This window comes from Durio zibethinus, chromosome 9 (genome assembly GCF_047325235.1).
Source record: "Durio zibethinus cultivar Kanyao isolate XHJ-2024 chromosome 9, ASM4732523v1, whole genome shotgun sequence".
Lineage (NCBI taxonomy): Eukaryota > Viridiplantae > Streptophyta > Magnoliopsida > Malvales > Malvaceae > Durio > Durio zibethinus.
This window is the reverse complement of record NC_143170.1, coordinates 5,386,401-5,525,569: the sequence shown is the minus strand read 5'-3', so window position 1 is coordinate 5,525,569 and position 139,169 is coordinate 5,386,401. Positions and strand designations below refer to the sequence as shown.

Below are 139,169 nucleotides of genomic sequence, written 5' to 3'. Positions count from 1 at the left end.
CATCAGATTTGATTTTGGTAACATAGTCATCTTGAAAGACAATAATAATATGGGCTATAATAACAAATTCATAGAAGTTAGTATACAATCATGCATACAACCATAATGCCAATCATACATGATACAAAAAAGTAGTTATACATACAATCTTTTTTTTAATTTCTTCAATTACTTCATCTGTAAAGGATCTATTCTTCCGTAGATGTCTTTATTTTTAGACATCCTATCTAAAAACTTCGGTGCCACAACTCGCTGATTCTTATTAAATTAATGTAATATAAGAATCAAAATGTATGAAATAAATGTTCATAAATATTCATTAATGAGTATAAAATAAATGTGTGAATACATACAAGCTCATGCTTCACATTTGCATATTCCTTTCTCGTTGTCCGATGGTGATATTGTTTTTTGGCTCGAATGATTCATTGGTTTTCTTTAATTTTCTATAAAAGAAAGAAATTACATCAATCACATATAAAGATCAAAGGATATATTGCATAAAGACTTATAAACAATTTTTTTTGGTAATGGGTTTGAGTACAGAGAAATCTTTTAAAAGTTGATATCGAAAAAAATTTATCCAATCTTCAATACTTATTACATCTATATATGATGTAAGTGAAACAACCAATACATCACTTTGATAAGCCAATGGTAAAATATATTAGGTTATCAATTTGCTTTTAAAGTCTTTGAATACTTTCCAGTAGATTGCAACATAATCTTTTTACAGTCAATTAGGATGTTGAACCGTTCCTAAAAAATTTAACATAATTAGTATTAACACATTGAATTTCAATTAAATGATCATTTAACAAATTTTACAAAATAATTGAATAAACATACCACAACCGACTATCATATATTATTCTTTAGATCATTAAGAACTCATCATCAATTGGTGTATGTAATTGAAATCCAACTATGGATGATAGCTCTAATATGAGTAGCCAACTTGGTAGCTCCTTCAGACATTGGCTACCTACTTTGATTGAAGTCAACATGAATTTTTGTGTCACTTATTTTAATTTGTTTATTTAGGCCCTTTCTTTTTTTTTTTGGCCTACAGGTGTATCTTGTGCATATCCAATAGAAGGAGAATAATGTTATTCAGAGTCCATAATACCTATAATTTTAATCATAATTATATGAATTACACAAAATGACCGTCTAAATTTAACACTATATGTAATTAAATACAACTAATACCATACGACGTACAGAAACACCATTAAGCAAACTAATCAGCAATTTGCTCAGACACACCCTTCAACAAATCATTCAAAAATTCCATTCAGCAAACCATTCAATTTATGATTCAACATACCAATATCATACAATACCATTCAGTAAAACACTATCACATAATAAGGTTCAGCAAACCATAATATTTAAAGAAAACTACACAAAAACAGCATACATGAAATGAAAGGTGCTTGGACGACAATGCTTACGATGAAATTAATAAAAATATATATGCATATGTAAATAGTAAGGAACAAAAAAAAAAATAGCTCTATCGAATAATATAAATAATATAGTAAACAAAAAAAAATAAAGACATATCGGTAAACAGAGAGGTGCACATTGTTGATTTGTTGAAGATTAGTGGCGATGATAAGATAAAGAAACCAAAAGTTTGATAGAAATGTGTTTATGGGTTTGGTTTGGTTGATTAGTGCAGCTTCTAATCGTTCTCTATACTAACAGTTTGTGATTCTGATGTTGAAGACGAGGGAATGAATATAAAAATTATTATTAAAGGTGTTTTTCTGAAAAAAAAAATACCTTTAATAATCTCCTTAAAATTTTAGTTGGAGATTATTGAATGCATTTTTTACTAAAAGATGCCTTTTGTAATCCAAAAAATAATTTTCAAAGAAAATTATTAAAGGTGTTTTTCCTTTAAAAACACCTTTGATAATTCTGAACAAAAATTATTAAAGGTATTTTTAGTAGAAAATCACGTTTACTGATATTCCCGTGATAAGAATAAAGGGAATTATTGAAAGCATATTATGCAAAAATACCTTCAATAAATTCCTTGAAAAAATTATAACAAATTACTGAAGGTATTTTTTTGAAAAAAAAAAATATCTTCAAAAATCTCCTTAACATTATTAAAGGTGTTTTATACTAAGAGACGCCTTTAATAATCTCAAAATTTTTTTTTTAAAAATTATTAAAGGTGTTTGTTATCAAAAAATGCCTTCAATAATTTTTAGTTAGAAAAAAATTAAGACGAATTGGTGAAGGTATTTTTTTAAAAATAAACGCTTTCACTAACCGTCTTAAAATATAAGTAGTGAAATATTAAAGGCGTTTTTCACTAGAAGACGCCTTTAATAATCTCAAAATTTTTTAAAAAGAAATTATTGAAAGCATTTTTTTGGAATAAATGTCTTCACTAATCATATTAAAATTTGAGTACTAGTATATTAAATGTGTTTTTCACTAGAAGATACCTTTAATAATCCTAAAAATTTTTAAAATGAAATTATTGAAGGCGTTTGTTCTAAAAAAACGTCTTTAATAATTATGTACATAAATTAAATAGAATCAGTGAAGGTATTTTTCTAGAATAAATGCTTTCATTAACCGTCTTAAAATTTGAGTAATAAAATATTAAATGTATTTTTCACTAGAAGACGTCTTTAATAATCCTAAAAATTTTTTAAAAAATTATTGAAGACGTTTGCTCTAAAAAAATACCTTCAATAATTATGTACACAAATTAAAAGGAATTAGTGAAGGCATTTTTCTAAAATAAATGCCTTCACTAATTCCTTTTAATTTATGTACATAATTATTGAAAGCATTTTTTGAGAACAAACGCCTTTAATAAATTTCTTCAAAAAATAAAACAAATTAGTCAAGGCATTTTTCTGGAATAAACACCTTCAATAACCCTTTAAAATTTTAGTAGTGTAATATTAAAGTCGTTTTGTACAGAAGATGTCTTTAATAATCTCAAACAATTTTTAAAATAAAATTATTGAAGGCGTTTTTAGTAGAAAACTACCTTCACTGATATTCACAGATAAAAATGAAAGAATTATTGAACGTGTATTATGTAAAAAAATACCTTCAATAAATACGTCATAAAAATTAGATGAAATTAGTAAATGTATTTTTGAGGCGTAAATACCTTTAATAATCCCAAACAATTCTATTATGACTCTGTTGAAGACACTTATAGTATATTCAAAAAAATATTTAGGAAAAAATTATTTAAGATGTTTTTCTTAGTAAATGCCTTCAATAATCTAGTCCTATAAAATTGTCCCCAAACTTAGCGCATCCAATCACCAACTTCAAGCTTTATCTTTATATTTTACTATTTCTCTTTCCATACAAACTATAATTTACTTTTCCTTCAGTTTTTAGTATTTGAGTATTGTCTTTTAAAACCCTATTTCTACTCTTCATTAGTTATTTACTTTAGCTTTTACTTCATTCGACTATTTTTTCAGCTTTTACAATTCACAATTTTCTTTTTAGTTTAAACAATTTTCTCCAAAACCCACCTTCTTCAAATACCCATTTTTAACCCATTATCCACTTCCCTTTCATTTTCATTTTTTTCATTTTTTGGGTTTTCTCTATACCTGTTTTACCTTATTTTATCCCTAACTATAAATTCTCTTGAGTTCTCATTTTCTATAAGCACTAGTCTTTTTATTATCTTTTGTTTAAAATATAGTAAATTTAAGTATTTTATATGTTCGTTTTCATATAAATTATTTATATACATTTGGTCTGATAATGTAGCAAGTATTAAATGGATAAGAGTTGGATGCAAAAGTCAAAATTAAGTCAAGAGTATAGAGATAAAGTGGAAAGTTTTCTTAATTTTGCATTTGAGAATACAAGTGAAGATATTCTGATGTTATGCCCATGTGTGAAATGTGCTAATATCGATTGGCAAAAGCGTCAAGTTATTTTTGAACATTTAATTTGTATTAGATTTTTCTCGAGATATGTTAATTGATATTTTCATGAAGAGTTTGTATCATCAAGGTCTTTCACTAGAGTTTTTTCAACTTCAAAAGCTCCCTAACACTAACATAATCCTTTTATAGTAAATGACATTAAAGGTATATTACGAGATACTTTTAACATTCATAACCAATATTTTTGTAATTTTTTTCTCAAAATGATGGATTTAATTAGTCAAATATTGAAATGAATGAATTTGGTGAACCTAGGATAGGTGTATGTGACAACAACCTAGAAAAGAAGCATCAAAGTTTTATAAGTTGCTTGAGAATATGAATGAAGAACTTTATGAGGGATCAAAGCATTTAAGGTTATCTTTCTGTGTTCATCTTTGTCACTTGAAATGCTTATATGGATGAATGAAAAACTCTCTGACTTTATTATTAGAGTTTATAAAAAAAAATGTTTCATTTTACAAAAATTTTTGAATCTTGTAAGGAATCAAAGAAGATGATCAATGATTTAGGTCTCGGATATGAAAAAATTCATAGTTGTCTCAATGATTGCATGTTATATTATGGTGATAGAAAAATCAAGAATCTTGTCATTTGTGTGGTATTTCTCGTTGGGTGGACAAAAACTCTGATAAAAGATTGAATGAGGATGGTGATGATGTCTGTGTCAAAAAGAAGTTTGTTAAGGTTTTACGTTATTTTTCATTAATAAAAAGACTTCAACAACTCTTCATGTCTCCAAAACTGTAGATTTAATAAGGTGGTATCATGAGAAGCAAACGAATGATGGATCATTGAGACATCTTATAAATTCTTTGGCATGAAAATTATTTTATTCTAAGTTTCCAAACTTCGCATCTAATTCTAAAATGTTATGTTTGAACTAGCATCTGATGGATTCAACACATTCAAAATGATGAGTATTTCTTATAGTACTTGACCAGTTGTATTAATTCCTTACAATTTACCACTATAGATTGCTATAAAGCAACAGTCATTTATATTGTCTATAATAATTACTGGAAAAAAATGTTTGGGTAATGATATAGACATCTACTTACAACCTCTTATTAAAGAGTTAAGGAGATTCCTTTTACCCATTAGTGGGTCTAATATCTTGTCAAAGTTAAAAGATATCAATTTCATTTATGAAAAAATGACTCTATTAAGGAAAAGAGTAAAAGACATCTTTGAAGGTGTTTAGTCTCATATTACGCAAATTGGTGATACTGATACTGAAATTGGTGATCTTGATGTTTAAAGTGATGAAGATAATGATAAAGAAGATGACTCCAATAAGTCTGAGTTGTGAAAAAAAAGAAGTATTTTTTTTTGTTATCTTATTGAAAATATAATTTATTATGTCATAACCTTAATTTGATGCACATAAAGAAGAATTTTTGTGAAAATTTTATAGAAACAATTCTTAATGTGAATAGAAGATTAAAGGCTGACTTAAAGAGTCGACTTGACCTAGTTGATATAGGGATTCACCCTGACCTTTATTTGAAGTTACTTCCTAATGGCAAATATCGATTGCTTGCTGTTTGTTTTGGAATTTCTAAAGTTGAAAAAGATGTGTTTTGCAAGGTTTTAAAAAATGTCAAAGTTTCGGATGGCTATGCATCAAATATATAAAAATTTGTGAATCTGAAAGAGCGAAAAATTTTTTCATTTAAGTCACATAATTATCACATTTTGATGCAAAACTTACATCCAATTGCTTTACATTCATCAATGTCAAAACAAGTCACTTATGTGGTAATTAAATTGAGTAACATATTTAAATCTCTATGTGAAAAATGTATGAATGTGGAAGAGGTTGACAAACTTTAAAATTAAGCCATGATTACTTTATGCCATTTAGAAAAGATTTTTCCTCTAAACTTCTTCACTATTATGATGTATTTGATTATCCACCTTCCATATGAAGCAAAAGTTGGTGGGCCAGTTTATTATCGATGGATGTATCCTATCGAAAGGTATTATTGTTTAATAGATAGATTAAGTTTTTATTGATGATCATACCACTCTAGTTAAAAAGATATATGACTAATGTTTTATGCGATAGGTTTTTTGGAGGTTAAAGTCTTATTATCGCAACAAACGCTATCTGAAAGGTTCTATTGCTAAAGAATATTTAGTAAAAGAGTGTATGACATTTTGTTCTCATTATTTGAAAGATGTTAAAATGAAATTTAATATACCATCAAGAAATGTTGGTATGCAGCATACTGACTCTGCCTACAGTTATCTTTTTCAAAATTTTGGACAACCAATAGGCGAAGCTAAAATAGTGGAGTTAGATGATAAATCTTAGGCACAAGCACATCGATATGTTCTTTTTCATCATAACTCTATTGAATCATTTCACACATAAGTTTTTTAGCAAGAAAATTATTCATTATATTAACCACAATTTATTATATTTTTTTATTGTTAATACTTTATCGTGATGCTTTATAGTAAGTATAAAAATAATTTGAGAGCTCCTGCACATTATCAATGATCAAACCCTTAAAAGCTTGATAATTTATTCGTCGAAAACTTTCGTGAATGGTTAGGAACAACTGTAAATAATGACATACTTTCCCTTATAAGAAATCTACATAGAATGCTTACGATATAACTAACATTAATAACATATATATATTTATTTCACTTTTATAGGTTTGAAGTGGAAGGCTTGTTAGTGAAGAGATGAAGTGTCTTTCACAAGGTCTAAACAGGATTGTGAAATGATACGAAAGTTTCATTATCAATGGATTTGGATTTCACACTAAATCCTGTGAGAGATTTAGAAGTACACAAAATTCAATAGTTGTTTATTATGGCATGATTAATGACATCATTGAGTTGGATTATTATGGCAAGTGAAAAGTTGTTTTATTTCGGTGTGATGGGGTTGATGTGAATAGTATGAAGGATATTAAAAAATATCAGTATGGATTTACACTTGTGAATTTTTTTCAATTAATTCACACTTGACAACAACTCATCGATGAACCTTATGTTTTTTCCTCTCAAGTCAAACAAGTTTTTTATTCTGAAGATCCTAAAGAATTGGGTTGGTTTGTTGTTCTTCGAAACACACTTGGAGATTTATTTGATATGGGGTTAGACATAAGATATGATATTAAACATGCAACTAAATGTTATCCTTTTGCTGAACAAAATTTAGATAAAAATATCTCCAGTACCTACACTTAGTGGGTCTGCGAAGATGTTAATAAAGACATTTATGAACCATGATGGATCATTTATATTTTATAATTCGAGTGTTTAAGACATAATGTAGTAAATGATTGTATGTAATTAATGTCGCATTCGCTATTGTATATTTATTGTATTATAAATCATACATTATCTTTTAATTTAATTAAATCGATATGCTTTTTATATATCGTAGGTTATGATTTCTTAACTTCTCAATGTCTTTATATATGTTCTAAACTAATATATTTTATATATTCACTTTTATGATGCAGATAAGCTACAATGCAGAGGAATGGATTGAAAGGAATACATATCAAAGATATTAGTTCAGAATCTTTTGTGATACCTATTGATATTGGCTATAGACTAAATCTTTTAGAGGGGAATGAACGTATTATCGGATATAACTCAATCACTTCTAACCCTTCAATTGATATTGGATCTAGCAATATGAAAGGTCTAAGTTTAGATAATATCCCGTCAATTGATTATGCTTTTAAATTTGAATGCAGGTATCATATACTTCATATCTAGAATTCGATTATAATGATAAAAGTATTGCCATTTTACAAATTTATTTTTTATTTTTTGCAGTTGATAACAATGGTCAACGGAAGATCAAAGGTCAGCAACTTTAAAAGAATTGTTTGCACTACCTTCGAACGAGTGTATTGTAGTATCTGCAAACTTTGATAAGCAACCAATTAGTAAAGAGGCTCAACTGTTGGCTGAATTTCTAGGCATGCTTGCCTATAATGGAATGAAATTACCTATTCATTATGAAACATGGCATAAAGTTCTAGCAGAAGTTAAGGTCGATACTTTAAATTTTATTGAGGTATTAGTATAATTAATTACATATAAAAAAATTAATTATTTTAAATTTGGTTTATTGATTAAAACTTTACTTTTTGTATTATTACAGTCAAGATTTGTACTTGAAATACCAATTTCATTTGTGCTTAAGTCATTAGGAAAGAAATGAAAAGATTAGAAGCATAATTTGAAGAATAAGTATTTCGATCGAAATACTATTACAGAGGCGACGATGGAAAATCTACCCTTTAATGTGATTAGGTGGCAATATGAACAATTAGTTAGATTTTGGTTCTCAAGAAAATGAGAGGTACTAATTTATAACTTTGTATGGTAGAATGAAATAATGAAAGTGTTTTATGCTTTAAGTTGGTAATATTTGTTTTTCTACCATATACGTAATTATTTTTTAAGACAGAAAAGAGAAAATATTGGGATTAGTAGTAGAAGCAACAGAAATATAGCCACACAAATGGATCAAAAAGTTTTACAAGAAAGCAAAAAGAAATAGTAAGTTTATTATTTTAAACTTATTATAATGAATGAACTTTTTGTGCCGTTAAAATGTAAATATGCAAATTAACAGTTATTGTTCTATTTTTAATAGTTTTGATAGTTTTAATACATGATATTAAACTTATCAAAACTTTTGAACTTAGTTGACACGGATGATATGTATAAAAAAATTATTGTTTATGTCTATTTAGGTAAAAATACAAATTTGTTGTTATTATTCTATTTAAACAGTTTAGATAGCTTCACTACTTGATATTAAACTTGTACGATTAATTGAACTTGGATTCTATGATTGATATAGGTGAAAAAGTTATCATTTATGTCTATTTGGGACTATTTTTACCTTTAAAAGGCAAAAATACAAATTAAACTTTTGGATGACTTTCAACATTTTGAATGGCTTCAATCCATGATATTAAACTTGTCTAAATAATTGAATTTGGTTCCCATGATAGATATGTGTGAAAGGCCAAAATGCTTTTATTGTTTACATCTGTTTAAGACTAATGTGTCGTTAATGGGCCAAAATATAAATACATGATATTAAAATTATTTAAAATTTTTGAACTTGATTGACAAGCTTGATATGAATGAGTAAGTTACGGTTGATATATATCCTATCAAATAACATATGTTTTTGTATAAGAGATTAAGATGGGCGGTAAAATTGGACGTGTGAAACTTTTTCGCTTAACACACATAAAAAAGATAGATCTTACATGAATGTCAAAACACAAGAAATTATGATAATTTATAACATCTATTTTAACAAAAAGTAAATATTTACTCTTTTTAACATATTATCAACTAATCATTAAACTTGATAGTTATATATGACTAATTTAAAAGAGAAAGCAAAATAGAAAATGATTGCTGAAATTGAAGTAGTATCTGATGATTTTCTCAACATGCAAGAATTAAAAAATTGGATATTCATAGAAGTTGCTAGAAAAGAAAGGCATGGACAGATCCAAGGCCTTGGATTGGGTCCAACACCATCTACCTACTATAAACATAGCTCTCAGCAATTTACATTCTTAACAAGTCAGTCTTCGCGAGACATTTCAATATTGAGAGAGGAATTACAAACTATGCAACAACATTTTTAAAAAATGGATGCAAAAAGAGAATATGAGCGTACCAAAATTGAAGAATAACATGCCAGAATGAAGTAAGAACGTGCAAAATTTTAGCAATTGCATGATCGATTTGATCATCTTATGAATTTTGTGCAACAATAATTTTTAAGAACTTATCTTGGTGATCCACTAACTCAGGTATTATATTCAGTAAATATTTATATTTTTTAATATAAAAAAAGCTTACAATGAAGTGTTAAAAATTGTATACTATTATTCAGTAGGTTCTTTAGCACGCTAGTAACCAAGGTGAAAAAATTCATTCATCAATTGGTAGCCTTCAAAATTTATGCAGTCATCAATTTTATACATTTTAATTTTTATTTTGTTAATGTATTAAAAAAATTTGAATATTATTATATTAATTATTAAACTTTGTGTTAATTATATGCATATTTGAACATAAATTAAGTTTATATTAATTTCAGTTTTCGAATTTAAGTTCTTTTATGAAAATAATAAATATTAATAGAAATTTTTTATTTAAAAAAAAATACATTTCTTAATTTTACGGTATTTACGTTTAAGAATATCGCTAAATGAATAATTTAGTGACGTTTGTACCATAAAATACCATTAAAAATAGCAGTGCTCTTACTAAAAAACGCGCTAAATTAGCGACATTTTTTTTATACAAACGCTACCAAGTAAAGGCATTTTTCTGATAAAAACACACTAAATTAGGGTGTCTCAAAGATACAAACACTGCTAAAATAATGATATTTTTTAGATACAAACGTCACTAATATAGTAGCATTTTTCATATACAAACGCCGCTAATATAGCGGCGTTTTCCATATACAAACATCTCTAATATATCGGCATTTTATAGAAAACACTGATATTTTCTGTAACATGTGTATAGTGGTATTCTGACTGGTATTTTTCACAAACGCTGCAAATCTTTTAGTAACGTTTATAAACACTGCTAAACGTTTAAAAAAACGCCGCTAAAAACTTAAACCTCCGTAGTGTAATGAGAATTTAAATTTTGATAATTGAAATTAAGAATTCAACATAAACCAGGTAAAATCCCCTGTTTTATTAATCATGGGAATCTTTGTATACTACTTTGTAGCATTTTATTTCCCTTTGTTGAGAAGAAAGTGGGAAAACAATAGAAGCCGGCCACTACAAGAGAATTTTTCTGCCTTTCAGGACCTTTGCACCTCACTGCAATTGACCGTTAAACACCTTCCTTTCACAGAAGGGAGTTGCTTTATTAAGAACTCCAATGTGTAATTACATTCTTAAATTTGTTCTTAACAACATTGCAAGATACAAGGACATTAAGGCAATTGAATAAATTTGGAAGATCAAACTTCTGGGATTTGTCAAGTAGTAAACTTAAAAAAAGAACGTTTCAAGTAGCAAACGTCATAATTAAAAAAACAAGGGTCTGGTATAATGGCTATTTGGAACACAGGAGGAAGATGGAGGAGATTGGGGCTGGAAACATTGAGACTCGAGGGGATTGCAACACAGGATTCTATAAGGAGTTTATTGTCAGGTTCCGCTGAAGAGCGATTCAGAACCTTTACATCTGCTTCCTTTGGCCTATCTCTCATTATTAATTTGGGCTAGTCTCCAAATTTCTAACGAACTCATGGAATTCACCAGTAGTGGAATCCTAGTTATCATGATTGACATACTTAATTGTGGCGACTAATGTTTCATCTCTTTTAAGTTTTTCTAAAGTTATTTTACGGGAACAACATCATCATATACACAATAAAGATAATACGAAACAGGTAAAAAAGTTGTTTCATTGAAAATTCCTTCATGGAATAGACATTAAAACAATTATTCATGAAACATCTATTTTATGAAATAACTGTTCAAAAAACAACTATTAACAGAAAATTTCTTTTGCGAAATTACTCTTTCACAAACAATTGTTCACGGAATAATTATTTAAGAAACAATTTTTTCACGGAATAACATTTAGTTATTCATGAAATAACTATCGCAAGAAACAATATCAATACTTTTACTGAAAGCTCTTTCACAAAAAATTACTTTACTAAGAATTATTTTATAAAAGATGCTTCATAAAATATTACTTTATAAAAAAGAAAAGGTAAAAATAATCCTAGAATATAACAAGAATCTTGAGTTAATTTTACAATTGAGATGTTTTAAAGAACTTGACTTAATGAATCAAATATGAAGATAGTTAAAAGATCATCCCTTAACCCTTCTTTAAAGTATTAGTGTTTCTTCCTTCTTTTAGAGCAAATAGTGATATTTTATATTTACTATCTCCATCATCTAAAATTAATTAAACTCCTGAGAGACAATATATTAAAACATTATGTAATGGTCAATTCCATCTTTTTTCTTATTCAACACTCATGTTATGTAACTCTCATTTTGAAAAGTTACATATAGGAGTTCCCACAACTCATTTGGAGAGGATTTTGGACTTTGATAAATTTCTCACAATTTTCTCTCTCAAACTTTCTCTACAATTCTCTCTTCTAAGTTCCCTTCTTAGTTTTATTCTGCTGTCACACTCAATACTTCAGAAACTGCTCTAATCTTTCTTTCAGCCGTCTTCTGGTTCACTCCGTTTCATTTGATTGCAACATTTTCTCATCTAACCAAGGAACTCCGGTTCACTCCATTTTACTTGATTGGAACGCTTCCTCACTTAACCAAATAACCCTTTTACAGATAGTCAGTCAGAACTGCATGAATACAGATAGTACATGTTCTTTCATGACCTTTTTTAGTGGATGACATAGAGGAAAGTTAGATCACTGACTTTTTGGTGGAAGAACCCTGGGGATTGTAATTTCTACTCGTTAGTTACCTTTATAAGAAATAGAAGATGTAAACTGATCATCTTCTAAAAGTGTAAAGAATCAGATAGGGCTTGAAGAATTCCGATTTCTAAAACATTATATCTACATTGTGCATGTTGCGGTTATGTTTCTGTAATTCAAAGGAACTTTGATGGACTTGAGAATTATGCTTGGTCATGTTGGCCTCTTCTTTGGTCTCACATAGCCTTTTTACTCTCCAATTTCCACTGAAAGTTTGTCCACCAATTATTCTGAAAAATGGAATTTATTTTACCTTTTAATGAATGGATCGCAGGTGTTTTAAAACTGAATAATTGCTCTTTTTTCGTGGATAAGGATTTGATGCTATATCCTAGTTTCAGACCAAAAGAAATATTCTCATGGAGTACTCTTTGTCTTCAACTTTTTAGTTTTTTTTTTTTTTTTCTTTTTCTTAGGTCAAAAAGAAAAAGAAAAAACTTGTCACTTGTGTTCGTTGATTTCACGCCACCATGATTGCTGCTAGTCATGTTCTAAAACTTCTTCTGCAACTCTCTCAGCTTCTTCCTCTCTCGCCAAAGAATTTCCAATAAGATTGGAAAATCTTATTTCATTGGCCTAAAGGTACGGTTTCTTTACTCATTAATTTTTTTGTGTTAGATAAAATTAACATGATTATACTTGTCTTGTCAGGATTTAGATTCCTACATATAAGCTTAGAACTATTAAAATCTCCCCTGCCTGCCATGACCTTGAAGCCAAATCACACAAATTGTACGGTAATGAGATAAATGGTGAAACATAATCTGCCAACTATTATATCTGTCCTTCACGATGCAAGCTCTGGTTTTGCTTAAGCCATTTGGCTAGAATCTAGCTCGTCTATTGTTGAGAAAAGTTTTTCCTTTTTTTGTTTTTTGTGATGCACTTACTTCCTTCAATATATTTAAAAATAGGTATGGCCTCTGACAGTGCAATTTTCAGTCATTCGGGACCTTCACACCTTACAGCCATTGACTGGTAAGAGCTTTGGATGCAGCTATTATCTCATTTAGAGGAATTTCAATCCGTCTTAGAGGATGTTGAATGGTGAATATGTTGGCTAGGTAGCAGGAGAGCAATAAGGCCAAAGTTATATTTGATTTTTCACTCTATGGAGAGTTGGTAAAACGTGGAAATGAGATTATTGAGACTTCAAAGCTAAATTTTTACTGATATCATAAGTCTGGATAGATTATTTGAAGTATTTCTGAACTTTTAAATAGGAAGGAGAATTTTTTCAGGTCAAACGAACATCACCGAAGATCAATTGCTGCCAGTTTGGTTCAGGGCGTTTATGTTCTAGAACGTGATCGCCAGAAGAATCGTCAAGGGCCCCAAGCTTATGCTCCTCCCTGGTGGGAATCATTTAATTTTCAACTAATCCATCGTCTTATTGATGATGTTGATCAATCCGTTTTTGGTGCCATTTATGAATTCAACTCCTCTGCTCGCAAATCTACACCAAAAATTGCCCCAAATTATGTTATTGCCTTTCGGGGTACTCTGAACACTCCAGCCTCTATATTCCGTGATCTCAAGTTGGATTTGCTCTGCATCTGCAACAGACTTCATGTAAGCTCCAGGTTTCAGCTGGCCATGAAGTTTGTGGAGGATATAGCTGCTACAGCTACTGCAAATGGATCCAACATTTGGTTAGCAGGACATTCACTTGGGTCAGCTATGGCTTTGCTGGCTGGGAAGAACTTGACTAAGTTGGGTTGTTTGGTGGAAACATACCTCTTTAATCCCCCATTTTTATCTGCCCCAGTGGAAATACTCAAGCCTCAAGTACTGAAAAATGGGATTCGCTTCACGAATAGTGTAGTTAATGCAGCACTCACAATTGCCATTAAGGGTCGCCATCCAAAGCCTGAGGATGATCCATTTACTACATTATCTTCATGGACTCCTTTCCTGTTTGTGAATCCATCTGATCTTATTTGTTCAGAGTATAAGGGATATTTTGAACACAGGAAAAAGATGGAGGAGATTGGAGCTGGGAAAATCGAAAGGCTTTCAACCCAGAATTCAATTGTTTGTCTCTTCTCAACCGTATTGAAGAAGAATTCAGAACCATTGCATCTGCTTCCTTCAGCTTATCTGACAATTAATCAAAATCCACTTCGAAATTTTAAAAGAGCTCATGGGATTGAACAGTGGTGGGACCCTAATTTTAATGGTAGGGTTGAACTACACCAGTTCAAATAATCTGCCAGACAACTCTTTTATTATGAAAAGTTATTTGGTGGATGAATCAGTCTATTCCAGCTGGAAACTTGGGAATTTTCCAATCCTTTTTGTTGCCTAATCACTAGTAACAGACTTGAAAAGGAAAAACCAGATTTTAAAGAATGTGAACCGGTTCTTTCCAACATATATCCTCAACATTGTTGTGCGGATCAGACATTACTCTGGACCATGGCTGGGGGATTTTGTTGTGCTTTAGCATGACTCGGTCCGAACATCTTCCTTTGAAATGGACAAGAAGTACAATGTGCCTATGCTTCTTGTTTAGTACGCGATTGACTATATTAATAGCTTCAAAAGATTTGGTTTGATGAACTGCATTGATTTTAGTTACCCCAGTGGCAGTGACTGCTGCACATTAGTTTCATGCAACAACATTCAGTTCACATTTCCCTGAACCTGGGAAAAGGAGGGTAGATTGCAAGGGAACAAAGAAATTTATCAAAGAAGACATCCTATCAGCTCTCAAAATAGACTTAAAAAGCATATTAAAAAGTTACAACAATTAAAATGAGAAACACTATGTTTAGCATCAAGTCATTTAACACTAAAAATGTATACAAAATTACAAGCCCAGGTCCAACCAGTGCTGGGGCTAAGGTTTACATTCATTTTCAAGCATTCAACCGATTCAGACTTCGGAGCCCATTAGAAGTGACAGAAATTCCCACTTTTTAAATTTACAAGAGGAAAATAAGACTCGAAGCAGCAGAAAAAGTCCAAAAAATACAAAAACAGCTGTCAAAAATAAAATTGTAGATAGTTTTAATATGCAGTTGTAGATATATAATTTATGGATTTATTAGAATAAGATAATTATAAATTAGAAGAATAATTGTTCTTTTTTTAAAATCCGTAAGACCATAATTAATAACCATAAACAGCCAAAAGATCTTACTTTATCCCCACAAATTCAACTGCTTGGGGGAGAAGACCGAAGACCAAAACGCTAAAAAGGAGAAGACAGAGAGAAACAGCCGAATGCATTCTTGCTCAGGAAGAAGGCCGAGAATTATGGCGTCCTCATTGTCATTACCTCAAAATATCATCACCGACATCCTCTCTAGATTACCTGTCAAGTCCCTAACCCGATTCAAATCCGTTTCCAAAAACTGGGGCCACCTCACTTCCACCCCTGCTTTGGTGGCCACCCATCTCAGCCGCTCTTCTCCCGATCCATCTCTCCTCATCCGCCGCTACAACACCCAATCCGGTGGGGGATTCGGGATCTGGCTGATCACTAACCCTACTCGAAATTACGGCAGCCTTCTCTTGAAGATCCCCTTGCAAGAACCGCTTCCTCGGTTTCCGAAAATCGTGGGTTCCGTCGATGGTTTGGTTTGTCTCGATGTTTCCCCTTGTTATGGTTCCGAATTTGTTTTATGGAACCCTGGAACTAAGCAATTTAAAGGCCTCTTTCCTTTGATTGCTTCCTCCAAAAGTAACCCTATTTGGTTGGTCTTTCTTGGGTTCGGCTTTGATTCTTTCAACAATGATTATAAGCTAGTCAGAATCGTTTCTTTTAGAAGAAATGATGCGTTTCCATTTGTGAGGGTTGAAGTTTATTCATGGAGGGATGGGGTTTGGAAAGAAATACAAGAAAGTTTCGACTTTGCTGTGTTATGTGGAGGGCAGGATGGAGTGGTTGTTAATGGTAGTTTGAATTGGGTAGGCATTGGATTGGAAAGGTTCGCCGATCGCAAGGTTGTTGTTTCCTTTGATATGGGAAGAGAGGTTTTTAAGACAATACCATTGCCAGCCGTTACTCGACTTGCAAATGTGAAGGTCATGTCTTACATGGGATCATTGGCCATTGCTGTATATCCATTAGTTTTTGCTGCTAATGGTGATAATATGAATCGTTTCGAGTTTTGGGTACTGAGTGATTGTGATGATGGGAGTAAACAATGGACTATTATGTTTGTGATTGAGAATTTTTCAAAGTCTTTGATTCCAATAGGTACTTGGATAGATCGTGAAGTGGTGATTAAGAATATAGGAGGTAGAGCAAGAGAGGATTATCCGAGTTTTTTTTTGTATGATCCAGTTGATAAAGGAACGAAAAGGCTTCCTGTTGATTGTGTTGATTTCTATATAGAAGGTTACAGTTACGTGCAGAGCTTGGTGTCAGTCAATGGAAGAAGCTAGGATGGTAGTGGAGCAGAAGCATTCCAGATGCTAGGTCGGTTTGGTCATTTTCAATATGCTTAGGCTTTCAGTTTAGTTGATATAAATTGGTAAAGACTTTAGTTGAAGTATCTTTTTGTTTCATAAATGAATATGGATGGATGTTGAGTTTATGCTACTGTTTTCTGACTTCAATTATTGGTTATAATACATGGTGAAATTAGCATTGGACAAGGATGAGTTGCCCTTTTCTGCAATTACTATATATTTTCTGATGAGAGGCTCTACATTATATTTTTGCTTGACTTCTTTATATGCTCATGTGGTGATTTCCTCCCTTTCTTTCCCAATAATTCCCAAAAACTAGAAATAAAAAAAGGAAAAAGCATAGAAAATCATGTTCAATGAGAGGAACCCGGATTTCAGACCCTGGTGCAGTGTGACAGAATTAGATAACTATCATCAAATGACAGTGTATTGAGTTACTTCACCCCGTAGCTATTCAGAGCATGTTGGTTGTGGCGTATGGAATAGGTATATATTAAATGCCCATTGCCCACTCTTGTGGGTGATGGCGCTTGAAAACTTTGCATTTTCACGACTATATATAGCAGTGACCAGGGGTTATTGGGGAATGTAGCAGGACAGGGTATAGATCACTTTCAAACTGGACCTCCTCAATGGCTTGGAGGTTTGGGGTGCGTATTCATAATTCTCTTGGAGCATAAAATTTTGGCAGGGGAAACCGATTGCTTTTCTTTTCTGCTACAAACTTGTCTTGCCCCTTTACTCTTTTTCACATGATTAGTTAGAATGTCATTATAACACATAGATGATTAGTAAATTTGTGATTTCATTGTGAAATTTCTCTGGAACTGACATGTGAAATCTGTCTCTCTTGTAAATCCTTCCCTCTTCGTTTGCTACTAACCCTGCCTTCAGTTGTTGCCACTGAATTCTCCTTGCTTTACGATGAAGCAACTCTAATCCAATGTAATCTAGGCACACCCTTCGACTCCTATTAAGCTAATCCCAACTTTTTTTGCAGTGGCCTACTCTGCTTTCTCTGTAACTTCGATTCTGCATTAATCTAATGCAACCCCCATGACAAGACCGTTAAGACACCCGCTTCAGCTCGTTAGCAAGCTTTGAGCGTTGCACGAGCTGCTACTGCTACGGTTTTAGCGAAGACAGTATGCTAGAGCCAATTTTCATTTTCCATTGTTTATGCAAAAATCTCAACTTACTACTGATGTTTTTGTCTCAAACTACTCTGCAAGCACAATTGGTTGCACTTTGTCTCATGTCATCATTGCTTTTAGCAATATCTATTCTATCTCCCTCCTATTTGAGATTCTTGGATTTACTCCATAAATTCTTCTGCTCGATAATGGACGGATGGACCAAAGGGAGCGGTGAAAAACGTGAGTTTACTTGAACTTGATTCTGATTTAAATTTTAAGGGCACTTTTCTTCCATTGAATACCATGGACAGTTTCACTACAATTCAACAAATGTAGAAAGATACAATAACCCATCTCAGAGCTCTATTTCTCACTAACCCAGCGGTTCACTGGGCTGGACAATTTCAAACGGTTTGTTGTTTGACCCAAGAAAGATAGGGGGCCGTTATACTATTTTGTCAATGTTTTGCATTTCTAGCTGGCAGTTTTAAGATTGGAGGAAACAATACGAATTCAGAAAACCAACTAAAGTACTCTGGTTGTGAAGCCAGCATTCAGTTATAGATTAGTTGTAATTGTTTTTCACATTTCTTTTGTGAATAAAATTTTCACTACTTCCAAAATGAACTGAAACAGTCAAATTCTGATGATACATTGGCATACTATACAAAAGAAACAGACCAAAATGTTTCCTGCAGATTACAGAAAGGAACATCAAAGAACTGAATCTGGAAAAAGAAAATACTTCTATAGAACGAAAATTAAAATTTTCCCTGTCCTGAATTCTGTCACATTGTTGTTCTGTTGTTATCAAGTCTAATGACTTCAGGCTTCTACGAAAGCTTGACTGAAAATGCACTGCCTCAAAGTTATTTTTATCTCTTCCCTTTCCCTATCCATAGCGAATTCTTGGGTCATAATTCAATTGATTATATTGGCCAGCTCCCTATAAGTAAAACGTCTAGACGGAGGATGGGCCATTCCACCAAGCTGAGTGCCTTTCTTCTGACGATGATGCTTGCTGCTGCCACGATGGAAGACATAAGTTCAATTGCTGACAGGCAAAAGAGCTTTCGTAATCAATAGTACTAAAAGTTGTATTACCAAACAAACAAGAAACCTTGTTTAATTTTTTTCCCTGTTGTAATTTCCCTTTTTTTTTTTTCACTAAACAGATACCTTGCCAAAGGAAATCCACGAGGCTTTAAAAGTCATTTTGAGAAAAAAAAAATGCTTGCTCTAATCATCTTTTCTAGTTTTCCTTCATTGATCTATATCAAGGGACTGTGATAGGGTCGTTGTTTTGAACAGGGAAAGGTCGACGACAACTGAAAAGAAATTTTGATGTCCGGATATGCCCGTCCTATCTCCTAGTGTCCTTTTACTATAACATGGTTAACATTGATGCAGACACAGCAACTTCTTTCTCATAATTCGTGCATGATGGTGATTGTAACGAGGGGACTGATGTTTCTTCAAGGATCCTATAGGAGTAACACTTCATTCAATAATGAATGTACAGCTGTGGAAAAAGTGCAGAGTCAATGGTGGAGGTCACACCAATTAATTACCCATCGGATGGATGATAAAAGGGTTGCTGGCTGCGTCCAACACAACTGTTGTTGATGAAGATAATTAAACAAGCTGAGAACCTTTGAATGGATGCAAATGATAAGAGATGACCATTCCCAATTAACCATATAGCTGGCAGATTAGAAAGTCAATAACTGGCCCATTTTTTAACACATAAGAGAAGATTATATAACTTTACAAGTCACCAAGAATAATAAGTCATGAAAGCTGTATGAAGAATTTTGCACAATCCACAACAATCACACTTCTGGAGGATGCTGATTGCCCTTATGCTGATCTAGGAATTTCTCTAAAATTACCGATAGCTTAGGTATGATAACTTATTGCCTTTCTTTTTTTTTTTTTTGGTCGTTCAAGGGGGACAAAACCCTATATTAAGAGGAGTGGGAAGGCTGGAACCCTAATCTTGATGTCTTTTTTAAGGATATCTTGATCACTAGATCAAGCAACTGAAGACTTACTTTTTTTTTTTTTTGATAATGAAGATAATAACCATCATGGGTAAATCTCATACACCTAGAATTATCCTGCAAGATATGTATATAGATAATATCTGAGTTTAGAGAACCTACTGAATACCATTTTCATCTCGCTTGACAAGTGCATCTTTGGGACATTGAACGTGGCTACTAAAAACCAAGTAGCCTTTTGCCCCTCTCTCTTGCCGTGAGAACGGCCCTAAACTGCTAGAGAAAACTGATTCTGATGTGATCAGGCTAGCTAGTGGGTAGGTACAATCAATCAGACACAAGAAAGGACCATACGAAAAATGAAGTTAGCTGAGCTAGCTTTTAACCACACCCTGGTGTTTCTAAACTAATGGCATTGATGCTGACAAATCAATATCTTGATCGACCGGCTCCATATGGACCAGAATTGACATTATAGACGAAACAGATAGACAGGTCGAGAAATAAGGAAAATTGAAAGAAATTTCGTAAAATATAGAAAAATTAATGGACACTGGAAATATGGTGTCATTACCCGACAACACTAGCGCAAAGGGTGAGTAGCACGAGGGATTTATGCACACATGTACGATGCATGCTGCAAAAGGGTGAGCAGCACCCGACAACGCTTCGCTTCTTTTGTTTCTTCTTCTCAGCCCGCCAATAAAAAAAAAATGCAGTGATAAAAAGGATACTATAACACATAAAAATCTCATTTCATCCATCATCCAAATGACACATAATTCAATCAATAGTAAAATAAAATTTGAAGCTGTAAAATTGTAAATTAATGTATATGATTCATATGATATCAATCCATGTTATATCTATGTGCAAGAGAAGAATTAAAATCTCTGTTGGCATTATTGCTTTAATCCTAACCAATGCACTACACAAAAGGATAGAAAATTGGTTCATCTCTTTCCATTCCTTTATTATATATATAGATCCCCTCCCATAAAACTAGAAACCGTAATTAATTAGAATGACAGTACTGAACAAACAATAGTTATGTGTGTTTATACATATATATATATATATATATATATATATACACACACATTAATCAGATCATTTGGCAATGATCATATAAAAACCAGAAAGATCATATCCTACCCATACCAAAAGTGCAAACTAAACAGAGACATCCTAACATGTAGTTATGTAGAATGTTTATAACTTTTCTTTTCCCACAACGACTTTCCAAAGAGATGTTGTGCTTGATTAGAGGTCCTCCCCTAATAATGCATATATATATATATATATATATATATATCAATCATCTAATTAGAAGTACTCTGGTTGAAGCATTTAATATTTAGGTAGGGGAAATTTTCCTCCAGTACTATAACATTACCATTAATTTTTTTTTCATTATTTGAAACTGATAATGATCATAATATATGGTTGAAACAATTTTCTATACAACATGATTTTCAAACCCAAGTTGTCACTCTTTCAATCATGTAATAATATTGTAATTAACCCCACATCAAGATAACAGATGCTGAATATATATAGTGTTTGACATAATGCAATACTAGCAAGAATATTCAAAGATATGAGAGAATCTCTACTAGCTAGTTTCAAATGCCACAATGCTAGGATGACCCTATTTTTCATATATAGTAGCTATCTTTTCCTCATTGTGAAGTAATTACCAGCTTGTGTGGGGATATATGGAATTGATAATTTAATTAGGATAAGGTAAAAAAAAAAAAAAAAAAAAAAAAAAGCATAAAAGTAATAGAGTTTAAAATTTTAATAAAAATTATATATAAATTTAATAAAAATAAAAAAATTATTTCGTATTTAATGTATTGACTTATGATATGATAATTTTCATATTTTATATGTGCTTAATATTAAATGAACATGACAATGATATATGAATTGTTAAGATTAAAAGACAAATGAAAAACTTTTGGGTTTTTTTAAATCACAAATGTCCAAAAAAAATTTGAGCTTTTAAAGGATAAGATCTTGGCTTTAGCAGAATTGAATTAAGTGACTATCCAACCAATTCCCACGGGACCTCTCCTGTGGCTAGGAAAGCAACAATGGGCACATAAGTAACAACTAGTATTGTTTTCAGGACAAAAAAAATGAAAAAAAAAAAAAAAAAAAAAAAGACAGAGAAGGGCTGGAAAACCAATAATGATGTGCTTATTTGCTTGTTGTTCATGCGCCCTTGTGCTCCAAACCCAAGAGTGAATGAACCTCCACTACCTGATCATCTGTTCAGATCCATTGCAGTCTGCTGCATCTCTCTGATTATTTTCTCTCTTAATTTCTCCTTCCATAGTTTCTGGTTTTTACGAGGAAGGCTCGTGACATTTGTAAAGCGACGTAAGATGAAATTAGGAGTTCATTGTACCCTAAAGGGAATTTTTTTTTTTTTCAATTTGATGAAGTTGTGGAGAGCTTTTTACAGCAACTGAACTTGAACATGGCAAATGAAAAAATGTCTACACATAATAATTAAAAAAAACAAAGAAATTTGGAAGATGATGAGTCTTTCAGTTGCAAATTAACATACACAAAATAATATGCACAAGCAATGTCTTTTTCTTCTTTTCTCCAAAATTGAATAGTACAATTGCATACTATCACATACAAATAAAAACAAAGAATTTTAAGATAACGAAGAGCTTGGGTTGGCAGAGCTAGTGCTGGTAAGGGACTCAAATACAAAGTTGGTGCAAGCCTAAGTTGAAAGCTTGGGCCAACCAGATTGATTGGTTTTGTCTCTTTCTTTAAAGTTTTTCCCACTTCTCCACTTAAATGGTTGACTAAAACCGGTGGCCTTAATGAAGAAATGGACTCATTGGTTCAGCGCTGCATCTCGTTACATCAATTGTAGACATACTTTTCACAAAATTGGAAAAGGTCGGTGAATCATTTTATTTTCGTTAGGGATTTGATGAAACAATTTGACAAGAAATTTAATTTGATCAGTACAGCTTTACATATAAAGTCTAGATGCTGAGCCTCAATGATTCATGCAAAATGATTCAATCAAGTTTCCCCTTTTACGCCTGCAAAGTAAAAGTGATATATTTCAGCCAAGATAAATTTTCTGTATCTTTCGTTTTCTCCTCATTATGGGTAAGTTGTGTACTTAAAATTGTTGTTGGTAAGAAAAGTTTCCAAAGTCTGAACATTCCTTTGTGAAAGATTCAACGGCATCTCTGGACTCTATTGTTTGTGGTCCATAATTCTTCACTGCATTAAGCCTGCTCCACCATGATGCTGACAATTCTTTTCATTTGTCCGATAGCTTTGCCACCAGATGTTAATATTTTCAGAATATATTTGTATAATTAAGAATTCATAGCTATTCTTGCACTAAACTAAAGTGATTACGACTGTACGTAGGCCTATAATCATGGTTGAAAAAAGGAGGGATTTTTCAAAGAAAAAACGACAGATTTTAGTGACATCTATGGCCCCAAATGTGCTGAAAAAAATAGAAATTAAGGAACAAAATTAAATAACTACTTTTTACCCAAATTTTTTAAGACAAAATCAGTACATTACAGTTATTCTTTCATCAATTCTAAAACCCAATAATCATAAATTTACTCCCAAATCATGTACCAACAGAAAATTACTCTCAAATCAATGGCTGGCTCATCCTGATCATGGGTTTTTTTCCATGTGTCACTTATAGGCCTATAGGCATCGATAGGCAGTAATCTGCACCATTGATATGCGAAGAAACAAAAGCTTGAGCCCTTCCTTGATCTTGGTGGCTAGATGCACATGTCATCTCTCTGAGTTCCTGGGTTCAAGACTTCAAGGGCTAACAAAAGAAGCAGAAGAAGCAAAAACTCGCATCTTGTATTTTCGCAAGTTTGCAAGACTCTTTTTCAAAAACTAGGTTACAGAAACAAATAAATCAAGATCACAATATCCAACTGGAACCCATGTTCCCCATTAAATTGATGTGGGATCCAGGGGTACTCAATCATCAATTAGATGTTCAACCGGTTCCAAATTAATTCTCTCAAACCCTTAACTCGTAGCCCAAATCCCAGCACCAAAAACCATCCATCCAAAGCTTATTTATAATTCAACAAAGTTCAGATATCTAATCAAATCTATGTGCCAATTAAGCAACCAATATAAATATATACATATAACCAAAAAAAAAAAAAAATCACTACTAATCTTTTTTAATTAGGTGTAATTAGTCACCTATTAAAATTTATCTTTTTAATAAAAATATTAAAATTTATTAAAAAAATAATTTTATGGTCAGCAAAACAGTTTAAGTCTAAAAGTCAGTTATACATAAGAAAATATTAACATTCCACAACGCCTATTTAAAACACAATTAATTACTTGTTATCTTTAATTTTAACAAAAAAGTCTGAGTTTCGATGTTTAAAAATAATTTTCTTAACCTCCTTTATTTATCAAAGTTTTTTTTTATTATTTATCATTTTTTTGTTATTTCGTTTTATTCAAGAAAAATAAATTAGAATCCATTTTATTAAAATAATTCTTAAAATATTCTAATATGTTAATAATATTTAAAAGAATTTTTTCTCACCTAAAAATTTTTTAGGCATCGTTACTCGAAATATATTAAAATCCTATCTTTGAAGCCTCGTATTTATTTTTCATAAAAATAAGATCATATATGTAATGCGAATGATAATATATTGATGCACATATTTTATTTTACTTTAAAAAATTTTATTTTTTTATATTAATTTTTTTTAGAAAGAAAAGAAAAATTTTATGATATTAAAATTTTTTTTATAAATACTCTAATATACGAGTAGTATTTAAAAAAAATTTTCTCCTCTAAAAATTTTTAAGGCATTACTATTTGAAATATTTTATAATCTCATCATTGGATAAACTATTCTTTTCCTACGTTTTTTATTTTTTAATTATTTTTACTTTTTTTTTCTAATTTTTCTAAATTTAAAATTATCCAAAGTTTAGAAATCATTTTTAATTATTTTATAAGGTTTATTTTAATTTTTTAATGGAATTCAAAATTATCAAAAATTTAAACTTTATTTTTCATCATTTTATTGTTCTTATTTTTTGTTATTATTATTATTATTGTTGTTGTTGTTGTTGTTAAAAAAGCAACTAATATTTATTTTAAAAAATTAAAATTTTGAACATGTATAAATAATACTAATAATAATAATAATAATAATAAACTTAAAATGATAAAAATACAAAAAAAAAAGAAAATATACTTAAACCAACCGGTTCAGCATACGGTTCAAATGGTCTGGTGGTTCAATAAAGGTTTAGTTAAATTAGTTTAAGGGTGGTTTAAAGGTGCTATGGCGGTTTTGGTGTGCAATTTCGAGTTGACTCATAAATCCAATGAGGCTAAAACAGCGTCAGTTTCTCCATTTCCCTTTTATATAAAAGCCCCTCTCTTTTTTCAACTCATTTCTCATTCTATTTCAACAAAAGAAAAATCTTCCAAACTCTCACAGTCATCCCTAGCAAACCTAGAACCGACCACCATGCCAGTTGTCGAAAAGCTCAAAAAACTCTCAAAATGATCCTCTCGTTTCCTTTTTTCCTGAGCCGACTTCATTTTCACTAAAAATGCATCTTAAACCCTATATCCAAAATTATACCTTTTGGCTCAAAAAAAAAAAAAAAACCCAAAACCATTTTTTTTGCTCCTTTTTTTATTTCTATATCTTTTTCTTTTGTTGGGTCCTTATTCCAAGGGTTGTTTTTTTGTTTTGGTTTTGTGTTCTCTCTTTTATTTTCTATGTAGGTGGAAAGGTTTTTCTTTTTTTGGTTTAACAGAGGATAGTTTTTGTTTGGTTTTTTTTTTTTTGGCAAGATTTATTTCTTTTTTTTTCGATCACTTTTTTGGTTTTCTTTTGGCAAAGGCTCCTTTTTTTTTTCTTTTCTAGGTATTTTTTGGCAAGGTTTTCTCTTTTTTTTTTTTTCAGGTTTACCATGAAACTTTATTTATAGAGCCCTAGCGGGGAATCAATCCCACATTTTCCTACCCTAATTTCATTACAAATGGTGGTGGTGGTAGTTGTGGCTAGCATGGCTGATGGCTAACAGTTGGCAGCTCAAGAGGCAAGTAGGTTGATGGCAGGGTAGGTGTCTGTTAAGGCAATTGGTTGTTAAGGCAAGGTATAATGGCAGCTCAAACGAATGGGTTGCCAGTGTCGTGTACGGCACCCACTATTACTGCTCCATTATTTTTTTATTAATTATTTTTTAATAATTATATTATTTTTATTAATTTTAATAAAATTAAACAAAATTAAAACAAGCCAAATAATAAAGCCCTCACATGAGTTGTGTCTTAGGCCCTAGGCACAAGAAATTAAAATCGGGCCTTGGGCCCAAAACTCAATAAAACTCAGTGAACTTAAAAAAATGGGACCCAATTCGAAGAACCCAAACAAATTTGATGTCTACATATATGCATGTCATTTTTTACCCATTGCTAACATCACGTTAATCCTTCATTTCACAGTTAAATTAAATCAATAGATCAATAGTTATAGATACATTTTTAATAAAAATAATAATAATAAAAGCAACTTAAAGATAAAAGAAATGATTATAGATTTTAGAATTTAAATATCAAATATGTTCAATGATACTTTTTAATTATGATTACATGAATTGGATTAAGATCCCTTTATATGAACCTTTTGCTTTCATTTAAATTCTAATAATTGTTAATGTATGTGTCTTTTTTAAAAAAAAGAAAAATTCTAAAATGATCAAATTCATGGCCTCAAATACATATATAGTTATGTTTCTCAAGAAATATATTAGCATCAGCATCAAAAGTGTTCATGGTAATAAAAAAACATAAACATTTCATTAAAATCGTAATCAGTTCATGCTTAAATTTTAATTGGTACAATCTACAAAAATTGACCTCCATAAAAATTCATCTAGATTTACTTAGAAGATGGCCACAAATTAAAAGTGATGAAGCTATATTGTCTTTGTTAGGAATGGCTCTGAAAAGCACAATCAGGTAAATTTATATGACTTTGGGACTATGAATTATGCACACTTTTGAACCTTTTGTATAACTGTGTCATTTCTATATTTGACACTATGACACTTATTGCTAATTAATATAGGTGTTGAACTTAGCCAAATATGAAAAAAAAAAAAAAAGACAATTTTCATGTGAATAATGAATCATATGTTTTTTTATTTTGTGTCTATCATTAGTTTTTTTTTTTTTTCACAAAAGTAGATTTTTTAAAAATCAATCTAATATCTACCATATATTTTTAATTGATAATTATAATATATAAAAATATTTTTTATTATAGTATCCTAATAGTATATTTGTTTTCATTTTTTAAAATTTATCATGTCGTCGTATTATCATGTTGTACCCATATTACATATATGTTTCTGTGCTTCGTAGTTTTGGGATTATACAGCTTTGTCCATTTTTGTTTTCTAACAGATGGCCATGGTATGCTCTTGTAAAGTGTTTTTCTTTTCTTTTGCGCATGCTTCATGGCTGTTTGATGAGGGAGCTTATGTAATGATATGCTCAATTGCTCACGACACATGGGTTTTACTCAAATCTTGAAAAAGAAAAAAATGATGAAAACTTTATTGTAATGACTTGTATATTACAATGAGCTTAAAGCCTATTTATATAAAGGTAAAATGTCACAAAATAAAAAATATAATAAATAAAAATAATGACTAAATCAATTCCTATAATCAATAACTAAATTAATATCAAATCAATTTACGATATTACTAGAATATTACTAGAATAATATCATCAATCTAAAAAATTACCAAAATATTACTAGAATATCATTGACACCCCCTCCCCACAAACTCAAGATAATAATGTAGAGGCCAACTTGAGTTTGGAAGCTTTAACAAAAAATTGACCATGTAGATGTGATTTGGTAAAGATATATGCTTTTTGATCAACATTAGTAACAGGAACAAGTCAAAGAGTTTGAACAAGCAGATGATGATGAATAAAGTGACAGTCAATTTCAATATGTTTAGCACACTTATAAAAAATATCATTGTGAGCTATCTGAATAGCATTCTGATTATCACAAGATATATGAGTACTAGAGTGATGAAAAGCACCCATATATTAAAATAGCCATTATAACCATAAAAGTTCTGATATGGCATTTGTAAGAGCTTGATACTCAGCTTTAGTGCTAAAGCGGGACACCACAGTTTATTTTTTACTTCGCCAAGAAATAAGAGAAGAACCAAAAAAGAAATAGTAACCTATGGTAGAACAATAATCAATAGGATCTCATGCCTAATCAACATCACAATAACAATGCTAGTCCAAAGAAGAACTAAAAGAAAAATGCAAACCATAAAACATAGACCCTTGACATATCATAGGATCTGAAGGATCGTAGTAAAATGAATAGATCGAAGAGTAGATAAAAATTGACTAACTAGATGAATATCATAAGTAATATCTGGACGAGTAACTATCAAATATATGAGACTACCTATCTAAATTTGATACAAATAAGGGTCTGAAAGTGGTGTACCATCAGAAAAAGAAAGCTTCAAATTTTGTTCAAGTGGTGATGATGCAATCTTACTATCAATTAAACTTGCTCGAGCAATAAGATCAAAAACATGCTTTGTTTGAGACAAATGTAAGCTAGTAGAATCACTAATGACTTCAAGGTCTAAAAAATAACTCAAAGGATCAAGGTCTTTTATCTTAAACTTAGAATGAAGAAAAATTTTCAAATCTTCAACACCATTTGCATCATTACCCGTAATAATCATATCATCCACATAAAGTAAGAAAAAAGTAGCATCATTTTTAGTCGTTCAAGTAAAAAGGGCAGAATCATGATTACTTAATATAAAATCAAGTTGTGCAACATAAGGGTATAATCGATTGAGTTCGAGTCAATACAGTATTAACTTTGAGCTAAAGCTCGATTTGAAATTCAATGCTCAAAACTCAACTCAAACTCAATCGAGTATTATTTTCTAGATCGAGCTCGACTCAAGATAAAAATCGACCTACTTGAGCTTACTCGATTAGACTTAATTAACATGTAAAAATAAGCTCAATTCTTATATTCGATAAAAACTTAATTATTTATGCTCGAGCTTGAGCTCAAGTTTGAGATATTTTATTAATTAAAATAATAAAAATATATTTAACTATAAACGCTCGATTAGGCTCACGAGCTAATCAAACTAGGTATAAAAATACTTGAATTTAGCTCGATCGATGAGTCGTGCTACTCGAGCTCAAACTTGACTCGATAATAATCGAGTCAAATTCAAGTTTTATTCGAATCGAACCTGAGTAGTTTGTGAGTACTAATGTATCATTTATACCTCTAGTGCAACAATGGTGCTAAACTTCAAGAACCAAAGTCTAGGGCTTGCTTAAAACCATATAAAACACGTCAAAAACAACAAAACTATGTTATAAAGTACAAATAAACCAGGAGGTGGCTTCATATAAATTTTCTTGGTGAGATCACCATTCAAGAAGGTAATTTTTAACATCAATTTGAAAGGTTGATCAATTTCTAGTTGCAACAGTAGCTAATAATAAATGAACAGATGTGAGATATGTAATTAAGGTAAAAGTTTTTTCATAGTCAAACCCATATTCTTGTGCAAATCCTCGAGCAACAAAACGAGCTTTGTAATGTTCTACTGACCTATTAGATCTAGTCTTGATCTTGTAGACCCACTTATAATCAGTCATTGACTTATCAAAAAATCATTCAATAATATCCTAAGTATGAGTTTTTTCAAGAGTCTGAAACTTATTTGTCATTGCTTGCTATTACATAGAATTAGAGACAGCTTCACAAAAATTATAAGGTTCATATAACGTGGCTAAAGCATAATAATAGTGAAATCACGAAGTTAAGTATTGGGTTCCCTTACCAAGGTGAAACGATGAAGTGAAGGCGGTATATATGGTGAAAGGATAATAGTATTAATATAAGCCTCAATGAGATCAGACATAGTAGGAATAGAAGAAGATGGATCACTATTTAAGTCAAAAGTACCTATAATAGTCTCTTTATTTGAAGAAAAATCAAAAAATGAATTTGTAAAAATACATGAAGAAGAACATGGAGAATGTAATGAAGACACACTAGTGAACTTTTATATTCTTAAAAAAACTACATGCATTGAGATGCAAAGACATTTATACACAGGATCATAACACCTATACCCTTTGTATTCTATACCATAACCTAAAATATAACACAATTTAGCTCTAGGTTCACTTTTAGTCCTTTGATGAGTTAAAAGTAGAACAAAGCAAACACATCTAAAAACTTTGAAAGAATGGTAATCAAGTACCTTACTGTATAGACACTCATAGGGAAACCATATGCCTAATACTGGTGTGGGAATACGATCAATAGTGTAAACAATAGTAAGAGTAGCTTTACCCAAAAAATATTCAAAAATGAGAAAGGCATAAGTTGTGTCAAGAATATGATGATATTTTCTTTCAGCTCAATCATTTTGTTGTGAAGTATATGGGCAAGATCTCTACGAAAAAGTTTCATCATCCTTTAACAAGTTATGAAACTCAATTTCTGTATATTCAGTAGCATTATTAGATCTAAAAATTTTATTTTTAAAAAATATTGAGTTTGTAACATGTTATTAAATTTATGAAAAATTGATAAAAGTTGAATTCTTTGTTTGAATAAATATCCAAGTATAACAAGAGAAAGCATCAATAACTATAACAAAGTAACATGAACCTCATAGGGTTGGTGTGGAAGCTAGACCCTAAATATCATAATGGACTAAATAAAAAAGAACATATGAGATAGAATCACTTTTATTAAATGGTAAAGCACTTTACTTTCCAAGTTGATAAAACAAACAATCAAAAATATCATGAGAAATATTACTTAAGATACTAGTGGAAGCAAGTGACTTTATTCAAGAAATAGATGCATGGCCTAGCCTATAATGCCATAAATCTAAAGAAACTAAAGAGTCGGTTATTGATAAATAGCAATAGTAAGCAAATGTTATAGAATTTTTAAAGTTTCAAACTCAAATAGTGTTTCAACCTTATGTCATGTCCCAATTTTCTAACTTGTTTGAGAATCTTACACAATACAGCCATATCTTTGTAAAAAATGTAAATTAAGATCAAGGTCACAAAGTTGGCAACAAAAGTAAATTTAAAGCAAGATTAGGAACAAGTGTCAGATATACATAGTTTTAAGATTTCAATATTACCAATGTGGCTAGCTTTTAAGATAAATCGATTTGCTATTTTAATGATTGGATCATTAGGTACAGGTATGTTATTTTTTAACAAAGAAAGGTCAATAGTCATATAATTTTCATAGGTAGTATCAAACAACCAAACATTACCTGATGTGGCAATAGACATGGCAAAAACATGAAATTAAGATAATTCTTGATTGAACAAAGTTCAAAAATTAGTAGTGGAGATTGTAATGGTCTCAAAAGAAGATTCAAAAGTATTTGGTTCAGTGGTTATTGTTGAGCAGTCTTATTAGTGTGAGGATCATGAATTAGACTATTATTATAATGATATTTAGCTCTACATTTCTGAACGAGATGATTAGTCCTCCCACATCGTGAACAAAACTTATGGAAAGTAGAGCAGTATTTTTCTAAGGAGCAACAACAATAATAATATCAACACTATAAGTTTGACTTATACCCAATCGAGTTTCCTCATATATCAATTCCATAAAAGCCTTATCCATAGTTGCTAAGGAATGTCGACACAAAAGTGAAGACCTGGCATTCTTAAATTCATCTTAAAATGCTATTAGAAATTGAATAAGGTGATTTTGATTTTGATAAATAATAAAATTACCAGCATCACTTTCATATTTGAATTTCGACTCAAAATTTTTTAGCATGTCCCATAAATGTTACATTTTAGAATGAAAATATCAATCGATGACCTGGTTCTTGATGAAAACGAGATAAAGTGATCAAAATATGATATTGATAAGTAAGGATAGTAAAGCTATACCATGTGGCAAAAAAACTCAAGCATCCTTAGCAAGTTCAAATCACCCAAAATGTACATTAATAGAAAAAACAGTGGTGTTAGTGAACCATGTTAGAATTCAATGATTTTTACTTTCTCATTCCTCTAGTTGATTTATAAATTTATTACCGGATTCTTTTTCTTTTCTTTCTGGTACTTTACGTTCTTCAGTAACAACAAACCATAATTTTATTTCCTTTAGATAACTACGCATAGCTGTACCCTACCTATTGTAGAGATAATTAAAATTAGTTGTATATTTTCTCATTGAATACCTGTCATTAAACTCTTGAAAAAAAAATAAAATGGAGATTTGGGAAGTTATTAATATTGATATAAAAGATGAATCTTGAAGATGAGAAGAGAAACCTAAAAAAAATTGAAACACGAAAGCAAAAATAAAATTAGAAATGAGAATAAACCAAAGATAAGAATAAGCAAATATTAGTTATTCCCAAAAGATTCACCTTTGGAATGAATTATGAAATTGCTCTAATACCATAAAAAAAATGATGAAAACTTTATTACAATGACTTATATATTACAATGAGGCTTAAAGCTTATTTATATAGGGGTAAAATATTACAAAATAAAAAATACAATAAATAGAAATAATGACTAAATTAATTCCTATAATCAACTAAATCAATATCTAATATTCTCTAAATTAATATTAAATCAATTTAGAATATTATTGAAATATAATTAAAATAATATCATCAATTTAAAATAATATTAAAATATTACTAAAATATCATTAATAAATCTAAAAGTTTATTTTCATCTTAATTACTAGTAATTAAATCTCTTTCATTAAAATTAGATCATAAAAAGGGAAATCCTAGTTTTGACGACAGGCATGCATGCATCCTAGCTTATAAATGATGGGTTACTTTACTTATCTAATTAAGCACCATAATTTTCCTGCTTTGAAGTCATTTTGGTTTTAGAATTACTTTTTTCCTCGAAAATAACTCAATAATTATTAATTTATTAACAAAAAAAAAAAACAATTCCAAGTATTAAGAAAATAATTGTTACGAATTTAAAATTTAATTCAATTAATTCATACATTCATGATTAAAAAATGACATTTAACAAGTTTGAAATTTAAAATTTCAACATCTATAACCTTTTTTTTTTATCTTCAAATTATGATCTATTTTATAAAAAGGAAAAAAAAAATGATGGTTGCAAAATAGCTAGGCAACATTGTGAGAAATCATGTGAATGGAGTTTAGGTAAGAAGGTCCCGTGTCTCCTACCACCATGGAGAAAAATTACATACTTCTAAAGGTAGAGAAAAAGAAGCTGAAATTGGATGATGAGGAAACTAAGATTGGAACAATATTAATTTATTAGTATAATTCAATATCCTTTTATATTTTCTTCACCGATTTTTTATATAATATATAATTATATATATAATAGCTACCAATTAAACTATCTATCAATTATCTATTTTTTATTTGAAGAATGAGATATTTTAATCTTATTCTAAAAAAAAAAATTATATGCACAAATCAACTAAATCAAGTAATTAGGTGCGATAAACTTTTTGTACTAGTTTCATGCAAACATGATCAAATTGAGAATCTTTTATAAAAGCTTGATTGTACTGTAATGGTCTAAATTCTTATTCTGCGAACAATATTATTTTGGCATAATAATCTTAACGAAGCACGCACTAATTATAGTTCGATTGGATTACATCCTTCAAAAGAGGGGCATAAAGCAAACATAAGGACCAACTTTTTTGAGTTGACATAATTTAACAACCCATTATAGTTAATATGGACTGTTAATTCTTCATAACTTGTTGGCTAAGCAATTACTTGCATGATTAATGATTTCTATTTGTGCCACCTTTTTCTGCAATTAACTTCCACCCTGTTGTTCAATTCCACTAAGAAATTAAATTTGAATTATTTTTTTATTTTTAGTGTTATGATTGAAATTTGAACTCTACACTTTCAGTTTCAAAGTTGATTTTAATATCACTAGATTAAAATTTTATTGGTTGAAAAATTGAAAATTAAATTGATCTTAATTCAGCTGAAAAAAAAAAATTCATAATTACCGATGGATGGAGGATTGACTTAGGTGGTGAAGAAAATGCATTTTTCTCTTTGTCGTTTGAGTTTAAATTTGTTGAAAGATTATGAAAAAATAATTTCTTATAAATTTATTAAATTCAGCATAAATAAATCTGTTTATATCGATCCAAAGAAAAGATGTAGTGGATGACACCCAAAACCTTTTGATGTTAAATAAAAAAAAAAATCACAATTAAACTCTGTAATTAATAATTAAGGATATTTATAAATAGCTCATGACATGAGCCTGAATTTGGCAAGTTGAATAACGTGTAAAGAGATTCCATCAATGGGTTCCTACTTTCTTTCCTTTTCCATTAATAAATCAATTTTTTTTTTTTATAATTTCCAATTGTCTTTATTTCTAAATATGATATGAAGGACTCCACCATTTCAAAGAAATACAAAATCTGTGTTAATTGAGCCAATCCTACATGATATATAGGCCGCCATTTTAATTACTATTTCAGTTTTTAAACCCTAACCCTAACTTATATTTATTATTGATTTAATTTTTTTTATAAAAAATTATAATATAAAAATAAAAACATTAAATATATTAAAATTTAAATTTCAGTTATAATTTATTTAATTTACGATTATATTAATTACTTAACTTCAATCATATAAACTAAATAAGAGCCAGAATTTATATGAATTTAAATAAAACGTATTTGGATTTACACTTATCGATTATTGAAATTTCATAATTATATACAATTAATTGTAAATGATATGAACTTTAATTATTTTGTATAATTATTCTTATCATACCCCCTTGATCCTTTCTTTTCCTTTTTTCTCTTAAATAATTACCCCTACCCTATTCCTTTTCAATGCTAGATTATGTTAATTTAATTGTATTGTTAGATGGCCTTACTTCCCCTATAGCATTAAACTTAAATACTAAAAACTATACCTCTGTAATTTCTATTTGTATTTTGTGTGGAATAAGATTCACATCAAATCTTGATCATTAGAAAAAGGCAATGCACTTAATAATATGCCTAAAAGAATTAAGAGTTAGCTAAGTTGGTTCAAATAGTTATTTTGAAGAAACTATTTTTAAAAGTTGGTATTTAACCGATTTGAATTTAAGTTTTAACAATTGCAATTAGAGATGTAAATGATATATCTATATTTGTAAACTATTCGAATTCAATTCAATTATTATTAAATCGAGCTCAAGCAGTTCAATTTATCAAGACATCAAATTCGAACATTTTAATGCTTGATTCGAGTAACTCACGAACTTAGTTAATATTTTATATTTTAATATATTTTTTTATTATGTTAATTAGGAAAATACTATTTTACACACACACACACACACATATATATATATATATATATATCAATTCAAATTTGAGCTTGAGTACTCAAGTATGAAAATTAAACTCACTTTTTATTCAATAAACAAGTTTAATTGATTGAGTTCAAATAATTCAATTTTTATCTTAAATTGAACTTGAATTTAAAAATTAAAACTCAATCGAATTTGAATCAAATTTTTGAATAAATTCGAGCTCGAACTTGAGTTTCTCTCTATATTATTTCAATACAATTATACCATTATCTACTACCCATTTTCCTATCCTCGAACTATTGTTTCTTTTGTGAAAAAAAATGTTATGACTAATTAGGAAAAAAATCATGAGCTTCAATGAGATGAAGTCTGGTCTAGAATTGAGGATATTGACTGCAAACTTCAGTGGTAAACAAAAGACAGAAAAATATTAAGAAAAAAAAATCCTAACAACAGCCGGTCTCTCGTAAACATACCAAAAAAAGATTAACGTTCAGAAATTTCTGTTAAGTAGAAGGATGTTCACAACTAATCGACATTTTTATGAATCACAATCCATTAAAAAATTCCCCACAAATCCACTCATTGTTAATTACCAAGTCTTTAACTTGAATGCTTAAAAGCAAACAAAAAGTTCTCTGTTATTTCCTTAATTTATCATATATAATTTATTTATTAATATATTTGTCATCCACTTTTCAAATCCAGAAAAAGATGAGGAAAGTAAAACGATTTACGTATCTATAGTGATGGGAGGGAAGCATAATTTCTAGCCTATCCCGGCCAGTGGGCAAAAGAGAGCTGAAAGTAGAGGACAGCTCATGCTGGCGACATAGACTTCACACCGACCGTCTCTCACTTCACTTCTCTCTTAGCTCTATCACGTTGTTGTAGTAAGATTAATAGCTTTTAGCCACCTCTCATTTCTATTCTCTTTCACTAAATTACTGATTTTGCAGCCACCACCAAGAAAAGAAAAGAAAAGAGCAATGGAGTATGACAGGCTCCGACCATCACAACCTGGAGGCTCTGGACTTCCTCAGCAGCAGCAACAACAACAAGAATATGAAGAACCCATGGCCAAAAACAAAAAGAGAAAGCTTGTTTGCGTTTCAGTTATTGCGTTGGCTATGATCGTTGTCTCGGCTGTGTGTGCTGGGCTCCTAATTGGGCTCCGTGGAGGAGGCGCCGACCCAGTTGGCACCCAAATCCGTCGTAAGCCCACCCAAGCCATTTCCAAGACATGTAGCAAAACTCGGTTCCCGAGCCTCTGTGTCAACTCACTCCTTGAATTCCCTGGCTCGCTCACTGCTAGTGAGCAAGACCTCGTTCACATTTCCTTCAATATGACGCTGCAGCACTTCAGCAAAGCTCTTTATTTGACAACGTCCTTGTCCTACGTCCTGATGGATACACGTGTACGGTCGGCATACGACGACTGCCTCGAGCTTCTGGAAGATTCCGTCGACGCCCTCTCCCGTTCTCTCTCCTCCGTTATTCCTTCTCGGGACGACGATAAAAAAGGCGGGTCCAATCAAGACGTGATGACGTGGCTTAGCGCGGCTTTGACGAACCAGGACACGTGTACGGAGGGATTTGATGGAGTGAGCGGGGCGGCCAAGGACCAAGTGGCCGAGAAATTGAAGGACTTGTCGGAACTCGTAAGCAACTGCTTGTCGATTTTCGTGGCGAGTGGCGGAGACGATTTCGCGGGAGTGCCGATACATAACAGGAGGTTGCTGGCTTCGTATGACGGTATATCGGGAGCAAATGTCCACGAGGAGAATTTCCCGAAATGGCTGGGAAGGAAAGAGAGGGAGCTGCTCAACACTCCAGTGTCGGCGATCCAGGCTGACATAATCGTTTCGAAAGATGGGAACGGCACGGTTAAGACGATTACTGAGGCGATTAAAAAGGCGCCAGAGCATAGTCCTCGGCGAATCATCATTTACGTGAGAGCAGGAAGGTAAATTGGTGATCAAAAAGATCCAAATACGCTACGACAGCTTTTTCACTTTTGGCTTTTTCTGAAATCACCTTTCCATATTTTTCTTCTTCCTCTTTTTCGTCAGCGTTGTTTTATTTCTTAAAACGACGAAAGTAGCCTTGAAGTACTGCACATTTTGTAGTTCGTTACCAAAAACCTTTTCCTATCTTGTTCTTTTTCCAATTCATGATTGCATATTTTTTACTTCACACAATGATCATAGTTAAAAAAAAAAAAAAAGCAATTCTTGTTTATAATGACAACTTTCTGAAGATGAAATATTTTATTTTAGTATTAAATTTAATACTATATAACAGGTATGAAGAGGATAATTTGAAGGTGGGGAGGAAGAAAATCAACTTGATGTTTATAGGTGACGGTAAGGGTCAAACAGTCATTACAGGAGGAAAGAGTGTATTTGACAACATGACGACCTTCCACACCGCTGTCTTCGGTCAGTTTATTGTTTACCCTTCTATTTATTTCAGGTAAAATAAAAAAGGAAGAAAAACGTCGGACCCAAACCAGTAACCATGCATGACTTAGAGGTGCACGTGGGCTGTTGTTATAGACAGACAAAGTACTAGATTTCTGTAGCCAGTTCATCGTCTCTTATCAATTGAAAATTACATTTGCTCTTCTAAAAAGCTGAAACAGAACAGTTTTTTTTTTTTTTTGGTGGCGGAGGGGGGGGGGGAGGAATAGGAAACCGTTGGGAAATGATTGGACATGGAATAATGCTTAAGATATGTTATTGTTGATTGCCACTGAATTACTATTGAGGCTGAAGCTCATTGGAAATTGGAATAATGGGAATGTTTTAATTCATCTCTCCCTCTCTGTCTCTCTCTCTCTTAAAAAAAAAGAAAAAAAGCGCTCTTTTCTTTATCCAATTCCGTACAAAAGACTGGGTCATGGGGCTATCTTCTATCACTAATTGGCATGTTATTCTCGTCCAATAATCATGAGCTCCAACATGTACAACTTTCGTGACAAATTCTTTCTTTTTTATTTGATCCTTTTAGCGGCAAGCGGAGCTGGTTTTATTGCAAAGGACATGACATTTGAGAACTGGGCTGGACCAGCCAAGCACCAGGCAGTGGCTCTTCGAATTGGGGCAGACCATGCCGTGGTTTACAGATGCAACATCATTGGATACCAAGACACTTTGTATGTTCACTCCAATCGCCAATTCTACCGTGAATGTGACATTTACGGGACTGTTGATTTCATTTTTGGTAACGCCGCTGTGGTAATCCAGAACTGTAGTATTTACGCCCGGAAGCCCATGCCCCTCCAGAAGAACACAATCACCGCCCAAAACCGAAAGGACCCGAACCAAAATACTGGTATTTCGGTCCATGCATGTCGGATCCTACCCACCTCGGATCTGGCAGCCGTCAAGGGTAGCTTTCAAACGTATCTAGGCCGTCCATGGAAGTTGTACTCTAGGGCAGTGTTCATGTTATCGTACATGAGTGACCACATTCACCCTAGGGGATGGCTGGAGTGGAATGCTGGATTTGCCTTGGATACACTATACTATGGTGAATACATGAATTATGGGCCAGGGGCGGCAGTTGGGCAACGGGTCAGATGGCCCGGGTATAGGGTCATCACTTCAGAGACTGAAGCAGGCAAATTCACTGTCGCACAGTTTATCTATGGATCGTCATGGTTACCATCAACTGGGGTTGCTTTCTCGGCTGGCCTACAGGCTTAAATTTAAATTATCTTTCTTACCTTTTTTTTTTAGTTTTTAGTTGTATGAAATATAATTTTATCTTTCTAATTTTTTTCATGATATTGTAACAAGGGTCACTAGTCAAAATCGTGTTGTAATAAGGAAATGATGTTTACATATTTTTCTTAATTTTGACACATTATCCATTTGAATAAACAATGAAATTAAATACAGAGATGATAATAAAATTAATTATTGTAGTGTAAAATTAAAATTAATACTAAGATATATTTTACTAGTGAGATATATTTTTTAATACAAACACAGCTGTGATGATGAAAAAAAGTTTAATAAAAAATAATCATTAAAAATATTAAATTAAAAGTTATATACACTAAAATTTATAATATGTATTTTAAATTTGTGAAATTAATAAATAATTATAAATTATTTAAATTATTTTATATTAAATAATTTTTGGTTAATAAATTAAAAATTAGTAAAATTATTTTTAAATATTAAATATAAAATACTTCAAAATATTATAAAAACTATGTCTATAACAATTATAAATATTATTTAGATAAATTAATATTAAACATAAATATATATATATATAACATATATCAAAATAAACAAATTTAAATTTAAAAACAAAAAACAAAAGACAAAAAATATACATGTTGAAATATTTTAGAAAATAAAAAAAAAAGGGAGTAATATGGTCCATAAATCTCATCTACACTCTCCTTTGTCCACTGCAATCTGTATATTTCGATCTCCAATTGAACAAACATTGAGTTTACTCGCACTGAGATGTCATCCAAGTGGCATCATATACTTGAGAGGCAAAAAGGTGTCCAATTCCACCGAACGCAGCTCCAGTGGGATCCAAACCCACCTTTGTCTCTGGTGGGCTGTTGTTGCTGCAAGCCTGCAACTTTTTGGTTACCTAAATCTGAGGCTTAGCCTAAAATTATTGGTGTCGGTGACTGAGTACAGAAATAAATGCTTAGCCACTGCGTTGTTGATTGGTTGGTGATCAAAGCAATCCCATCGGCGTTGAGTTTGATCCACAGGTTGGTGGCCTCGTGGCTTAAAACCCTATGGCCTAGTGCACCTGGGTCAATTAGAGACGGATGGTTGAGCCTTTAAATGAGTTTCACTTTCAACCTGTGCATCAGCCGGAGAATTGCCAAAAACTTTTCCACCTTTGCAACGCAGCATCCAGCTTATGGCAATTGACATGTTCGATTAAAGTTAGATGCTCTGGTAGATTCATTGATAAAAGAATGATATGCGTAAGGCTCCATTTCCCAGCCTAATGAAGAAAAATCCAGTTCTAAAACGCGCATTGAACAGTTATAAAGCGCACTTTTCAAAGCGGTGAGAGTGCATTTGCATTAGACTCCCAAATGGAGTCTAATTAAACAATAATTTTATTAAAATACTTAGTTGTCAAATCACATTATAAGTTTCCACACAAAATCAGAAATGAACCCCATCATTCTCTTTTCCAACAAACAACACTAAATAATTGATGATGTATAAACAAGAAGTTACCTCACAAGCTACTCTCAATGAATTCCCATATCCTCTCCTCCATATAAACTCGGTCCCTATGACAGGGTGGCATTTGACGTTCATCTGGAAAAATCAATAGCTCATACGGTAACTCATACGGCTTTCGAGCTGCCACAAGTGCGTTAACGAGCCTCGCCGAGTTCCTAAAATTCACATTTCCATTGATCATGCCACGAACCAATTATAGCAGCCCTCTTTTCATCTTATTAACACGGTGCATCACGGAGCCATACTTGTAACTCTCGGCATCTTCAGAAGGCAATCCCATGTACTTCTCAGCGTAAAATGTGTCCTATCCATCCATGATGTAACAGGAGCACCAAAGACAGCATATTGCAAAACATCAGGAAACCTGGCCAAGACCATGGCTGAGAGATGACCACCATAGCTCCAAACGTACAACCGAATATGATCAATCTTTGTTAGCCCTTGTTTAATTAGCCAGCTCCTGTGAGCTGATCCTCAGCATCAACTCGGCTAATGCTGTTTTTGAGACAGCCCTTAAACTTCAGTCCATGTCTAGCTCTTCCTTCATTATCTAACTGCAAAGGCCATATGTCAGGTAAGGAAGTAATGGGATGCGGAAGATGTTGTAATGATCTTCATGAACAGTTTGAAATATGACATCATATTTGGGACATGAACGAGCATGAGTAACTTAAGTGAACGTCAAATAAACTGAAATCATAGATATGACATCATATTTGCGACACTAGCTAAAATTTGAATGCCAGAAAAAAAAAAAAAGGGGATGCCAGTAATAAGCTTAGTAATTACCTAGTTCCCCCTTACGTTTTGTTGGAGGAACAGCACATATTTGTCAGCAATAGTCATATATCCTAATCTAGAGTCATATGATATTAGGAATTAAACTTTTCTTGAAGAAAAGAATAATAATCAGGCACGTAAATTTGCCAATGCAGAAAATACAGACCTTCCAAACTAAAATACCTTTGCTCCGCAAATATTGTGATCTCATGTCAACTGCATTTATCCATGAATCACAAACAAGCTGTACACTAGGACCATCATACACACTTATCAAGTTTTTGTATGGTGGAGGTCCAAATCTTGTTGCATCAGGCTTATATAAAGCCCCGTATAGTATGGTACCGACATTTGCCTGTATCTGACCTATCTCTGGAGGCTCAAGTTGAAATCTTTTAAGCCCGGGAATTGTGAATGGCTGCTCATAAATGGACATTATTACACTTCCATCAATCAAGTTGCAAAGCAAAAACCCTTGGAGAATAAGATGTGAGTTAAATTTACATGCAATACACACACACACACACACACGAATATAATCATATATATTTAATTATTGAGCGAACACGAAAACAAAAACAAAAGTCTTACTTTAATAACTGATTGTTAAATAATATCACAATACGAAAATTATTCATTTTCACAGCATAAGTTTTTCATATCAAATACAAAAATTTTTCATTGAAAATTGTTCAATATCTGTCCGATTGCTCTCTCTTTTTCTTTCTACTTTAGTTGTGTTGTAAAAAGAAACAAACTTTTCTCCCCCTTTTGTTAATGGCTGAATATCATTATGATTAACAAAAAGACAAAAAAAATTGGGCGGCATTTCTTTTGTTTTTAAACCCCCTAAGGCAAATTTCATGTTTACTCCAAAAAAACTGCCTAAATGCCGTTCTTTCATGAGATGTAACCACTCATTATGGGCAAATTATCCCAACATTTTTCACTCGCACGAATGAGTGTCAAACTTTCATGGCTCTAAGAAAGTTTTTTTTTTTTATTACATCAAATTCATATAAAAAAATAAGTCATGCGATTAATATATTTCGAGAATTCAGTTGTTATACAATTATTGAGTGCATATAACAGTTCATAATCACATATAATTATTTATATAATTGTTAGATACATATAATAATTCTTAAGTATAAATAAAATAAATATGTAACTCTCTAGACTCATGCAATTATATTTTAAGTTTTTCGTGATCTCTTTTTTATTATATTATATGATATATTTATGTATTTACAATTATATTCAAAATTTCCAACATAATTGTTGGACCGTGATACAACCAAATGCAGACAAGAAAGCTTTACATCATACATGAGGTTCGGCTACTAATGTCATGGTTTTGAGGCAAAGCCTTATTGGTTCATGCACCAACCTAAGTCTACAGGAGCTTTCTCCTAACTCCTAACCGAATCATGGGAAGTTAGAAATGAATAATAACATGAGTAGAGTCTTAATCTTAAGTCAAATTCTTTTATCCTTTTATCAATTTAAGTGTGCAAGGACTCATCATTTATGTAATATGTCATGAGTATTGTTTTTGTTTTTATAAGATGGTTGAGAGTACTGTCAAACTTTTTTTTTTTTGTGATATTACATGCGTAAATTCATGTGAATTCATAATTTTCAAACATCAATAACAATTTCATATAAATTTATACAAATATCAATCTGTTAGTTTAATCCTATGTAATAATATTTTATAATAATCAGTATAAATAATAATTCAATAACCGTGATCTTCAATGTTTCAATCTCCTCCTAAGAACGAAAAAAAAAAAAAAAAGGTAGACCTAAAAGAAATATTGTATAGTGGGCCAGTTTTAGCAGAAAGTAATGCAGTATAACTTAGGCCCAAACACTTCCTAAGACAACCCAAATCCTAGAGTTTAAACCCAATCTACTATTCATCAGTCGTCGGCTCACCACCCAATCCATTGCCATTGACATTGGCCGTCTCCTAAAACCTCAGCCGAACCTTCGCATATTACCCCCACGCTCCCCAACAAAACCCCCCACCCCCCTTCCCCCCCCCAAATTTTCCCACAATTAAAACAAAATCCCTTCCTTTCCTTTCTTTCACCTCTGAAAATATGGCACTTTCCAAGCCCACCTTCCTCACCCATCTCAAAATCCTAGCCAAACCCCACCTCCTTCATTGGCCTTCGCCATCTGTCATCCAACACCCCATAAGATGCTGCCGCCGGATGCCGTCGCTGCAAGCGTCGTCTTTGCGTTGAACCCTCGCTCTCATCTGTCCACCGCTTTCAACAACGGGCCCAGCGGGTGGCCCAACCAAAACCAATTCAGAACCCTAACGCCTCCAAATTCCCCGAACCCGTCACTGTACTCACCGGTAACCGCCTCAACCTCCACAGAAAGATGTTAAAACTCATCCGTGAAAACGACCTCGATGAAGCCGCTCTGTACACGCGCCATTCTGTGTACTCTGTCGCCCCGCCATTGACACTGTCAACGACGTCTTAAACGCCCAGCTTCGCCAATCCAAATACAACGATCTCCTCTCTCCACCGCTACATAACCCTAGCCGGAATTGCTCCCTATGTGATTCCCACAATCTTATTTTCCAAACTTATCTTGATTGTAAAAAACCTAATACTGCCCTCGAAAATTTCAAGCAGTTTACCTATGAGTACCGGGTGAATCCCTCTCCTACTATTTATAAGATTTTAGTGAAGGGGCTGGTGGATAATGGGAAATTGGAGAAGGTTTTGGAAATGAAGGAGGAAATGGCGGAGAAAGATTTGGCTCCTGACCCTGTTGTTCATAGTTATTTGATGTTGGATTGTGCCAATAGTGGCGATTCAGATGGAATTTTTTGGCTTTTTGAGGTGTTAAGGGAAGAAAGATGGTGGTTTATGGGAGTTTAATGAAAGGGTATTTCATGAGGGGAATGGAGACGGAAGCTATGGAGTGTTATGAAGAAGCTTGTGGGGAGAATTCAAAGATAAAAATGAGTGCTGTTGCTTATAACTATGTTCTCGACGCTTTAAGTAAGAATGGGAAGTTTTATGAGTCTTTAAGGTTGTTTGATAGAATGAAAAATGAGCATAGTCCTCCTAGGAGATTAGCAGTGAATTTGGGAAGCCTTAATGTGATTGCTGATGGATATTGTGCAGAAGGTAAGTTTAAGGAAGCAATGGAGGTTTTTAGGTTAATGGGTGATTATAGGTGTAGTACAGATACTTTGTCATTTAACAATTTGATTGATCCGTTGTGTCAAAATGGTCTGTTGGGTGAAGCTGATGAGCTTTATGGTAAAATGGGTGATAAGGGAGTTAGCCCTGATGAGTATACTTTTGTTTTGCTGATGGATGCTTGTTTTAAAGTGAACAGGATTGATGTTGGTGCTTGTTATTTTAGAAAGATGGTGGAATCAGGTTTGCGGTCAAACTTGGCTGTTTATAATAGATTGGTTGATGAATTGGTTAAAGTGGGGAAGGTGGATGAGGCAAAATCGTTTTATAATACAATGGTAAAGAAGCTTAAAATGGATGATGCAAGCTATAAGTTTATGGTGAAAGCACTTAGTGATGAGGGGAAATTGGGTGAGGTGCTGAAAATGGTTGACCAGATGTTGGATGATGAAAGTGCTGATTTTAGTGAGGACTTGCAAGAGTTTGTTAAAGAAGAGTAAAGGAAGGGGGAGAAGAGGATTTGACTAAGCTTATGGAGGAAAAGGAGAGACTGAAGGCTGAAGCTAAGGGTAGAGAAATTGAGGCTGCGGAAGCAGCCAAGAGAAGTGCAAAAGCTGCCGTCTCTTCTTTATTTCTATCTAAGTTGTTTGGGAAAAAAGAAGATGAATGTGAGTCTACTCTGGCCACTGAAAACCCCATTGATGCTGGAGGTGAAGCACAAGCACAAGTGGGAGTGAAGGACCTATTGAGGAAGCTACTGTTATAGAGTCTGTTGCTGTTGATACAAATTCACCTTGTTAAGCTACTGTTGCACAATCTGATGCTGTTGATACAAAGCCATTCTGATGAAACGTGGTCTACAAGTGAAGTTGCAGAAGAGAGCATGGAAGATCTCAATGGTTTTGAAAGGTTATGGGCGTAAAGTTATATGCTTCTCTAATCAATTTATGTGTAATTAGTGGATATTGAAAAATCTGGTTTTACAGTCACGTTATAATCTCTAATTATTAGTGGGAATTCCGATTCAATAATTATTGCAAGTGGCACAATTTTTTCAAAGTGCTATAGATTCTGTGTTGAGCTCCCTGGTTTTAGTGCTCGAATAGTGGCCATGCTTATCTTCATTGGTGCCTTTTGAGCCCCCGAAGAATTTTCTTTTTTTTTGCCCACCATACACAAAAACTGAAGATGGAATCTTATTGAGCCTGGTAAGCACGTTTCATTTATACAGAATTTAACCTTTTCTTTTCTGAAATTGTGTAGTCTTTTCTCTACCCCAACCTCGTGCTATTTTGTTTACTTGAGGTGCGGTGGAATCGGATGCGCTTTCAATTTCATTGCACCTCTTTTGCTACACTCTCTCTACGGTCTACACTGAAATTCTCGTTAGTCTCATAGGTCTACAGCCTGTTCATAAAGGGCGCATAGCCAGTACTTTGTCCCTCAAAGTACAGCTTCTTCCCAACTCTTCTAGCATTCTAGCAATTCCCTTTTTCTCAGGCAAGGCAATTCTCACTCTAATCACCGAACGGCTTCACCATAATTCAGCAGCAGCACTTCACCGCCCATTGGTTAATACTGAAGATCAAAGATGTTTGGACCTTCGAGTACAACCTGCAAAGAAGAAAAAAATTCATTGTTGTAGTTCAAAGCTGTTTGGTCTCTTATTTAGCTCTGTTCATCGAACATGCACTCCATCTCTTATTGCACCGTACTCCGCTGGTGTATTAGCGATCACTAGATTCAGTTTCTCCAAGGAAATTAAGTTGATGGGATTCAATTTTTACCAATTATGGTAAATTATCCAATCTTAAAAATTATATAATAATAATAATAATAATAATAACAATAATAATAATAAGAGGTTTGAAAGCAAAGCAATGTCGCATGATTATAGCGGAAACTTAGATCTAAAAATTGCTTCGCTAGAAGACTTCTTATTGAAGTAAACTTGATAAGTAAAAAGACTAGAAGGAATCTTGCAAAGTAAAGATATTGGGGGATGCAAAGAAGGTAGATTGATGTTTTCACTGGTAAACCGGGGGAAAGGATGGGTTGGTTTGTGCCATGAATGGTTTTGCAGCAATAAAAATGGATTTGACGGCAATCAAAGTAGTAAACTGCCTTGTTTAAGACTTCCAATGTCTTGATCCCAAGTGCGGAGGGGAGAATTTGAGAGTTCGAAGACAAAAAGGAAGAGATTCAACAAAGAGTTGAAAACTTTCAAAAGGAATCCCATTTTAATCTGGATTTTGCACAGATTTTATTACTAATTTATAGATGGTTTCGCAATCATTCTTACTCCATCTAAAGCTTGCCCATTTTGTAACATCACCATGACTAAACAGCTAGAATAACAGGATGAATGCACTATATTAATGCTCATATTATTGAAAACAGAAGGTTAATGAAGAAAATATGCTTATTACACATTTCATAGAAGATGAAAACTTCTCAAGCCTTCTGAAAACTTCCATCCATTACAACATACCAGAAAGGGTTGGCAGAGGTAGAAAACACAGCAGAAAGCGTTCATAGAAATCAAGAAAAAGTTATCAAAATCAATTCTCTCAACTACATAAGTTTGGTATGCACACACCAGCATCTGGATTTTGTTGCTCCTTCCATATCCTTCCTGTAACCCTCAGCTTTAGCTCCTTCCTGTCCCCACCGGAGAAGAAAAGTGCCATGTTACGTTGGATAATTAGACCATCATGGCTGTCCCTAACTTTCCGGTGACTATCACGGATACTACGTGGAGTACCTTCCCATATAAGTTTCCGACCATTGGCTCCAACCTCAAGGCTGTAGCTATAGTTCCTAGCCTCTGTCTCATCACCCATGAAACGAAGAAATGCCATGTAGACAGGGCCCATGCCCAACTGGAAGGCTTCAAAGTGAAGGCAGAAATACTGACCAAAACAATGGAATACCTGACAAAGCAGATACGCTAGCAGATTGAGGATCATATTAAGAAGATTATTAAAGACCAGAGAATTTTATTTATAAGAAAATAGTTTCTTCAGCTTGTTGCAATGTGCCTCTATTGTATCTGACCCTCCCTGAAATGATTCATCAAAAGATGGCATGGCATGGCATGGCATGGCTGGCTGAACAATGGGGCACTTCTTGTTATTGTGTTAAAATGCAGTGGGGGCTTCTTCGGAAAAATAGTAAATGCTATAAAAAAAATTATAAACTTACAGTTAGCATCCAAGTAGCATTTTCTACTTCTCGGGGGTTGGACTTCACATAACGATGGTTAAATGTGCAGCCAGTGTGCATGTCCACCTTGTGATCATCTCTTAGATGGGCAACCAGAAAGGGTATATCCCCAACAACAGAACACTCTGATCCAGCATATGGGCAATTGTATGGTCTGTAATTACAAATTGCCTCATGTTTGAGTTTGCTGTAATAGGGAAATATTTCTGGGCATCCCAAATTGTAGTATTTGCAAGGCAAGTCAAGGGACTCTGCCACCTTCTCCAATGCTAAACATCTAATATCACCCAGTTCCTGTCTACAAGTGGGGCACCGATTGTGTACTCTTGTTTTACAGGTAGAACAAAGCGTATGTCCATTATGGCACTGCAAAAAGCTGTTGTGTTAAAGAGAGCTATTTATCCGCTATTATTTATAAATATACCCTTGCTATCTAATAGTATTATCTATCCTTGCAATCTAATCAAACAAAAATTTAGAGATCTAAGGGTTCCAAGGCAACATCTTTCCTGCATAAAAGCAAGCAAAAACAGAAAATCTCAAATTATCAAAATATTTCTTGTTTCTCTATTTGCTAGAGAATAACAATAAACAAGCAAACCTCCCAGTCTGAAAATATCCTCTACCAATCCAAAACATTTCTAATTTGAAAAGACTCTCGACATGAAAAAGTAACCAGTTCCCCCCTTTAGAGTGGAACTTGCAGTTTTTCCTGGCTGTCTAATTTTGTTAAAGTTTTCAGGGAACAACTTAAACCATCCCAGAAAATTTCCCTGAAAACTAGACTATCCCAAGTTTTTCCCTGAAAACTTGAACCGAGTGCAATATGAATTGGATTACTACTACACTGTCAATGTAGTAATCCAATATGTAAGAATCACCTCTATTAAACTTAAACATGAAATCTAACATGTTATTCTCACAGTAAATATAAGCAAAATCACAAAGTGACTATGTATTAGCAGCAAGATCAATCCATTAATGGCTAAATCCAGTTTTAAGTCACAATTATTTATGTAAATATGTTGCATCATAAGTACTTCATCTTTTCGTTCTAGGCATCAATACAAAGTTCATTTCAATTTTACAAACCATGCTAATAACAAATTCATAACATCAATGAAGAACTCCAATTTCTTCTGCTAGAGCAATATGTAAAAAAAATTTTAAAAAAAATCCATAATTCATGTTAAAATTTAAAAGAAACCATAACACAAACAATACTTTCCACAATTAACAATGGGGCTTCAAAAAATTCTAAACTGAAACCAAACCAAGAAACAATGTCAAATCAATTTCCTTCATAGCAACAAAATATAATGAAATCCCGTTTAAATACAAAGCAAATCTATTCGAACCCATCAACCAATCAAATTAAACAAAATCAACCAAAAATAGAAAAATAAACAACAATAGAAAGAAAAAGGCAAAAACCCCAAAATTGCAATACACAAAAATACAATGAAATTGAAAACAGACCTGATGAATTGGTGGGTGCATAGAATTGGTACAAACAGGGCATTCTAACAATTCATGGACGCTGGTAGCCGGAGCGATCGCCGTAGCACCCACAATATTGCTGATGATGTTAGCGTTGTTGGTGTTGTTGTGAGGCTTTGACGATGAGAATTGATGGTGGCCATGATGAGGATGTGGATGGTGCAGATTATGGTGATGGATCTCATCCTCATCCATTCCATCTGTGGATGACACACACTCGATACTATCCAATTCCATTCAAAAACACAGACACCACCCAAAATCTCAGATTCTGTTATTTATTTGAAATTCTTTGCCTCTCAGAATTCTCTTTCTTTTCCTACCTCTCTCACCTTTTTTTTCTTCTTGAATTACGGACTAGAGGAAGAGGAAGAGAGAGAGAAAGAGAGGAGAAAGAGAAAGGGATGATGAGAGAAGAGATTTGGGAGAGAAAAATGGATTCCAAAGAACCAAACAACCCTCGTTTCTCTCTTAAGAAGCGGTTCTTTTCTTCGCTGGCCCTTTTCTTTTATTTTCTTTGTATCGGTCTTGTTGGTAACATAACATAACACCTTTCTTTTTTATTTATGGATTTATTTTTTCTACGCTTGTCGACTACTTCCTCTCTCCTCCAAGATTTCGGTGCAATTTCAGAGAAAGAGAGAGGAAAAGGGCTGATCGTGAAAATTCAAAGTTTCAACGGTGGATGATGGGGTAAAATCAAACGGTTCTTTATGTATATAAATAAATAAACTAAAAAAAAAGGGTTAAGACACAACACATATTTTAGATTTATTTTTTAAAAAAAACAGTGTTTAAGGATGTTTGAACTGAAGTAACGGGAAAAAATCATAATTATATATGTTGACAAATTGCTGTTGCTCCATCTACTTTCCACCAGCACCGCTGTGCAGTTATTAAGAAATACCTAGTGAGTATTTCGATTTTTTTACGTACCGATGGTAACCGGTAAGGAACGAGGATAACAGTTGCAAGTTGCATCTGATGTTCTTTTTTCCCTTTTTTCTATGTAGAGGTCATGTCGGTAAAATAATTATTTAGAAAAATAAAATAAAACAAAACAAAATTCATTTGGATTTGATTTTACAATTAAAAAATATATAAAAAAGATTTAAAATTAAAAATATATATAAATTAATAAAAATAAAAAATATATAATATTTATTTTGTCAACTTAACTTATAAAATAATATTTTTATATTTTACATATATTTAATACAAATTAAATAAACATGAATATAATAATAATTAAATTTAATTCGAATTAGTACAATTTATAATGTTATGATAATTTTAAAATAATATCTTGAATGAATCAAATAGCATTAAAGTCATCAAATAACACTGAATTTCTATCACCATATTATTGATATAACTGGGCTGGTATCAATCAATTCATTTGGGAGATGGGGTTGGTTGCTACCTGCTACCTGCTAAGTAGAATTAAAAACTGCATTTTTTTCAATTTAAAAAAAAAAAAAAAAACTGCATTTTTTTCCACAAAATGGTAGTAATTGTATGTATAATCATCGTATAATCATCTATTCAAATTAATGTGAACTTATCATGTACAATAAAATTACATCTACAATTTCATCAAAATATCACATGCTGGCAACAACTGAATGAAGCTCCGTTTCCACATCCGGCATCCCATCCGGTCCCTCCATAGTTGTCTGCAACACAGAATTTTGAATATTAGCTACTGACATTTCATAAATACTGATCTACATGCAAAGTCACATTAATAATGGTGTTCAAGCCATACACACCTCCAAGTCCTTCAATTTGTGTTGTGAAAGGTAACTGTCTAATGCACCTTTACCGTAAAGAACCTTAGCCCCACTTTCATGGCCTTGGGATCCAACGTCCTCCTCATCAACTACCACTGCATCTATTACATCATCACCAGTCCTAACATCCGGTATCTGCAAGCAGAGATATAACAAAATCCATTAAATTAAAGTTGCATGGTATCAGAAAAGCACTCGGTCCAAAACAAATATGTACTTGAAGAGTCATCGGAAGGAACAGAGATGCAATCTAACTCGGTGACACCTTGTTTAGTTCAATCTAGTCACAGTTTTGTGTTTGTTTAACCCACAAACTAAAAGTTTAGTGAAACTTTTCTGCTGTATTTCGCAAGATGCATGCCCATGAAAGCATCAAGCTGAGCTCAACCACGCCACTGGGGCTTGGTTTAGATAGCAAAGAAGTTCGGCATGGCTAAGTGCTAGATTGGAGAGAGAACAAGTCATTAAACAGTTATGGTCCCACCAAAGTGGGGGCCCATAGAAGGATGAACTGGAAATGGTCCTTCCATTCAGAGGATTTGCCATAGGAGTGCCCAAGTACATATAAGGCCAAAGCATGCCAAAAAAGATGGCTCTAATTGTCCGACACATTTCTCTAGATGGTAGGGTCCGTCGCAAGAGAAACAGAGAAGTCCTTTCAAGAAAGGCCCTCTGAGTTCTAATAAGATAAGTTTAGAATATAATTCTAGTCATTATCACAATTCTAATAGCCACCAAAATTTCCTAGTTCAATATGAGACATAGATTGGTGAAAGCACCACATTTATGCATCCAGAAATTCTTGAATAGCATATAGAGTCATTTAATAAACAAGCCATATCAAGCATAACCAACTTGAATAACTTTGTTCATTTAAATCGCCATATGCACTAACATTGGCTTCCAACTGGAACACCAGCACTCAATGGGTCTCAATAGCTGATGACAAAAATCAGAATAGCATAACACAACATACCTCATACATGGCATCCATCAAGATATTCTCCAAGATGGCTCTTAAGCCCCGGGCCCCTGTATTTTTAGTTATTGCTTTTCTGGCAATTAATTTCAAAGCATTTTCTGTTATATGCAATTTGACCTGAGAGAAAGAAGATCAAAGTGAAATAAATTGGCTGTAAATAATTGCAGACAAATTAAATGTACTGAATACAAATGGAATTAGCATTTCAAAGAAGGGCATATATAGAACTTACGCCATTCATTTGGAACATCATTTTGTATTGCTTGCCTAGGGCATTTTTTGGCTCTGTTAGGACCTAAAAAAAGTATTGGTACCAGTAAGAGTCACATAGGAAGCTAAATAACAATCGCAGGACTTGTGCAAGAAACGAATATTTTAAAATAACAATAGTAGCACCTTCAAAGGACATAGTTAAGTAGACAAATTGCTTAGACCATTGACCTTCCATTATATTTTTTAAAAAACATGTCTAGAGATAAAGGATAAGGTAAGACAAGTACACTTTTCATTCATGAAACCAAATAAAAGAAGTAAAATTTATGACTGCAATAGAGTATCAATCTTTTCGTGCCATTCTTCACCATCCCACAGCAACCTAGTAAAATATTATTAGAAAAATATAATTTGCAGACTGGAGAACAAGGAACAAAGTAAATCATTCACCTGAACAAGTTGTTCTTCAGTTAGAGCCAATAAACTGACGAGTACTGGGAATCGTCCAACAAATTCCGGTATCAAACCATATGCAATGAGATCACTACTTTCAACCTGCCAAACACATGGTTAGTGGAGAACAGCCATCGAACCTGATTTGTCATAAAATTTAGATTCTTTCCTTTCCTAGTCAGAGAGGGCTCCGACCCGGGCTTCTTTATTGAAAAAAGGGGAGTGAGGGGGGATGTGAGTATCTAAAATGTTAATGTCTAAGCTATTTATGGATAATAATCATCTTGAATGTTATAAAGCACTTACAGTCTCCATTAAAGATGATGCCACGACAGCATTTGTAACACCACCAGCTCTCATGTTTGCGCGCACTGGGGCTCCAAAACCAATAGAAGAATCTTGGCGTCTGAAATGCATTCAAGAAACTTTAAATTGACATTGGGTAAAAAAGTTCTGTATGTTAAAAGTAATGGCCACAAATATTGCAATTTCTATATTGGTATAACCTTTCTGAGATTGTTTTCTCTATGTCAATAAAGGCACCCCCACATATGAAGAGTATATCCTTTGTGTCAATCTGTGAAAGCATAAAAAAAAAAAAAAGATCAACAATAGCATGAAAATGCATGACCTAGCAAAACCAGAGTCATAAGGATTTTGCCATTATGAAGTGCTGCTTAAATCTTGAAAAAAAAAACAACATTGAATATCATGTGCTTGACATAGTGCATAATATAAATAAGTAAACACCCATCAAACAATGTTAGAACTTTGAGTGTATTTACCTGAATATTTTCACCTCTAGGATGCTTTCTAGCTCCCTTCTCAGGAACATTAACAATCTGGATCATCAAAAAAAGCTCCATGGATAAGGATAGTGAACCATTTAGTATTAAATCAATCTGATTAAATACTAATTGCAATTAGTGATTAGTTGGCTTATGAATTGACAACTTGCAATTTCATCTGATCTGAAGTTGATCCATAACCTGAGATAATAATCCTAAAATCCGGTGCCACAGCTTCTAATTGTCATTTGCATATACTACTTCCACAGTTAGTAAACCATGCACTTACTGTTCCTTCCAGCATCTTTAGTAATGCTTGCTGAACACCCTCCCCAGAGACATCCCTGCTAATGTTAAGGCTCTCAGCCTGCATAGCAAGAAGTAAGAGATGAAGAAAGAGAATAAATAAAAAATAAAAAATAAAACAGAATTTTGCAAAGATGAAGGAAGGAACCTTTTTGGTAATCTTGTCAACTTCGTCAATGTAAACAATGCCCTGCTGTGCAGCTGCAACATTATAGTCAGCAACCTGAAAAGGTGTATAAAAGAAAACCCATAAAGGGTTATTAATCAACAACAGGCATAAGTGTAAAATCCCAACAAATTTCTCATGAGATAAAAGAAGTCCCATTTACATTTGCTGGCCTCACGTTGACTTTCATATCTACTCCAAAATTTGTCACTTCCACTAATGCTACTTTAAAGTTAAACATATCAAGACTAATCTAATCCAAATATTATATTCTTCCATTAATAACAAAGCTAACTTCAGTAAAGATAGAAAATGCATGCCATTAAAAGGTATCATGAAATGAAAAAATAGTTGCACTTCAAAGCTTTTTAATTCATGTAGAGTGCATAAGACTCTTGAATTTACCACAAGGAGCTTGTATAATATAGATTCAACATCTTCACCTACATACCCTGCCTGCACATAGCATTTGAAAGACACAACTGAGTTCCAAGTAAAACACATGTAAATAACCAAATGCCAAATGGAGAGGCATAATCAATGATGAAATATTTTTAGAAAATATATGAAGAATAATAACAATGAATTAAATAAAAACATATATTCACTCTTAATTTCATCAAAAATAAAACATACCAAAGAAATTCATATTTTATTATGATTGTCTATAGCTGATACGGGCAAAGAGATACCTAGAGCATCAAACTCTGGTGTTAAATAATACTCCAAAAATATCCTTAGGCTGGCGGTGGGGGAGACAGTACAATTGAAGGGAAAACACAGTTTGCTTTCAATGTTTGTATGCTCCATTGAGCAATTTGATCATCTTTTTTAACTAAGTTTCATCTAAATCATGCTCATTTACACTGATAAGACAAAAAAAAAATCCTAGAAGTACATCAGAAAAAGAGAAAACAGAACAAAATTCCATGACTATGAAGGTTATTACACTTAAGAAAACACTACTAACTTGTTCATTGCACAGATAATTATAAGAAAGTAAAAAGCACCAGAATAGGAAATAAATTCATTTAAGCAGGTAAGTAATAAAGACATTTAATCACAACAATCAAGAGTCAGCAGCTTGCCTGAGTCAAGGTAGTAGCATCTGCAATAACAAAAGGAACATTCACAAAGCGAGCAAAGGTTTTGGCAAGTAATGTTTTCCCTGTCATTGAGACAACGTCAAAAGGGAACATGTGAGACTAGTAACAGAAAATAGAGATGACAATAGTCAAATAAATATTGAAACTACCTAAGATAATCTAGAATTGGCTGGAACATGACAAAAAGTTAACAAATGTAGTAAGAAATAATGAGAAAAAGTGGAGGTCAAAGAATCCTCACACCTCAATTTAAATGTTAAAATAAATAGGATGGCATTGTGATAAATTAAGAAAACTGCAACTCAATCAAAGAAAATCCCTCTTGAAATGAACCTACAAGAAACAGTTAACAATCACAAAGTGGAAATAGAGAAGTCGAATGCTCCACTTTTACACCAAGTACTTTGAAAAATTACCTGACCCCGTTGGCCCCATTAAAAGAATGTTGCTTTTCTCCAGTTCCACTATATCATCATCTAGTACATCTTCTATGTTGCTACCAGAATCTCCTGCAGGCCTAGCTTGCCAAGGAAACATGTTAATAACTGATATTCCCCTTATGAAACACAGCAGCACATGCAAAGACAGAGACAAACGAACATGTACACACAAGAAGAAAACACAGCAACCACCTCTTAAAAGCTAACGTTGTAATTTAAAGCTATCCTTGATATGCACAAATTCACTAAACAATACGGGTATAAGAACTCTCTGTCACAACTAATAAGAATAGACCATATCTAAGGATTTTTTATATGCTAAAAGTTCATGTATATTGGTAAGAGCCTACGACATTTTCCTTTTTCTTTTCCTAAATATTTCAAATTTTCTAAATGTTTCCCCGTATAATATGAATCATAATGGTTTCTAGAAATATGCAAAGATCCACATCTAACAATTAACTACCCCAACCATCTATCATTATGAATTTACAAGTACAGTAATTGAAAGAAGGAAACAGATCAAAACAAGAACTGCATATCTTGAAGGTACCAAACTAACCGTTTCTGTAATGACTCATGGTAGATTCTCATATAGTGGTTGTAAACTGCCACTGATAGAACCTGAATTCATGGCATAACATTAGACCAGAAAACAAAATGTAGAAGGATGCTTACATCCTATGTAGCTTCCAGAAAAGTTTTATTATTCAATTTTTACACCCTCATCAATGATAAAAACCATACCCCACAAGTGGCAGAGTGTATTATCAATCCTTACTACAAATGCATAACATAATTCAACGTCAAATCTACACAAATTAAGATAACGATATGAATACAACTTCAGACCAGTCAAATATCATTAAAGAACTAATAAATCAATGCAGCTTCTTATTTCTAAGTACTTTTATTTCTTTCAATAGCCCAAACCAATGACCATTGTCTGCTAAGATGGAGTAAAAATAATAGTAATAATAAAAATAAAAATCACAAAGCCAATAAAACAATGATAAATCACCTTCTTTGCCCTCTCCTGCCCAATCACAAACTTATCCAATCCTTTACAAATCTCTTTGGGAGTCGGAAAATTATGCCCCAGATTAGATCCTCCCCAACAACCATCATTTGAAGCCGGCCCAAACCCATCTCCAGAACCCGGACTAGTCCCTCCTCCTCCTCCTCCTCCTCCTCCTCCTCCTCCACCACCAACACCACGGCCCGAATTCACCCCACTAACCGGAATCGCAACCCCATCCCCAGGTGGCTTCCAAACCTCCGGTGGGTCCCCATAATAACTCAACACCGTACAATTATTATAACTCAATTTCTCTCTCAATTCTCTATCGAAATCCTTATTTAAACCGTGGGAATTCCTCCTAATATCTAATAACTGGGAACCCTTTTCAACGATTTCGCTGCGTAGGGAGACGGGCTTGAAAGAAGTAAAGTGATAACGACTGTTGACAAAGTGGTCGTCCCATTTGGTACGGTTGGTGGTACCGTGAGAGGAGCTAGCCATGCGACCATAGTGCATGCAATTAGATAGAAAGTGCCTGAACTGAGAGACAGTTAAAGAAGCAGTTTCGACGGAAGGCTTGGATCTTAGTGCAGCAGCAGCCATGTGAAGGAAAAAGACAAACAATTAAAGAGAAATTTGGGAGTAACAAAAGTTGGTAGATTTTAAGGGTTCATAAGAAGGTTTCTTCAAGATGAAAACTTTTTAAAACGGTTTGAGAATTTGAGGGCTGAATTGAATTGGGTTTTTCTTAGATTTTGAAATTATCATGTATGTGAGACAATTTTTTATTAGAAGGAGAAAAATTGGGAAGGGAGACGACGAAGGACCGAAGAACACAGATTTTTTTAATCAAAGGATAAAAGATGAGAAAATGAAAAATAAAATAAAATCAAAAAATATCTAACTGCAAAAGAGGACGGTTGAATTTGGAGAATATTCCTATCAATTGGGGGTAAAAAGGGTCATTTGAAATCTTAATTCCCTAATTAGAATATTTTTAAACTTTGTTCTAAAATAAAGATACTTCGACTCAGTGGACTTCCATATCAGATTTTTTTTCACGTTAGCACCTCTTTTCTTATATCCTCTGCGGTCTCCTTCTCCTGTGCCCATCAGCCATCTTTCTTTCTCTCTTTTTTTTTTTTTTTTTTTTTTTTTTTTGCTTTGGACAGCAAATACTTGAAACATCAGACTTTTCCATCTTCACTACATGATTTGCTTCGCTATCTTCCATAGGAACAATTTTGTCCTTAATGCTCCAGTGACATTAGAATCATCTCGTGATTTGAGATTGTTACTGAAAACAGATTTCTCATAGATTAAAGTTAAAGGTTGATTGGGCAACCAAACAAGTTCTATGAAAATGACAAAATTCAGCATGTATTGAGGGGATCAAACTGATTCCATAATGACAGAATGTTGAGTTGATTATCTGTACGACTGTATCATAAGTTGGATTCTAAACATTTTTCCATAAAGATTGTGCATATACATGTCCATGTGACGCTTGGTAAACATTATCTCTTCCATAAAGGTAAGAATAATTCCCATAACAGACTCCATGTTCTTTAAAAGGAATGTGGATGTGGTGTGAAGCAACCACAGTTTGATCATGAAACACTTCATTCCCCAATTCATATCCAATTCGGTGATGAGCATAATTTGAGGGAGATGATGGCCATTAGCTAAACTAGCGTGCCTATGAGATAAATTCATGCCAGCACCATCTAGAACATACCGACCATTCAATCTTCCAGCTCATGTACATGATTTCTCGCTTCCTCAACACGACGATTCAATTGGTGCTGCAAAATCCATTCTCTTTCATGACCGTCTGTTTCACCGTAAATAGAAGAGGGATCAGTTTGATCTTGATAATAAAACCCTAAATGCAATTTTCCATTTGCATTCTGTATGAAAGCTTCCTGGTTTTGGGGGGCATTTAGCACATGGATTATTAACCTAAGTAACACCAGCCTTATCACCAGAAATAGCTTCATTTGGCATCTATACTACATTATCTCAAAACTGTGGCTGGTGTTCATACTGGGGATGATGATTTAATTACTGGAACAAATATTCTTCATACATTCTATCCAAGCATTTCTTTGGTAATTCTGAAAACGGTACTCGATAAGAGCAGAAGATGGTGAAGGTGGAAACTCTGATAGTGACATACTGTTTTGGGATCATGATGTCCATGGTGCGTAAGAAAATAGTAAGCAGGACTCCATGGACCTTCCATTTCATTTTATCTCTGAGAGAACTGGTTGCTGGAGTTGCCCAGAGCCATATGAGGAAAAGTAAGACGACGCAAGTTATATTTCGACATCGACATCTAACCATTCCTCTAGTTATGAAAGAGAAATATCGAAGGAAGAAAATAATAACGTAGAACAAAAGCTGATGTGGAATTTTATTAGAGTGAAAGTATCTTTATTTTGAAAAAAAATTTAAAACTACTCTTATTAAGGAATTAAGATTTAGAAATATACTAGTTCAAGAAAAAACTCATTGAAAGATGCGAAAGTAATTTTTATTACAAGAAAGACAGCTTATGAATGTATTTCATATCGATAAAACTGTATGGATAACGTTAATGCGAAACATTAGTGAGAATCCAATGCCCTTAAGGGTTCTTCCACAAGTTTTGTCAACCGAGGATGAGTCGGGACCAAGGAATCAAGGCTACAGGTGAATATTCTTGCTATTTATTTCGCGTGTTCAATGGACAAACGGAAGAGGTTAGAGACTTTATTTGAATAGAAATGATATTTATTTTAATAAGATTAAAAATAATGATAAAAATAAAATTAATTATAATAATTATAAGATTAAAATTAGTGGTGATATATGTATTTAGATGTAAAAATAATAGTGATGGTAAAATAAATTATAATAAAAATTATCATTAAAAATATTAAATTAAAAACTATATATAATCATATATTTTAAATTATTTTGTACTTATAAAATTAATAAATAATTTAAAAATTATTAAATTATTTTAAAGTTAAATAATAATTTTATTAATAAATTAATATTACATCAAATAATATTTTTATATTAAATTATCAAAATTATTTTATATTTTTTAAATAAAAATTACAATAAAAATAAAAAAATTTTAAATTATAATGATGTTTTATATTTATAATATAAAATAAGGGACAAATGAGAAAAAAATGATCAAATGGACACCAAACCAAAAAGAGTCAGTGAACAATTGATAAAAATTTCACAGATGGATTGAATCTAATCGACTTCTTAATGCTGATTGGCACAAAAACTTTTGGTAACCGCTCCTCCACAGGGGCCCATGAATCCAAAGGGAGCCTCAGCTTCAGTCTCGTAAAGAATGTGTTTGTGAACTTTAGCATAATTGTTAGATGTTTTTCAAGTAGCTGCTACATGTGAAGTTGCTAGGTCGAATGAATATGCTTTGACTGGAGTACGAGGGAACTTCACTTTTCAGAGAAAATATGCAAATTCCTTAGAGCTTCCACAATTACTAGACGTCACTTCGTTATCAGATAAATTTGTAGATTCCTTGAAGCTTGTTGTTACCAGAATTTGATGGGAACCAGTCACAAAATAAAAGCAAAGAACTGGTTTTATGAACAAGGGGAAAATGAATATAATTCTGACTCATTATTAGGATTAAATAGATGAATAATACTATCATATTGAAGGCAGAAATCCAACATGGCAATCTATCTACTAATTCACTATTACCTGATGTTGAGTTATATACAAACATAATGTTGTCTTGCCTTGTATTATGGTCTACTTTGTCTGAATCAACTGCATGCAGATGGATTTCCTGCATAGAGACTTCATTTCTTGAAATGTTGATCAGAGATTGTATAGTGAAATGAGTCATTTGTGGTTCTTTATCAGAATTTTATTGTTTATTATCCAAAGTCTCAATCCTTTTCTTGCCTTTCAAATTGTGAAAACGACGGCAAGTGGTTATGACTACACCTACAAGGATATTTCTGGAGATTGAGTTTTAACATTTAGCATCTGAATACTATCTGTTTGCTATCAGTAGTTAAGCCACATGCATCCATGCTGCATTGATGGAAAGAACATCCTGGTCAGTTTTGCATGTATTGACAAGGGGATTTGTTTTAAGTCTTTTTCCCATCACAGGGGAGGTCATAAGCATCTGCTAAGCCAATGCAGTGGGGGAAATACGTTGTCAACTTGTCTGAACACGTTACTCGTGCTGCTGATACAAATGATGGCAGTACCAAGCCTCCCATCGAAGTTCATAGAGGTAAGCAGTGAAGCAAGTGAAGGTATCAGACATTAACTTGGCCCATAGTGCTACTCATTTATCTAAGCATTTTTTGACAAATTGGCGAAACCGGATGCAGCAGACTTGAGAGACTATATGGGTTTCAGAAGTGAGCTACTTATAACAGCCAACGGCAAGGATTTTTACATTGGTGTGGAGTCTAAGTTTGCATACATGTATTTTAGACAAAAGAAATAAAACAGGAGAAACCATTTAATGGATACTTACTTTTTATGAATTATATGACGGGTGACTCCGTGAGTTACCTGCAATGCCAATGCATAACTCTATGTAGAAATTAGTATGCTTTTTAATATCTGATTGGTGTTTATTTATTGCAGTTCATCTAATGGAGACAAGCAAGCCTAATTGTGGCTGATGTTGCCCACCTTAAACACCAATCCACTAAAGAAAGTAGCTACAGATATGTTAAGAGCAGGTTTTACTAACAAATGCTGCTACAATTAATTAAGCTGTTTTTCTAACGGCTTGGATTCTGCTGGCATTGTGCAGCAGGTTTTTGTGTCAAACTTGCCCAAGTACAAGCCAGCATTGTTGGGATGCACTCAACTACTGGAACGGTGTACATGTAAAAAAACATTCTCCTCTCTGTAAATGCTATTTGGTGTGATTGTGTGAGAATTGAGAAGGTTTCTTGAACATTGTTACCCTGTATTTTTACAGTCTTCCATCTTTTTTATCCTTTTCTTTGCTGTTGTCTGCAATTCTATCTTTGGTTAGTGTGCCACTGTCATATTGAGACAAGAACATCGTTGAATTAGCTTGATGGACAAAAAATGCTTTTCACTCTCTTAACCCTTTCTGGCTACTATCCAGAAAATAAATAAATAAGGTAAGCCACAAAAATCATATCAATATATATAGATGCTAGCATCCTATTCTCCTTTATCTGTAAGCTTGGACCAAAATGTGAGGTTGCCAAATGTGATTAATGATTCAATAGATTGGAATATATGCTTTTGCCATAAAGGCCTTTGGAGCTTCAATAACAAATGCAGAAGAGACCTTTAAGAAGCCATTTACAAAGCATTATTCAAACTGTATATTATAAGGATTTAAACATTTTGCCCATTTGGCCATTTTTCTATGAGAAAATCTTTAAAGGGTAACTATCAGCATTGGTAAGGAGGAAATCTCAAGCCAAGCCTACATCAAAACGTCTTTATCAAAAATAAAGGATTAAATGTTATAGTATTCAACAAAAGAAAGCTATTTTTACTAGCAGGAGATAGGAGGGAAGAGCAAACTTGACCTTATTTGAGTTTTGTAGTCAGATTTTTGGCCTCATTTGGTTCACCACCTCTATTAAATAGGCCCTGCATTAGTCCATCAGCAACACCTATTCCTCCATTTCTAATTGCAACCCTCCCCACCAGACCCACCCATCTGAATTTCCCCACCACCAACACTCCCAAATACAACATCTTCACCAAACCATGGCTTGCAACATTTGCAATCAACAACTTCACCATTATTTTCATCAGTTTCTCCACCAAACCCTCCTTGAACCCAATGAGCATCTTCACCAGACCTACCGATCCTAAGCCCAAACCCAGATTCAACACCCCAAAACTTAAAAGTTTCACTTCCATTCACACCACCATCTTCAGCAAGACACTCTCAACACCTTTGAGTTCCTTGATCACCATCATATCCAGTCGCGACTTTGACTTGTTCATTTCCATGATGTTTCCTTTCCTCCTCCACCACTGGATTTATACCGCCTTGACTTAATACTTGACGCTTTCGCTTCTTTCTTTGAGTACACACTTGAGTTCCACCCTTATTGCCACTTTCACTCATCTGCCCACTATCTACCTTTTTACCACCTCTTTGCAAGGAATAGAGATAGTGTTTATGGCGTAAAGACTTGCCAGTCAAAGCTCTCTCACTGCACCTCCAGTTTGGGGTCCCTGTTCGGGCACAACTTTGATGTTGACGTTGATTATTATACATTTGATCATTCCAAGGAAGAGCTTTTAAAAAAGAAAAGTTGCAATAGAAACTCGACGCTTTCAATGTAAAGATAGAAGGCTACTGTACAACCTACAAAGTTAACTAAAATGAAGGCAGTAGGAACAAGACAATCAAAGGAAAGAGATTCCATGTGTCATCAAGCAGAAGCAAATACTATACACAAGTCATAGATGTACTAGAGTTAATTTTATGCCCGAGAGCGAGACACGATGAGTGATCAGTTCAGTCAAACTTGAAGCAAAATGAAAAAAGAAGAATGGGCTTATTGAATGTTGATTGCTGTACTCTGTTAAAATGGATTTAGCCAAAGGGAACCGAGTTACTATTATGTTATGTTCCGCGAAAGACAGTAGGGGGTCCCAACACTGAGGACAATAGTACTTGTTGTTGACAATTTCTAGGTTTGTAAGCGCCTGCTGCTGCTGGTAAGTAATTAGCTGCAACATCAGGTGACGCCATAGATTTGACTTAAACATTAACTAGTAAAAGATATGATATTGTTAAACAAATGGTTCCATGGTCTAGCGGTTAGGACATTGGACTCTGAATCCAGTAACCCGAGTTCAAATCTCGGTGGAACCTATGAATGTTTTTTTTTTCTAGTGGCAGAATTGTGAGATCTTTGAGTTCTGTGTCCACTCAAGCATCAACTTGGATGAAAGCTCCAAATTTTTTCCCCAAGCTTCCTGCTTTTGTAATTGGGATCAGAATTTTGTTCCAAAATAGAATTCTGTGATTAAATGTAGAGAATTCAATGAATTGGGTTATGATTGGACATAGCTTCTACTTAGTGCTTTGAACTAGTTGCCTGCATTCTCCCAGGAAAAGAAACAGAAATGAAACTATACAAATTCAGAAATGAACAATACTCTGAGAAACAGGTTAAAGAAAGAACTCGAAACGAAGTTGCTCGTAACCAAAAAAAAAAAAAAAAAACCAAACAAACAAAATTTCAGCTTTAAAGTCTTCAAATCCTCCCATTAAAAGATCTGTATCAAAACTCAGCCAATACACAATCTAAACAAAAACCCAACACTGATTTCATAAGTACAAGATTTAGCATTTGCAAATTCCAAACTTTCACCGTAAAGAAATAAAAAAGATAAATATATGTAATCATTTTTCAAATTTATTTTTCTTTACATTTCTCCTCTTCCTTCGTTTCCTTCTCCCATCCACGTTTCTTATAAGCAAGCAACATCTCAGGCATTTTCTGCATCAAATTCGCAGTGTTCTCCCTTTTCTCAGCAGCTATTCTGTCACAATTGTGACCTTCCATCTTAGTTCTCATCTCTTTCCTCTCCAGACCTTACGTTACGCCCAATCTTGCCCTGCTAAAAGCACTTGTTTGGGAACCAGGCTCCACGCCGAGCGCTGATGCCCAGAGGCTTCCAGTCTCCCAGTTCCCAATAGACCACGCTCCCTTTGATAACTCATGTTTGTACTTAGCCAATTTTGAAATTTGAGATTAAGACACAGGAGAAGGATCCGATGAATGAAGAAAAGGAGGTGTTTTTCCAACCGAAGCGAAGGTAAGTGCTCGAGGTGGACTGAGGAAATTAGGCTTGTTGCTGCTGAAAGCAAAAAAGAAAGGATCAGAACATTCGATTAAAATTGGGTATTGGGATTTGGGAATTTTGGGCCCAACCCATTTTTAGAGTAAGCATGGTAAACACCGAACAGCATGCCAGCGGCTTCGGCTACATAGGCCGTTCAGAGCAGAATGGGCCAAAAGGCCCAAAACCTAATTACTTCTTACATTTTTCATTTTAAACTGAAAAAGGATGTTTCTTCCAAGTACTTTCTACTTTTTACCATAGGGGAAGGAAGAGTAGAGAAGACTTCTTTTGTTGTCTTTCTTCAGATTATTTGAAAACCTGAAATTAGCCCAATGGAATCAGAAAAAAGAAAAATATGAAACTGGCCTTTCCAGTTTGGGCCTTGAGTTCGGGTGAATGAGAATAATCTGTCTCCAACCAATGTGTACAAATTATGGTTGAAAATAATAAAACAGATGCAAACATGCCAAAAATAAATGAATTTACTCCAAAAATCCTACCCTTTTGATGGCAGAGGCACGAGAACCAGAAAATGGTACAGCATTTTAAAAAGACGAAAGAGTAAAGAGTACAGATGATGACCAGAAAGTTACAGCATTTAAAATCCTCTTAAGCAGTTTTACACCGTACAGATCCTGCCTTGAACGAGGACCAAAGGATGCCTTCTGTGATCTGTCAATTTATGGTTTATCATGGTCGAAGGTGCCTGTGTCTACATTTGAGAGACAAGTTCTAGTTTTGACATGAGAAAGTATATGCTTATCAGGAAAATAAAAAGTCTTTTAAAAAAAACACATTCTTTTGCCTTTCCTCCAGTTATTTTTATGTCCATTTCCAAGGCCAAAAAAAATTATCAGGGTGGCAGAAGCTGAAATTTATTGTTCGAATGCTTCTGCACACTGTTCAATCTGCTAGCTAGACTAAGTTTGTTATGGTCATCTTGGAGTCAACCTATCTCTTGCTGCCTGAAACTGATGCTGCCATAAAAGTGATGCTATGTATAAGAGACACGGCAATTTCCGAAAAAAGAAAATAAATGAATTCTCATATCAGCTCAACTAATGATTCAGATTACCTGAGTTGCATATGACGAGCTTTGAGCAAGAAACTTGACAAAGTCTTGCTTCTTTCTTTCAAAATTGAACTTTGCATTATTCAGCAATGCAAGTTCCCTCTTCGTATCCTCTTCCAACTTTTCTTTTTCCCATCTCATTTCTTTCATCTGCTTCTCAGTTTCAATGTAGTTTTGCGGCACATCTGATGTTGCAGAGGATTTTGGGAACCTCACATCTACCTCTTCCCTAATATCAGACAGAGTCAGAACAAAGATGCAATAGCAATCGAATCCTGATTGTTATCAATCAATAAAAAGTTAATCTACAAAAGCAAAAACATAAAATTTTAGTTGGTTAATAATATTAACAAGATTATTTTTCTAAACAAGTATAATACCATTATGTGCTGCAAGTAAAATGGTTCACAATTTTTCTAAGGCTCAACTTTGTTTGAGAACATACTTGACAAAAATGGAAAATATGTACTCTGTTTAAGAATACGTAATTTCATGTCACTACTACTATAAATAGAATAGTATTATTAATGCATTATGAATTTTAACAATCTTCTTACATCCAAAGACATATGCATCACAAGCAAACTGAGAATTTATTCCCAAATTGATGAAGTTTGAAACAGAAAAGCATAAAAGAAGTGTCCTGTATATTTTTCTTTCTTTTGAAAATGAAATCTGGCACTTGCCAAAGAGAGCTTCTTACCGACTGCCTAGGGAAAATACACCAGGGCTTCTGATCATCCCACCATCCAGAGACACTGCTCCTTCACTTATACAAGGGAGAGCAAGAACCATCTCTGCCCTTGTTCTGTACACTTGAAGACGTGAGAACAGATTGTAAAATAAAGTCTCTCTGAGGCCATCCCCACTGGCAGTGACATAAAATAAGTTTGAGCTATCCACATGAATCATGTTCACTGCAAAGCCAAGAAAGCCAGGAGGACACTCCCCATTTGGTAATCTTGGCTTTAAAAGATCAAGCCTCCTCTGGGGGTCATCAGCTACAAAATCACCAGCATAAGGTCTGCAGGGAGAAGGGGACAAAGGAAAAGAAAATGATTTTTTAGATGTCTTCAACAAACCAGATTGTAATCGGAAACAATTTAAGAGACTGATACCTTAAACTTTCAAGACAAATTACAAGAAATCGGCCATCTAAAGGCCTCCCAATAGAAGCACCAAGCCCGTGCAGACCAGAAGTTTTGTCTAAGCAGCCATCCTGGTTGTATGTTTCCAAAGCTTTAATACCTTCATGAGTTTTACAAACAATTGCCAACATAGTCTGCACTCCTAGGTACTCCGAGAAAAGCCTACAATTAATTAAGGAATTATAAAGCCACACATGAACTACATATAAGTATTAACAGTTGCCACAAATCCCTCAATCAAGATGTCCAATTGGTAATTTATTTAACAAATAGGTTGGGCTATTCACTAGAAATTCCCTACGTTACAAAGCAGCATATGCACTCACCTATCACCAATCAAAGCGACAAGATAACAACACTAACCCAACTGGTACATAAACTTCAATTCAAAGCCCCCTCCTCCACCACGCCCCCTTTTTCTAAATTGACCCCTATGCTTGAGCTATCCAGAGCAGGAGAAGGAAAAAGGTATAACTTTCTCATACAAAAACATCCAAAAAATTCCAAACTATAGATGAATAATAAATTAAATGTTGCTAGGCATGATGCAGAAAGATAAAAAATAATAATAAATAAAATTCAAACAGACCTACTAAGATTTTCATCATCCACTTTGCCAAGTGTAGCCACAAGACCCAACACATCCTTTGTCAAAGTCAGATGAGAAGCCTGAGTGCCATGACGAGTTTTCAGCTGACACAAAATTCCTGCAGCCGACTTTTCATGCCTAAGAATCTGTTCAATTGTTTCCTCCTCACTTTGAAGGTGGGAATGGTCCTTGTTTTCAATCTTAGGCGCACTAGAAGAGTGATGCTTGCCAAGCATAACTGAGAAAAGATTAATTGGTAGTCAGAGATATGGAAAATAAATATGCAACAACGTACGGTTATCAAGAGTCAATATCTATGTTACATGTACTCAAGTATGAGTATCTGATACGGGAATCTGTCCATGTGTCAGATCTTTTGTTAAATATTTGACCCATGGATTTAGCTAAAAAGTGTCCAAAAATAATATATGGACATTGAAAAATCCATTTGACTCAGATAAAACTTTGTGCTTATAAAGGCATAGTATGAGACAGTAAAAAAAAATAGGGCCAATCTTCCCAAACCAACCTTAAGCTCATATTCTTCTATTCTTTCATTTTTTTAATGGGCTTATGAGGATAAAATAAGAACACTATATCGGCTTCAATTGTGTTTTCCTTTTTAACAGAAACCAAAAACTAATCAAAAGTCAAAAGCCAACAACATGCACTAATCTGTCATATGTTAATCTAGAATCTTCTTCTTGCCTCCTAATCTTCCTTCTCTTCTCCATAATAATTTCATTTCCTAATTATCTTTCTTTTATCCCCTCCTTTTCTCCCTATCTTCTGAAAATGCTTCCTCTTATACTTCCTCTCAGGCTTTCTTCATGATGCCATCTGGTTATCTTTTTTTTTTTTGGTATATTTGTGGATTGGGTTTGATGCTTACATGAAAAGCCAAGTCTGAATAACCGTTGCCATATCAGACGCGTATTCTGCACACAAATCCATTTCATGTCATGTCATGTCAACACAGATATGGGCACTAGAATGCCAAGTCCGCGTAACACAGGACAATAAAACTCAAAATCACCACATTCAAAACTAATGCTAGCTGGCTACCTTTCCGAGTAAATAACATCCTTAAAACTTTATGGCTAACATCCAAATTAGAGCATTATTAATAACATGCAGTTACGTGTGGAGTGTACAAAAAGCCAGATCTAGGCAATTAAATCCAAGCGATATAGAATGTCATGATGTAGTTGGATAGAAACCCCTGATACACAATACCAAACAAAAAGTGAGTTAATCTCGTCTTATACAAACTGTACATTAACTCATTCTGATTGTCATTGATAGCAGCCTGCCAAAATATTTTGGCATCTTTAATTCCTTTCCCGAATTGCAAAATGGAGTTTATGTCATACATGCGTTCAGAATAAGATAAGTGTACCTTGCATATCAAGTATAGAGTCATCAAGTTTGTTCTTCTGAGCCTCTAGAAGTCTCATGCTATCCTCATGCTGCTTGATTTTCATCCCCAACATTTGAAGATCATCTTTAAGTTTCTGCATAGATCATGTTATATTAAAATTTACCTTAAAAAAAAGGCACAAACACAAAGAAAAATAACAAGGAATCTTCGCATCTATTTATGACTACTAATATCAAAAAGAACCATATGAATATATGAGAATAGGTTACTGTTCTTTTAGTCTCTACTGAAACACTGCAAAAAACAACCTCAGAACTCTCGATGATGGATTTGGCTTGTGAAAACCCTATATTTTGCATTTCATCCCGCTCAACAAAGGAGGCTTCATTCAGATCCACTTGCATTTGAATTGTGGAATCAACAACAGCCAATGCCCTCGGTTGACTTGAAAACTGCAAAGAGTGAGAGTAATTAGCTTGCATCCGAAGATATCATTTTGACGGCATAAACAAGATAAACTCAAAAACAACTTAGGCTTTAACATATGAGGGGAAAAAAAAAAGCCTAAACTCAAAAATCTATAACTTCAGCATGCGCATCACTTCAATGCACTTGCAGATTAAGAGTTGTCTTGTATCCCAAAAATTTATCAGTGAATAAACAACAAAAAAATAAAGTTATTATGAGTATTTAAACAGCGTCCAATTGAAAGCAAAAGAGCACTCCAACTTAAAATTCCAACAATAAATACTATTAAACCGATTCATGAAATCAGAAATCAGAAAATCTTCCCAATAAGAAAAAATCAGCTATCAGGAAATGTAAGAAATCTTTTCCAAATTGTCCTTTGAAAAAAAAACAGCTTCTATCTTTTTTTTTTCTTTTTTCCATTTTGAAGTGTTTTGCCTCTGAAATTGAAGCAGTAAACAAAACATAAACAAGGGAAACACACGCATGCATTTTGACCACCAAACGCCCGTTTGATCCAATACCAAATATCAGAAAAAGAAAAGAACTAATCAAAGAACTTTTCGTTTTAAAGTATTAAATGCAAGAACATGTTCATGAAATTCCAATACGAAATGAAATTTTCAATTTTCTTTCTTCTTCCCCTTTTAAGGACATTTTCTGATCGACCAAACGGATTGTTGAGTAATTGAGAAGAATCGAGAGTGAGCGAGTGAACCCACCTGGTGGTTGGACGGAAACATTGCTGAGCTTAGCTTTGACTCGCCTCTTCTTGCTTTAGGAAATACTCAAATACAGAGAGCAGACAGGACAGAAATTTTAATTCGGAATCGGTTACCCCGAAATCTTTAATATCTCCTTCGCCCCCAGAGATTTTTTTTTTTTTCTGGCAAATATTTAACATATTTTTATAATCATTTAATTTTCAGTTTTTTTGGGTTGTAAATACTTTAATTTTTAATAAAACCCTGAAATGTGAATAAATCTAATGATGAACCGTTAACTCCCAAATTTTTCGCAGAGGTATTTGGTTTGGAAAATGATAATATTATAATAATAACGGAAATTAATTCATTAATAATGTGACACATTTACTTATGAATTGATTTTAGATACAAAATCAAATTTAAAGAGAAAATTTTGCCGAAAAAATAAAAAAAAATATTGCCTAAAAAATACAATCGGATTAAAGATCAAATAAACATATTTTAACGGAACGTTAGTTCAAAAAAAGTAAGATTATTTTCATTAATGTAATTTTCTTCTAATAAAATTATTTAATACATTCCAAAAAATTTTAAATTTTTATAGTTGGATCATAGGCTTGAAATGTAATATTCATAGGTTTGATTGAGATAAATGTTAGATTATTTAATAATTTTTTTTTTACTAAATTGCCATCTAAAACTCAAAGAATTTGATAAAAGATCAATCATTTCTTAAGCAAAATGATACTTATGAGCTTTTATGCTCTAAAGAATCAATCCCATTTTAAATATTAATATTTTTTACATGTAATTCGATAATAGATTTAATAATTAAAAAAAAACATGTTAAACAACATGAATACAATATAAAAAATAATACGAAAATTATATAATTTAAATTTTATATTAATATAAATTATTATACATATTTTTTATGTTAAATATAATACGAATAAATAAATTTTAAAATTTTATATGATACAAATATATGAATCGTCAAGCTTATTTTAGAATATTTATGCTTTAAGACTTACCTTGATAGGGTAAAAAAAAAAAAAAAAGAAAAATTGAAAGAGGAGAAAAACGGAAAGATGGAAATTTTTATTTATTTATTTTTTATTGGTGTGCTTGATTGAAAATATAAAAAAAAATTGAAAAAAATGTAATTTTCTTTCCATAGTAATGGTAAAATTTTTTTTTTTTTAAAGTAAAAATTACAAGATTTTATTATTATAATTTATTATAAATTTAAGATGTAAAAAAATCTAAATATAATAGACAATTTTATAAACAAGTAATACATGCTGTTCACACCTCTCTCATTTTTCTCATATTTTCTTTTTAATTTAGAATGCTTTGTTTTTGTTGATGAATGTGAAAAATAATAATTTTTCTTATTTTTTCCTCTCATTTTTTTCTAACCAAGCACACTTAAAATTCATTTTCCTTGTACTTTTTCATTTATCTCTTTTCATCATTTTATTTTTTAATTATATCAAACATAGCCTAAGCGATCGATCCAATTGTACCAATCTCTTTTTCCCTCGTAATACTAAAATGTTAGTTTTAAAATAAAATGAAATAGAAATCTTAAACAACCTTAAACATGTGCTTAAACATCAAATCCAACGAAACTTAATTTATGCAAAAGCAACATACAATTCAAGGCAACCTACTATTCATATATCTAGTCCAATTAAACTAACCATGAGCAAGTCATAATATACAAGCTATAATATCCACAAATTATAGTTAAATATACTTAATAAATGAAAAATTAAAAAAATAGTTAAAAAGAAGGAAATGTAATACAAGTCAGAGGGGGTATCCAAAATTTTAAACCCTCAAACATATACTAAATAAATTAAATTCACCATTTAAAACAAAACATACTATTATTTATTTTTACTTAGCTTTTAACTTGCTTTTATGCTTAGTTTTAACCTACTTCTATGCCTAGTAGGTTAAAAAGGATTAAAATCACATTATTATTATTTTATCATACCAATTAATTATTATTTACAAGTTAAAATTTTAAAAATAAAACAATTTGTTATAAGAATTAAATCACAATCATGTCAATTTAATAAAATTTAAATTAAACTTTTAGCTTATTCATTTTTTTTTTTTGAAATGTTAGCTAATCTACAATCAAATGTCAAACATTTTTTTTTTTTTTGAATCAACGGCAACTTATTTCCATGTAATCTTCACTTTGCTTCTATCTTTAATCTTTTTCTCCAGTTAACATAAAAAATTTTCGATACAAAAATTAAATTAAAACCATTTTATAAAAGTTTAAAAAACACTATAACTTCTAATACCAAAGTCTTAACTTTATTCTTTTAATGGTGTATTTTATTTTTATTGATTTTGAAGAAAAATATGTATTTAACAATTGGTTTGTTTATATTTAAAAGAAAAAGTCGTTCACAATTTTAAGTAAAATTATTTATTTGATGCATTATTTTTTTTTGTACATTTGTTTATGAATTGATAAAATTATAATTTTGTAGGTTTTTTAGTACATGTCTTGTATGTATATTTATATTAATAATATATAAGATAAATTAATGAAAATTTAAAATTTACTATAATATTAATTGACTTCTTAAAATCAAATATTAAGATCTGTCACTGAATAAAAGTACAAAAATTTTAAAAATTAAAAATTAAATTGAAATCATAATGTTCAGTTATATTCGGATTAAGTTCGAAATTAAATGTATATATTAAATTCGGATCGAATTTTTTATCGATAAGCGAAAAACTAAAAGAAAATTGAAACTAACCTAATTATATATTTTTATGAGCTTTTATATATATTTTTTAAATTTTTATAAAATAAAAATAATTATTTTATACATAAATTTATTTAAATATATTAAAAATTATATTCAAATAATATATATATAAAAAAATTGATGCATTGAACTGAATTGAATCAATAAAATTCAATTTAGATATAAGATCGTATAAAAATTTAATTTGAATTAAAGTCAAAATTTTAAATTTTATAATCATATATATATATATATTATAAAAAAAAATCGAATTGAATCTAATTTGATTTATTATCACTCCTACCACCGAGCATAATTACAAGCAAAACATAGATGTTACAAATGAAACAATATGCATTAGCTATCAACGTGCTACAGCACTGAGTCCTCAAGCCCAACCATAGCTTGAGTTGCAAAATTATATAACATTCATGTTTTTCATCAAAATTCATTCCACCATAGCATCCACTAAAGCTTCAATGGCCGGCTAAGAACCCTTGTTTTTTTTTCCTGTACAATGAGTGAAATAAATTCAACTGTTTTTGGGCCATTTCAGAGGATCAGCATTCGCTTTAAGCGTTGGAGCTTCAATTGTTTGAACATAACAGACTTAAAAGAAACACGCAGAGGCCACTTTGGAAGATCCAGCAAGAGCAATTTGCTCTTGGGCCTGGCCTCATCAAAACTTAATTTCACTATTAATTATATAATTAAATACAATACTTTTTTAACATTTTTAATAATTTCTAAAATTTTAAAATAAGGTACAATTTGTTGCACCAAACGTTAATGAGATATGAAGAAATGTTTTTGTCTCATGATTGAGGTTAGCGGTTGGGATTTCTTATCTGAAGTGATTGACTGCATTTCTTGATTTTGATTACTCTTGGCTTCTCCCTCAAACCCAATCTTAAGGTTTCATAAACTTGTTGCTTTCAAATCCACACATGTATGGACAAACATTAATTTCATCAACTGCTGAAGTATCTGTTTCATCTCAAATCTAAGCTTAGAGCTATTCCTCCACATATATAAAGGTGTGAAAAAAGGTTAAGCCAATCAGGCAATCATCCCATTGTTGCTTTCTTTTATTTTATATTAATTGGAAGCTCAAAGATTCGAAGCCATTTATATAAACAGAAAAACATAAACATCAATCCTCGTACATTCACTTCTTGTGTACGTGTAAAGAGTCGATGGTTTATTTTTTTTATACAAAAAAAATTATAGTTTGAAATAAAAAATAAATTACAACTATTATGATTTTAATTTAAGCTTATTGAATATATTTTTTAATCGTACTTATAAAAATTAAATTAATTAAATTTTAAATTATGTAAGTTATATATATTTTTTGTCTTCTCAAAAGTTTATGTAAGATAAAATTGATAATTCATATATTTTTATCATATAAAATATTAAAATTTATATTTATATCGTATTTTATATAAAAATTATATATCATAAATTGTGTCGAAACAAAAATATAAAAAATAAAATTTTATTTTATTAAATATATATTTATGGTTATAATTTTAAATTGTATGTAAATAATTAATAAATAAATGTGCGGGGATAACGTAAATTTGAAAGGAGCTTGTCACCCAACTCCCTTTTCATTTATCGAGAGGGTACCCAAACTAAAACCGGACTCCTCCTTATAATGGCAAGAGCTCAGTCACAGCTCATAAATGAAGTTGATAAGTGACCACAAGAACTCACAGCTCACCAAGCAATAAAATTATTTTATGTGGTGGATCCACATTGCCCTTTGTTTTAGGTTTCTTAGAGCTAGACATCGACCTTTACCAGTCTTTCTATTTTTGCATTTACCGACACCCCAAAGCATTAAAAACCAAAGAAAGGATAAATTTTACCTTTTTTTTTATTTTTTTACACATTTCACCATATTATTTTGCCATTTTGAAATGCAAATTGCGTATAAGAAGAAAAAACATAAATGATCCATTGCTATCTCGAGAGATCAACGCATCAACAAATTAAAAAAAAATTAAAAACCAACTAAAAAGGAAGAAAATAAAATATTTTTCGCAATAATTTGGTAGAAAAAAGTGGCAAATACGGACATAACATCTGTACTATAATTTATTTTTTTTTGGTTTTGTTTACATTTGCATGCATTTATTGTGAAGAAGAAAATTAATATCAATAATACACACGTAAAACGCCTTAAAAATTTAAAACATGGTACGAATGTACTTTGTTATTAGTAATTTTTTTTTAAATCTCCCAATATCTAAAAATTATTTTAAATCTTGATTAATTTAAAATCGAATTTAATCGAATTTCATATGAAAATAAAAATTTTTTTATTTATAAAATTTAAAATTAAAATATTATTTAAAAAAAATTAAATTTATTATCACTAGGATTAAAAGAAGTTGATTTGTTATTAGTAATTTATTTCTTTGGTATGATCCAACTCAAAACTTTACCCATTTAGTATTTATATTGTGATCACATTAAAGCGCCGCTTCTGTTTCATGATTCATATAGGTGAAACCAATATTCATTTGTCCCCGAGCCCCTCCCGCAAGGTGAAATGAAATCATTGATAGTCGGGCGACGGTTAAAGCCGCATAAGATTATGGTTTAAATATAGTCTCAATTTTTTTTATAAAATGAATTTCAATTTTTAATTGTATGTAAATAAGTTTAGAACATTTTATTTTATTACAAATAAATTTATAAATTTTTAAAATTGCATAAAAAATTTAATTGAATTAGATGAGATTAACAATTGTTTATATATATAATATAATTGTATAATATAAGATTTTTTATTATATAATATCTTATTATACAAATTTAAGATATGTATATATAAAATATTAATGTTTGTATCTCAAAATATTTGTTATATATTGATTTTCACAGAGTTTAAAAAAAATATTGATTTTAATATATTTAATATTAAAATTTAAACTTTTTTTATAAAATTAAAATTTCATAATTTCTAATGCCAAAAAGTAAAAAAAAATAATTATAAAAAATAACTTTAAAATATAAAAAAATTAGACTTTTAGATGTTTAAAAAAAATATGACATAATTTTGAAATATTCCAAAAAAATTGAAAAATAAAATAGAACAAAAGGAGAATTAGTTTTAATTGATTTTCTTGTAAATTTGAAAGTTTTTAATTTTATTTATAGTAAAATAAAATATTATAAATTTATTTGCATGTAATAAAATATTAAAAATTAAAACCTATTCTTGTATAAAAGATTGGAAGCATATTTGAGTACGAAGCTTAATTAATAAGAACAAAACCATATATAATAGAACAAAAGATTTTAATATTAAAAAAAATTATTTGAAAAATAAAGAAAAATTCATCCCAAAGAGAGAATGAAACACATAGATTATAATAAGATAAGATAAAATGATATTATGAATATGATTAAATTAAATAATTTTATCTTATCTTATACTTGATATATATAAGGATTAAGATATAATAATTTATTTATTAATTTTATTTTATAATTTTTTAAAATTTAAATAATTTAAATAATTAATTTATTTTTAAAAATATATTAAGATATACAAATTTAATCTCATTTATTAAAAATAACTTTTTCTATTTTAAAAAGATTGGGTCATCTTATATTAAAAAAATGATTAATTTTTTTTATAATTCTATATCTTTATTTATATATAAATTAAATATAATATATAATAGTTATCCTCTTATTTTATCGTCATATTGTAAATCAAATATAATCTTAAATTTATCATTTAAGACTCCCAGCCTATAAAAAAAAAAAAGAAAAAAAGGTAAAAAGCTATTGATTAAGGCCATTGATGTACTTCATGTAATCTTGATTTCATTATTTTATAAATCAAATATGATCTTAAATTTATCAGTTAAGACTCAGAGCCAAAGAAAAAAAGACAAAAGGCCATTGGTTAGGGGATCAATCCAACATGTAAATCATGTGATCTTGACTTCAGGCTCACAATTTTTGCAAGATTTAAAAAAAAAAAAAACCAGAAGTTGATATGAAAACATATAAAAATATTATTTTTATATTATATTATTTTTAAATTCTACAATCCCAAACAGAAAAAAAATTATTATATGTATTTTTTATTATATTAATTTTAAAAAATATTTTTTAATAAAATATGTAACAGACACTTTAATTTTATCGGTGAAATTTAAAAACTACATCAAAATGCATTAAATACAATTTCATAATATATAAATTCACAATTGAAAGGAAAAAAAATGATAAAATGAAAGTATGGCTAGGTAGGCCTGTAATTACGTGGGAAAGGTTGGGATGACGTGGTAGAAGTCCATTGGCCCAAACCAACTGTAATATCGGGTAGACGCCCCGTGAGTTTGATAATTCCAATCGGCCGATCGCGCGGGTCTCTGACAGTTACTCCTTCTCTTTCTCTCTCAAAAATACTCTCTGCGGCCTTCTCTCCCCATTTCACTTTTTTTTTTTTTCATCAAATTTCAGTTTCTTTTTATCTTTTCCTCCAGCTTTATCAACTCAAAGAAAAAAAAAAAGAAAGAAAGAAAGAAAAGAGTGACGTAATTTCCTTCTAAAATACATGGAAAATGATATAGACAAAACATGACAAGGGATCAAGCCAACTGAAAACATATCAGCTTTCTGTTCTTGTCTCAGGTATGATCTTTTCTTTCTAAGCTATATCTTCATTTCTTGTCGTTTTTCGGTTTCTGGGTACTCCTCACTTTTCATTCTCGAATCTATTTACTATTTGTTTTCCAATTTCAATGGTTTCTCTGCTATGCATTCTCTGTTTTCATCATTTGACATGGGTTTTCAACCTTGTCTTAATTGGTTTAACTGGGAAGGGGACATGACATCATGTTACTGTGGATTCGTTTTCTAGTTTCGTTATTTTCTGTTTTCTCATGTTTCTCGTGCTTCTTTTATTTACAAATTTTCATGAATGCATTGTGGATTAGTTAAAAAGCTGGTCTATGTTAAATCTGATATTCATGTCTGTGTTTTACAATTATTGAAGCTCCTGTTTTGACCGGAGATGGGAAAGAAAGGGAGTGGGTGGTTCTCAACGGTGAAGAAAGTGTTCAAATCATCTTCTAAGGACTTGCCTGAGAAAAAGGTAACTGATTTCAATTGGTTTTTCGAATTTTCCTGACTGATTTGATAGACATATTTCTAAGACATATATGTCGGCACCTTTAAAGATTTTTTTTTTCCTACCAAGAATTTCATTCTAAGGCAGCCCTTTAAAAAAAACCAAACATCTACATCCAAAACATTCTGGTTTCTGCTTGTGTTTCTTTGGTTTCTTATCTTTTCTTGTCTTCTCTTGGTTAGTTATTTTGCCCAAGATTGCAAGGACTTTGTTATGTTTGATCTTACTCATTTGTGGTTACAATACTAGGAAGCAGCTAATATAAATTTGTAGAAAGTAGCTATCCACAGATTCTTATAATCATATCTGTAATACCAGCAATAACAAAGTCTGATTTAGTTTTGATATATGAAATGAAAATGACAAAATAAAAATCTCAATTAATTCCGTATTAAAATAAATTAATTTCACTTAAAAAATATTTAACAACCTGTCTTCATTGCTGCTGTCAATACTTAATTTTTGATTTGACTATATTAATATGGTGAAAGGAAATTATCCAGAATGAAAATGGTAGAGGAGGATTGCTTTTGTTTGCTTGTTTTTTTTTTTTGTTCAAAGATGAAATAATATTTCATATGGGCTTGTTGATAACAGGGAGGCGTAGTATAGTAGAACAGGTCCTATATTATTGTACTTCGTGGAACAAGATGACCTTCCTTTTCATTGTTCTAATAAGGACCATGAACACAAGCTAGGGGCACTGGTCCCCTATCAACATGACTACGTTGAGACATTATTATCATGCTGCCTAAGCTATCACATCATTCAATTTGATCATCATGTGCTTGAAATGTTAGATCTCAATCATGCCATACCAATAATAAGAAACACAAATTTTCTCTTCTACTAGCTAGTAAGAAACAAAAATTCATTGACTTAACTGAGAAAATTTTATTTTAGTGTTCATTGGTTAACATTGTACGAGCAAATGTTGATGAAATGTTTGCACTGAGCAATTATTGCGGTGTGATTTTCAGAAAGATAATGTGGAGAAATGGCCTAACGAGGCCCCGGAAGTAGTGTCATTTGAACATTTCCCCTCGGAGAGTTCACCGGACATCACAAATAATGAGACTGCAATGTCAACTCCTCTGAATGAAGATAGGGACCATGCCATCGCTGTGGCCATGGCTACTGCTGCTGCTGCAGAAGCTGCTGTTGCAGCAGCTCAAGCTGCTGCTAAAGTTGTTCGATTGGCTGGTTATGGACGCCACTCTAAGGAAGAAAGAGCTGCAACCCTCATTCAATCCTATTACAGAGGCTACCTGGTAAAAAACCCCTCTCAATCTGTCACCATCTCTGTAAACTTTTTCTCTCCTGGGATAGTTGAAAGAATAAGTTTGTAAGGCACAACAAAATAATTCCTTCAAGGTAATCCTATTAAGTAAAATCACTGAGCAATATAAATAGTGAAAACAAGTATAATGTGCGCAAACAAGAAAATTTGGTACTGCAGTTAAGTTCCAGAGAGGAAAGGGGACATTCGTATCTTAGGTTGTCTAAATGTTACTGATGGCTTTATTTCAATTTTGAGTTTGATTTTGTAGGCTCGGAGAGCTTTGCGTGCTTTGAAGGGGCTGGTGAGGTTGCAGGCACTAGTGAGAGGCTATAATGTGCGCAAGCAAGCACAAATGACAATGCGGTGCATGCAAGCATTAGTTCGGGTGCAGGCAAGAGTTCGATCTCGTAGGCTGCAGGTAACGCATGAGAAGCTTCAGAAGAGAGTGGATGAAGTGGAGGAAGAAAATAGAGTAATGGAAGAAATAGAACGAAAGCCAGAGAGCTTGTTGAAGAAATATGACGGCTGGGATGTTGGGCATCAAAGCTCGGAGAAAGTCAAGGAAAGTGCTTCAAAGAAACATGATGCTGCGATGAGAAGAGAAAGAGCCCTTGCTTATGCCTATAGCTATCAGGTTGGTTAATGTTTCATTATATTCATAAGCATTTGAAAATTACTTTGTTCAGTGAAAAATCAGAAATTAATGTGTTTTCCCCGGTTTGGTGATTACATTTTCATAATTCACTTCTTGCAGCAGCAGCAGCAGCAGCAACAGCAACAGCTGCGGCAGCATCAACTCCTCATGCAACCACACCCCAATGGCAAGGATGTTGGAATCTACCTTAACGAGCATGAGAAGGAGCAATGGGGTTGGAATTGGCTCGAGCATTGGATGTCATCGCAACCATACCATGCCCATCAATTAGGCGTTCAAGAGGGTTCTTACACGACACTACCCACCACCACCATTGATTGCATTTCTGAGAGGACTGTTGAAATGGACGTTATGACACCATTGGATTCAGGCCCATACTTAAAGCAGCAGCAACCGCAATTAGGGTCCAATAATGTCCCCAGCTATATGGCCCCAACCCAATCTGCCAAGGCCAAGGTGCGAAGTCAAGGCCAAGTCAAGCAGCAACGTGGACCATATGTACCCCAATGGAACCCATCAACAAAGAAAGTCTCAGGTTGTGATTCCTCAAGTTCAGGTGGGGGAACAACAATCTACCAGGCACCAAGAAGCCCTGGCCCAAAGAATAATGGTGCCAGTGTAACGTCTAGACGTCTCGGAGGCTGTAGTCCTGATGCCGGTGGTGGTGAAGAGGATTGGAGGTTGCCTATTGGCAGTCACGGCTGGTGAAACGATATTGGTTGATTGTGTAGAGAACTGTCACTATAAATATGATGTGAACTTCTGTTATATGTTAATATATATGTTGCTATTTATTGCTCTTTCATTCATGTTAGTGATCATTTTAAATTGTTACATGAATTAATTAAAATAATCTTTTATATTAAGTATTATTTTTTTTTCTGTTTTTTGAATAAAAAAATATATAAAATAAGATGCTATTAGCCCAAAAGGGATTAAGGAGCATTTTTATATTTTCAAAGAGCCAATTTTTCGGTTTTTACTTAAAATAATTTGAAATTTTATCTAATAAAAAAATTATCTCTTCAAATCACATTATGTAATCAATAATTATCTTTTTTTTTTCCCCAGTAATCAATAGTTCTCTTCAAAAAATAAAAACCTAATAAAGAGTTATTATATCATTTAAAATAGGGAAGAAAATTACCTTAAGAATCCGGCTTGACCGTGAAGTTGTGGTTGAAATATGAAATCGACCGGTTTTTAAATGGCAGAGTTCACGTGACGGAGCATGGATCTTCTCGGGAAAGACAAATGAAAACAAAACGATGTCGTTCAACCTTAATTTTCAATCTTACTTCTGTTTGCTTCTTATCATTGCCCTTTCGAGCTGTCACATCTACAATTGCCATGTCAGGAATGTCCATTCGATGGATGATTTGGCAAAACTTCGTCACTTTAGCAAAAGCTTCAGCCGTGTGGAGCTCCATAGGGCATCCAAATTTTCGGCTTTTACCGGATCTCTCGCTCTTAAAACCCAAGCAAAAGAAGCGCTTCTCTCTCTTTCTTTCTATGTAGAAATGAAGAAAAGGACAGGAGAAGTGTAATTTTGTTCTTTTTTCTTGTCTTTATTACCAGAGTTACAGGTGTCTCTCTGTTGTCCTGTTTTGCCCTTTGTTCTTTCAGTATTTCCTATTTCAGGATTTCTTTCGTACTCTCCTCGACTATTCCCTCTCTGTTTCTGTTAAAACTCTCTCTTTTTCTCGCTCTACTCCCTGTTTTCCGATGGGGTCTCTGCCACTGATTCGTGTAATAACTTGCAAATTAGCTACCAACATATCTCGAGAAGGTTGCAGTTTTAGGCCGAGCAGGCAACTGCGTTTTGGTCATTTGTTGACAAGGAGTTTTCAAAATGGGAAGTTGACGGTTGTAAGATCGGACAAAACTGGAAATGGAGATGGGTTCGGCGGTTTAACAGATGGCTCTAATTCCAATGCTGTTAAAGAAGAAGAAGAAGAAGGAAAAGAAGAAGAAAAGGAAAAGCATGGTCTTATGCTGGGCATAGATAGGGATGACTCTGGCTCTGTTATTGGCTTGCACTTGATTCCTCCTGGTATTTTCACTTTTATAAATTATTGAAATTTCTTCTTTGCTTTTTTTTTTTCTCTGTTTGATTTATAACAAAAACCAAGATATAATACTCTTTGAAACAGCCAAATACTATTCAACATTTTTTTTCTCTTTTTTTATAATCTATGAGTCTATGTGTTTTAACTGTTGTCAGTTATTTATAATATAATAATCCTTTGATGATTATGAATGCTTTTTCTCTCTTTCAGTGATTAGTAAAACACTTTAGAGACTTTCCACTTTTTCTGTTTTAGAAAGATAAATTGTGTTATTTTATGTTGATATACTCCATCTTTTGTCTATATGATAATATGAAACTGCTCCTTATTATTATTATTATTATTATTTTGAGATCTGGTCTTCCTTTCATTCATTAATATTTGAAAAAAGTGAGATGCAAAATTGAGGACCGGCAGATGAGCAACTGATATACAATAGCTTTCCTGCTCCAATCGCGTTATTCCTTTAACCGTTGGTTTTTTTATTATTAGAGATTATGCGTCATTTTGATAGCCAGTAGTGAAACAGTGTAAAATCAATCACATGCTCTAACCCAGTGATGGGACCAAAGCAAGTACAAGGGTGTTATATTATATATCGATCCGCTAAACTGAGCTTTTCCCTTGCATCAGGCAAATTGTACTTGTACATTTGCGTGCATGTTTGGGTTCAACTCCACGGGCTGGTCCCCCATCCCAGCCATCTGTGGAACAGAAATTGACCACTTTGTCCATTCACACATACGTACATACATATATATATCTATATATATGTTATTCCTTTTCGGTGATTAAATTTTCATTTGTTAATTAATTTGTGTGCCAAAGCAGAGATTAGTGGGACATGGTAGTTTTTTTTATTGACGATTCTTGCACATCTTGCTGGTCAAGATTCACATTGTGAAAACATAGGCGTTGGTGGAATTTGCATTCTATGGTTATTAACTATTCAATGTGGATTTTTCTCTTTCTCTTTTTCCGATCATTATCCATATCACTGTCCATGGGACTCGAGAACTTTCAACAATGAAAGTTGCTACTTAAACATAGGCTATCATAGTATCATTTGAGTCTGTATGTTGTGCCTATGGTCAATAAACTGCGAGATGTTTATATATCTCTTGCCTCCTAGCTAAACTTTGCCTTGTGACAGCAGTGGCAAAAAATTAATTGGGACCTAAAGTTCTACTCACCCAGGTAGTGGCTGTCATATGAAAACTTCTGACTATTTGGAAAATCCTTTTTTCAATTGTCATTGTCATACTGGTTCTATTGACTTTGTTTCATTTTTTCTAGATAATTCCCCTGTGAAAGTTCCTATCTGTCTGTTTTCCCTCCGTATTTTTTTGTCATGTTAGTGAAATAATATGTAAGGTGTAAATTTTTTATTTATATTTTTTATTGTTCCAGGATTTCGTTTAACTCTTAAAACTTGCCACTTCTCCTGACCCACTTAAGTTTGATCTGCTTTAGCTAGAATCCTTAGCAATATTTTGTTCTTAAAGATTAAATGGACTTCTGTGGGTTAACTGTAGTATATTAACTTGAATCATAGGTGATCATGAAGTTATTGACTCTTATGAAGATGAGGCCACTGATACCAAAGACCAAGATGAGGGAATTGAAGACGAAATATTCCAAACAAGAGTAACCTACAATATTGTTTTTGTTACTGCTGAAGCTGCACCCTATTCAAAGACAGGTGGATTAGGAGATGTTTGTGGTTCTTTGCCGATAATACTAGCTGGCCGTGGACACCGAGTCATGGTTGTCTCTCCTAGATACCTGCACGGTACATCTGCGGATAAAAATTTCACAGGTGCTTTTGATGTAGATCGGCGCATTAAGATACATTGCTTTGGAGGGGAGCAAGAGATTGCATTCTTCCATGAGTATAGGGAGGGTGTTGATTGGGTAAGTTTCCACTTCTAATCTAAAACTCCTTACATGGATATGTACTTAAAGAGAGATTCTTTATTAAAGAATCATGAGGGCAATTAGCTATAAGCTCATAACATTCATTCATCTATTTCTCAAGTTGTTTCCCTCCATTATAAGGTATTTGTGGACCATCCTTCTTACCATAGACCTGGAAATCCATATGGTGATAGTCATGGTGCTTTTGGTGATAACCAGGTATACTTCTGTTTGTCCTGGTTGTCGTTTGGTTTAACATGAAAATTCTATACATTAAATGACAGTCTTTTCTCCTTTTTGGCTTTACAGTTTCGGTTTACTTTACTTTGCCATACAGCATGTGAAGCTCCATTAGTGCTTCCATTGGGAGGGTATACCTATGGAGAGAAGTGTCTCTTCCTTGTCAATGATTGGCATGCTGGTCTAGTGCCAGTGTAAGATGTTGCCTGCTTATCGTTGCATTTGTTTGCCTTTTTTTATTGGTCTGACTTTATATCTCATTTGCTTATAAGTGTTAGAAACATTGTCTAATCACCAATTAATTATTTTGCTACTTCATTTTTATATCACTTTATTTGTCTACTTTTCCTATTGTACTTGTGTGCGCAACTATTATCAGCTAGCAATTTACAATTTCCTTTCTCCTCCCTTTCCTTGAATTTTGGAATGAAAAAGAAAAGAAATGTGCTCCTTTAAGAATGGTAAAACTCCGATTTGATACAAATATAGACACAAGTTGTAGGCCACTAGAACATCTGCTGATGATTCTTGCAACATTCTTCTTGTTATGGGAAGAGTATGCATAGTAGCTTTGGTTTTGGTTTGGAGAAAATTTTTTAGTATAGAAACTTAGTTCAACATTCATATTACACAATTTATGAAGTTTGCAATTTTTCTGGGACTTCTGATTTTCCATGTCACATTTTTCAGGCTTTTGGCTTCCAAATACCGTCCATTTGGAGTTTATAAGGATGCTCGGAGCATCCTAGTAATTCATAACCTTGCACATCAGGTAGATGCTTTTCTTGTGGTTATTCTTTTGCTTTGTTCTTGATTCTCTCATTTTCTTGTACGCCAAGACCGATCTTAAAACTTGCCTTTCAAATTTTTTAAGGCCGTAAGACTTGCAAATTGAACTCTTATGAATCAAATTGTGCAAGTGTATTTCTGCAATAATAATTTTAAATATATCTTCTTCTTTGTGCAAGGGAGTGGAACCTGCAGCAAGCTACAAAAATTTGGGATTGCCTTTAGAGTGGTATGGGGCATTGGAATGGGTGTTTCCTACATGGGCAAGGACACATGCTCTCGACACAGGGGAAGCTGTGAATATTTTAAAGGGTGCAATTGTGACAGCTGATCGAATACTTACAGTTAGCAAGGTGATTTATTTTACATATAGATCTATTTAATGGTACATTTACATCTAGTCATTTGTTTGGATATGTAATGTTAGTAATTTTTTGAATTTTCAAAACCATACATTTAAGGTCCAGATATGTAATGTTAGTAATTTTTTGAATTTTCGGTCCATAATTGAAACTTTATTTGATGGTTCCCATCATGTATTATGTAAATCTAACTGAAAAGTCACAGAATGTTCGCCCTGCTTCCATTGCAATGAGTTGCAATTGAAAAGTAAAAACTGTCCTCTACTTAGTAAGTTTGAATTACTGCTTGCAGTTTTAATAATTTTTGTACATGGCTTTAGTCTATGATATTTGTTTATTATAGGGCTATGCATGGGAAATAACAACTGTTGAAGGCGGATATGGTTTAAATGATCTATTAAGCAGTCGAAGGAGTGTTCTGAATGGTATGTATTCTCTACTTTGTTAATAGAATATGGCCTTTATGTCATCTAGTGCACAACTCTAAAAGCTTTTAGGGTAGTGCAGATGCAAACTTAGTGAAGGTTAAGTTTCACGCCCAAGTTTCTCTATGACATCCCACATCTGATGGGAACAACATTTAGTATGACCTTTATCTAGGTCTTAGCTTTGTCCATAAGCTCCATTTGGACAAGAACAGACTGTTGTAAAGAAAATTGTATGCATTGATCATGTGTGGGGTGTTTGGATGTTCTCAGTCACGTTTATAATCTCTGATGAAATTAGATGTTTTGTAACTGGAAACTTCTTAAACATTCAATGATGATCAGGAATTGTGAATGGCATTGATGTTGCTGAATGGGATCCATCTTCAGATGAGCATATTGCTTTCCATTATTCTGTTGATGATCTCTCTGGAAAGGTGGTTAATCTCTTGTTTCTGGTATTAGCCATTCATAGTTGAAAAAGTTGATGTTCTGAATTCTTCTCCCAATCAATTGTAAACTTCAGGTTCAATGCAAGACTGCTCTTCAACAGGAATTAGGTCTTCCAATTAGGCCAGAATGTCCATTGGTACTATTTTACTTCCTGTTAGAGTAGACTTGGTAGTGAAAAGCCATGCTTTCGTTCATTTCTCACTAAGTTGGGATTTACAGATTGGATTTATAGGGAGATTGGACTACCAGAAAGGCATTGACCTGATCCGTTGGGCAACTCCAGAGCTTATGGAAGATAATGTACAATTGGTAAGTTTTCCATTTACTTAATAACCTTGATACTTTCTAGGTAGAATTACTCTTAATTTGTATCACATATTCAAGGAAGTATTCCTTTTGGTGCAGCATGGTAACCTGTTTGGTAGAAGACTATTTTCAAATCTGTTACAGTTAAAAAAACATTTCTCCTTATGGATGGTAAAAGTAGATTTACCCTTGTTGAGGACCATGACTTATTTAGATATTTTAAGTTGATCTTTATTTCTTAATACTAATTTTACCGTATAATATCATTCTTCTTCTAATTGATATAAAATCTGGTGATTTATTTAAGATGAAAGGGGACAATATCTCTTTTCAGAAATGGTCTGAATATGGAGTGCAAATCTAGTTGTTGCTGTGGCCTTGGTAAGTGGGTGCATTACAGATAGGCACAAGCCTTTAACAAGCATAAGTCTGAGTGCTATCTCGTGGCCTCTCTATTTCTGTTATCATGTTTTCTAGTCTATTTCTGTTATCTTGTTTTCTAGTTATTCTTTTTTTCACTTACCGGAGAACTAAGCTTCCTAATTGCTTTAGGTAATGCTTGGCTCTGGGGACCCACTGTATGAAGACTGGATGAAGGCATCAGAGACAACCTACAGAGATAAATTTCGGGGTTGGGTTGGATTTAATGTTCCAATTTCGCATAGGATCACTGCAGGGTAATTGGAAAATTCTTTTTGTTGTTAACATGTTAGTAGAGATACCAATAACATACCATTGTTCTGGAATGAGCAGCTGTGACATACTTTTGATGCCCTCAAGATTTGAGCCCTGTGGATTAAATCAATTGTATGCAATGAGATATGGTACTGTACCAGTAGTTCATGCTACAGGAGGACTTAGAGTGAGTTAAAACAGTAATGAGATTTAGAGCCGTTCGCATTTATCTGATTTATTTGCATTACATGCCCCTAACATACTCTTCTTCAGGACACAGTAGAGAATTTCAATCCATATGCTGGAGGAGGTAGTGGTGAAGGCACAGGGTATGCAGTCCCTACTTTTCTTTTTCATTAACTTAGTACAGCTTATAAAAAGGCGTAAATTCTTTGTGAAGATGATTATTTTTTGTATAACCTTTTATGGAGTTGAAAATTTAGTAGTAATAAAGTGTTCTTTAATTAAAATAGAAAACAAATCTTCATTTAAGATTTCAATTGTGGATAAAACATCATGTAACATCATCTATAGGTTTTTTCAAAAAATATAACTAGATTGATATTGTCAGGAGCTTGATTGAATGTAGAGAAGGATGTAAAAATTACACAAAACTGAGACTTTGTAATGAGACAATGACGAAGAAAAGTTTTTCATGTGCATCAAACTTCTGGTAGCCTTTTTCTCAATTGGAAAATTTTGTTTGAAGAATCTGCCAGAAGATAACATGGTATTAGAGATTTTGTTCATGCTTGCTATACATAAAAGGATGAAAATGTTTTTTATAGAATGCAGTGCATCAACTTCAATATATGTTTTGTTTGCATGTAGTTTCTCTTATAATGGTTGGAAATGTGATGACAGGTGGACTTTTTCTCCCCTTACAAAAGAGAGTATGCTGGAGGTAAGTTAATGTTATGCATTTGCCGCCTCCTAATTATATAGGAGTTTTACATTTTTTGCCAGTAACTGTGATTCCTGTTTTAGACAAAAACACCGCTTTAAGCCTTTAACTGACTTTACCCTGCAATCGCCGATCTCTAATTTATCAGCTACTAATTGGTAGAAACCTGGAACTTTTCTTCTGCGCTGCAGAATGTTCTTTAGTGATTGATCTCCTTTTTCTGTACCTTTGAAGTCTCCTTTCCAAATGGATATACTGCAATTTTCTATGAGAACAAGTTTGATATTATTGCAGGCGTTAAGAACGGCTATAATGACCTACAGAGAATACAAGTCAACTTGGGAGGGATTGATGAGAAGAGGTATGCAGAAAGACTTCACCTGGGAAAGTGCTGCCATTCAATATGAGCAGGTTTTCGAATGGGCCTCTATCGATCGACCTTATATTACATGAGCTGAAAAGAGAAGACAGAGTCACAAGAATGGGAAAAGAAAAGAAAAACCCTCAAAAGTCCAAAGACATTCTAATATTGTCAAGCTCTGCCAGTGCATGTTCATGCATAATCAGAGTGACAATTACATGGTCCAGCTTCCATTGCTGTTGCATTGGTCATTCTTTTTGCTGAGAGTATAATTCAGTTTGCAAATGCACTTTTTTTATTCGACAAAGTTGCCGTTGTAATCATCTAAACAGAATGATAAAGACGCTACTGCCTTTTTAAATGTTACCCATATTTGGCAAGTTAGGATTGACAATTAATTACATGCAGCTATGGGGGCTTACTCGGGATATGTTTTTCTTGTGTTTTGTTGCAAGCTGAGGGAAACCAACATTAGCTTGGTATCAAAGAATTGAATTGAATTGACTATAATCCAATAAAATAAAATTATTGGGTTGAAAATGAATCGAACAACGGGACTGGCTTGGATTTAGAGCAGAGCAATGGGTATGTTGGTAATATTATCCCTTTTTAAAGGTAATTATTTACTGCAAATCTACTATATTATCGGATGTTCGGCCGACAAAAGCCGACATTATAAAATTCTCAGGCAATTTCCCGTAATTAGAGTCCCTAAAGAAGGGTAATTGGATAAAGTTATTCTGTTCCTCTCAATTTTTGTTTTTGTTCTATTTGTTTGTTTCTTCCGATTTCCAGCTATGGGACCCAGCTCCCTCATTCTTTCTGCTTCAAACCCTAGCAAAAACATGATACAATCTGTAAACAGCGAAGGCTAAAGGCAGAAGCTTTTTTCTCTTTTGGGAGAGATACGAAAACAGGGAGGTTTTTTTTTTTTTTTTTTTGGGTTGAGAAATTACGAATCCGATCAAATAAAAATCAAAACCAAAGTTGTCATTTTTAAGAAGAACCCATCAAATGATCTCCAATCCAAATCTGATATTCTATGCATGCATTGCAAAAGGACCCACAATTCTTGCTGAATTCTCTTGCAAAGAAGCAGGAATCGAATCGTTAGCTCAAAAATGCATCGAAAAAACCCCTCTTTTCCATTCGATTTTCTCTCAAACTGTTTCCAACAGAACGTACACCTTCTTAATCGATGACCCTTTTGCCTACTTCCTCATATTCCACGAGAATCTTGAGAAATCTGAGTCCTTTTGCTTCTTGGATCACCTGAAATGTGCTTTTGAGGATTTTCTTCTAACTGGTTTAATTGTGGGCACTGATAATTTGACCCCAAATTGTCTCCAATCCCATTTCAATCCAATCTTTTCAAAGATAATGGCTATGGATTTGGAGTTGGTTACATCCCCGACAAAAGCGAGTCAAAACCCAACTTTGGATTCCAACAAAGGGAAGAGAACCGTGGTGGCTCCTAGGGTAGGCAAGCCAATTAAAGGGTTGAAAAAGAAGAAAAGATCGGGTGGTTTGGAGGTCAACGGGGTTGAGGCTAAAGATGCAGGTGGTGGGATTGGGATGGAGGATAAGGTTGATGTGAGTGATGATTTTAGAGATTTCCCTGTTTCTATACAAAAAAGTGGTGCTGCTGGTTTTTATATGGGCAGTGGGGATAGGCAACAAAAGGCTAAGCAAACTTGGAGCAAACATGTTTGGGTGGTTTTGATATTGGATTTGCTTGTTTGTGCTACTTTGTTTGGGATTTGGTTATGGGTTTGCAGAGGCTTTCAATGTATTGATGGTTGAAAGTTTTTGCCTTTGGGGGAGTTACTTTTTCTTTCTATTGTATAATTTGATGGTCAAAGTAATGAGTTGAATGGCGAATTCCGTTGACAAGAGCGGCATCCAGCGGCCGGCGGGTGGACAAAAACACTGTAATGGGGATTGTGAAAGTTGTAACAGTAAGTGTTTGATTTTCTCTCAAATTTTCAGTTCTGGCTTCAACTGGTAATTCTCTTGTGAGTTGTGAAGTCTTTTTGTTTCTTGATTTTCAGAACAAAGTCTTATTTTTTCAGTTGTTGGTTTGCAAAAAATTACTTATAATTGCACCCAAAAACTGTTTATATCTACAATTGATACTCTTGTCTCTTTAATTGATGAAGGATCAGCTTATTGCTTTTTCCTTTGCTCTTTGTTGCATTAGTAAAAGTAATTCCTTTTTTAATGTAACAGTTTCCATCTTTCTCTTCAGAATGATTAATCTTTTCTTCATTCTGCAATTCAATAAAAAAGATGATTGAAGTTCTATGTTTATCATTGTAATTCTGGGAAAAAGATTCATTGAACTTTTAGGGAATTTTGGGCTGTGGGCCCACATACAAGTAACTAAATGAAATGAAAATGCATGAGTCATCTGAAAATGAACTATTTCATTGTTAGGTGTGGGAAATGCCTAAAAGATTACTCTTTGGGGTCATCTGACAAGATAGATAAGAAACATAGTCCTTGAAAGAATGAAAAAAAAACCAGTAGTGAGGAACAATTTGGCATGGTGAAGGAACAGACCAGCCTCTGTTCCTTTTAGTTACTCTTGCGTTTGCCAATGGATTAATCAGAGTATGTATGAGGCAAATTTTTTTCCTTTTAGATTGTAAATTGTTTTTAAGAAACATAATTCTAGATTAATTTTCTATCTGGAATTAAATTTGTTAATCTTCTATCTTAACACAAAATTTCTTCTATCATTGGTGGTTTTCATGTTGCAACCACCAGGATTGCATTCTTCAGGAAAAAAAAATGGCTCTTCTTACATGACTGGTTCATATTTTTTTTTGCTGAGAGAATTCATTTGTTCAGTAGCATTAGGTTCTATGCACATTACATGACTATCTATTCTATTTATCATACCTGATTAACAAGATAATTATCTTTGTCTACATCAAAATGGAAATGTTTCATGTCTTTTGAAGTGACCATTTTTTTGTTTTTTGTTTTGGCATAAAAAAGTTTAGAGCGAGAATAAGTCTTTCTCATTTCCGATCAGAGCAGATCACAAGATAACAGACTTCAGAGACAGAAAAAATTTACATTAGATTTATATATCGTTCGCATTTTTCTGTTTAATTAGCAGGAAACTGACCTGAGCTTAATGCAACAAATATCAAGTCTCGATTATTTGTTATGAGTGATACCTCATTAACCATTACAAGCAAAAAATGTCTACTGTGCTTTACCCCATGAAAGTGTAATCTCCCTAAATTTAGACTGGGAGTGTGGAAGAGGTTGAGAGTAAAATTTGTGGTGCCAATCATTTGCGTAGATGATTCAAGTTCTTAAGAGAACTGAACTAACAAAAAGGTCTTGGATTCATTGTTCCTGTACTTAAAAGCATGAAAGTGTTGACTGGTTCGAACTTAACAGTGAGTCTGATTGATCGTCCTGTATTGAATCTAAACGTCATCCAAGCAACATCATAAATGTTTATCGTACAATTTTATAAAGATCGTGTAACTCCAAGTAGGCACTGAATTGATGTTCGATGCTTCAACAATCCATTGTCTTATAGTAGAAAGTTTCTTTACTTTGCAGGTATCCCATCTCATCTTTGAACCCTTTTTTTTTTTTTTTTAAATCTTTTTCTTAAGAGCGTCTTTTCTTATAATTGAATTAAAACTTGCCAAAGTTGTACAAGGCAATTAAATCTAATAAAACACTAATGAAGGACTTGTTCATGAGACAAGGGACAGTTGAATTTTTTTTACTTGGAAAGTATTTGCAGTTCCTTTTATTGACTGAAAAGTTTGTTATTAACTGTCACCGGCTGGCATGGCGGTGGCATCTGGCATATTTGAAAGAATCACCTATATAATTAATAAATGGAAGAGATGGTTACCGCACAGATGTGAGAATAAAACGAGTGGAGAGAGTTTGTCAGCCAGCACTCCCACCAATTTAGAAGGAGCCGGTATTAAACCGACCAAACTGACCAATTTGGGTTTAACAGGAGATTGGCCTGCATTGACGCTTGGATCTGGCGTTGTGATTTGAATAATATTATAGCATCCATAAACTAACAGCTCGATTGAGCAATACCGTCAATCCTTCTAAGTGAGAATTCGAAGCAACAATGGTGTGTAATGGCAAAATAAACAGTCAACAAATTCAATCAGGGGGCTGTTCAGTTTTCATTTCCGTACTTGCCAATACGTAGTACGGTCACCATCCACGGCTTTAGCCACACAGCGCATGGAATGGGGCTGTTTAGCACAGTCGGTCTAAAAGTTTGGCAATCAAGTTTGTTCTAATCGACGTGTGAATTTCATGCATTGCCAAAATCAAACTGACAATTTTGTAAAGAAAAACATCTATAAGAAAAATAAAATTTTGGAAATAAAGAATACATCATAGGAGAAATATAAGAAATACTTGCCAGCATTCACCCACAGGGGGTGAGCTTTTTATTGCGGGTTGTAGCTCGAGGATTATCATCTTTCCAATGATCCCATTCCCTTGTCTCCTCTTGGGCAGCATCATTGTCTTCATCATCTTCACTTGGTCCCAACTTTGGGCTGTCCTTATACCATGCCGAGTTGGCTTCTTCAATCACTTTTGCATTCCTCTCCTGCCATTTATTCATCATGTCCATCTCCCTCAGACCAGCTTCCTCGATACTCATGGTTGGCATCCTACCACAAGATAATTTTGATTACCAATTGAAAACAATATGATCAACAGACAATGTTTTTCTTTAAGCATGATCAGAAACTGTATGTGCCAATTATCATATGTTAGGGCGGCAAGATGTTTAACAAGAGACTTTGATACTAGAATCTCTCCTTCATGCCAGAGAATAAAACAGAAAGTACTTAAAAGTAGTATTTCAGGAAAGGTATTTACCTATGCCCAGGTTCGAAAACCTGCGCCGCCATCCTTTCCCTCTCAGTTGTTAGGCTTCCACCTATAAGGCTTTCTGGTCCAAAGATCATTGGCTGGTGTTTGTGGTCATGTGCCTGCGAAACCTTTGCCTGTCCTTCTATAACATCTTGAACAAATGTAGCATGTGTGATAGGTGGTGCAGGTTTAGTATATCGTGAATGAGCTGCAGCTTCACAATGCCATGCCTCTATTTTCTTGGGCCGATCATCTAGGATAGCCTGAGAAAATTCATTTTCCCCTTCCTAAAATATAAGGAAAGAGAGAAATGCCACCAACCCATACTCATACTGGAAACTGGTTCATTAGGCATCAACTTTCAAAGTTTGAGCAAAAAAAGTAAGAAATGAATACGATGATTCCTCCAAACAAATCCATTATTCCTTACTTTCTGAAACCCTGAATAGAAAAACTATTAATCTTTTTCAACACAATTTACCAACAGATGCTGGCCATCACTGGTCTAAGCAATTCACAGGAAATTGAGCATTGTCAACCAGTGACAGGTGGTAACAAGTCATGGTTGGTCTGAAAGGCAATGAAAAGATTATAATAGATAGAGTAATGTTTATCATTTAAACAACAATACTATGCTTCAGGAGATCTAATTAAACATTTCTGGCAATTTATAGAAGAATTTCCAATTTTCTCCAATGAAAATGGCCAGTTGGCCAGGTAGCAAGACTAGAGAATGAAGGCCAAGACAACTCTAATATGGTAACAAAATTCTTGTATTTATCAGAAAAATTAAGTAACCAATCTCTTAAGTTGGGTGAACAGTGTCAATCTCGGCATCTTACATTTATATGTCCCCTTCCAAGCTTAACATCATAAAATGTTTAACTCGAGTAAGCTTTACACCTCCTAAGTGGGTTGTATAGTGTCAATCTTCAAGTAGTGCTTCACTCAAAGCTTTAAATCCTCTTCTGGTGGAAATTTTCAGCACAACTCATCACTAAAATTTTAATAAGGAGAGGCTATAGATCAATTAAGCAGATGACTACCTTTAGTTGCTTTTCCCTTATAGCAGAAAGCACTTCTTCTTCCTTCTTTAGCATTTCTAGCAGATCAAAAGCCTACAATTGTCGAAACATGACAGAAAGTGGTATGACTATATAACTATCATGGAAAAGAAATTTAAAGCTTTTGCACGGCAGATTTCATTGAAATATAAGACTAACCTTACAAATAGCCAATGAGATAGTAGTAGGTCAAGCCTGCACAAGGAGAATGTCATTCTTTTAGAAAGGCAAAAAGTTTTGCAAAACCAAAGAAGCACAACCAATATCTTCAACAATAAGCATTAGGTAATAACATTTCAGTTTCAATGCATAATACATTAATTTTGACAACAAAATAAACAAAATAATTTTTAGTATCAGCTAGAGATTTCATGAAATAAAAAGGATCATCATCATAATTCTAGGGAAAAAAACGATGAAGGCCAATGTTTCCTTTACTGCATACCAAGGCCAACAGATCTAATGTAGTCGTAATTCCCAATTGGATCCTAGTAATATCCAGTAGATAAATAGCATACCTCAGAAAAAAGAAAACAAACCAACACTTACACACATCACATAGAGTAAAAGTCAAGTTATAAAACTTCCAATTATAACTTATCGAAGTATAAACTCACACACAACATTTCAAACTGCTAGAAGTCATAATCACCCAGAACATAATCACAATTCTTGCGGGAAATTGCTTATGACAAAACACACAAGAACAAGAAACAAAGAAAGAAACAAATCAAGGGGGCCTTCTTATGCAATAGCCCTAACTAAACCTTTCCTGCTCCCTGGTTTCATGAGCACAAGGTCAAAAAGTAAACCAATAACAAACAAATTCAAAAGAAACCTTCTTAAATAATAGCCTTAGGTAAAGCTAAAGCTTTCCTCCATCCTGGTTTTATCAGATACTTGATAAAACAGTTGCTAGAAGTTCCTTGTGCACCATTTCAGGCAATATCTTTCATAAGTTCCACTTATTTGCAGATTTTCATATGATAACAGTATCAAGTTCGGCATTTAACAAGGAAGACTTAAGAGTAATGTCATATGTAAAGAAGAGGTACTTTAAAAGGTATTCTATGAATAGCACAAACCTCCCGTTCCTCCTCCCCATCATCATCCAGCACATTATCCTCTCCAACCTCAACAGGAGTAGATAAGGCAGCTGCTCTTGTTGAACACCCCCGCTGCACCTTCTGCTCCTTTATTTCTGTCAGCTTTGCTTCTGCAGCTCTGTCATCTGAACCAAGCAATCTGGATACAGGCACTAAAACACACAAACCAAAACAACATTTCCATTCAAATCAATGACCCAGAATGCATCCGATAAAAACAAAAAGTCATGCTGTTAGCAAAAGTATATATAATTACCTTTAAGGCTCTTCGATCAACAAAAGAATTTGGAGCTCCTTGCGCAGAAGCTTCCAGCTCTTCCTGTGGTACAAGTTCCATTGCCTCACAAAATGAAATGAATTCCTAGAAGACACTGCATTTTCTATAATTTCCAATTGACATACAAGACAGGCGATAAATAACAGCTTGAAACAAACTAACAAAAAACAGTTATCAAACAACATTTTTAAATGCTAAACATTCATAATGAGCTTGGTGTGAACTAAATTTACATTCAATTTTGCCTGCGAAGTCTTGAAAATCTGTATCCGGTCATCATGCGCAAGCTTTTCAGTCAACTCTGCAAGATATAATGGCGCCTCAAATGTAAAACAACAGTTAGAATCTACGTTTTAGGGAATACTACTTAAATTACGGCCATGACTACTGCTATCAAAATATTCTAGAACTCAACAACTACCAACTTTTTTAAGGAGAAAAGAGTAATTACAATAATATTATAAATGAACTAAAAACCAAAATTTCAGACAAAACTCTATATAGATACTACAAATTACTATTATTTATCAAAAAGAAAAGGGGATAAATGTTTTGATGATTACTAGAAGATATTTGAGGTTGGTGGTGCTGATGTCGTCTTTTTTCTCATTGGATGAGAAAAGCCCTAGATTGCTTATCATGTCCTCGCACTTCCCCAGCACCTCGCATCCTTTCTTTGCCAGATCCTACAGGCACATGAAATTCACATTTATCAGATCAGAAAACAGTTAAGGAAATCAAGCATCAGAAGTAGCGTACCTGATCAGCACCAGAATCCGTGGCCGTTAGATGGATCTTACGAGCTTGTTCGAAGAGAGCTGGCAACGGCATATCCTCCATGTTACATTCTCCCATGGGGTGACTCTATCAAAAACCGTAGAATTTAAACCAATTCAACTTTAAAAAAAAAAAAAGAAACGAAAATTAAACATCTTGAATTGAATGAGTGACGGCGATTTTGAATTTACAGAAACCTTGAGGTTAAGATTAAAATTTAATTTTTTTTAATTTAAGAAAAAAACAAGCAAGCTGAGAATGGCGCTTGACGGAGAAGCTAGAAGTGGAAACCATAAGAGGAAAGGCATTTTTGTCGGAGGCAATTGTGTGTATGACGTCATTGTATATCCATGGGCATCTCCTCCCAAATTTCGCCACGTCACCAATATAAAATGATTTGAGAAATCTTGACCGTAATGAAAATAGTGCATTTGGGATTAGGATAACATACGAGCTATATACAGGATGAACCTGTTTTCTTTTAGAGCGTTTTATTGTTTTGGCGAGTAGCGGGAGCTTTTCAAAACTACCAGAAAAGGGCCTGGACTCTGCATCGAATGCCACGTCAGTCTGCATGGAAGTGCTTTATTCTTTTTCTCCAATTTTAATTGGATTTCATCGATACACATTCAAATTTTTTAATTTTAAATAGAAATAGTATGATTGGCAAAAAAATTAGAAAATATTATAATTAATACAAATTGTCACTTGAATTAACGAAATATCTTTGAAATTGTAGTAAAAAAATTAATAAAATTGAAGTACGATAATAAATTTTAATATTAAAATTTGTTATAGTACAACAAAAAATTTATTTTAATCATCGAAATTCAAAATTAAAAATTCGAAGCCTGGCAAAGTTGGCCCATTGAGTGATTTCATGGCCCATTTGTCACCATGTCTAGGCCCCTCATAGTCTTTGCGCCCTTTTTCTGGTGTTGAAACTTTCCGTTTTATATTTGATCTTATTAGAATATAAATATTATATATACCTTAGTTCAATTGTTTAAAATTGATCTTTTTTGATAAAAAAATTTTTGAATTCGAATCTTATCTATAGTTGTTTATTTGAGTAATTTCAAATATATTATTTATAATTATTTATTTTAAATTATCAGATATGATATAATTTTATGAGAGATTGAACAATCTATATATTTTATTTTTTTAATAAAAAATAAATATTATATATTATTAACGAATCTCGTGATTGATATTTTATAAAAAATAATTTAAATGATCTCAATTTTCCATCCTCTGCATAAGACACCTTCTGCTATTACTCAATAAAATTCATCTCTATTTCTTTCGGTCCAATTCCTAGCCCGAGTCGAAGTTTTGAGGACATGGATCCACGGTCGAATCCCAAGATTTACTAGGCCCAAACAAATATGCTAAATCCCTTTGTTTAAAAAAAATGCAAAAGTTAGCCCCCAAACGGTTAGATCAAACAATAAAATATAGGCCAAGCCTTGTCCCTCTAATCCCAGCACAAGATTAATGTGTTCTATGCATCCCAGTACTCATGGTAAATGGATGTTAATGTCCATTGGTGAAGACATTTATTATTGACCAGTAACATTCATGTCACTACTTTATTCCAAAAAAAATCATAACTTCAAATAGAATTGGTTAAAAGAAAAAAAAGATTTAAACTTTATCATTTTACTTAAATAAATTATTTTATTTTTATTATACTCAAATAAACCATTTGATTTTTATGTCACACCTAAATAAATCATTAAATTTTAATTTATATTCAAATAAGTTTTTAACATTTATTTTATATTTAAATAAACTTTTAATATAAATTAATTTTTTGTTTGAAATAAAGAATTATTTAAATATAAATTAAGAATAAAGATTTATTTGAATATAATAAAAAATAAGAATTTATTTTTAAAAAAATTAAAATTTTTTAATATTTCAGCCAATAAAATTATACAGGTACGCAATGTTTATTTGTATATGCTTGCTATCGAGGGCATAAAAGAGATATGCATTTCACCCATTTTGTAACTTATATTAGGCCTACATGTATACATAAAAAAATTGTGAAAAGAACAACATTCCATTGGGCTAATAACACTATCATTAATAATAGATTTCTTAAATTCTAAATCATAAATGGCCAAGGGGTTGGTAGAGTTGGTGAAAAAAAAAAAAAAAAAAAGCAAGTGCTAAAACTTTGTCAAATTTCATGAATGGAATTTTTTTTTTTTTTACAAAAGATATTATTGAAAATTTTAAAAGAATTACAAAAATTAAAATTTGAATTAAAAAATGCCACTTTTCAAAGGAAGAGCATAAACTAATTGAAAATTGAATTCAGAATTCCCTTTTCTCTCTTTGTATTGCTCTAGGAAATATAAAATTTCCTAACTAAATATTCACTTTCCATCTACCCTTTCATAACGATCAATGTCTTTATGTTATTGATTGAACCGTTATCCAGTTAATGGTTTGACCAATAATTACTTTCTGCGTTCAGAAAGGGCAGGATGCATGACTTACTCAATATCTCTAACTAGTAGTCTAGTTCTGAATTTCTGATTCCACATCCTTTATTTGGAGACAATTCCACGTGAAAAGAAGAGTCTGCTGGCCCTGGCTGATCTGCTGAAATGGGGGGTTGAACAATATTTGATTTTGTCTTGTTTTACTTACTTGGGAAATTGCCAATCACAAGCTTTAGCGTGAATCCAGACCTTACGTTTACATAAAATCAAGTCGTTTTATTTCCGCCATTAACTCACATTAAATGAATTCAACCCCCCAATGCTTGAGACATACGATTAAGACTTGACTATTCGTCCCTCCAAAACGCCTTGGTTCTTTTAATTTGTCGCTTTTCTGCGATGGTGAACCATAATTATAAGCCATGCTGATACTAAAAGACACACAAAACGTGACATACATGTGTAGCAAAGATAGTGGGATCCTGATCGTGCTTGCAATATTTCCTTCTACTCTTTTCTGCATCATGTTATAATAATATTACAGGTGGTTGAAATGGGGTCTTTAGCAATTAAAAGCCCTTCCTAGTAAGATTGTGACAGTGGCACGTACGTCTGCTTCTATGACAAATGAAAAAATTGCCCTAAAAACCAGGTTAGATATTGGTGAAATAGTGGCTTGAACCTTTGGGGATCCCATGGTCCTGAAAGAATTGACTCAGGTAAAACATCAATTTCCAGTGCTGTACACACAGTGGACTATAGCTGGTTTTTGAAAATATTTTTGTATCTCCATGAAAAGAGTTATCATTTCACCATCTCGGGAGAAAGTTAGGGAAGAGGAGGGAGTAGAACAATAGAAATTAGGTGAGCTGTTAATAACTGATATCTTTATCTTTCTTTAATCAATGTAATGCAGATCCGCCATTAATGGTGTTTTATATGAACAAAATCCAGAGCCTTTAACTTTGATACTATTGTTGTTGTTAGGTAAAGATGTCTTGAAAATTTATGCTCTGACGCAGTAAAGTCGCCATCACATCATCTATAAGCCTTGACGCCTTTTTCTTTTCTTATCTTCTCCTCTGATCTCTTTCTTTCTGTAGGAAAATTAGTTTAGAGAATATCCAAAATATCGGCCTCTTTTTATACAGCTTTTGACTCGGACAAAGCTTTTGCGTATAATTTGATGGTATAAATACAATGAATCGACCTGTATTTTTTCTAGAATAGTTGAAATTAATTGTTACTAGTATGTATATATTATATAATATTATGCTTTTTCGTCGGACTATAATATTATAAATATCTAATTCATATAATTATTATAACATTTAATAATTTTAAATTTTATAATTTTTTTTATAATTTGTGGCTCTTTTATAAAAAAAAATCATAAAAATCTAGGCTATTAAGTGAAAGAAAGATTTGTAAAGCAACCGATTTTATTGATACGAACAATCCAAAAATAAAAATATAAATGTAACGGCCTCTAAACTTGAATATTACAATATTTGTAGGCTTAATTTCACATAGTTAAAAAATATTAGATTAATTATAGAAAGCAGGGGCGTTTAAGAACTGTTTGGATGTTAGAATTAACTTAACCCAACAGCATAGGTGACTTTTCAAAAGATCCATCTTACTTATTCATAATCCAATATAAGAAAGACTGTTGAGTGTCACTTTCAACCAATCACAACTCGAAGATTTCTCTAAAGGTGGGACCCCGATTGAAGCCAAGGGCATTTCGTGATTTTTTTCAACGTACAAAACCTGGCATTTTCTCGTGAATAAGAAGCGCAAGGAGCGTTTGTTGTTGTTGGTGTGACCGTCGCAGTTCACATTCATCGCCACGCTATTTACCAACTATATATCTTTTCTGTATGAACTTTGGAAACTCATTTTATTAATCTAAAGAGCTTGATATTTTACGGTGTTGAAAAAACGTTTGCTTGCATGATCAATTCTTTTTAGGGCAAAAGAAAAATGGGGTCTGAGGCAGAGTGTGAAACAACTCCACCAAAGCTTTCTCTATTTTCGTTTCCTGGTAAGGCAAAAGAGCCATCATGGATGATAACATCGCCCATCCATACCTTAGTTTCGGTTCCATTCCAGTGGGAGGAAGCACCGGGAAAGCCTAGGCCATGCCCTAGTACTAGTGATACTACTATCAGTCAATCCGAGCCCAACGCTGGAAGATGCTTGGAACTGCCTCCGAGGTTGTTAGCTGAGGCTAAGGTTGCTAACGTGCCATCTCCAAAAACTGTCTTGGACGGGCCTGAAGAAGGTCGGTTTGTGTCTTACACGTTGTCGTTTCGAAAAAGTGGGTCTTTTAGGAGCCCGGACAACAAGATGGTGAATAAGGAGAAAGTTATGTTTGGATCGAGTAGGTGGGGGAGCTTTAGAAAGGCTGGACGAGTTCTTCAGGGAAGTTTTGACTTTTCAACTCCGGTTGCTGATGGTGGTGATGATGCAGAGGTGAAGATCACAAGGGCTAGAAGGAAAGGGAGCTTACTGAGTCTTTCTCAGGCTAGACCACATGTCTTGGTAAGTGCCAAAACCAGCTCTTGGTTGATGATCCGCTTTACCCATCAGCTGCTATCTCTTTCTTTGTGACATTTTACCCAAATGGTAGGCATAAAACAAACAATTATATATGAGATTACATCATATGTTTATACCTATTTTACAGTTTTCAGGCGTCCATATGATATTTCCGGCCATCTATGATCTACTGCCAATAAAACTGTTTTTCTGCTTATCTCTTCTCACTCTCGTATATCAGAACCAAATTTACTATACTTACTACCATTACCTACTAACTTAATGAGCACTTTCTTTTGGTGCCAGAACCAGAAATCATTCAACCCCAAGGTAAAAGGAATAGGCAAAGAAATATTAATGATCTTGTCAATTTTCATATATATGTAGGGAAATTTATAAATCTACCCTAACTTTTCAAATTATTCACAAGGTCGAAAATTATATACGTATCTTATTTCCTGACTTTTTATTTTCTACTATATTTCTTGATGTTTATTGCATCTTATCTAATCATATAACACTGTAATAAGTGCAGGCAAGCATTTATGAAAGTTTTAAGCAAGTGGTCCCGTGGAGACGTGGGCAGGAGAAAATGAAGAAAAAGGACTCCTGAGTGCATTGCCACCGTCTGATCAGTTTAACTTTTGTATAGGAAAAAAATGAAAAACATTTGAAGGTATTCCGTTGGTCTCTTCCATGTGGGAAGGAATAATTTTAGAGCCCTAAGCTTCACACACTATGTGATGGATCTCTGATCGAATATGGTTGGGTTTCATAATTTGTTCCTCATAAATGAGAATAATAATCAAGCCAGTCTCGTGAGTGATCGAGCCACACTGTCAAGAAAAATCTGTTGAAGTATATAACATCCTGAGACTACTAATTGATTCTCCATGCTTCTTATTACTATATGAATATGTATATATCCAGAAATTATAGGATTTGTTTTTTATTCTTAATTTCTACAAATGTTTGTGATTCAAACATATAGTGAAAGGCAGCCGCGGAGAATGTATTATGACAGAAAAGTAAACAGTGATTAAACAGAGAATAGCATTGCAGTCAATATAACAAGCGGTAAGGGACCTTCTTTTCTTGTAATTGGCTTTGAAACAAGCCTGCCACAGCTTCTTGCTTCTCTCAGTCAATTCAATATGTGGAAGTTTTTCAAGCAGCCCCTTGTGCTCTTCCAACATCACTATCTCATTTGTCAATCCAATCTCCTAAAATAGGCAAAAAAAGCCGAATAAATTCTTGACATCTGGAATGGAAAGAAAATGAAATATTTCATGCATGAACGCAAATATATATATATATATATATATATATTAATATGACCAAACAATAACTGTAGAACAAGCTGTCTTCAATTCAAATATCTAATCATGGATAAAAATAGGTGAAAGCTCAGTATAGAGGAAAAGTTGAATTTTTGTGAATAATGGCTAAAAAACTACACAATTACTGGGTTTCCGATTAACCCTGACACTATAAAACTCAAAAGCGTTTGGTCAGTTGGCACCATCACTCTCCCTAATATAAAAATCAAAATGGCATTAGTGTCGCATCCTCTCATGTCATGTTAGAGACTAGTACACTTGAACTAAAGTTTTCTTCTTTTTTTTTTTTTTGTTTGGAGATCTGTTTTCAGGCTGGATGCTGAGATAAATAACCTTACTGTTACAGTTGGCCAGAATAAAATATTCATTAAGTAATGAGAAAAGTAACCACTGGGAATTTCAAATCTCAAGCATATATTTTGGAGCATGCACTGATCATGATAGTTTTATCCGTTTGAATTGAAATGTTTACACTCATTGAGAACTAGAATTTGACTGTAAATTAATATAGGGATAACGACTTGAGTGACCCTAAACTATTTTTTTTTTAATTGGGTATTTTAAAAAAAATTTAATTAGATTTTTAAACTTTATCTCTGTACAACAATATAATCCAAAATCTTAACTCCGTTAAAATGTTGCTGATGTGGCATCATAATCAATATAACCTTCATAAATGACAAAAAAAGAGATTTCAGTTTTAAATCCCCTGCACATGTGGCTGCTGACGTGTTTTTACCCAATCTTAATTGAAAATAAAAGTAAAAAAAAAAAAAATTAAAAACTTAAAATAGAAAAAGCTTATTACACGACAACACCAAAAATCCCTAATTTTCTTTCTTTCGCCGCTGTTTAAGTCTCAGCAAGCAATTTTTTTTTTTTTTAATTTCAATTCATCATTCTCATTATTGTTGCCAAATCCCTGTCTGATTCCCCGTTAAACATGCAATTTAGAATCAATCTCATATCTCCCAAAATCGGTCACAAGAGAGAAAAATAGGAAAAAATAGCGAATGCAACAAATAAAATTAAAAAAACTAACTTAAATAAATATAAATATTTTATCACCCCCATTGCTGGTGTATTTTTATTGGACCTCTTAGTTTCTCTTATTGTTGCTCCTTCCCTTTCTGTCAAGATCAAAGTAACTCAACAAGGAAATAACCCCCTCTCCCCCTACCAGACGGCCATCACCTTCAAGATCTCTCTGAGTATACCAAAATTCAATAGAAGATTAAAACTGATCAAGATCATATGGTGATTGGATGATGCAGATGGACACCTACCATGGACCACCTTGGCCTTCAGCTTCTTATGATCTCTGGTGCTATAGTGCTTTCTATGGACAGTCCCAGGTGACCAACAACTATAATACTGGAAACAATAGAGACAAAGCTTTTCGAAAAATTTTCTTTTATTGTAAGGACTTGAGATTTCGCAGCTTAGGGATTTTGGATTGTATTTCTTTGTTAAGAATTTGGAGATTTTGGAAAATTTTTGTTTAAGTTTTTTTAAATTCAATTAACAACGATAAAAATAAGATATGTGGTCTGCCACATGTGCAAACATATAAAAATGACATGTCATTTTTTCTCATTATTTGTCTAGTTGTTATTGGCTGTGATGCCACATCAACAACTTTTTAACGGAGTTAGGCTCTTGGATTACATTGTTACACAGACAGAAAGTTTAAGTACTTTGATTAAATTTTTTTTTGTTTAGGTATTACATTAAAAAGAATCAGTAGTTTAAGGGCCATTTAGGTTATTATCCCATTAATATATGCTGGCCCTTCCTTGACATTGTTAGTGGACTTCAAGATCTTCATCTTCCTATGAGGCCATCTCATGATGTTGAGTTCCCTGCATCTCTTCTTCAACAATGTTAGCCCCACGTTCATTTCTTTAGCCGCTTTTGATATTGGGAAATCGAAACAGAAACTCATCTAATCCCAATGGAGCAGTCCTCTTCCTTCCACTAATCCTCCCTTGCTCCCCATGTTCACTTGAAGCTCCATACTCTGTTTCGATCATATGTACTCAAAGTTTCACTTGAACCACAATTAGTAGTATTGTAATTGTCATAACACTTGCCAATAGAACGAACGATTGTCTTTAGTGGCTTGGGGTGATCAGCCATGATATCATCATGCACTGATGGGAGTGAAAAAAAAAAAAGGTGTCATAATTACCTTTATATAACAGCGAAGGTGATGAATTGTTATATATTGTGTTTGTGCCGACGTCTACATATGATAAGCTGCTCAAATTTCATGGGATGTGCTAAATATGATCATTTATTAGTGAACAATTACCAATCTCTAATGGTAGTAGGGAGCTACATCATTATCACATCATTTATCACTCTTTTTAATGCCCTTTTTCCAGCATTAGATTAGTATATCTTTTCGATTTTATCCATGATTCCTTTCTTTTTGCCCCACCTTTAAAGTCAGCTTCGGACTTCAGGTAAAGCTCTAGCACGTTGGTTTAGGATCATGATCATGATCATGGTCATGACATTATATTTTTGTTAACAGGATAATGGAGTCGGAACTTGGAACCGGTTTTGTTTGATTGAGGAAAAGATATTATATTAACAGCTTTTTTGGTAGCAATTACTCACAATGTAGCTTGTAATAGAGAAAAGCCCCAATGAGATTGGGCTTTAAATGGGAAAATTCAGCGGACTCTAATCTGAAAGATTAATAGATACTAGGCCGATAGAAAAGCCCAAGATAATTGGGTCGGAACCCTGCTGGATTCATTCTGAAGCAGCTAGTCCAATGAATTTGTACAGTAACTTCTCCGGAAGAAGATAAGAAAGGAGAAGCATAGGAAAAAAGGAAAGAAAAAAAGCAATCATTCCAACCCCAGTTCCCAACAATCACGGCACTGATTAGTTCACATATGCAAAACTGGAATTAACCAATACAGCCACTATGAATCACGAATTCAAACGTGCAAAGTCCAATTCCACGTTCAAGGAAAAACAAAAACGATTTTCTTTCAATGAATGATAACACGATCAAAGGGCATGTTCATACTATAATATAATTTTTGGCATGAAAACAATGACTTTTGTTTTCTTTTCCAAGCCAATCTAACCTGCCTATAATAAATTGCAAAAGAGTTCAGACAGAGAATTATTGGCAATGTCTTGGGGTGTTTGGTTGCCCACAAACGCACGACCAAACCATGAGTGCCTCAAAGGCCACGTCTTCCTTTTTTTTTTGTCTTATAATAATATTTTTTTTATGCAGTTATACTAATATAATCTTAATCCTCTTTACTTGCTGCTGTTAATCAAAGAATATTAATGGCCTGTCTGTGAAAAAAAAAACCGTTTGTATCTGACAGAATTTGCTGATAAACCATAGTATTATTAAAACTACATTAAAAAAATTCTCTCAGCTATTGAATTTGGAGGTTTGTTCCTTGTATTAATATTTGGACTTGGAACAAAAGGGAATCATTACTGAGTAGAATTTAGAATAGGCTAAAATTCAAGCATGGAATCCATTTCAGGGTTGATTGAAGAAGGCAGCACAGCACCACCCTCGCGTGCCTTCTAATTAAGGGCATAGAATGTGCCCTATTGGGAGAGGCAATTTAGTGCCCAACTCTGCCCTCCTTCGGTGTTCACTCCACCAGTACTGTGACTGGGGTTAGTAGCATTGCAACAAACAGTTCCCTTTAAAATGGGATAGTTGGTATGTTAAATCAGGCCTGTGGAATTAAAGTATCAGTTCCCCGCAACAGGCGGAGAAAAGTGATAAATGGGGTCCCCCAAACCAATGGGGGAACAGGTATTCTTTGGAGAACTGAGGAAGAAAAAAAAAGGTAAAATCCAAATCATCATATAGGAGTGCAGTCCTGGCATGATAGCAAGTCAACGAACATCACTTGCTCCCATGAAAGCTGCAAACTTTTCCTTTTTACTGAAGAACTTTGTTTTAAGCCGTGGAAGCACCCTTCAGACCAAATATTAGAAGATAAACTTGATTATTAAAAAAATGTCATAACTGGGATCCAAAAGGATTTGGTCAGTAAACTATCCAAATCAGACAGGAACCTGTTGTAAATAAATGCACAAGTTTCCTAATCAAACGGGCAAGCTGGATCTGTCAAAATTTCCAAAAAGTCCAAGCATAACCAAATACAAGAAGCGCCTCATAAAAACAAGAGGATGAAGTTTTTAAATTACAGAAGTGATCAAAATCATGTAATTATTGTTCAGAATGGGGTCCACCAAACTCAGACCACAATGAAAAAAACTACATAGAAAGTCGGTCCTACTGAGATGGCAAATAACGAGAAACTGGGACTATACATTCCGGGTTTGGCTTCAAAAAGGAGCTGGCTTTGCTCTCAAAAATCAAACACAAGACGTGCTAACTTTGTTGCCTGCCGCTTCTTTTTTATTTCCTCTTCCAACAACGGCAACAAAAACAAGCCTCGCTCTTTCTCTTTCTTTTTCCTGTTATACGACTGCAAGTTTTTGCCTTTTATATAGCTTCCAAGCTGTAGACGCTTGGTGATCTTATCGTTTTCTAATGTTTAATAAAAAAATTTTACACCAAACATTAGGCCTTCTTTAGCTTCTGCTGATTTTTAAGGTTAAATGGGAGTGGGTTTCGGCTTAAAAGTTCAGCTGCACAAAAGTGGAAAGAAAAGAACAAGTTTAAATAAGAGGAGGTTAGTCTCACTTTCTATTTTGGTTAGCTTCAAGCTTTTAAATGTTGAGACCCTGAGAAATTGAAAAGAATGGAGAGAAGATGACACAAAAAGGCTGAACCTGATAGAGAGCTATTCGCCTATTTGGCTTAGTTAAACTGAAATGACATTTACACCTGAGAACTAGCTGAGCATATTCGCAAAAGAATTTTCTTTTCGTTTCTTTTCTTTGGCTGTCTCAGCAAATAAAGAAAGGGTATGGAAAATTTCCAGCTTTTGGGGTTTTTCAAGTGTTTGATACAGTTAGAGTATTGCGGAAGATTCAGACAACATGGGCTTTTTTTCCTACACTAGGAGTTGTATCGAATTCCAGTATTTTAGTTTATAATCTGTCGATTCTTTTTTTCATTTTGGGTAGTGGCAGAAGTGCAGCAACTGGTAAAGTGGTGTCTGGCTTTTATTATTGTTTTTTGTTGCCCTAACTTGGTTAGAGCTTTGCTAGTGTTTGGTTGGAATAATTGCATTTTGTATCGTATTAGGTTGTAACTTAGTTTTCAACTGTTTGACTCTGTCTTCAAGTTTCATGTTTGCTGTTGTCATATTGTTAATGATTCTTTGTGGTTCTTATTTTAAAATTCTCGAGATTCAAAGGTTTTCATTTTGACTCTCCCTTCACTGACGCAAAGACGAGCACCTGTTGCCATTGAATCTTTTTGGGGTCCACTCTTCAGTTTAAAATGCTTGGGGATATGCTAATATACTATATGATTTCAAAGTTTTGGTTTGTCATGTTAGATGGGCTACTTTTCTTGCTCTTCCTTTTTCCCCTTTGATTGAAATTTAATTTGGCTATTTTGATTGATGCAGATTAAGGCATACCCGGTCCGATATCCTTCACGGGTGTAATGGCTACAGCTGCTGCAATGCTTATGTCTCGAGAATCATCCAATTATGATGAGATTTCTATGCAGCAGAGCTTGTTGTTCTCTGATAGTCTCAAGGTACTGTAGTGCTTGTATTTTCTCTGTCTGTTTAGCCCTTAGGCTTGCAAGATAGACTCTAAGCGGGTTTGAGGGTTTAGGGTCTTCCTTAAAGTTAAAATCTTTGGTTTTTAACTTTTCTTCTATATCCTTGTCAAAATTTAGCGCTTTTATGTTGTATGCTTTAACATTTTGAAGGCTCAATAGCTTTTCTGCTAGGCTGATTACCAGCATTCAAGCCTTATTTATCCCATGAACAAATCTAATCATGTTTGAAATTTACCGGTGCAAAAGACAAAGTTGCTCTATTTGGAACCACAACCCCCTATTCACTCCCCGTCCTCAACTGCTTTACTGAATGCTGATATTTTAGATAGGAATTACTTTACTAATTGAAGCTAAATTATTGCCTAATTTGGGTGATTTTTGTCGTAAACTTCTCATCCATGTGAATCAAATGTGCATGTACACCCATTTGGCACTTTATACTGCTAGATAATGCGTTTATTTTTCATAGTTTTATTAAGTTTTGGCTTAATTCCAAGTGCAGTTGGCGTTCTACGGTGTGGTTTTGTGACACAGTTACTTTATTTCAGGATTTGAAAAATCTGAGAACACAGCTCTATTCAGCAGCTGAGTATTTTGAGCTGTCCTACACCAATGATGACCAAAAGCAGATGTGAGCTACTCTAATTACTCATATCACATACCTTCAATTGTTGGAATTGGAGCTTATTTACTTTCATTTTTTATTTTTCTCCTATTATTGTTTAAGAATATACTCATGTATATGCAGAGTGGTAGAAACATTAAAAGATTATGCCATCAAAGCTCTTGTGAATACTGTAGACCATTTGGGTTCTGTGACATACAAGGTTAATGATCTTTTGTATGAAAAAGTTGAAGAGGTTTCTGGAGCAGAGCTCCGAGTATCTTGTATTGAACAGGTAAGGTGGGATTATTTTCATAGTGAGATAACTATGAGTCCAGCCTTTATTCTCATTAGGATTTTGTAGGTTTCTCTACTGAAAATGCTTTATATAGAAACGATAATGGAAATGGTTAACTGATCTATTTTATATTTGATTTTGAATGTTGAAAATTTTTACTACATTGGAATTGTGAAAAAGAATGGAATATGGTCAGCAAAATTCTTTCTTGCTGGTTGCGGTGGGAGTTTGCTTGTAGAGACAAATATGCCAGAAACAGGACCCTTTTTTTTTTTTTTGAAATTTTATCTAAAATATTTAATGATCAAAAGCTTGGGGAATTATTTATGCATGATTTCAGTCTAATCAAAACACCAACTATTCCTATGCTTTTAACATCGGGTGGTTTACAAAGTGCTAAAATTTTCTGTACTTAAATGTGGCATTATAGAGACTACGGACATGCCAAGAGTGTATCGATCATGAAGGAATTTCCCAACAGTCACTGATCATTGATACTCCCAAGTACCATAAACAGTACATCTTGCCAGGCAATTACCCTTCTCTATTCCTTTTACTCCTCATCTTTTTCTCATTTTTTAGCAGCTATAGAGACAAGGATATTTGGTTGTTTTCAATATCTTTAATTAATTTTCAGTTGGGGAGACCATGCATGGTGCAAACTGTACAAAGTCAAAATACCTAGGATGCAACCTAGATGATGAAGATGACTGGCATCAGTTTAGGAATGGTAGTTTCTCTGTCTATCCTTTTGTATCATTTCTTTTATGTTGGATAAGATTCTAATGTAACTTCCTACTTTTAATGATTCCTCTAAGCTGTCCGAGCTACAATTAGAGAAACCCCAACATCTTCAGTCAGTGAAACCCCAACATCATCAGTCAGGTAAATGTTAACATTTCTAGTGCATTGCATTAGTAAACCATAGTTTCTTACTTATGAAATTAGGAGTACCAATATTTATTCTAATACTGATTGTTGCAGAAGAGGGCGTTCTCCATCACCTTCTCCACGGCCTCCACAGCGATCTGCAACCTTTTCCTTTACTGCCACCATGCCCAAGAAAGAAATAGGTTGGGGTGCATTTTTTACTTTATTATATTTTGAGTTGCCATTCTATGCTTTCTTTCTTTTCTCATCTTGTTACTTTAAGACTGTTTTCAGTTACGAATGCATGTGTATACTCACTGATGATGTTTAAATGCATTATCAGAGAAGCGAACGCCATCACCGCATCGATTTCCACTTTTACGTTCTGGATCTATTAGCAGACCTACAACCCCAAATAAGAGCCGGCCAACTACCCCAAATTCAGCTGGTGCAAGGCGGCGGGTGAGCATATAATAATTAAATTCATATGCTTAGTAGTTTTAGGAAACTGTATGGCCATTAACTAAAATATGTCTACAGTTAACCAGAAGAATATCAACTAGTCTGTCAATGAAGCATTGCTAATCTCTTTTTTGTGGTACATAATTGCTACACATCTTTAAAAGTGTGTTAATGCCAAAAATGGGTCATAATGTGTTAACGATGCTTATGAGTTATAATTCATTTTCTTTTTATCCTTTTCTAACTTTGATTTGCTTTTTGTTGTCAGTATCCATCAGAGCCTCGGAAATCAGCTTCAATGCATCTTCAATCTGAGAAAGACAACCCCAAAGACATTGAACAGTATCCAAGCAAAAGTAAAAGACTCCTCAAAGCATTGCTTAGTCGTCGCAAATCAAAGAAAGATGAGATGCTTTATACTTATTTAGATGAATACTGAGAAAAGAAAACTACAAGGATGACAGAGGGCCAGCAAAATGGCCAGTGATAGCGGCAAAGAAAAAAGGGTGATTCAAGGAAGTGAGGAAAGACTCTGGACTTGGCACTCCTTTGTTTTTATTTGTTTTCAGTTCCCTTTGTAAGTTACCTTTCTGCTTGGCTACCTTTTTTTCCTTTCTATAAAAATATTCCAGTCTAAGATAATTGATAATTGTCATTGCGTATTAGGATTACTATCATTTTTCAGCCCACAAGCTATGTATACTTTTCTGTTATATTTCACTGTTGGCCCTGAAATGATGTATATCATTATTGACATTAGCTCTCAATCATAAAATGCATCTTTCGGTATGCTGGGAATGCTCCCACCGTGCTCTCAAATGAAGTCATTGTATGCGGTTGTAACCATTTTGAAGTTTGTATGAAAGGTTGAATTATTTTTGCCATTTAAAGTTCCTCTAATATAGTTACAATTATTTCATGTCCTATATTTTAACCTAGGTTGTAAGTAGGGACAGCGAACTAATCCGTTCCCGACGGGTTTCGACTCGACCCCACAGGATCGGTTTTTTTTTTTTTTTAATTCGGGTATCAGGTCGGGTAAAATAAAGAAACAATCAGGGTCGAGTTTGCCTAAAACTCGACCCGATCCGATATTATATAATTTTTTTTAATTAATTATTTAATTTTTTATTATATATATATTTATATAATGATATTTTTAAATATTTATATTTAAAAAATAATATTTTATATTTAAAAAAATAATATTTTATTAATTTCGAATCGGATCGGATCGGGTACGACTTACATGATGTCGGGTTCGGATCGTGTTCGGATATGAAAAACCAAAAAAATTCAGATAGGATCGAATTCGGATTTAATAAAAATTAAATCGAGTCGGATTCGGAGCGAGTAAAATTCGTCCCGAATCCGATCCGATACCAACCCTAGTTGTAAGTAACTGTTTCAGAACTCCTTTTAAGACAGCTCACAGGTAAGTAAGCATCAGTTCTGTCGTTTTCCTGGTTTAAAACAGCTCGCGGGCCAAGTGAGCATCCGTATCCGAGTTTAAGTTGTCCCTGGTTACTATTTTTAACCACAAGCGACAGCCAACTACTACATTCTGTAAAGGAGTTAGCTGCTTTGAGAAATGGGTTTTACTTTTACAGCACTGTTTTGAAACTCTGTTGAGTTTGAAGATCAAATTGAGTAGTTGGGATAAAAATAACCACTTTCATTCAAGTGAATATAGTTGGATACACTGAAATAATTTCTCTTCATTCCTGGCAGTTCAGTCGTCATACAGCCTAACAATTTCTAGTAACACAAAAAGGAGGTGGGGAAAAGAAGCATTTGGCGTAGCTTTCTCTAAGTTCCATATATAAAGCATTTCTAAAGCTGATCAATATTCATAAGGAAAAACCTACAAGATAATGATGGTGCGGTAAAAGTTAAAGTTACATCCTAATAAAAATTCCATGTATATCATGAAGACTCCAAAGATAAAGTACAAAAAAGAAAAAGAATACATTAATGCCAAAATCCACAGCGTTTATGGTAAAATTGCAATAATCAGGTATCACAACTCCATTCCTGGCCCTAGTTCTTCAATTGTTTTTGTGGCAAGTGTGAGTACATCAACAAAAGCTGAAAACGATGCACGGAGAAACCTTGCTTCAACTGCTTCAAAGTGCCTGATCATTACAGAATGGGGTTAGGAAAAGACATTAAAAGTAATAAAGCACTGAACCGAGAATTATTTCAGAAAAGGAAGTAAAATATTAGCACTAAACTGAGAAGAGTATCTAATTAGCTTTGCTACTCAATGGGTTGAATGAGTTCTCCCGCTGAATTGCTAAAATCATCGTATCAAGATGTCCAACTAAACCCTCCGATTAATAATTTCGGTATTGGTTTTAGGGGAGGAGAAAACAGAATATATTTAGATGTTACCATACGCTCGGTTTACTACCATCTGAGAATAGTTTTACCCCTTTAAGAGATTTTGGATACCATGTGTTGGATTATGCAACAAGAGATAAGCATTTCCCATCTCTTCACACACCCACTCTAATGCCTACAACTCAAGATATAGGTACCACCACACCTCAAAGTCATTATCTTGAATTTTATGATAGTTCTGTTAAGCATAAATCCTGGTAGTTTCAAATGTTATGGCAATATTAGGAACCAAAAACTAAACTAAGCCTATATCAAATCATTAAAAAAGATACCAATCATGCATAGGTAGTTGAAACAAGTGGTTACACTGAGAGTTTCCCATCAGAGATTGACATTTGCCTCTTCACTTTGTCTGGTTGCAACTGCATTAGTAAATGGAATCAAGTTTAGAATCTGCATAAAACAACTACTATATAGTTATGCCAAAAGCCAAAAAATCAAGGATTCAGGATCATTGAAAGTTAAAACATCACCTCCTTATCAACAGCCAATGCAGCGTAGACTATTGAAGAATTCTCTTCAGACTCAAAATCTACCTCCAAGTCACTGCAGATAAAAAAAAAACAATTTCTAGTGACATTACTGTTGACTTCGGCGTTCTCAGAAAAAAACCAGTTCACTGAAAACCCACAAAACAAAAGTCAAAGCTACAACCAAAAATTTTAATGAAACTAAGCGCAACAAATCAAAGGATACCCATAAAATTTTCAAAGCAGAGGAAAAGAAAAGGAGAAAATTACCAGCTGAATTCCCATTGGTTTTGGGTATCTGACGAGTCAGAGACAGCAGCCATGTGTTGTCTAGTCTTCCTAATTGGAACTGCGTTATGGGAGGTGAGAGAATCAGACAAATAGAATCAAATGCGGTAGGGTTTATGGCCGAAGTCAGGGAAGAAAGGAAAGAAAGGAAAGAAAGGAAAGAAACAAAGCAGTTGATCCAGACCAATCAAGGCCCATACCCCTGTGTTAAAGCCCAAAATAAAATTATAGGCCCAAGATTTAGCCCACTTCTTTGGCATTACGAATTTTGATTTTCACCCGACGAAGACCAGCCGAAAAATTGAATAAAAAACCTTATGCTTAAATATAAAAGTACTTAAACTAATATTAAATAATCACTCAAGCTTTTATTATTTTATTGTAACAAATTGAATTTTTAATCAAATTGAGTTTTTAAATATTTATTTTTATTTAATTAAACTTTTAATTGGATGAAAATTGATGATAGTGGTTAATTAATTTTACTTCAATAAAAAATTAATTAAATAAAAATAAATATATCAAAGCTCAATTGATTAAAAAAATAAAAACTTAAATAATTATTTAATTTTAATATCATAAATTTTTGTATACTTAAGTAAAAAACTTAACAGTCAAATCTGTAATTGTAGGGATTAAACTGCATTTTTACATAAATATAAAGAGGGCGGTCCAAGCATATTAGGATATTCCAGGGGTATAAGGTATATTTTTTCGCATAAAGTTAGAATCTAAGTTTCCTGTTTTATTGTCTTTCCATCTCCGCTTCTTCTTTCCCCATATTGGCTTTGAAGCAAACGATTGACGGTGCTAGGATGCAATCCTCAAACAACTTCCAGGTACGTTCTCTTTCCCTCTTATGTAATCTTTTGATCTTGTTGTATATTCAGTGTTGCCTCCTCAAAACTGTTCCTCTCGGGAAATTGTAAACCATTTCCAATTGCTTGGCAATTTGGTAGTCTGTTTGAAATAATCCCTGTTCTTCGTTACTTCACTGGGAAGTTATTAAGATAATGGTATGCTACAGTTGAACCTTATTTTTAAGTATTGAAATGCCCGCAAAGCAATAATTGATTTTTGTTTTCGTGTAATTTGATAGAAACGAATAGTCTCTGAATAAATTAAATTTTTGTTAATTTATATTTGTTTATTAAATTTTAAAAAAAATTTATAAATATTTTTAAATTCATTAATTAATTGAAAAATTTTATGAATATATTTAAATTCATTCATATTCAATTCATTTATGGGTAATCTATTTTTCCAGATATTTAGTATTATAAAACACTAATTAGAGAAAAAGATAAATGTATAAATGGTAGTAAAGGTGAGCAAAAATCTATTTGAATCAATTAAATTGATCAAAATTGAGTAAATTTAGTTTATTCAATTTGATTTATTTGATTTTGGTTATAATTGATTTTTTAAATTAATTAAATTGATTAACTCGATTGATTTTTTATTTTTAAAATAGATAATTGAACTAACTCAATTAATCAATTTTTTAATAAGTAAAAATAAAAAAATTTATATAAATATTTTTATTTTTTATTATAAAATATTATTAAAATTATTTAATTTTTTAGTGATTTATTTTAAATAATACTTGAATTTGAGTTTTAATGAATTGAATTTATAATTAAATAATTATTCATAAGAAAAATAAAAAAAAATAAAAAATTAAGTTATTTAATTGAATCAACAAAATTGAACTAATTTTGATTGATTCAAGTATGATCAACCTTTTAAAAATTTTTGATCGTTTTAATTATTTATTGAATAAAAATTAATTAAATCGATTATTAATTTTTTTAAATTAAGCCAACCGAATAGATTAATTGCTCACCCCTAAATGGAAGCATGCACGGGACACTTATTTTCTTTTCGTTCAGATACAATGTCACTTGGTATAAGAACCAAATTGGTTTCCTTTTATGGTCGTATTTATGTATTTGTGTTGGTTCATACAAAAGCAACTCAGCTTCATCTTTCTCTAGTATATAGAATCAAGAGGAGGACAGGAAAGAGCATCCCCCACCACCTTAGCCTTCTCTTCCACCGGGTGATCTGCCTCGAGTTTGGCTTATATTGATCTCCTTCATTTACAAATTTTGGTTGTCTGACTCTTTGTTCCTTTTTTTTTGTTTTTGTGTACCTAGGTTCGCCAATAATATAGAAATAAGCTAACAGCCTAGCCAAAGGAGGTCGCGCCACAATGGCAGAAATTTATGAAACCTGAAAAAAGAAGATACGAGCAAATGAGTCTCAGTTTATTCTATTCTAAACCTGCTTTTAAGCACAAGGAAAGATAAACTCAGAACTTACCAGTTAAAAAAATAGACTATGTTAGGGAAGCTCCAACTCTAGCTGGTTTTAGCCTTCGTAGAGCACTTCTTCCATTCTTTAACGCCATCATAAATAGACTGAATAGATATAATAGGTAAAAGTGGAGCTTTCCTAAGATTATGTTGGTTTCCCCCTCTATCGTCGTTCTGCTAGAAGCTCCTGCTAGAAAATGGGAGCAAAATTAGACACTAAAAACGGAAGTAGAATTTCATAACTTTCAAGTGAATTCAAGCAACTATATCTGTCAGATCAGATAGGATACCCAAGCATTTAGTTAATAGATTAGAGAGGAATACTAATGATTTATTGCATTAAAGACTTTCTGCTAATCCATCTTTAACTTTAAGAAGAATACACACCAGAACTTTTCTTGGGGAAGTTGTTCCAATCATGCGGGCTCATCTTCATTTCAGATGCCTTTAACAAGTCGAGAAGAGCTTGATTAACCTGAAAATTAGTGAATAATTCAGTCTATAAAGGTTCTTTCCACAGGCAAATGCAATAAAATAAAACCTATAAAAATTTCGGTTGAGTTATATTTCTACTAATGATGGAAGAACACCAATTTTGTCAAGTTAAAATTCTACTCTCATGAATCAATTAATCATTTACATGCCAGAATATTACTTACTGTCCATAAGTCTACAAGCTCAACATGTAGTTTTTGTTACTCTTTCTCAATCAAATTCAGTCTTATATAAACATGTTGAACATTTGAAAGTTCTTTTTTAGTGCTCTTCCACCATAGGAAGATTCTCAAGGTGAACATTCATGATGCCTAAATCAAGCGGTTGACTTCACTTAGAGGAAGAGAATTACCTCTTCTATCCTCTCATGACTTACTAGATGCCCTCCATGAAGCTCTACCATTCTGGCAACAGGCTGTAGCTTCTCTGCAAGCTTCCTTGCATGATTTATTTGAGCAATAACATCTTGCCTACACATATACATTGAGAGAAGGTTAAATTCGTTGAGTATCATACATTTCTCAAGAGATGATTATGATAATATATAAAAGACATTAGTAGAATGTTGTATATCCTAAGAGAGTTTGAAAGTATATGTATGATAAAAACTGTTTTCAGGGTCATGGAAATGTAGTACCTGCCGTGAATGACTGATACAAGAAATCCACATGAATGGATTAAATCAATTTCTTGTTGTGTCATTTTATGTGTCCAGCATGCATTGATTTGACCATCAAACCCATGGTTAGATTGCATGCCACTTGCTGTTATGCCTTTTACATATTCCTGCCACGGAGAAGCAAGAATCTTGCTGTTAGCATCCCACAAAGTTGATCTCGGGTTTATTTAACAATAATATTGCTGCAAAAACTTCATAGGAATGTCTTCTTATGAGCTGAAGAGTTAACATCAATGCTTCTGTCAATCAATGATCTAAACAGATAGTTGACTAGGTAAACATTTGACAATAATTTTACGAGGGGAGTGATAAAAAATTTTAAAAAAAATGGCAACCTAGTGGGATACGTTTGATAGATAATCAGGTAGGTATGGTATCATCCTTGGGATAAAGCCAATGAGGAGTATGTTTCAGAGCATATTGAATAGGGAAAAACCATGATGGTTTCCTGCAACTATATTTCGGATGAAGTATATTTCAGAGAGCATTCAATCAAGAGCAAACGGGACAGCTAGTTGCAGCTTTGATATGCAGAAAAGATTTGCAACTCTCTAATATGTTGCCTATCTAATTGGTGCAGTATCACGTATCCATCATCAAGAAAATCAGACCATCCACTCAAGTCTCAAACAGATATTAGGAACTTTTTTATTACCAGGTTACAGTGAACAAGGAGTAAATTTATCAGGTCTAATTGATTAATATAATTGTCATTCAATGGCCAGTACAACTTTCAGCTTCAGTATTTCTTACTTGATACAAAATTGCTCTTCTAGTGTTAGATCCAACGTACTCCTCAAGATATTCCTGCAGTCATAAGTAACATGAGACTTTATGAGTTGCCCTCGTGCATTAAAAGAAAAAAAAAGCTATATTCACTCATTTCTTTCTAAAAAAAACCAAGGTGTATGATCGATATTTATTCAATTAGATATTAAATTTGACCTTATTTGACTAAGAAAACTCTTAATTTGGAATTGCAGGTCACTTGTACTGCAAGTTATGAAACATACGCTAAACAAAAACCTCACTGTCATTACTTGGTCGAATCGTCCTCATCCTGGGATTCACAAGAAAATGATATTGTTATTAAAGAACACCATTACCTTTGAGTAGTGCGTGTCTAAGTCAACCGCTGCCCTTTGCTCAGGAGTTTTTGCCTTTAAAAAACGAATTGCAATGGATAGTGTTTTGCGGTCAAGCTGCAAGAGAGTAAAAGAAGTTCATCACTGTCTCCTGCTAATATAACTTCCAAAAGAATGAAAATGCATCTGGTTTTCAGCCGAGGAGAATTAATTAACTTTATATCAAGATGAGAACTTCATAACTAATTACAAATAGTACTAAAATCAAAAGATTGATCAATGACCAAGAATTAACTTTCTTTCTCTGTTATGTTTCTTTCTCAGCAACAAAGATACAACAGTGAGAAGTGATACATCGAGGAGTCTTCCTAATTCTGACAGGAAGTGCTTAGCAGATTATGATCAACTTTAACTACAAGTTTTCTTCTTCTTTTTTATTTTTTTTATTTTTATTTTCCCCTTCAGATGGTTTTGATTTCCAAAACTGAAAAGTGATTCCCTATACAAAGTAGCAAAATCTATCCTCTTTATATTCTACATTTTAGCAAATGATTCACAAGTGTATCATAATCTCTACAGTTTTCTTTAGAGTTTCTTAACTGTGCCAATAATGGATATATATATATATATATAAACTTATCTGATCAAGTTGATGATTGAATGAATAAAGAAAAGAAAAAACTCAATTGCCTATTACTTGTTTGATGGGACTAAACACCGATGCTTTATAATTCAAAATGAAATTGAAGACAAACTGCAGCTCTGAAACATTAACAGAGGATAAAAATACCTTTGGGAAACATTCAAAACCTCCACCTGTTACATTAAGTAATGCCAAAGAAAGAATTCTCTCAGGCACCATTGCCGCCATCTTACAAGCAATCATAGCTCCTGTTTTCATATAACAAATTCAAGCAAGCTTTATATTAGAAGAAGATTACCATTTTTTCCTAAAAAAAGAAGAACAATTGCCATCGATCCAAACAATGGAAGGTCAAAGATTTCTCTCGTACTTATCGCATTTTTGCAATGAAAAGTCCAACTGACTCACTCACCCATTGAATGCCCGAAAACATGGGCTTTCTTCCATCCCAGATGATCCAATAAGGCAATTGCATCTTTGGCCATAATTCTTGTCCTGCATTCAACATCCAGAAAACAGGAGAGGGATTGAAAAGTTATAACAACTATAACCCACAAAAACAGGGAAAAAGTATTCAACCACTTCAATTATTAAATTACATTAATGGACAAAAAAACAGGAAAGGGGGGATTTTGAAAGTCAAAGCAGATTAAACATTGGCTGCTAACAAAATTTTGAAAGGAGAAAAGAAAAAAGACTTACGTATAGTCGGATTTTTTGGTGGGGACGGAGCTCAGGCCCATCCCACGATTATCAAAGGCACAAACCTCGATGCCACCGACCTCATTGTGACCTCCGCCATGTCCCAGATCAATTGCCATGGTTTCATCGTCGTTGGGCCTATCGGTTCCGGTCAGTCCCTTGATTTGTGGGCCCCATGAGTCGTGTGTCCCCGCCAGTCCTAACCATTCATTTGCTGAAATATCAGCGACCCCAAAAAAAAAAAAAAAAGATATAATCGAAATATAACAAAACCAAAAAAAAAAAAGTAAAGCGACCTATGATGAGGAGGACTTTGACAGGGCCGTGACCGTAAGTCCGATAAAAAATCTGGACGCCATTGTTTAGAGATGCGTCGACTTTGCCCTGCGTTATTCCCACCTCGCAAAACGGCATCGTTTCTTGAGTGGATGGACAGGATATAATTTTTGCCTTTTTCTTTTGTTTTGATTTATCTGCGATTGTTCAGATTCCTATTTCCACTGCTCCAGAAAAGAAAACGAAGAGAAAGGGTAGACGATGCACATTTATACAGGCATGAACATCGTGGTTGATCAGCATTTGTGTTTGCCACGTAGGATGGTTGGTTGGCGCATAATTGGTCAAAGACATACTAACTCAGATAATTGGTCAATGTCATAATCCAAATTTAATATTCCTATACATAAATATTTGGTAGCCGACTGGTTGGCCAATGAAACCTTGACATATGCTTCACGATTACAAACAAATTCATCATCAGAAACACGATGATTGTTTCTTTTAAGGGCCATTGGCCCACCTTTATCCGAAAAGGAAAATTTTTTTGGTGGCCGAACAATCTGTCTTGTTATTATCTATAACAATATGTGAAAACAAATTCCAGTAAACGCTGTTCATTTCAGATCCTTTACATGAATGATATTTGTTCACTATAAGAAAGGAATTTTAAGAGCTATTGAGGGTATTTGTGATAAATAAGAAAGAAAAAAAAAGCACAAAATTATTAAAAAAAACCTTATCAAAAGTATTATTTAAAAATATTTTAACTATAATAAGGAAAAACTAAAAAAGATGTGGTTCCCAAATTTAATTAAGTTATAATATATAGAAATTATTACTTTAAATTTCCAAAGTCATATGATCGATTGTTAATTCATTATTTAGCTCTTACATTTAATTGAACTGAGTAAAAAAGATTGCATTATTAATTAATAATACAAAATATATCATCAAAGCTATTTTTTAACTTGAAAAATGTGGTTGGAACCAAATTATTTGAATAAGAAATATATGGATTAGTATATAAATTTGAAGGCACAGAAGTTTACTTTTGATTAATATATATAAGTAAAAACAAAAAATATAAAAAATAGAGAAAAAATAAATTATCATGTGTCCAAAAAAGAGAAATATATTTAAAACATTTCCTTCAAAATCACCCCCACCCAATTTCATACATTATTCAACCCTCTAATAAAATTTTATATGTCATGTCAAGTGTCTTTAAAATTTAACAATCTCACATTTGAGGACAATTGTCATAATGCATTAGTTCGAAAACTCAATCGTTAGACGTAAAATATTTAAAAATTATAAAAAAATATAAAAAATTATTATCAATTTTTTTAAAATGTGATTAATTATCCAAAAAATTTATCTTTTAATAAAATAATAAAATAAATTTAAAACTTTATTAAAAAGATAATTTTGGTCAACAAAAATAAAATCAAGTTTGAGAGTAAATTATGCATGAAGAAAGATTAACACTCCCACAGAGCTAATAAAATTATTACCAATTAATCATACATTATTTGTAATTCTAGGCAAAAATGGTTTTTTTATATTAAAATTAATTATAATTCCTTTTGTTTGTAAGAAATAAAACTAGTTCTAAAAAATCATTATTTAAGAATATTATGAAAATTTTTAAATTAAAAAAATACTTTCAAAATCTCTTACATAAAGGAAGAATCCAAAAATAGTTTTTTCATTTAAAATTTATCATAAGATTATTTCTAAAAATAATAAAATAATATTCTTTGTATATGATAATTATTAATGACTTTCTAACATCTTAGTAGAGTATCAATCAATTATATTTCATAGAATACTATTTTAATTTTATTTATTCAAAATAAAAAATTTTAAAGATAATTTTCTTATATAGTAAAATTGAAAAAATAATATAATTAATGTTACGCGTCAACAAACATATATATGAATTATGACTGTAAATATTATTCTAGAAATAAGATATATGCAGATGATGGTAAAATATGAATTTATGAATCGGACTCTCAAATATAAAGAGATCATGTGAGTTCTCTAACATCTAGATAGAGTTTGGATGCGACTATTTATATTTAAAATCTCATGTTATTGTTTATTATTATTGATTCTTAAATTTATTATTTTAAGTTATGAAAATATATGAAAATTCATAATGAAATAAATTTTCTTTAATATCTCATCATTTATGCAACATTCGGGAATAAACTATTTCATAAAAGGTTTTCATACAAATCCTTAAAATTTTAAAACAAATTTGGGGTTTTAGGTAGTTTTAGGTTCAAATTTTAAGAATTTATGAACATTTCTAATAGTTTTCAACATCTAAGTAGATTTTCAGAGAAGTTCATTTATATAATTCTTTTAAAAAATGAATTTTTATCTTTATTTGAAAGAGGTTTTGTTTTTCATAATTTCTATAAAATAATTTTTATAACTAGTTGGAACATGCTCATTTTATAATTTCTAAAAATTAATTTTATGTTTTATACATTTCCTTTTCCATTAAAATTTATTATTATTATTTAATATTATTTAGTTATTATTTTATTTTTATTATTTAATAATTTCTCAACATCTAGGCTGAATTATTATTTTAAAATTTGATTTTGAATCCCTCTAATATCTAGGCAAAAACTTAAATTTTTAAAATTTATTTTATATTTTTTAGAAAAAAATTACCATCAATATTTGTTATTACCCATATTTTTTAACTATCCTTACTATTTTTAACCCTTATTTTTTAAAAAAATAAATAAATAAAATGAATTAATCAATCTACACAATAAAAAAAATCTAAAACATTAACATCTATCATTAGCAAAAAATGAATTAAACCAAAGCTATTGTACGCTACCCATTCCATTTTCTTATACTTAACAAGGTTTGTTCTTTTTTGCTTGATTTTTTTTTTTATTATTATTTTAAAACCAAAAAACTTAAACAAGTGGGGAACTCCATTCTTATGAATTCCACGACAAAGATTCCAAAGGTGGGATCATGAAAATATAAACTAACCAAACAGATTAAAAAATATCTAAACTTTCCCACAAGTGACTACAAGCAAACAAACTAAAAGTAAATGACATATATAAAAAATGAAAGGTTTGAAGTTAACTTCTATGAACCATTCCCATGCTATGACTTGGACAAGATGTTATGAAACAATCTTACAACAATGGCCCCTACATATAACTTTCAATGCCCATGAAAACCAATATTCATTCATTACAAAATTCTTTCGTCTTACTTTTTTCTTTGTCATTCGAATGACTCTTCTCTTCTTTATGTTTATGGTTGTTCTAACATTTTTTCTCTCCTATTTTTATTTTTGGTTTTGTTTTTCCTTTCATAAAGATCTTTTTTTTGGCCAACCCTTTTTCTCCACAAAACCCTCCACCAGAAGCCTTATTTTCACTAAAGATTTCCTCTCTCTTTATAGTAAACGGGAGCCTTTTTTACAAAGCTTTGTCATTTGTCTTCTTTTTGTTTTTTTTTTGTTTTTCCACTTACCTACAACTACCTTGGCCAGCCACTGCTCCCTCAAAATTTGTCTCCCACCAATGCCCTTAGCCTGTCCTTCTTGTTTGTCCCTTCAATACACAAGTCTCATGGGGCTTGTCTTTTCTCTTATTTGTTTTAATTTAAACTTTTTTTTTCGTGCAACCTTTAATCATTAGATCAATATTCAAAAAAAGATATAATGGTCCACATTATTCACTATAAAAGTTAGATTTCTATAGCCCTTAAATCAAATAAAAATATCATTTTATCCTTAGTATAAAGTTTTTAGTATTTAGGTCATTTTCTTAGAAATCAATGTTTTCATGCTCATTTTTTAGATTTTAAAGCACAAAAAATCATGAAATATTATGAAATCGAGATATAAAAAGTTTCATGAAAATCCGAGCTTGAAAAAACTAAATTACTAAAATACCCTTATAAGGGTATTTTAGTAATTTCACATTTTTCGTAGTACTGTTATGATTTCAAATGCATAAAAATCATTAAATATTATGAAATTAAGATTTGAAAAGTTTCACTAGAATCCGAGCTTGAGAAGATCAAATTACGAAAATACCCCATAAAAGATATTTTAGTAATTTTGCACTTTCTTAAGTGCAACAAAAATTTTTAATGTTTTAAAAATCTCTAAATTAAATTTTAAATCACATCGATTCCATTTATATTGTGAATTTTGATAATTAATTTAACCTCTATTCAAAATTTGCATAATTTTGATTTTGTTTGATTGGATTTAACCTGAGTTGATTTTAGATTTTCAAATTGACTAATTTGTGGGCTCTTTATAGGTTGTAAATGATAATCTTGAATGATCTTCACCATGTTTACAAATAAGCCTAAGGTCAATCATGTTAAAAATGCTTTAAACAAAATTCGACGTCTACAACAATTTTATTCTATTATATAGATATTGATTTTAAATATATCAATTAATATTTTAAAAAATAGATTTTAAAATTTTTTACAATTTTATTCTATTGTATAGATATCGATTTTAAAAATATCAATTAATATTTTTTTAAAAATATCGATTTTAAAAATTTGTAGTGTTTTAAAAATCTTCAAATTTAATTTTAAACCATATTGATCCCAATTATGCCGTGAATTTTGAGAATTAACTCAGTTTCTATTCATTTTGATCAAATTTTATGTAATTTTGACTTTGTTGGATTGTATTTGACCCGAGCTGATTTTGAATTTTCAAATGAGCTAATTTGTAGGTCTTTATAGCTTGTAAATAGTCTTCTTGAATGGTCTTCGCCCATGTTCACGAATGAGCCCAAAATACTTTAGACAAAATTCAGTATCTACAACAATTTTATTCTATTGTATAGATATCGATTTTAAAAATATCAATTAATATTTTTTTTAAATATCGATTTTAAAAATTTTTAGTGTTTTAAAAATCTATAAATTTAATTTAAACCATATTGATTTCGATTATGTTGTGAATTTTGAGAATTAACTTAGTTGCTATCCATTTTAATCAAATTTTACATAATTTTGATTTTGTTTGACTGTATTTGACCCGAGTTAATTTTGAATTTTCAAATGAGCTAATTTGTAAGCTCTGTATGGGTTGTAAATGGTCTTTCTGAATGATATGCACTCATGTTCACAAATGAACCCAAAGTCAATCAAATTAAAAATGCTTCAGACAAAATTTGATATCTACAATAATTTTATTCTATTGTATAGATATCGATTTTAAAAATATCAATTAATTTTTTTATACTTGAAATTATCTAGAATTGAAATCTTAATTATTGGATTGTTTTTAAATAACCATAAAGATATAAAATAAAGAAAATAAAGAAGTTAAAAAATTTTCTATCATCTATAACTTATTTATTTTAACAAAAACTTATAATTGTGGTATTTTTCTCTTAAATTCTTTAAATGTTTTCATAAAAAAATTTATAATTTAAAATATATTTAAAAAATCATACTTTTAATCAAATATTTTATAATTTAAAAACAAAAATAATGACACCTAAAATGCAACAAAAACAACTAATACCGACAATTTAACTTTCATATAATACACACATTTTAATTCTTTAATCTAAATTATTTAATAAATAAATAGAACTAACTAATTTCACACGCAGCGGAAGATAGAATTCTAGTTAAGTTGAATATTATCTCCTATTATTTATCATTACTCTTACTTCATGTCATGGATAAGAAGATTCTAAGTTTCCTTTCATTAATTTATGATTGTAAATTGAAAACCTAAAAAAGGGTTAACTGAGTCAAGATAGAAAACTTAGTGTTTATCTCGATTAGTTTATATAATTATTTTTAAGAGGAATGATAATTTAAAATTTTTTTAAAGCATTCACTTATAATATATATAAATTGTGATAAATTTATTAATTTTATCGATAAAAATATTATCTAGAAACAAATTTTGAGGATATACAAGAGAAATTTTTTTTATAATTTTATTATTTTTCAAATTTCAAATGCCTTAATTCACCACTTGAATCTGTTTATATTTAAGAAATTATATTTAATAAATTTAAAATCTAAATATTTGCACCTGCAGTATTTCTCTTATTCTTATGTTATAGCTCTTATGTATATAAAGGGGATTAATGTTATTAATGGTCAATGAACAATAATAAAATATTTAATATGATATCTAAATTTTAAAATTTTTTAATATGATATTTAAATTATGAATTAATTAATTAATATGATATTTTAAAAGTTATTTATCTATCAAATTTCATCATTCGAAACGGATTACAGTAAGGACGAATATCACATTAGTTAATAAATTCGTAATTCAAGTATTATATTAAAAATTTTTAAAATTTAGATATCAAATTAAATATTTTATTATAATTTAAGTATAATTCATACCGTTTAAAAAAGATTAAAAAAAAAAAAAAAACAAAAGCAGAGATAGGGAAATTTCACTGGCATCAGTTTTCTTGATTTTCAATATTGTTTCCTTTTCATATATATATGTTTTTTGGCTACTAATTTTGCTTTGTCGTGGGTGCATAGGTTCTAAAGCCTGTTTTTCCTAGAATGGAATTCATTTCGAGATGAAGTTGAGTTTGATTTTTAACTTTGTCCAATTTTTTATGCTAGTTTGTGAATTTATCAAAAATTAAAAACTAAAAATATTAAAAAAATGATTTAATTCTTTAAATAATTATATGTAAAGTTATTAAATTAAAGGTAATAAAAATATTTATAAGTTATAACTTATAATAAGGTTTGATTGTAAAGTAAAAAATATTTTTTTTTTAATTGAGTGACATTATATTTATAGTAATATTATATTAAATGCGGTAGTTAATAGTTAAATTGAAAGTTATCTGAAAGATAATCATTTTGTTTGTTTAAATGCAATTTGATTTTTAAAAAATGTTATTTTTTAAGGTACAATACTTAAAATGAAAATAAAAAATGCACTTGAAGATCTTATTGAACATACTTAAATTAAAAACTAAAAAATGAGAAAAAAATTTAATTCTTCAAATAATTATATATAAACTTATTAAATGAAAATTAATAAAAATATTTATAAATTCTAAGAAGGGTTTAATTGTAAAATAAAAAAATTGAATTAAATATATTTATAGCAATATGATATTAAATAAAGTAGGTTAATAGTTGATTCATGATTTCAAATGTATCAAAAATAGTAATTTTTTTTTTTGTTTTCTCCAAAATTAGAAACTAGAATCATGAAATGAAGTCATTTAAGTGTTGTTTTTAGATCTTTTAAATAAATAATGGGATTGATTTTGATAAAATTAAAAAAAATAATAATTATTGTAACTGTAATTAAAAAAAATTACTATAATTACAATTAAAAATAATTTAATAAAAATTTTATGTTGAATGAATTTTATTAAAATTAACATTTAAATTCAACTGATGATTTATTAAGTTTAATTGCACTATATTAAAAGTATAATAAAATTCAAAAAAGTATAATAAAATTCAAACCCCTACTTAAATTTTATTTGAATAGGCGTTGGAATTGATTATAATAAGATTAAAATAATAATAATAATAATAATTATTATAATTAAAAAAATATTTTAATAAAAATTTTATACTAAATGTTATTAAAATTATTATTTAAATTCAATTAGTACTACAATGTTACCAATCACACGGTAACAGAAACGCGATGGAATCCAAACTTGCCCTTAGTCATTTATATATTTGTCCACAAAGGAAGTAAAGTATCCCAAGTGGAAGTGGAAGAAGAGCAAAAGTCCTTGGCAGCTCATACTCCGTATGACTGATAACAGCTCTCCTCATTAGTCATTTCAGATTCTCCACCTCCAGTTAGGTTTCTCACGAACACTTACATTTTCTCAGAAATTTCCCGAGAGACAAACGGAAGAAAGAACTGAAGAGACAGTCAGACAGGCAAAAAGAGCAAAGCTTTGCTACTCTCAAAACCCTAGACCCGATCCATGACAAGGAGCAGAATCATTATCTGAAACATTGACAAAAAAAGACTGAAATCGTTTCGAATCGAAAGTTGAGGACCTTAAAAAAGCTTGAGTTTTAGTGTTGTAGATGGAGAGATCTAGATCCAAGAGAAACTATTACTACGACCAAGACTATGATGGAGAGAATATGGGTAGAACAAAACCTCGGTACAACAACCATCAGTACCTACCCAATAGTCACCGCCACCGTGGCAACAATCCCAACAACAGCAACAACGGCCGACCTCCGAATAAAGGCGGTAGCGGCGGCGGACAAGATTCTTACCTTATGGTCACCACAAGCTACCGCATTCTCTGCCACGACAAGAAAGCCGGGGGTGTAATCGGCAAGTCGGGTAGCATTATCAAGTCCATAAGGCAACACACAGGCGCGTGGATCAACGTCCATGAGCTGTTTCCTGGCGACGAAGAACGCATCATCGAGATATCAGACACGCGCCGCCGTGACCCTGAAGGAAGAATGCCGTCGTTTTCGCCTGCTCAGGAGGCGTTGTTCCTTATACATGAGAGGATTCTGGAAAGTGATTCGCAGTTTGGGTTTGGTGGTTGTGAAGGAGAGGAGGAGGATTACGGAGGGATGGTGAGAGGAGGAGGGAATAGGGTGGTGACGAGGTTGGTGGTTTCGAGGATGCATGTGGGGTGTTTATTGGGGAAAGGAGGGAAGATCATTGAGCAAATGAGAATTGAAACAAAGACTCAGATTAGGATTCTACCTAGAGACCATACGCTGCCCCGTTGCATTTCCATGTCTGAGGAGATTGTTCAGGTCTGCAACCGATTGCATTTGGATTTGGTTTTAATGCACAAAATAAATGGGGAGTTACTCAATACTAATTCATGGGGTTTTTAATATTTGATATGTCCAAATTCAATGGCTTAATGCAAATGATTGGGCGGTTAAATGCTTATTATATTGATTAAGGGATTTCAGGTTTTGATTTGGGATTGTTGGGCCCGTGGATTATAAGAGTTATTAGTGTGGTCTTGCATTGCTTTTCCCCTTAGAAGAAACCTGGACGACTATATATTAAGAAGCTAATTACTAGTATATGTCATTGCAGCGGTCAAAGTGCTGCTTGTTGAACCAATTTCTAAGCTTTAAACAATATCCTTTGCTGAAACAAACACCTATTCTCTCTTCCACTCTGCTCTGAATTAAAGAGGCTTAAGATCTTCAGAAGGTTTTATTATTGATTTACTTTATATATTTAGCTGATGTAATGTTTCAAATTTCAAATAACTCCAACTACTGGGGAATTTCAAATTCTTTGCCCTGTTTTGATTGCATGCCTACGAATTTAGTTCTATCTGTTGTGTTTTCAATTTCCTTCAACTTGTTGCTTCATGCATTGTGCAATTTTTATCTACTTTTTTCCCTAGATAATTGGATTGTTGGGCGGGAGAAATGTTTGTGTAATGTAGTTTTTCCTTTAATAATAGCTCAATGATGGAATATTTCATGTATTAGAAAGCTATCATGTTTGCGCGTAATGTTTTATGTTGACATGCTCAAATCCTTTTTCTCTGTTATTTGAATGAATCATCCTTATCATATACAAGTTCTTTTGGTTTCATCCCAGCAGTTACATAAGTATTCTTTGCATATTGTTGATTATCAATTATTGATATGAATGCTGAATAACTATTATGTTCTTCCACTTTATGGCGTTTGGCTACTCGACCGTGTATCTGTGATTGCTGACAAAGCAGTCTGAATCTAAGTATTGTATGCATCTGAGGCTGCAAATGGGTCAAAAAAGTTTGGTTCAGATCCATATATCTTAAGTAGTGTCCAACTGTCCATGCTGCATTGCAAAAGAATGATGCTCCTGATTATGCTTTTTACTAGGAGTGGTTTTGCTACAAAAAATGAACATTCTAGAAAGTTTTTTTGGTTTAACATCTATTCGTGATATTCAGTTTGAACTTCAATTTTTCCCTCCTAATTTCCCTCTGGTGGAAGATAATAAAGTCAAAATGGCTTTATGATATGGTAATTTTGTCTAATGTTGTTTAACATGCAGGTTGTTGGTGATGTAAATGCTGTAAAAAATGCTATAGCAATTATTTCATCGCGCTTAAGGGAGAGTCAACATCGTGACCGAAGTCATTTCCATGGACGAATGCATTCACCGGAGTGGTTTTTCCCTGATGATGATTATATTCCACAGGTAAACAATGCGTCACGTAGGTCATCTATGGATGGGTCGACTTTTGGTTCACGAATGTCAACTACAAATTACAGAGGCAATAATTATTCCTCACGTCCATCTGGCTTCATTGAAGCTGGGACTGCTCCTATGGCTGACAGTGTACAGCCTCTTTATGGTGAGGATCTTGTGTTTCGAATACTTTGCCCTATTGACAAGGTTGATAGTGTTTTTGGAGAGCCAGATGGCTTAGTAGATTTACTCCAAAATGAAATTGGTGTGGATGTCAAGGTTGCTGATCCTGTGGCTGGGTCAGATGAGCAGATAATTACCATTTCTTCGGAGGAGGTACTACCATCTCTCTATCTTTGTTTCTTGACACATGGCCACATTGGTGGATGCTTGTTTGTTTGGCCTATAAGGTTCTATTTTCTCTTGTTTGTCAGTCTTTTCCTTTCTTTCTCTTTTTTTTTTTTTTTTGGTGATAAATTCCATCTAACTTTGGCCTTTCAAATTAAATCTTGTCATTTAAAATGTTTAAACACTTGAAAGACGTTTAAAAGACAAATTGTTCAATTTCTTCTGAATTTTGAACAATGCGTGGTCATAGGGGTTTCTAAAATATCTTTGCTTTTTGTTTGTCCTTAGGGTCCTGATGATGAGTTGTTTCCAGCTCAGGAGGCTTTATTGCATATCCAAACTCAGATTGTTGACCTTGTTCCTGATAAAGATAACGTTGTAACTACTAGGTTACTTGTTCCATCGAGTGAAATAGGATGTTTAGAAGGAAGAGATGGATCACTATCTGAAATGAGAAGATTAACTGGTGCAAACATACAGATCTTGTCGAAAGAAGAACTTCCTTCTTGTGTATCGGGACCTGATGAGATTGTACAGGTTTGCTACTTATATACCTTGTTCTTATTAAGCATGGAGATCTTAGCTTCCTGGTGTTTATTGAATCCAGGTTGGAAGGATTCTGTCAAGTTTAATAAATAAGGGGTGGGATGTTTGGATTGATTTACCTTTTATATTCTGAATAGCATTTTGATATACTCTACAGATTGTGGGGGAGATAAAGGCAGCTCGAGATGCTATTGTTGAGATCACATCACGATTGCGAAGTTATTTATTTAGGGAATTCTCTCAGAGGGACACTTCACCAACACCTCCTATATCTGTAACTATTGGAAATGTTTCAGGACTGGAGAATGCTTCTCCAAACTTAACTCCAGCTCGTGATAGTCAAACTTCCAGTGGACCTCCTGCTGGAGCCTATCAGAATGTGCAAACTTTGGCGACACCACCATCATTAAAGGTTGTTTTTATGCTTCTTTGATGTTAATTTCGACTTTCCTTTTACTGCATCATTGTTAGTATTTGTTTTTCTATGTTGCTTATGTAGTCAAAAAATAAAAAACGTTATCCAAACTTAACATCAAGTTTTTCTTTAGCTTCTTAGGATGAAAATCTTTGACTGTTCTTCGTTGTGCACAAAGTGAACAACTTGAATGGGATACATAATTAGTGACTTATCTTGATAGATTCACAGGGCCTTCTTCTGAATTCTAAGAACATCATTATAAGAAGTTAATTCTTATTTACAGGAAGTAGTGAACTCTGGCATTGAAAGCATAAAGCAGGCTGAAAGTGAACGCCGTGAAGATGTACCAAGTGCAGTTAGCAGGTGTCTAAGTTTTTAATTATTTCACTCTTATTCGGTCCTTTTTGATAATGAAGGTTGCATCACAATCTCTATGTCTTTTTGTTATTAAGTATTAATTTTTTAAAATTTTATACTTAAATTAAAAAGTTTATTTCAATCTTTTACCAGGATTTTAGAGGGCTCTTCCGATAAATAATGCTTTTCTTGCATGTAATTTTCTGTTAGAATCCCTGTACCACTTGTTACTAGGAGTACACTTGAAGTTGTCATACCAGAGCATGCAGTTCCCAAACTAATAACAAAATCAAAAAACAAACTGGCACAGATCAGTGAGGTAAGCAACACTCCTTTCAACAACCTATTTAATTTATGTTTGCTCTGGTTTAATCTAGTTTCAAATAATTCATCTCTTGGTTTCTTTATTTTGGTTACAGTTGTCTGGTGCCAAAGTGACTCTGGTAGAAGATAGACCGGATGACACACAAAAGATCATTCAAATATCAGGTACTCCAGAGCAGTCTGAGAGAGCCCAGAGCTTGCTTCAAGGCTTTATATTGAGCAGTAAGTCTCTCTTTGTATCAGTATGTTTGTGCATACCTTGTATGACTAGTCCACCTTGTTCTTGTAAAACTGGTGTCTCACTTGGCTTTCTCTTTTTTGATTCAGCTCTAGAGGATGGACCTTAAGCTACTACTGCTAGTATGCATGCTAGAACTCGAAGCTGTCTGTATGGGGACAGTGCCGATAAGATTTTCTCTACATAATCTGTTTCTCCAGATGTATAATACTGGAGTGTAAGGAGCTCGGTGTTCCAGATCATGTAGGCATAAAACAATTTGCATGTCTTCACTTAGCGGCTGTTATAGATTGAGACTGTTCGGAAGGGCGAGAGAGCTCCATTGTAAATGTAACATCAGGAGCTCTTGTCCAAGTTTTTCTTTCCTGCAATGCATCAATTTTCCTGAATGAAGAAAGACTAAAGTTGATTTTGTTGTTCAAAATTCTGCTTTGCCATTGCATCTATCAATGTAAGTACTTGAAATTTCAGATTTCATTTTGCTTGGTTTTTAGTAATCTGTTTTAAACCACGTCAAACATTATCAACTGTCTATCATTTCAACGAAGAAAAAACGGCATTATGCTGACAGGTTATCAAAGCCTGGTCAATCTTATTTGTTAGAAACTTGGAATGGAATTTTAGTTGGATTAGACTACTCTTTAGTCTAATGGAGTCCGATAAAATATTAGCATTTTTTTTTTTTAAATACATGTTATTTTATTATTCTTCAACTGTCTTAACAAATTGATTACTAATAAAAGTTATAGAAAAAACAAATTTACGAGATTTTGCGAAAATTTAGAGTATAAATTTAAAAATTTTGGATTCGATATAATAATATAATATAATTTAATTTAAAATTTAATAAAAATTTAAAATATTTTTAATATTTAATGTATTAATATAAATTTAATATAATAATTTTTATATTTTATATATATATATATTTAACACCAAAAAAAAAAAAAAAACGTAAATCGCCAGCATCCTACACGTTTTTCTTTTAAATAAAATAAGCAGACGAGAGGACGATAATTTTTATCTTTCGACCCATGAGACAGTCACTTCCCTAACCTCAGCCGCCTTCGTCATTTCAGGCTCCGGTACTAGCCCAGTTAACTTCCAAAAAAAAAAAAAAAAGCTACCAAATTGGGACCGTCTCTTCTCTCCTCTCATTGCAACTCTCTTTCCACTTTCATGGCAGCTTCTATCCTTCTCTCTTCTCCCTCTTTCAACATTTACAGGTACCCTCTGTCTCTTTATATCTGCAAAATTTTTCGAATTAATTTTGGATTTCTTTATCTGGATTTTGTAATATCACAAACTGTCGTGTCGGTCCTCGCTTATTCAACTCTAATCTTTGCATAGTTGGGGCAAAAAAGAAGGAACCCTTTTTGAGAATCAATGTTCAGTTACTTTTGCCCTTCTTAGTATTCTTACCTTTTACAAATATTTCAGGAAAGGCCAACTGTCCCTAAACTTGCATTCACAATGCTGGCAGCAAAACATCAACTTCATCTCAGTATCTCTTCAAACCCACAAACCCAACCTCAAGCTTTTCATGATACCTGCAATTCCAGCTGTCACCTCCCGGTTTTCGTTGAAACCTTTTGCTGCGGTTGGCTCATTAGGGCCACATGTCTCGCCTCACCAAAATAGTGGTGCTTCTGGTGTTTCATCACAAAATGGCTTCCACAGGTGGGAACTTTATCTGACTTAACCCATTATTTTTGTCCTTTTATTTATGTTGCTGCTTCTTACTTTACCTTTCTGGGAATGGGGCATCTGAAATTCTTATGTTTCTGGCTTGTGGGCTTTTCCTTAAGTGATGTAACGTTAAAAAGATTAGGGCATTGGTTCCAAGTCTGACCAATGAAATGATCTTGACATTGTTCTGATTTCTTCATTAGCAGTTTATTGTATCATTCTCCAGCAAACCTCTAACTAACGAGTCTAATTGAGAAGCTGAAGAACATTGGCAATGTTAAAATTACTTCCAAGCATCTGTTATTAGCAGGTCTAAAACATTGTTTGACAAAGCAAGTAACTCGTCGGATGGTGTGAGTGAATTTGAGAGACAGCTGCAAGAGTTATTTAATGAAGTCAAAACTTTAATTATGACTGGGAACAAGAATGATGCTGTAGACCTACTTCAAGCAAATTATGAATCTGTAAAAGAACAGATGAGTGCAGGTGCTAAAGGCATGGAAGAAGCTGCTATTCTGGATGTAATAGCCTTGGGTTACATTGCTGTTGGAGAATTGAAGTTTGTACGGTCTCTGCTCAATGTGGTAACTGACTTTTTCTTTGTAAACTTAAATTTCATGTTTTTGACGCTTCTGTGTTATATGGACATGGTAGTGCTCTTGGCTACTAATAATATATTTTTGTGGTTGTGGATTGCTTAATCAAACATTTTACAAAAGTTATTAAGTTTCATGAAAGGGAATGGAGAGTTATTTGTTATTGCTTCTTTTATCTTATCTGATCCAATTGTATACTTGTTAGGATGAGTGGATTAGATGATGCTAATGACCAACATATACAAACTGTTTGTGGACAATTATGCACAGATATCATGAGAGCCATCCTAGACATTCTTTTTTTTCCAAGAGAGATAATTCATGATAATGGAAATAAGGCATCGGAATTTTAGTCTTCAATTTGTTATAGTTGGGGAGCTCCGTTTCTTTTTCCTCATTTAAACTTTGTAAGTATTGTACTAGATAGATGTTTCCTTTTTACCCTTTTTTGGCTTCCTTCTCTTCTTATATTCATAAATTCACATGTTAATTGTATGTGCGGTAAATAGGTTATAAAGATTAAATTCCACTGTTTGCTTTGTCCAAGGCACAAGTGATAGATAAAAAGAGTTCTGACTGTAATAGCAACTACTCATTGATGTAATAAGCAATCATCAAGAGAGAATAAAACCTTTTCTTCTCTTCTCCTCTTTTCATGGTGTACATATTTTCTTGACTGCAGATTAATGAGGTTATAGATGATCAAAAGGATGATGAACCCCTTCTGGACTCTATACTTGTGCATATGGGAGGTATGTATTCAACTTTGGGGGAGTTTGAGAAATCCTTGCTTGTCAATCAAAGAGTTACGGATATTCTAGAGAACAAATATGGTAAGTGCCTCATCGCTTTTGCCTATTTTTCCACAGTTGACATTGCATATGAGGTTCAATTGTCCTTTCTCTAAGTTGGCTTCTGTCGATGATTATCTCAAAATGCATGTCTTCTCCTAGGGAAAAATAGTGTTGTTCTTGTCACACCATTGTTGGGAATGGCAAAAGTTCTTAGTTCTACTGGGAAAACTACAAAAGCAGTTGATATCTATCATCGTGTGATACGCATCTTGGAACTAAGTAGAGGTTCTGAAAGTGAGGATCTGGTTGTACCTTTGTTTGGTCTTGGAAATCTTTTAATAAAGGAGGGCAGAGCTACAGGTGCAGAAAACCTTTTTATTAGGTTAGTTAGCATTCCATTCATATTGAGTTGGTTGTGGAGAGTTTGAGTTCGTTGTTCACTTTTTTTTTTCCCCATTTTTCAGAATTCTAAATATATATACAAAGTTATATGGGGAGAATGATGGAAGAGCTGCACTTGCTATGTGTTCCCTAGCCCATGCAAAGTGTGCAAAAGGTAGCTTCTGTAATCTCTCTCTCCAGTCTCCCCCATCCCTTCCCAAATAAATAAAGGATTTTAAGCATTCGGGCCATTGCATTGATTTTCAATCATTAAACATTCTCCAGTAATTCAAAAACCTAATTGCAAGTATAGTTCATTTTGCCACTGTTCTTTTCAGGGAATGCAAATGAAGCCATTGATTTATACAAAAAAGCTCTCCAGATTATAAAAGATTCAAGTTATATGCCTTCAGATGATAGCATGATGGAGAATATGCGGATAGATTTGGCAGAACTACTTCATATTGTGGGAAGGTAAGTTGGATGCAAGGTTTGGACTAAAAATCTGCATGCATTCAGTAGATTTTAATGCATGATTTTCTCAAGCCTTTATGATAATTCCATCTGTAGATATACCTGGATGTTTCTTGGATGGGGAGCACTGTTCATATAGCATAGCATCTATGATTAGTCTGAAAAAAAAAAATCAAGTGGATGCTGCGTGCCATTATGCCTGCAAAATCTAAAGGTGTTTTTCTTTAAAGAAAATCTTACTCAGAAAGCAAAAGGAATTTAAGTGCATCAGGATTCAATTCAATTATCTGATTATGCAGGGAAAAAGTTTAGCATGTCTTATTAGTTAGTCTTGTGCTTGCACTTCATATTATAGAGCTTTGGTAAAAGGATAGTCTTACTTTATGATGTAATTTGTCTGCTGGCAGAGGAAGAGAAGGTCGGGAGCTGCTGGAGGAATGTTTATTGATCACTGAGAAGCTTAAAGGAAAAGACGACCCCAGCTTAGTTACACACTACCTAAATCTTGCGGCATCATATTCACAGTCAAAAGATTTTGTAATGGCTGAACGCTTGTTGAGAACAAGCTTGGAAATCACAAAAAAGGCTGCAGGGCCTGACAATCCATCCATCACTTTCCCAATGCTGAATCTTGCTGTCACTCTTTACCATTTAAAGCAGGATGAAGAAGCTGAACAAATAACGCTTGAGGCTTTACACATCCGCGAGAAGGCATTTGGAAAAGATTCTCTTCCTGTCGGTAAATATTACTAATCCCATTTATTTCTGCCTGTTTCCCTTTTTTTCTGGATAGGTGTTGTTTCTGCTGAGTTTGATTAACCCAAGTATCATTTAATCTGAGCTGGTTTGGTGGTTTAGCACATCTTGATGATTTTAAAGAATTGGAACATCATTGCAAAAGAATCTATTGGAGTTATGGTCCTGAGTGAATCATGATTCTGCTCTTATAAATTTGTAACGTCCATTGATGTAATGGCAGGGGAGGCATTGGATTGTTTGGTGTCGATTCAGAGCAGACTAGGGAAGGGTGAGATGGAGTTACTGGAGCACCTGAAAAGAGTTCTGAGGATTCAAGAGAAAGAGTTGGGGTATGAGAGTGAGGAGGTTATAGCAACCCTGAATAAGCTTGTATTCTACTTGGATAAATTAGGGAAGAAGGATGAGAAATTTCCACTTGAAAAAAGGTTGTCCAGGCTTAGGATGAAATACAAACAAGTTGTTCAATATTAATAGTTGTATATGACATATGGATTTGTCATTTTCCAGAAAGAAGAAAACGGCATATTCTTGCTCAAGTGTTTAAGTTGTTTCTATAATTGACCAATTATATATATTTCTGTATGATAACTGACGGAGAATATGGTACTAAATTTAATGTTAGAGAAATAATAATATTTTAAAATATTATGATAACATTATAAATTATATAATTTTTTTCTGCAATTGTATAAATTAAAAATTATGCTATAAAAATTTGAAAAACTAGGTTTTTGATGCTTTTGAACTTTTGGGAGCTCCTTGGACTTTGAAGTGCCAAATGAAACGGCATACAGGTTTGTCGTTTCAGACGCTATTGGTCTTACCTCTTAACCTTGAATAACATAAGCCTCGGACAGTCACGGTATACTAAATCGGATAGAGTGCAGGGCAAGGCCATGGCGTTTGCTATTTCCAACCCAACTTGCATTTCTTCTTCTATTTCACCTCTACTTAAAAAAGGTAAAAGGTTCACCCATTTTTCACCTTCCAATTTTGGTCTCACCATTTACTTTGTAAATTACATTTAAATTCCATTAAGTTGGATTTTTTTTCTAGGTCTGACTCAGGCGAGAGTATGGGCTAATTCATGGTGTCTCAACCCCAATTTAAAGCTTACAGGTTTATATTTTGAAACTCATTTTTACTACCCGAAAATATTTTTAATTTTCTGATAAATGAGTTTTTTTTTTAAGGTTGTTTCCCGGTTACAAAGTGAGGGTGGTGGAAAATCTTTGGCGCCGGAGAAAAGTGGTTTACAGTTTTATTTGCTTTTTATTTCTAAATCTTTGTTTTCTTGTGTATATGATAATTGTTAGTACCAATTTAACGGTAAATTGAAATTTTTAAATAAAGTGGAAGAAAAGTGAAGTGAAGTTTGAACTTTTCTGATGGATTTTTTACTTAGATGAATGGTGAAGATTGAAGAAGTGTTTAATTGGTTTGAAATTTGAGATGTCTTTACTCATATCTAAGAATTTGGATTAGCTGATGATACTGTTTTGTTTTATGGGACAAAAAGTTTGCCAAGAAAAGTTTGATGTCTCTGTTGAAACCTCTTAAGTTCAATCTAAGTCAAATTCTGTGTTGGAGACTGATTGTTTTTTGAGCATTCATCCTTTTTTTCATTCACAAATTTATGAACATAATGCAATTCCATGCTAGAAATACAGTTTAGAGATTGACTGAGTATCTTGTAATAGGCTCTATCTATTACTCGAGCTTAGAATAGAAAGCCTTTCTTCGGTTTCTTTCTGATTCAAAGTTCCCAGAAATTTCAATTCGGTGTTGGTGGTATGGATGGTTCTTCTATTAAATTCATAATGACTAAAATATTCCTCTTAAAAATATTTTTGTATCTTAAGAATGAAACGAATATTCTTCTAGTCTCTGCATTTCTGAATCTGCTTCTTGTTGCTTGCATTTCACGAAAAGTGGAATGTTTTAGGAGTTGAGTTATAAATAAATGTTAGTACAAGTTTTACATTCTCATACATGG

General features: G+C 32.8%; 16 protein-coding genes, 1 non-coding gene and 3 pseudogenes across 29 annotated transcripts; 12 read left to right on the top strand and 8 right to left on the bottom strand.

The window, feature by feature from the left end:
• Positions 1-12,464: 12,464 nt before the first annotated feature.
• LOC111316145 (GDSL esterase/lipase At4g10955-like) lies at positions 12,465-14,721 on the top strand. Of its 2 annotated transcripts, XM_089765688.1 has the most exons (3): positions 12,465-13,053; positions 13,386-13,449; positions 13,713-14,721. In XM_089765688.1, the coding sequence occupies exons 2-3, from the start codon at positions 13,388-13,390 to the stop codon at positions 14,677-14,679; spliced, it is 1,029 nt and encodes a 342-aa protein (XP_089621814.1). In that variant the 5' UTR covers positions 12,465-13,053; positions 13,386-13,387; the 3' UTR covers positions 14,680-14,721. The 2 variants fall into 2 exon arrangements, with proteins under 2 accessions (XP_089621814.1, XP_089621813.1); XM_089765687.1 differs by lacking the exon at positions 12,465-13,053 and having other exon boundaries at positions 13,074-13,449.
• An 806-nt stretch (positions 14,722-15,527) lies between these two features.
• LOC111309184 (F-box/kelch-repeat protein At3g23880-like) lies at positions 15,528-17,079 on the top strand. Its single transcript, XM_022908136.2, has one exon. It carries the CDS (start codon positions 15,700-15,702, stop codon positions 16,864-16,866), a length of 1,167 nt encoding a protein of 388 aa, XP_022763871.2. The 5' UTR covers positions 15,528-15,699; the 3' UTR covers positions 16,867-17,079.
• Positions 17,080-36,265: 19,186 nt separating this feature from the next.
• Positions 36,266-39,370, top strand: LOC111316130 (putative pectinesterase/pectinesterase inhibitor 34). 2 transcript variants are annotated; one of them, XM_022918149.2, is made up of 4 exons: positions 36,266-36,403; positions 36,470-37,476; positions 37,815-37,951; positions 38,523-39,370. In XM_022918149.2, exons 2-4 carry the CDS (start codon positions 36,500-36,502, stop codon positions 39,218-39,220), a joined length of 1,812 nt encoding a protein of 603 aa, XP_022773884.2. In that variant the 5' UTR covers positions 36,266-36,403; positions 36,470-36,499; the 3' UTR covers positions 39,221-39,370. The 2 variants fall into 2 exon arrangements, with proteins under 2 accessions (XP_022773884.2, XP_022773879.2); XM_022918144.2 differs by having other exon boundaries at positions 36,309-37,476.
• A 505-nt stretch (positions 39,371-39,875) lies between these two features.
• On the bottom strand, positions 39,876-41,969 carry LOC111302867 (uncharacterized; annotated as a pseudogene).
• Positions 41,970-43,603: 1,634 nt separating this feature from the next.
• Positions 43,604-45,765, top strand: LOC111309176 (pentatricopeptide repeat-containing protein At3g49240, mitochondrial pseudogene; annotated as a pseudogene).
• Positions 45,766-47,060: 1,295 nt separating this feature from the next.
• Positions 47,061-50,294, bottom strand: LOC111309170 (E3 ubiquitin-protein ligase SINAT5-like). Its single transcript, XM_022908111.2, has 3 exons — positions 49,411-50,294; positions 47,911-48,297; positions 47,061-47,639 (listed from the first exon to the last, which is right to left on the bottom strand). Exons 1-3 carry the CDS (start codon positions 49,666-49,668, stop codon positions 47,277-47,279), a joined length of 1,008 nt encoding a protein of 335 aa, XP_022763846.1. The 5' UTR covers positions 49,669-50,294; the 3' UTR covers positions 47,061-47,276.
• A 642-nt stretch (positions 50,295-50,936) lies between these two features.
• On the bottom strand, positions 50,937-57,744 carry LOC111309160 (CLP protease regulatory subunit CLPX1, mitochondrial-like). 2 transcript variants are annotated; one of them, XM_022908091.2, is made up of 15 exons: positions 56,700-57,744; positions 56,241-56,302; positions 55,655-55,755; positions 55,221-55,300; positions 54,538-54,588; positions 54,115-54,189; positions 53,950-54,027; positions 53,658-53,714; positions 53,379-53,449; positions 53,179-53,278; positions 52,870-52,974; positions 52,439-52,501; positions 52,201-52,323; positions 51,204-51,359; positions 50,937-51,107 (listed from the first exon to the last, which is right to left on the bottom strand). In XM_022908091.2, the coding sequence occupies exons 1-15, from the start codon at positions 57,300-57,302 to the stop codon at positions 51,036-51,038; spliced, it is 1,797 nt and encodes a 598-aa protein (XP_022763826.2). In that variant the 5' UTR covers positions 57,303-57,744; the 3' UTR covers positions 50,937-51,035. The 2 variants fall into 2 exon arrangements, with proteins under 2 accessions (XP_022763826.2, XP_022763835.2); XM_022908100.2 differs by lacking the exon at positions 54,538-54,588 and having other exon boundaries at positions 56,700-57,607.
• Positions 57,745-63,510: 5,766 nt separating this feature from the next.
• Positions 63,511-63,582, top strand: TRNAQ-CUG (transfer RNA glutamine (anticodon CUG)). Its single transcript has one exon. It is a non-coding gene; the product is annotated as a tRNA-Gln (tRNA).
• Positions 63,583-63,950: 368 nt separating this feature from the next.
• Positions 63,951-70,236, bottom strand: LOC111309145 (protein DEFECTIVE IN MERISTEM SILENCING 3-like). 3 transcript variants are annotated; one of them, XM_089765686.1, is made up of 8 exons: positions 69,940-70,236; positions 69,058-69,201; positions 68,768-68,882; positions 67,369-67,606; positions 66,750-66,941; positions 66,335-66,655; positions 65,635-65,860; positions 63,951-65,530 (listed from the first exon to the last, which is right to left on the bottom strand). In XM_089765686.1, exons 1-8 carry the CDS (start codon positions 69,958-69,960, stop codon positions 65,495-65,497), a joined length of 1,293 nt encoding a protein of 430 aa, XP_089621812.1. In that variant the 5' UTR covers positions 69,961-70,236; the 3' UTR covers positions 63,951-65,494. The 3 variants fall into 3 exon arrangements, with proteins under 3 accessions (XP_089621812.1, XP_022763799.1, XP_022763817.1); XM_022908064.2 differs by having other exon boundaries at positions 63,951-65,536; positions 69,940-70,225; XM_022908082.2 differs by lacking the exon at positions 69,940-70,236 and adding an exon at positions 68,261-68,306 and having other exon boundaries at positions 63,951-65,536; positions 69,058-69,195.
• Positions 70,237-76,995: 6,759 nt separating this feature from the next.
• On the top strand, positions 76,996-80,613 carry LOC111309136 (protein IQ-DOMAIN 21-like). 3 transcript variants are annotated; one of them, XM_089765685.1, is made up of 5 exons: positions 76,996-77,372; positions 77,737-77,835; positions 78,852-79,142; positions 79,422-79,787; positions 79,914-80,613. In XM_089765685.1, exons 2-5 carry the CDS (start codon positions 77,755-77,757, stop codon positions 80,514-80,516), a joined length of 1,341 nt encoding a protein of 446 aa, XP_089621811.1. In that variant the 5' UTR covers positions 76,996-77,372; positions 77,737-77,754; the 3' UTR covers positions 80,517-80,613. The 3 variants fall into 3 exon arrangements, with proteins under 3 accessions (XP_089621811.1, XP_022763775.2, XP_022763786.2); XM_022908040.2 differs by having other exon boundaries at positions 77,000-77,372; positions 79,908-80,613; XM_022908051.2 differs by having other exon boundaries at positions 77,006-77,372; positions 79,911-80,613.
• An 857-nt stretch (positions 80,614-81,470) lies between these two features.
• LOC111309123 (starch synthase 1, chloroplastic/amyloplastic-like) lies at positions 81,471-88,737 on the top strand. The gene is made up of 15 exons (XM_022908012.2): positions 81,471-81,861; positions 83,433-83,791; positions 83,936-84,013; positions 84,104-84,228; positions 84,725-84,806; positions 85,003-85,176; positions 85,529-85,610; positions 85,956-86,047; positions 86,137-86,199; positions 86,283-86,372; positions 86,922-87,046; positions 87,123-87,231; positions 87,318-87,373; positions 87,909-87,948; positions 88,243-88,737. The coding sequence occupies exons 1-15, from the start codon at positions 81,534-81,536 to the stop codon at positions 88,399-88,401; spliced, it is 1,962 nt and encodes a 653-aa protein (XP_022763747.1). The 5' UTR covers positions 81,471-81,533; the 3' UTR covers positions 88,402-88,737.
• A 136-nt stretch (positions 88,738-88,873) lies between these two features.
• On the top strand, positions 88,874-90,611 carry LOC111316119 (phytolongin Phyl2.2 pseudogene; annotated as a pseudogene). Its single transcript, XR_016345095.1, has one exon. The product of XR_016345095.1 is annotated as a phytolongin Phyl2.2 pseudogene (transcript).
• A 1,822-nt stretch (positions 90,612-92,433) lies between these two features.
• On the bottom strand, positions 92,434-93,975 carry LOC111309118 (PP2A regulatory subunit TAP46-like). The gene is made up of 2 exons (XM_089765684.1): positions 93,203-93,975; positions 92,434-92,991 (listed from the first exon to the last, which is right to left on the bottom strand). Exons 1-2 carry the CDS (start codon positions 93,289-93,291, stop codon positions 92,742-92,744), a joined length of 339 nt encoding a protein of 112 aa, XP_089621810.1. The 5' UTR covers positions 93,292-93,975; the 3' UTR covers positions 92,434-92,741.
• Positions 93,952-96,996, bottom strand: LOC149516750 (PP2A regulatory subunit TAP46-like). Its single transcript, XM_089765205.1, has 8 exons — positions 96,712-96,996; positions 96,403-96,507; positions 96,207-96,329; positions 95,877-95,963; positions 95,623-95,685; positions 95,346-95,518; positions 94,420-94,455; positions 93,952-94,314 (listed from the first exon to the last, which is right to left on the bottom strand). The coding sequence occupies exons 1-6, from the start codon at positions 96,994-96,996 to the stop codon at positions 95,465-95,467; spliced, it is 717 nt and encodes a 238-aa protein (XP_089621331.1). The 3' UTR covers positions 93,952-94,314; positions 94,420-94,455; positions 95,346-95,464.
• Positions 96,997-100,675: 3,679 nt separating this feature from the next.
• On the top strand, positions 100,676-102,313 carry LOC111316109 (uncharacterized protein At4g00950-like). Its single transcript, XM_022918125.2, has 2 exons — positions 100,676-101,426; positions 101,959-102,313. Exons 1-2 carry the CDS (start codon positions 100,866-100,868, stop codon positions 102,034-102,036), a joined length of 639 nt encoding a protein of 212 aa, XP_022773860.2. The 5' UTR covers positions 100,676-100,865; the 3' UTR covers positions 102,037-102,313.
• A 4,761-nt stretch (positions 102,314-107,074) lies between these two features.
• On the top strand, positions 107,075-111,585 carry LOC111316080 (protein ABIL2-like). 2 transcript variants are annotated; one of them, XM_022918098.2, is made up of 10 exons: positions 107,075-107,460; positions 108,307-108,440; positions 109,016-109,098; positions 109,216-109,366; positions 109,800-109,899; positions 110,007-110,099; positions 110,188-110,254; positions 110,354-110,442; positions 110,583-110,701; positions 110,970-111,585. In XM_022918098.2, exons 2-10 carry the CDS (start codon positions 108,345-108,347, stop codon positions 111,138-111,140), a joined length of 969 nt encoding a protein of 322 aa, XP_022773833.2. In that variant the 5' UTR covers positions 107,075-107,460; positions 108,307-108,344; the 3' UTR covers positions 111,141-111,585. The 2 variants fall into 2 exon arrangements, with proteins under 2 accessions (XP_022773833.2, XP_022773844.2); XM_022918109.2 differs by lacking the exon at positions 107,075-107,460 and adding an exon at positions 107,677-107,695.
• Positions 111,586-112,479: 894 nt separating this feature from the next.
• LOC111316070 (transcription factor) lies at positions 112,480-114,039 on the bottom strand. The gene is made up of 4 exons (XM_022918089.2): positions 113,845-114,039; positions 113,578-113,650; positions 113,411-113,466; positions 112,480-112,836 (listed from the first exon to the last, which is right to left on the bottom strand). Exons 1-4 carry the CDS (start codon positions 113,895-113,897, stop codon positions 112,722-112,724), a joined length of 297 nt encoding a protein of 98 aa, XP_022773824.1. The 5' UTR covers positions 113,898-114,039; the 3' UTR covers positions 112,480-112,721.
• Positions 114,040-114,511: 472 nt separating this feature from the next.
• Positions 114,512-132,957, top strand: LOC111309100 (RNA-binding KH domain-containing protein RCF3). 3 transcript variants are annotated; one of them, XM_089765681.1, is made up of 9 exons: positions 114,512-114,701; positions 127,951-128,853; positions 130,112-130,585; positions 130,886-131,134; positions 131,301-131,555; positions 131,845-131,924; positions 132,129-132,237; positions 132,338-132,464; positions 132,570-132,957. In XM_089765681.1, exons 2-9 carry the CDS (start codon positions 128,155-128,157, stop codon positions 132,587-132,589), a joined length of 2,013 nt encoding a protein of 670 aa, XP_089621807.1. In that variant the 5' UTR covers positions 114,512-114,701; positions 127,951-128,154; the 3' UTR covers positions 132,590-132,957. The 3 variants fall into 3 exon arrangements, 2 of the variants coding, with proteins under 2 accessions (XP_089621807.1, XP_022763690.2); XR_016345094.1 differs by lacking the exon at positions 114,512-114,701 and having other exon boundaries at positions 127,814-128,853; positions 131,845-131,977; positions 132,072-132,237; XM_022907955.2 differs by lacking the exon at positions 114,512-114,701 and having other exon boundaries at positions 127,814-128,853.
• LOC111309106 (uncharacterized) lies at positions 115,693-120,320 on the bottom strand. Of its 2 annotated transcripts, none has more exons than XM_022907976.2 (11): positions 120,081-120,320; positions 119,785-119,983; positions 119,495-119,577; positions 119,230-119,330; positions 118,461-118,556; positions 118,108-118,161; positions 117,313-117,461; positions 117,028-117,145; positions 116,568-116,655; positions 116,188-116,370; positions 115,693-116,097 (listed from the first exon to the last, which is right to left on the bottom strand). In XM_022907976.2, the coding sequence occupies exons 1-10, from the start codon at positions 120,196-120,198 to the stop codon at positions 116,204-116,206; spliced, it is 1,173 nt and encodes a 390-aa protein (XP_022763711.1). In that variant the 5' UTR covers positions 120,199-120,320; the 3' UTR covers positions 115,693-116,097; positions 116,188-116,203. The 2 variants fall into 2 exon arrangements, with proteins under 2 accessions (XP_022763711.1, XP_089621808.1); XM_089765682.1 differs by having other exon boundaries at positions 116,188-116,367.
• A 550-nt stretch (positions 132,958-133,507) lies between the features above and the next one.
• On the top strand, positions 133,508-137,709 carry LOC111309086 (Tetratricopeptide repeat (TPR)-like superfamily protein). The gene is made up of 9 exons (XM_022907938.2): positions 133,508-133,706; positions 133,921-134,160; positions 134,480-134,753; positions 135,448-135,598; positions 135,719-135,941; positions 136,024-136,115; positions 136,279-136,414; positions 136,822-137,153; positions 137,394-137,709. The coding sequence occupies exons 1-9, from the start codon at positions 133,660-133,662 to the stop codon at positions 137,642-137,644; spliced, it is 1,746 nt and encodes a 581-aa protein (XP_022763673.2). The 5' UTR covers positions 133,508-133,659; the 3' UTR covers positions 137,645-137,709.
• The last annotated feature ends 1,460 nt before the right edge of the window (positions 137,710-139,169 follow it).

Bases quoted from the DNA above. Each gene is read 5' to 3' on its own strand.
- LOC111316145 (XM_089765687.1), top strand. From the start codon at position 13,352: ATGCACTTACTTCCTTCAATATATTTAAAAATAGGTATGGCCTCTGAC. The intron at 13,450-13,712 runs GTAAGAGCTTTG...GAATTTTTTCAG, and splicing joins CACCTTACAGCCATTGACTG to GTCAAACGAACATCACCGAA.
- LOC111309184 (XM_022908136.2), top strand. From the start codon at position 15,700: ATGCATTCTTGCTCAGGAAGAAGGCCGAGAATTATGGCGTCCTCATTG.
- LOC111316130 (XM_022918149.2), top strand. From the start codon at position 36,500: ATGGAGTATGACAGGCTCCGACCATCACAACCTGGAGGCTCTGGACTT. The intron at 37,477-37,814 runs GTAAATTGGTGA...ACTATATAACAG, and splicing joins ATTTACGTGAGAGCAGGAAG to GTATGAAGAGGATAATTTGA. The intron at 37,952-38,522 runs GTCAGTTTATTG...TGATCCTTTTAG, and splicing joins CTTCCACACCGCTGTCTTCG to CGGCAAGCGGAGCTGGTTTT.
- LOC111309170 (XM_022908111.2), bottom strand. From the start codon at position 49,668: ATGGAATTGGATAGTATCGAGTGTGTGTCATCCACAGATGGAATGGAT. The intron at 48,298-49,410 runs GTCTGTTTTCAA...AGCTTTTTGCAG, and splicing joins TGCACCCACCAATTCATCAG to TGCCATAATGGACATACGCT. The intron at 47,640-47,910 runs GTAAGTTTATAA...CTGCTTTGTCAG, and splicing joins ATGCTACTTGGATGCTAACT to GTATTCCATTGTTTTGGTCA.
- LOC111309160 (XM_022908091.2), bottom strand. From the start codon at position 57,302: ATGGCTGCTGCTGCACTAAGATCCAAGCCTTCCGTCGAAACTGCTTCT. The intron at 54,589-55,220 runs GCAAGCTGCTGA...TGCTATGTGCAG, and splicing joins ATGCTACTACCTTGACTCAG to GCAGGGTATGTAGGTGAAGA. The intron at 52,324-52,438 runs GTAAGTTCTATA...TCTTTCTCTCAG, and splicing joins TGATGTTCCAAATGAATGGC to GTCAAATTGCATATAACAGA.
- LOC111309145 (XM_022908064.2), bottom strand. From the start codon at position 69,960: ATGTTTCCGTCCAACCACCAG. The intron at 66,942-67,368 runs GTCTGTTTGAAT...AATTAATTGTAG, and splicing joins GATGATGAAAATCTTAGTAG to GCTTTTCTCGGAGTACCTAG. The intron at 65,861-66,334 runs GTAAGAAGCTCT...GTCTGATATTAG, and splicing joins GTATTTTCCCTAGGCAGTCG to GGAAGAGGTAGATGTGAGGT.
- LOC111309136 (XM_022908040.2), top strand. From the start codon at position 77,755: ATGGGAAAGAAAGGGAGTGGGTGGTTCTCAACGGTGAAGAAAGTGTTC. The intron at 77,836-78,851 runs GTAACTGATTTC...TGTGATTTTCAG, and splicing joins AGGACTTGCCTGAGAAAAAG to AAAGATAATGTGGAGAAATG. The intron at 79,143-79,421 runs GTAAAAAACCCC...TTGATTTTGTAG, and splicing joins CCTATTACAGAGGCTACCTG to GCTCGGAGAGCTTTGCGTGC.
- LOC111309123 (XM_022908012.2), top strand. From the start codon at position 81,534: ATGGGGTCTCTGCCACTGATTCGTGTAATAACTTGCAAATTAGCTACC. The intron at 85,611-85,955 runs GTATGTATTCTC...AATGATGATCAG, and splicing joins TCGAAGGAGTGTTCTGAATG to GAATTGTGAATGGCATTGAT. The intron at 87,232-87,317 runs GTGAGTTAAAAC...ACTCTTCTTCAG, and splicing joins ATGCTACAGGAGGACTTAGA to GACACAGTAGAGAATTTCAA.
- LOC111309118 (XM_089765684.1), bottom strand. From the start codon at position 93,291: ATGATCTTTGGACCAGAAAGCCTTATAGGTGGAAGCCTAACAACTGAG. The intron at 92,992-93,202 runs GTAAATACCTTT...ATCTTGTGGTAG, and splicing joins GTTTTCGAACCTGGGCATAG to GATGCCAACCATGAGTATCG.
- LOC149516750 (XM_089765205.1), bottom strand. From the start codon at position 96,996: ATGCAGACTGACGTGGCATTCGATGCAGAGTCCAGGCCCTTTTCTGGT. The intron at 96,330-96,402 runs GTACGCTACTTC...ATGTGCCTGTAG, and splicing joins CGGATTCTGGTGCTGATCAG to GATCTGGCAAAGAAAGGATG. The intron at 95,519-95,622 runs GTAATTATATAT...TGTGTGTTTTAG, and splicing joins TTGATCGAAGAGCCTTAAAG to TGCCTGTATCCAGATTGCTT.
- LOC111316109 (XM_022918125.2), top strand. From the start codon at position 100,866: ATGGGGTCTGAGGCAGAGTGTGAAACAACTCCACCAAAGCTTTCTCTA. The intron at 101,427-101,958 runs GTAAGTGCCAAA...TAATAAGTGCAG, and splicing joins AGGCTAGACCACATGTCTTG to GCAAGCATTTATGAAAGTTT.
- LOC111316080 (XM_022918098.2), top strand. From the start codon at position 108,345: ATGGCTACAGCTGCTGCAATGCTTATGTCTCGAGAATCATCCAATTAT. The intron at 110,255-110,353 runs GTAAATGTTAAC...TGATTGTTGCAG, and splicing joins ACCCCAACATCATCAGTCAG to AAGAGGGCGTTCTCCATCAC. The intron at 110,443-110,582 runs GTTGGGGTGCAT...ATGCATTATCAG, and splicing joins CATGCCCAAGAAAGAAATAG to AGAAGCGAACGCCATCACCG.
- LOC111316070 (XM_022918089.2), bottom strand. From the start codon at position 113,897: ATGGCTGCTGTCTCTGACTCGTCAGATACCCAAAACCAATGGGAATTC. The intron at 113,651-113,844 runs GTAATTTTCTCC...TTTTATCTGCAG, and splicing joins AACCAATGGGAATTCAGCTG to TGACTTGGAGGTAGATTTTG. The intron at 113,467-113,577 runs GTGATGTTTTAA...TTACTAATGCAG, and splicing joins CATTGGCTGTTGATAAGGAG to TTGCAACCAGACAAAGTGAA.
- LOC111309106 (XM_022907976.2), bottom strand. From the start codon at position 120,198: ATGCCGTTTTGCGAGGTGGGAATAACGCAGGGCAAAGTCGACGCATCT. The intron at 119,331-119,494 runs GTGAGTGAGTCA...ATATGAAAACAG, and splicing joins TGTTTTCGGGCATTCAATGG to GAGCTATGATTGCTTGTAAG. The intron at 117,146-117,312 runs GTACTACATTTC...GTATATGTGTAG, and splicing joins GTATCAGTCATTCACGGCAG to GCAAGATGTTATTGCTCAAA.
- LOC111309100 (XM_089765681.1), top strand. From the start codon at position 128,155: ATGGAGAGATCTAGATCCAAGAGAAACTATTACTACGACCAAGACTAT. The intron at 128,854-130,111 runs GTCTGCAACCGA...TTTAACATGCAG, and splicing joins TGTCTGAGGAGATTGTTCAG to GTTGTTGGTGATGTAAATGC. The intron at 131,556-131,844 runs GTTGTTTTTATG...TCTTATTTACAG, and splicing joins CGACACCACCATCATTAAAG to GAAGTAGTGAACTCTGGCAT.
- LOC111309086 (XM_022907938.2), top strand. From the start codon at position 133,660: ATGGCAGCTTCTATCCTTCTCTCTTCTCCCTCTTTCAACATTTACAG. The intron at 134,161-134,479 runs GTGGGAACTTTA...TGTTATTAGCAG, and splicing joins TCACAAAATGGCTTCCACAG to GTCTAAAACATTGTTTGACA. The intron at 134,754-135,447 runs GTAACTGACTTT...TCTTGACTGCAG, and splicing joins TACGGTCTCTGCTCAATGTG to ATTAATGAGGTTATAGATGA.